Source organism: Ursus maritimus, unplaced genomic scaffold (genome assembly GCF_017311325.1).
Source record: "Ursus maritimus isolate PB19 unplaced genomic scaffold, ASM1731132v1 scaffold_5, whole genome shotgun sequence".
In the NCBI taxonomy this organism is placed as follows: domain Eukaryota; kingdom Metazoa; phylum Chordata; class Mammalia; order Carnivora; family Ursidae; genus Ursus; species Ursus maritimus.
In genome coordinates, this window is record NW_024426663.1 from 34,998,996 (window position 1) to 35,140,079 (window position 141,084).

Consider the following 141,084-nt stretch of genomic DNA (forward strand, 5'->3'; position numbering starts at 1 on the left):
TTAAAAGGCCCTTGCTATCCCAGCCTCCTTTGTAACCAGAGCAAGGCAAGTGATCTGCTTGCACAAATCCACCTGCCACTCTGAATCACCAGAGTCTGAGTCATGAGTGCTTCCAGCCTCCAAGGATGGCAGAGTTGGCGGAGCATTTGGCACACAGAGGGCAGTTCCCAGAGATGGAACTGTAGCGGTCATTCTGGACATTGCTCCTGTCGCATAGCCTCCAGCTCAGTTCCTCAGCCACCCCAGCCATCCTGTAAGCTAGACAGTAGATGCTAGTACATTCCTCTTGTCCTTAAATCAACCAGCTTTGGTTTCTGTGGCTTATAACTAAGAACCCCTACTGCTAAATCCTCCTGATCAAATTCTCCCATAAATGATGATTACAAATATTTATTGTTTTTACAGACCTAAAACAAAAAGCCCCTGAAGATTATATGAAGCCACGAAAGACTTTGAATAGCCAAAGCAATCTTGAGAAAGAACCACCAAGCTGGGGGCGCCTCAGTGGCTCAGTCGGTTAAGCGTCCGCCTTCGGCTCAGGTCATGATCCCAGGGTGCTGGGATGGAGCCCCACATCAGGCTCCCTGCTCAGTAGGGAGTCTGCTTCTCCCTCTGCCTCTGCCGTCCCCTGCTTGTGTTCTCTCTCTCACTCTCTCTCTCGTTCTCTTCCAAATAAATAAATAAAATCTTAAAAAAAAAGAACCACCAAACTGGAGTTATCACAATACCAGATTTCAAGCCATACTACAAAGTTATAATGATCAAAACTGCCACAAAAACACAGACACATAGATCAATGGAACAGGATGCAGAGCCCAGAAATAAACCCACCCTTATATGGTCAATTAATCTACAACAAAAGAGGCAAGAATATACAATGGGAGTAAAGACAGTCTCTTCACAAGTGGTGCTGGAAAAACTGGAAGTTTACATGCAAAGAATGACACTGGACCATTGCCTTACACCATACATAAAAATAAACACAAAATGGGTTAAAGGCTTAAATGTGAGACCAGAAACCATAAAACTCCTCAAAGAAAACATAGGCAGTATACTCACGGACATTAACCTTAGCAATATTTTCCTGGATATGTCTCAGGAAATGTTTCCCAGGCAAGGGACACAAAAGCAAAAACAAATAATTGGGGCTATACTGAACTAAAAAACTTTTGCACAGTGAAGGAAACCGTAAACAAAATGAGAAGGCAACTCACCGAATGGGAGAAGATACTTATTAATGATATATCTGATAAGGAGTGAATATCCGAAATACATAAGGAACTCATACAACACCAGAACTACAAATCACCTGATGAAAAATGGGCAGAGAACCTGAACAGAGATTTTTTTAAAGATTTTTTTATTTTTAAGTAAGTTCAAACTCACAATGCTGAGACCAAGTGTCACGTGCTCTAGTGACTGAGCCAGCCAGGAGCCCCTGAATAGACATTTTCCTTTTTTTTTTTTTTTTGAAAGATTTTATTTATTTATTTGACAGAGAGAGATACAGCCAGTGAGAGAGGGAACACAAGAAGGGGGAGTGGGAGAGGAAGAAGCAGGCTCCCAGAGGAGGAGCCCAATATGGGGCTCGATCCCAGGACTCCGGGATCACGCCCTGAGCCGAAGGCAGACGCTTAACGACCGAGCCACCCAGTTGCTCCAAGAACAGACATTTTCCAAAGAAGACACACAGATGGCCAAGAGACACATGAAAAGATGCTTAATATCACTATTCATTAGGGAAATGCAAATCAAAACCACAATGAGATATCACGTTACACCTGTCAGAAGGGCTAGACTCAAAAAGACAAGAAATAACAAGCACTGGTGAGGTTGCGGAGAAAAGGGAGCCCTCGTGCACTGTTGGTGGGAATGTAAATTGGTGCAGCCACCATGGAAAACAGTATGGAGGTTCCTCAAAAAATCTAAAAGTACCATATGATCTAGGAATTCTATTTCTGGGTATTTATCCAAAGAAAGCGAACACCCTAATTTGAAAATGTATACGCACCCCTACGTGTATTGCCAACATCATTTAAAACAGTCAAGATATGGAAGCAACCTGGCTCCTTGGATAGATGAATGGATAAATAAGATGTGGGGTACATAGACAATGAAATAGAACTCAGCCATAAAAAAGGAGAATGAAATCTTGCTACTTGCAACAACCTGGATGGACCTAGAATGTATGATGTTAAGTGTACTAGGTGAGAAAAAGACAAATACCATACAATTTCACTCATATGTGGAATCTAAAAACAAAACAAACAAACAACAAAAACTAATAAATATAGAAAATAAACTCATGGTTGCCTGAGGGGAGGGGGGTGAGGTGATAGGCAAAGTAAGTGAAGGGGATTAAGAGATGCACACTTCATTATAAAACAAATAAGTCACCGGGATTAAGAGTACAGCATAGGGAATGTGGTCAATAATATTGTAATAACTTTGTGTGGTGACTACACTGATCATGGAGAGCTTTCCACAATGTTTATAATTGTTGAATCACTATGTTGTACACCTGAAACTAATGTAACATCGTTATATGTTTAAACATTAAAATAAATAAATAAATAAATAACTACATATAATTATATTATGTGTGTGTGTATATATAAAATTTTAACTGGTAGCACAAAATGGTCTTTGGTGTAAAAAGAGAAACCTTGTATGCTACTTATAATTCAAACTGTCCTGGCGAATGCCTAGGAGGGGTACAACATCTTGCAATAACTATAGGTTCTTCAAAGCAATTAAATGGTAGGGACCCATGAAACAAATTCCAGGGCAAACAGAATTACGTCTTTAAATACATACCTGGAGGTGAGGTGCATGATAACCTTCTCCTGTCTGGTGGCCTTTCCCCCCCTCCTTGTAAAAAAGAAAGATAAGGTGCCAAATCTGCATCTTGTTAGTTGGAAACAGTCTCTCCTGTTCTCCAGCCTTCTCTTCTCTTTCCTCCTTTTGCATTGCAGCTGACCTTGTGGCTTTGTCAAGTCCATCGGTTGAAATGAAAATGTTATTTGACTGTGTCAAAAGCCATTGCGGAGACAGTAGGCTGCACCAGAATACACAGACTTTCAAAGAAACCCTGATTATATGATAAATGTACTCATTAATAGCTCAAGTTATTAATAATGAACTGTACTTCCGCTAATGAAAAGTTCTTATTGATTACATTATCAGAACCAATAATGTAAAATTATTCTATTATTTTTTTAAAGATTTTATTTATTTGAGAGACAGAGCACAAGTGGGGGGAGGAGCAGAGGGAGAAGGAGTAGACTCCCCATTGAACAGGGAGCCCAACATGGGGCTTGATCCCAGATCCCAAGATCATGACCTGAGCCAAAGACAGACACTCAACCAACTGAGCCATCCAGGCACCTCAAAAATGTAAAATTAAATGTAAGCATTTTCATATAGAATTTGTTTACAATATGATTTCAGGTATTTTTCTAAATCTCATATGCTCTCATTGCTCAGAAGATTTAAGAGACTTGCCTAAGACCACATATCTTGGACCTAGATTTAACTCCCATTCCTTGCTTTTTATAATGTGAACACCAATAACTTTAAAACAGGGGCGCCTGGATGGCTCAGTCAGTTAAGCATCTGCCTTAAACTCAGGTCATGATCCGGGGGTCCTGGGATTGAGAGTCCCTTGTCAGGCTCCCTGCTCAGTGGGGAGCCTGCTTCTCCCTCTCCCTCTGCATTTCCCCCCCAGCCCTCCAGCCCCCTGCTGTGTGCATTCTCTCTCTCTCAAATAAATAAATAAAATCTTTAAAAGGAAATAACTTAAAAGGAAATAAAACAATTATGTAACTGAATTGCATTAAAATGAAACAGAACATAAAAACTCTAAATTCAGAAAAATTAAATGATCTAGTTTTAGTTAAAACAGAACATACTAGGGACACCTGGAGCTCAGTTGGTTGAGCATCTGCCTTCGGCTCGGGTCATGATCCCAGGGTCCTGAGATGGAGCCCCATTCCAGCTCCCTGCTCAGCGGGGAGCCTTCTTCTCCCTCTCCCTCTGCCCTTCCCCCTGCTTGTGTTCTCTCTCTCTGTGTCAAATAAATAAAATCTTAAAAAAAAAAAACCAACACAACATATATATAATAAAAAAACATTTTGTGAATACCAAAGCTCTTCTTTATCTATGTATTAGAAGTACATGCCTGAGTAAGATGAGGATGGAGGGATATGCTCCAAAATGCTTCCAGGGACTATCTCTGGGGTTAGGGGGGAGTAGAATTATGGGCAATTTTATTTGTGTGTGTTTGGGAGGAAAAGCATGAGCTTACCTTCATTTTCTAAATTTTCTACAATAAATGCACCACCTATATACTTTCTGAAAAAGCCTTTTACTACTGTTATTACTAGTCATTTTGATATTGTACCTTTAAAATAGCCAACTCATTATCTAACTCAATGAAAAGTGTAGTTGGAATATCCAGTCACCACTTACTGAGCAAGCGTCTCCCTGGTATGTTACACACATCATTCCATTGTAATTTTTACAACAGATCATCTGGGAGTAGCAGTATCATGTCACAGATAAGGAGGCTGATGCTTACAGAGGTTCAATGGTCAAGATCACCCAGTAATGGAGTCTTGGTTGTGGCGAGCTCAAAAGTCCACCTTCTCCGTCTGCTGGGCTGCACCATCCGTCCTGCCTTCTGACCACTCCCAGCTTCTCTAGTACGGGAGAGTTGCTCTGTCACAGGCTCGTGTGGCCTCTCAGATCCTCTTCTTTAAAAACACATTTAAAGTATTAAAGTAGACAATTTAAAAATGATTATATGTATCATAGAAAGATTGGAAGGATATGTTCCAAACACTATATATCACCAGGGAGTGGAATTGATAGCGGTGGGACTTTTATTTACTTATTTTTAAAGTACTCCACCTCCAACATGGGAGGGACTTGAACTCACGATCCCAAGATGAAGAGTCACATGCTCTACGGACTGAGCCAGCTGGGTGGGACTTTTATTTTCTAAGCTTTTATATTCACTAGTTTTTTTTTCTTAAAAATTTTTCTACAATAGTTCTTATTTTTTAAAGATGAGAATCAGAAAAAAATTATAGATTTTTCCTATATTGCCTATCTTTTGAACATTGACGCATCTCAGTATCAAGTTCCATACACAAACCATTTCTAGAAATGCACACAACAAAACGTGTACTTCATCACCACACCCTGGCCTTGTTACTCAGATCTCCCCTTGGACAATAGCCTCAGGTTCTCTGCTTCACGGACTACCGTATCAATGCCAGAACAGGATCTGGCTAACGAAAGCATTCGGCACATAACGGGCAAATGCATGCCTGAAGAATATGTACTTTCTTCTTTCTAAGTTTTAAATATATTGACATATTCTATTAAGTTTTGAATTAGGATACATGTTAAAGTCATCTGGAAGAAGGAACATGTACAGGGAAATATCTTTGCTTCTGGATCTCTCAACTTGCTAGAAGTGACTGTTACGGGTTGAATCGTATCCTCCCTCCACAAAAAAAAGATCTAACCTCTGGTATATCAAGAATGTGATGTTATTTGGAAATAGGGTCTTTGCAGGGGTGATTAGTTAAGATGAGGTCATAGATGAGAGGGTGGGTCCATAATCCAATATGACTGGTGTCATAAGAAGACAGCCAAGTGAAGCCTGAGACACAGGGAGAAGGCAATGTGAAGGAGAGGTTTGGGGTGATAAACACACAAGCCAAGGAACGTCAAAGGTTGCCAGCAAACCACCAAAAGCTAGGAAGGATTCCCCACTGGTTTCAGAGAGAGCTTGGCTCTGCTGACACCTTGGTTTCGGACTTCTGCCTGCAGAACTGTGAAACAATAGATTTCTGTTGTAGTAAGCCACTTGGCTTGTGGTACACAGTGGCCTTGGCTTTGAATTTTTGCAAATAACGGGGGAGGAGGAAACTGTCACCTGAACATCATGACCTACAGGTTTTCAATGACTTTCCAGTTTGTTTTCTGATAATGGAAAATATTTTCAAGAACATGCCCAGTCCACACAGGAATGCTGGAAAAACAAACAACGAAGGGCACACAGAAAAAAAACAAGTAGTTGAAAATTTAATATGCCTAGGTATTGACATAAAAAATTTAAAAAGTTAGCGTTACAACATTGCTTTTCAAAGATTAACATTTACAATTATAGGAAAATTAAGTTTCACAAAGTTAAATTTAACACTGCATTTCACTATGAATCTAACTCCTTACAATCTATCAAAATGGCATTATTTCATGGGTTTTTTTTCCTCTTTTTTTTTTAAAGCATTGGTATGCTTCTTAAGTAAAATGTTAACATGGGGCCCTAATATGTAAAACAGAAAGTGAAGCTATTCCAGTTAAGGGGACTTCGAGAGGAGCCTCAGATTTCCCTAGGTGTCACCTCTTAAGACACTTAGGGTGTTAAGCATACTCTGGGAGCCACAACATTAAAATATTAACAATAAACACTAAATAAGATTTCGAAGATAAAGAAAAACTAGGAAGTCTGTTCAGTATCCAGTGCTTTTTTAGCCTCTGCTTTTCGACATGCTTTTCTTTGGTTTCATTGCTTTAGAAAATTCTCTCAACATTAATTGTTCGAATGGCAGCTCTGGTGTACTTCCGCACCTAGGAAAATTGCCACAAGATAGACGCTGCTGAATGGCATCCAAGAGCAATGATTTTTTAAAGACATTCTTTTAGGTGGCCCATTGCTCATACTAATAAAAATAAATCACATCTCCTTGGGTAAGGCCCCACAGCCAAGATAATGGTTGGGAAGATGAAGCATCACAATAAATCAAAAGGAGATTCTAAGTAAATGTAGGATCGTGGGGCCTTACCCAAGAGGGCAGAAGAGGCAACGGTGGTCACACAATCCTTGCACTAGATGTGTACGGGAAGGGCTGGGCTGTGGGGGGTGGACCTCTGTGCACAGTGACAGCGATTCACGATAGGAGGGGTGCGGTGGACCCCAACGGGCACAGAACCACAGGGAAGTATCTGCTTAAAGCTACATGTGGTAAGAGTTATTAACCGCAAAAAAAGAAATCCATGAGACACGTGGGCCTTCTGGTCAACTGGTTGAGCGTGCTCATTAAGAACCTTTCCTTCGCAGTTTGTTCATGTCATAACCACGTCTACGGATTGCATGTGCTAACGGACTGCGTATAACGTGCCAGGGTCTCTTCCAAGTGCTTCACCAACATCAGTCACTTCATCTTCATAACAACCCTACGAGGCAGGCACTATCGCTAGCTCCATTTTTACGGATGAGAAAACAGGCACAGAGAGATTGAGCAACTTGCCTGAGATCATAAGACTTGAAAATGTTGATTTTGGAGTCAAAGCCCTTTCACGAGAAGGCAAGACACCTCGGCTAGGAAGAGAAATGTGTCCTAGAGAAACCCCAGGAGCCGGCCTGAGTTAAAAAGGAAAAAGCAGCACCAGAATGATACCCTGTGTGCTCATCACACTGAGGATACGATTCTACACTACTTCCACCTCTAGCAGGATACATGTAAAATGTACGCAGATGAACACAGCATTTCTTCCGTTCTGAGTAAAGGTCCTTGGTAAATTTCAATTTGTCTTGAAATGTTTGAAGTGAAATCATACTATCGTAGCATGGCATACCAGCTAAACCACCTAGAGGCCGATGCAGAAAGCAGGTGCTTCTCTATCACAGACTAGCATGGAAAAGGCAGTAAATAAATATTAAGTTTAATATAAAAAAAGTAGTTTCAAATAAGGTTTAAGAATGACCTTGTACATTCCAACTCATTACTTTATCATATTCTTGAATTCTTTGCTTTATGTGAGAAAGTTTATTCTTCAGATAATCACAGCGTTCTTTTTTTTCCAGAAATGTGGGATCCTGGAAAAGAAACACAACCAATATTTTAACCTCTAGTTTCCTCAGTGAAGAACACAGAAACGTATTATCACCCAGAAAGTGACGCTGCATAGCAGATCTCCTGCAACAGATTTTAAAATCTTTCTAAAAAGAATAACAGCTCTTTACACTTTTAAAGTAGATTTTATTTTTTAGAATACTTTCAGTTTCACAGCAAAATTGAGTGGGAAATACAGAGAACTGAGACAACTTTAACTTTGGTAGTTTAAAATATATCAAAGAGCAAATAGTAAGGACAGAAAAGATTAATAAAAGCTCTCTCCAGCCTGTACTGATCTGTGCAATGAAGGATGGAGTGAAAAATGTAAAATAACTTTTTTGAAGGAAATGTCATTGAAAAATTCTATATTGGTGCTCATTTCTCTAGGTTGCTAAAAACCAGGATGTAACAGAATGTGTTCAGGACAAAGAGGAGAAGAAAAGGCATTCAGGAGCCACTCCTGTTCTCTAGTAAGTAGCATCTGAAGAAATATTAAAAAAGAACTACTTTAGCTGAAAGAATCTAAGGTCTGTCAGCTGTCACCACTGTACCTGCATAAGAATATACTTTGAAGAAGAAAATGGTTTACTCACATTCTTTTTTTTCTTAAACTCTTCATGGATTCTTGCAATTCTCTCATGTTCCTAAAAATAATATATTGTATACTTGAATTAAAACACCCGCATTTACTCAAATCATATCTCAAGAATATCTAAGTACACTGGGAATCAGAACAGAAAATAATTTTTATCTAAGACTATAATGAAAGTATTCACACACTAAAATTTGATTCACTGGACAAAGATTAGAGGGCTTACTATCTGCCACATTGGGATCTAGGGGTGAACAAGAGAGAAAGCCCCCCCCCCCACCCTCACCTGCATGAAACCATCACCAAGTCCCAGGGCCACTGCATGCCAGCTGTCTGGCCCTGGGCAAACCGTTTATCCCAGGACTCCATTCTCTTACCAGTAACCCCAGGTACCTCATAAAGTCGTGAGAAGTTTCACGTATTTGAAATGATCCTTGTAAAGGGCTTGGTACGTAATAACTACATTACACACTGGGATTAAGAGGTTGAGACTATTCGACTTTGAAAAAATAACTAAAGAGGTTTCTTCTAAGACACATTTACAATAAATATGAAATTTGTTAATGGACTCAACAGTCTATCCGAAGGGAACGGATTACCAGGGCAATTTACCCATGTAAAACCTGTGCTTTAGAGTGGTCAGACACTGAAGACCTAATAAATAAAATAGAAAAGATAATAATGTTTGTAGTTCTAAAAGCCTCCCCTGAGAACATTTCTCATCACCCACCCACATTCTTTTTGCAACATATTTTAATTCTTTTGTGCCTTTTGCATGAGTTTCATCTGTGCTTTGATTGTTTGCCAGCATCGAGGTGACGCTGCTAATTCAGTTGTCACCTGTCTGAAGAGGTCCTGGGCTGGGAGTCAACCAGCTGCCCGGGGCCAGCAGTGCTGTGACGGAGATGTGGGCAGAGATAAGAACGGCAAAAACTATCCTAGGGGCTGCCAGAGAAATGGAATTTAAGACTGTGAGGACCGGACAGATTATTTCGAGCAATATTCTTATTTTATAGACTTAGAAAAAGTCATGCGATTAATTTTTCAAGGGCACACAATCAGGTCTGCGAGAGAACCTCTCCCTCCAAACCAGCCCACTGGGCTTTGGAAACCTCCCTGGGGACCTGTGAGGGAATGAATGGGCTTCCCTCAGGCTCCCGCCCACAGCAAAGCTCAGCAGTGGCCGATGAGAGGTTCACTTTTGTGATACAATGAATATTTTTACTTTAGAGAGGGACTTGAGGAGACACCGAGACTAACTGTGGCCTTGTCACCTGGCTACTTCCTTACCATGCTGTGTACAAACCACAGGAAATGACTATTGTTGATACTGTACAGAAATATCACGGGAGGACCCAGTCTCAGCCCTATATAACAGGCCCCTCCCAACCCTCAACTGCAGACCCACATGGCCGAGCCCTTGTCCATTCACACAAAGCCCATAAACCAAGCCCTCTGGGTCCAGGCTCAAAGACTACACAGCACGATTGGAACCAGCTTGCTCTTCCCAGCCTGTGCCAACGCAGTCTCCTGGGGCCTGCTCAATCCTTCCTGCACTCCTTCAAGGGCCTATAAATTTGGGCATCCTTCTTGGACCCGTGGACCCTGTCTTTCAAATGGTACTAAGTGACCCTTGACCTGCAATATTTGCTGGATTTTTCCTGCTTCCTGGTACTGGCATCTCATAGAAAACACCATTCCTTTGCTCCAGGAGTGTGAAAATGATACTACTCTAGATATTTTGGCTTAGAGAGCTCAAAATTATAACTGATTTAAATGTACACTTATAAGTCTGCAGTCAAAACAAAGATGCTCAGTCAATATGGCTCTCAGAAGAATACATATATGTAACATACACATATAAATATATATATATGTTATATACATACATTAACTTGCTTGACATTTGTTAAAAATGCCGTGAGTTTTAAAAATTTGAATTACAGGGGTGCCTGGGTGGCTCAGTTGGTTAAGCATCTGCCTTTGGCTCAGGTCATGATCCAAGGGTCATGAAATTGAGCCCTGCATCAGGCACCCCGCTTGGCGGAAAGCCTGCTTCTCCCTCTCCCTCTGCCTGCTGTTCTCCCTGCTTGTGCTCTGTGTGTGTGTGTGTCAAATAAATAAAAATTTTTATTAAAAAAAATTTGAATTATACAAACAATAGCTTAGATGAATATATCGTCTTTTAAAACATTAGCATATCACAGACAAATGTTCATCCCATTATTCATAACAGCCAAAAAGTGGAAACAACTGAAATGTCCATCAGTTGATAAATGGATAAACAAGATGTGGTATATACATACAAAGGAATAAATACCACAAAAAGAAATGAAATACTGAATCTACCTACAATATAAAGGAACCTTAAAAATGTTATGAAAAGCCAGACACGAAAGGCCACGTGTTATATCATTCCATTTATGTAAAATGTTCAAAATAAGCAAATCCAGAGACAAAAGTACATTAGTAGTTGTCAGTGGTTGGAGGGGCAGGGATGGGGAATACGTGCTGATGGGTATGGGGTTTCTTTCTGGAGTGATGGAAATGTTCTGGAATTAGGGGGTAGTAATGGTTATACACCTTTGTGAATGTACTAAAACCCTGTGAATTGTTCAATTTAAAAAGGTGAATTTTATGGTATGTGAATTGTGTCTCAATAAAAAATGTACATCTGATTAAAAATGCCACGGATTATCAAGGCAACCTGATTTCAGAAATATTAAAATGCGATAACCACTACAAACTCCAGAACATTACAGAAAGTGACTGAGTCCCAAGTGACTGCTGTAAGCTCCCTCCGTCACCATCACAGTTATCTATCTGCTGTGTGCCCAGAAGCTCAGATCTACTCTCTGTCCTTACACACTGTGCTCTTTGGACCTGGGGTGCTAACCGCTTGCCCGTTACTTACCCCTGGAGAATCTGGAGAATGCATGACCCCCAGTTGCTCCCCTACACCCTGCCCACCCTTTGTGAATAAATCTTTTTCAGATCATCTTAGTTTGAGTGTGACATCAGTCTCCTTTGGGACCTTGAGGGACTCAATATGTATCTTAGGCAAATTTGTTTTTTACTTAAATAAGAAAATAAAATGATTGTTTTATAACTGTTAATAATGGTTTCATAATTGATGGCAAAACACACTAAACTGTATAATGTGAACTGTAATCCTGACTAGTGCCCTTGCAGACCTCAAATGACTTTCTCAGACGCAGACAGCAAATGCACATGGTGATTACGGCTTGCCCGCACGTACGTGAAGGTCGGATTTCATCCTCCCTTTCTCGGGGCTCCTCCTGGGCAGCTGCAGGCACTGACCTGTTGGTTTTCCGAACAACGTGGCAATCTGCTCATCACTGCATCCAGCTCATCAAACTTCCGCAAGACGGCCTGGACTTCTGCAGAGAGCTCTTTGTACTCTGAAAACTGGTCTTGGAACACAGCTTTATAGCGCTCTCGTTCATCTTCTGTCTGAATCACAGGGTATTTTCTGAGGGAAAAATTAACCAACGTTGTAACTTTTTCAATGAAAACAGGCTGAATGGGGGGCGCCTGGGTGGCTCAATCGGTTAAGTGTCTGCCTTCAGCTCGTGGGATCGAGCCCCACGTCAAGCTCCCTACTCAGTGGGGAGTCTGCTTCTCCCTCTCCCTCTGTCTTCTGCTCTGCCTACTTGCGTTCTCTCTCTCTCCCTGTCAGATAAATTAAAAAAATCTTAAAAAAAAGAAAAGAAAGGTAAACAGGCTGAATGGGAAATCAGCTTAGCTTATTCCTCACTGACCATGCCATATCTTCAATTTAATGTACTACCTCTCTGAGAACAAACAACTGTTTAAATATAAATTTTTTAAGCAGAGAGCATGAACTTGGAGACAAATAGGAAAATGAAATGCCCAAACGGGATCTCTCCGTTTCTACTTCGAAGAAGGATTTAAACTGACACTCACGCTACATAGTCGGGCATCACGATAGGCTTAGGGATGTGGCCTGCGGGGATGTGTCCACTCAGAAGTTCAGGTTTCATTTTTGTTGGTCTCAATTCTTTGAAATTAACTTCTTGTTCTCTCAGTCTGTCACCACCGGTGGCCACATCACACTACAGTTTGGGAGAAAAAGAGGATTTGTTTGTAAACAGAGGCAGAGGGGGAAAAAAACCCATGAATTTATCTTAGAAGAAAACGGGGAGAAGCAGGAGGAAGAAAAGTAGAGCAGCCATTAACATTTCACTTGAGAATTACGGGTTTAATACTCACAAAGTTGTTCTGAATGACTTTGTAATAGCTAAGGGGAACCACACTGAGGTACAGGACTACATGCCAGGTAACACAATCATGTGTACGTCAAGCGTGGATGACGAAATGTTAAATGTGGGGTCTCGAGTACTTTATTTAGGATTTATATACCCTAACTAGCTATAAAAGAATACAAGATGTAGGGCACCTGGTGGCTCAGTCAGTTAAGCATCTGCCTTAGGCTCAGGTCATGATCCCAGGGTCCTGGAATCGAGTCCCATATCTTCTCCCTCTGCCCCTTCCCCAGCTGTGATCGCTCTCTCTCTCAAATAAATAAATAAATAAATAAATAAAATCTTAAAAAAAAAAAAAAGAACATAAAATGTAGTTCAAAATAAGAAATTCGGGGAAAAAATGGAACAAGGCTACTTATTTATTTATTTTTTAAGATTTTATTTATTTATTTGACAGAGAGAAAGACATCCAGCGAGAGAGGGAACACAAGCAGGGGGAGTGGGGGAGGGAGAAGCAGGCTCCCAGCGGAGGAGCCTGATGTGGGGCTCGATCCCAGGACCCTGGGATCAGGCCCTGGGCTGAAGGCAGATGCTTAACAACTGAGCCACCCAGGCACCCTCGGAACAAGGCTACTTAAATGGAAAGAGAAAAAAATGTCACAGGGACCTTGAGATGAATCAACCCCAAGTAGGGAGTAGGTCAGAAAAGGAGACAAGTTACATTGTTTTCATTACCTGAAAAGGAAAGCAAGCAAACCCAGAGGAAAGGCGGTGGAGGCCTTTCCATTGTCCAAGAGTCCTGAACCTGTGGTTTCCTTGTTTAAGTCACCCTGGTTTCTCAACTGGAAAGTTCTTAGAGGTCTTTTCAGCAAAAAACGGTACATTCAAAAGAGGAGAAGTACCACAAGATGAAATGGCCCAGAGGGGCAGTAGTGGGGCACAGGCCTCTAAGCTCTAAAATACTGACACACAGGAAGCAGGAGTGTCAATGCCCAGAGGAACCCACTCTGGAATGGGCAGGCTCACATGGATGTGCAGCTTTGGGGGAAGACCGTTCAGGAGCCCCAACAGGCAGTGTCCAGAACACCGACCACACTGGTGAGGCTGGCGGATGCCAGGAGAGGGGTTTCTGTTTTACACGGCAGCAAGGTTCAGAGAGGTTAAGTAAATTTTCTAGGGCCTCACAGCTGGGAAGTGGAAAAGCCACAATTAAAACCCGGAACTTTTGGGGGCATCTGGGTGGCTCAGTCCATTAAATGTCTGACTCCTGATCACAGCTCAGGTCTTGATCTCAGGGGTTATGACTTTGAGTCCTGGCTTGGGCTCCACGCTGGGCATGGAGCCTACTTAAACAAATAGGGGGTGCCTGTGTGGCTCAGTCGGTTAAGCATCTGTCTTTGGCTCAGGTCATGATCCCAGGGTCCTGGGATCAAGCCCCACATCAGGCTCCCTGCTCAGCGGAGAGTCTGCTTCTCCCTCTGCCTCTGCCCATCTCCCCTGCTTGTGCTCTCTCTCAAAAAACAAACAAACCAAAAAACAACAGAACTTTTCAGCTTATCGATGCTTTAAATGAATAACATGAGGAAGGTTTACTTAAATGCATACTGTTCAATCCTAAAGTGCCCTGCAATTCTGGGAGCTCCCTAGCAGTAAGCCCCCCTCCACTGGCCCCTTGGGACTTCAGCACTCGCTTGTTGAATTAAACTTCCTGAACTAAACAGAGAGCAGCTTGGGAGGGTTCCCACTTGGCTGAAAACAAACTACAACACATTTTAAAACTTTGCTCTCTACCTTGCCAGGCATGGCTTTAAAATCCTTTTGTTTCCTGATTTCCCTACCTCCGAGGCTGCCTCTGACGTTTGGCTTAAGATGAGCTCATCCTAAAAACCACCAGCTTTTAACTCCCCAAACAGCACAGCCCACACATTAGACGGCGGCGAGGTCAGCTAACCAGCCCTGGGACAGGGTTATGCAGAGGAGACGCGCGCCCACGGGGGTACCAGATAGACTCAGTGCAGGAGGCACACCAGGCCACTGGGTCCCAGACAGCAAGAATGCAAGTGAGGTGCAGGAAATCCCGAGGAAAGGAGATTACACAGGAGTACTTCAGGGAACACCTTCCAAGGTTAGTATTCTTCTTCTTCTTCTTTTTTTTTTTTTTTAAAGATTTTATTTATTTATTCAACAGAGATAGAGACAGCCAGCGAGAGAGGGAACACAAGCAGGGGGAGTGGGAGAGGAAGAAGCAGGCTCATAGCGGAGGAGCCTGATGTGGGGCTCCATCCCAGAACGCCGGGATCACGCCCTGAGCCGAAGGCAGACGCTTAACCGCAGTGCCACCCAGGCGCCCCAGTATTCTTCTTCTTTGTCTCTACTTTTTAAGATGCCATTTCTTCAAACTAATGAATTCTTACCTGTTTGATCTTGATAATGAATTACGGGATTAAAAAGAGGGGAACAGGGACGCCTGGGCGGGTCAGTCAGTTAAGTGTCTGCCTTTGGCTCAGGTCATGGTCTCTGGGTCCTGGTATAGATCGCCGCTCAGTGGGGAGCCTGCTTCTCTCTCCCCTGCCCCCCACCTCAACCCCCCCCACCCCCGCTCATGCTCTCTCTCTTCAAATAAATAAATAAAATCTTAAAATAAAATAAAATGAGGGAAACCTTTTTTGGCCTTGATAAAAGGCTTTCTATTTCATGGCATCCCTCCTTAGCTTCTAAATATTTAACAATCTATTTGCCACGCAGCTGGCTGGGGACCTGCGATGGAGTATGCTGACCCTTCAGAGCTTAGCAGCAGCCCATGGTGTCCAGTTCAGGTTTCCGGGTCATAATCATAAATTCTGCCCAGGGAGAATTTGTTTCCCTAGGTACAGTTTTTCAAGCAGGAACTGTTCATTTCCCTTACTTGCCCATCCCTCATTCCAAGATTCACTTTTTAATTTAAAAAGGAGCTTTAAGAAGTCAGAATATTTTCACAGAGCCTATTTCATCTGCTTTAAATTTTTCTGTTTTTATGCTCTTAACATTTTCTTCCGCTGTACTTGGGTGAACCTCACTGATCATCAATTCAGAAAACCTTATTGAGAAAAAAAAAAAAAAAAACCTGAAAGTACGCATAAGACAAAGAATCAAAACCTCTTTAGGCTCTTATTAGAAGGATGCGTAGGGCTCCAGCCCTGGGACACACCACTCTCAAACAGTATTCCTGACTACAAACACACGGCCCCAGATTTCATAGGAACTTTCTTTCCTTCTAGCAAAAAACGAGTCCCATCAGCAAATATCAGAAAAGCTTTACTGCAAGGCAAGAGAAAGTAATTAAGCAACGGGGGTAAGTAATGCTATGGTTATAATTACTAAGCTTTTCAAATTAAACAATGCACTGATGAGGAGGGTGGAGGATAGACATATTGGGTGAAGGGGAATGGGAGGCCCCTTCCAGTTAACTTATTCAAATTAAGGGGATGAAAGGCACAGCATAAGGAATACAGTCAATGTAATAGTGTTGTTTGGTGACAGATGGCATCTACACTTGTGGTGAGCACAACATGACATATAAAGAAGTCGAATCACTATGTTGTACACCTGAAACTAATGTAACACTGTGTGCCAACTAATTTCAATTAAGAAAATGCCCTAGATGAAAAGGGACTGAATATGTTGCCAAGTTAGAAACAGTGTGCATTTGTCCAAATGCTGAGTCTCTCTCCCTCTGAGCACACCATGCACTAATGCAGGGGCCCCGATCCCAAACCCACACCACCACCTTCAATGCTCAGATTAGATGCTGACTTTTCTACTTGGAAAAAAATATGTCCAGCACTTAGGGATTAATTAGAATTTGTTTCTGTCTCTGTTTGATCTTACTTTATGTCTGTATATTTCTTTTTAAAAATGATCTTATTTGCTCTTCAAAAAGTGTATTTGTTAAGATACAAAATAAGTTACAGGCCAGTAAACAGTTCCAAATGAGGGACAGGAACTTTAGTTCAGAGAGGGTAAGTAACTTCCTCAGAATCACAGAGCTAGTAGTAATCAAATTCAGATCTGCCTGATTCCAAATTTTACTTTGTCTTCATCATACTACACTGCCTCTCCTGTGTAGCCTGCCAGTTCTTCCCTACTAAGAACCAGGAAGGAAGCAGGTGAAAAATCCATGAGAAATTGGAGATCCAACCTTTTCTACAAGGTTCCTAGTAGGTAAGTCCAATAGAAATTCCCCAATTAAGTCACGAGATTCCCTCCCAGAGGTCTGCCTCTAGAATATACCTAAATGTTGATCCACTGTGATTCACTTCCCAGGGAAAGAGCCCTGTGAAAGGGTTCCCTTTGCATTCAGGTCCTGTATCTTCAAAGAGTGTTAAGTTAACAGGACTGGTATGATTTTCAAAGGAGCCCTAGGAATGGGGTTCTAACTCCACTAAGATTATTCCTGACTATTCCAGGACCTCTCAGGAGCCAGGACCCTGCAACACACCCTGGACATGCCTGTACCAGCCTTCCAGGGCAGCCTGAAAGAGGTACCCTAGCACTTGCTGGCTGATTTCCCAAATCCTGTCCTATCTGTGGAGTCTGCTTCAGCCACATTCTCACCAATGACGCTGACCACCCTAGCATTTGGGACAACTTCCCCAATTCAGCCAGGCCTTTTGGGTTGACTCTACTCTGCACTTAACCCCATTGGCAAATCCCATTACTTCAAAGGGACTGATGAGGAAACCCATAAATTGCACAGTGGAAAAGAATGACCACCATTGCCACTTCACTGCCACACTACAGGCCTGAGAGATAGTCCTGTCCAGCTTGTTGCTGAACAATCAACATCTGCAAAGTGCACACCACCATTAACCCCCACAAAGCAAATAGATTCTTAAGGCCCTGAGGATGATCTGAAACATACTTCCTAATGCTAGCACTCTGACTTGCTAACCCTGAAATCAGATTATGCTATCACTTGTTCACAAGACTGTCAACTTTTAGAAAGTGAATTTCCTTAAATGTAATATATATAATATAATTTCTAGACCCCTTTTCCATTATACATAGGCTGTGTAATCCTGATCCATCTCCTAAAATCCTTTTAAACTTGATATTTTCCACGCAGTGAGTGTTATTTTAGGACTCTCACCGGGCTGCAATGCACTCATGATGGTCATCCCTGGCCAGGGTGGGGTTCACGAGCTTCCCAGTCAGTCCCTCTGAGGGAGTAGGATTTACGAAAGGGTTAAGGCAATACTGGCAATCTGGAATGAGAGTATTAACAATGATCTGGCCAAACCACTCTCATGACTCCTAACTGGGAAGAGTACTCCCTTTATCTGGTCAAGGTCACTAACACTGAAAGGCAGACCATAGGTTAAGTTAGGGAAGCTGCACTTAAATCTCAGACAAAGGGCCAGTGTTATTAATTATTTAAATATCAGCTCTACATTGCTTATGTCAAATTTATTCGAAGTAATTATTTATTAATTTAATTTGTTAAAAACTTTAAAAATTTTGAATAGGTAATATATACACATGATTCAAAAGTCTAATAGGGTATATGATAACAAGTAAGTCTCCCTCTACCCCTGTCTTCCCACAGTTAGGCAGTGGCCCTCCTGAAGGCAACTACTATCTATCTATCCATCTATCTATAGAACAGTTTAAAAGGGAACGTTCATTTCACTCACTCTGACGTTAAGTACCACTGAGTTAACAAGTCTAACTGAAATGCACATCCTGAAAGCAATAATAAATAAATATTTAAAACCAAAGCACAAGGGAATTAGGAAGTTAAAACAAAGTACAATAAAAGCAAATAAAAAGCCACAGGCACACAGTCATACCACGCTAGTTCTATGAACAACGTTTCAAGTGCATAGGTTTGTAGCACTAGGTCCGTGCTGCCTTGTGAGCGAGGAACTTCGATAATCTGTAGACCAACGATCCCAGCCTCATTTATCCCATGCCTGGTTGGTCAGGGCTGCTCAAGTATCTCATGATTTCTAAAGATTTATGGATCCTGGCAAGGCTCAACTGCAAACCACAATTCAGATGACTTAACAGACATGTCAGAAGTAATTTAAGGCAACTGACCCATTAAAAACTGTGGCTAATTACAGATCTCAATTGCTTTGACCAATTAACAATGCTGAATTTGAGACATTATCGTAAATAAATTGATTTCCCCAGGAGATAGCAGAGAACACAAATCTCACTCTCCCTCTCTCTCTTTTTTTTTTTGAGAAACACAAATCTTTAAGCAAGTTCAGTTTTATAGTTCTTGCTTACTCTCTCTTTCACACATACACACACTCTATTAACATTTTGGTGTTTTCTTTTTCACTGGATTTGTAAGCCCCTGGGAAATGGAGATGGTGTACCTCGTAGTAGTCCTATCACTAGCCCACAATCTTACTGGGACATGTTTGTTCAATGAATGAATGAAGACACTGATGTATTAATCATAATCCCTTGGACAAAGTGTCATTTGTCCACTTCATAAATCCCTTACTTTACCGTGAACAAAAAATTTTCATATTGTATTTGTGTTATAGAGAATAAAGTTCAGAAAAAAAACCTATAAAAGGTATTTTCAAAATGCATGCACTTAAAGGACTTGTATAAATTAGCAACTCAATTAAAAAGTAGACAGGATACAAACAGTTAAAAGGGAAGGAAAAGCAAACATAATCCGTGAAAATGCTCAATTTCACTCTTTATAAGAAAAATGCAAATTATAACTACCTTAGATATCATTTTTCACCTATCAGATTGACAGATGTCAACAATTTTCCTAACACTGTGTTGGTCAAGGTGTGAGGAAGCCTATGGTGCTCCTGGCAGTGGAAGTTGGTAAAACTCCTATCCAGCAATTTGGCAATCAAAATAAACACGTACATTCATACAATGCAATACTATATAGCTATAAAAAGAGAACGCAGAAGTTCTTTACGTACTAATAAGTAAATACCTTAGAAATGTATTGTTAAGAGAAAAAAATAAGGGACGTAACGGTGTGCATGGTATGCCAGCATTTGTGTGAAAGGGGGTGTGTGTGTGTGTATGTATACATATACATTACATATACTGATAATATAAACACACGTCTGAAAGGAAACACAAGGTACTGATAACAGTGGTTCCTTCCAAGTGGGAGAGCTAGGAAGCTGAGGCATGAGGTGTGAGAGAAAACTTTGTATTAGAGACCCTTTGAATTTTGAACCAAATAAATACACCCCCTTTTCAAAGAAACAAATCCAAAAGTTGGATTCTCAACTTCTTGCTTAGAAATAACGACCAATATCTTTAAAAAAGGACTTTTCAATGTGGTAAAATTATGATTATTAAAATATATTAGGTTTTTACATATATGTAAATAATTATAATAACAGCATCTCATTTAATCCTCTTGTCAAATACATGAGGTAGGAATCAATTATTTTTAAGATTTTTTAAAATTTATTTTCATTTTTATTTTTTTTAGGAATCAATTATTATCAGTCCAATTTTACAGACAAAGAAATCAAGGCATGGAAAGGTAAATACCTTGACTACTGCCATGATGTTAATCAATTCTGGAATAGGAATTTTCTTCCTGCCACAACAAAATTTAGCATCTGAAAGCAAGGTCAGAAGGACAGAAAAGAACAGCAAAGAACTTTAAAAAGACTAAGGAAAGTTTGAGAGAATCCCCTTGACTTAAAACATTTTTATTTTTTTAGTTAAATTAAATTTTTAAATTTAATTTTAAACATAAGGAGAACCAGCTGTTCACTTGCATAATCTTTTAACTAACAAAATGAAAAGAAGCTATAAACTACAGAACTTATAGTTTTGCCCAACATACACCATGTGCACGTCTAATTTGATCTTTTCATTATGAGAAAAAAGCTGAAAGTTGAACTGGATGTTCAGTTAGGAACTCAATGTAATAGATACACTTTCACAGACAGATGATCTACTCTGTAGGTAAACAGAGAGAAGAGAAAGTAACAATCTAGACATAAAATACAATGTGAATTTTATTCTCACCATTTTCCTTTTGGATGGCAATGATGGCTCACTTATCTAGAACGAAAAAGAGTTAAAATGATTTTTCAGAGGGGTACGAGGCTACTTTGTGAATATTTTCATCCATATGCATTTATAGCCCAATCTGGTTTCACAGATGTTGATTCTCTACTTGACAGATGTCCCTCCTTCTCATCTGGGGACTTTCCGTGGGCTGGCGGAGGAGCTGGGTTAACCCTAACTCCTGCCAGTCAGGAGCACACAGCAGAGTTGGAGGTACAGACATGAGAGAGACTATTAGGTAGATGGCTTTGAATTACCTAGAGATTTTATTTATTCTTGGCTCCCATTACCTTTGCAATTAAGTAATTTAGAACAGTTATAGTTGTAAAAGAAATAGAAAAAAAACCAAAGGCCATCATAGCCTCTAACGTTTAAGAAGTTACAGTGACATAAAAAACGGGCACAACCTCCGACATGAGAGCTAATTCAAGCCTAATCAAGCATTATAAAAAGTCTTATGGAGGGCGCGCGAGTGGCTCAGTCTGTTAAGCTTCTGTCTTCGGCTCAGGTCATGATCCCAGGGTTCTGGGATCCCTGAGTCAGGCTCCCCGCTCATGGGGAGACTGCTTCTCCCTATCCTCCCCGCTCATGCACTCTCTCTCTCTCAAATAAATAAATAAATAAAACCTTTAGGGGGAAAAGTCTTAAAGGAACAAGTTCTGAGAAAGGAGAAAGAAATTAATGTATTATGTTGATAATGATAGTCATTCTCATGTAGAATTTTGAAATGACATTAAGAAGTCTGTTGTTACTAGACTTACATAAAATCATGATGAAGTGTGTGTTTCACTCTCTGTACTTCACACTGTTTAGAATTTGAAATTATTTTGTACACACAGATGCTTAAATTGGAGACATATGCTTAATGTGCTGAGATAGATTTTTAGAAATAACTTGAATCTATGTGGAGTTCTAGTAAGATTAATGTATTTTGTGATGAGAGAGTATGGATCACAGTGAAACATGTTAAAGTCCTTTGTATAACACATACGGTACCTGTTACAAAATTAGTGGGTTTTTTTTTTTTTGTTATGTATAAGATTCCTGCGAAAGATTAAACACGAAATATACAGGTGAGTAAATAGGTTACTGAGTAAATAGGGCAGGATTTCATTTTTATCTACAGTTTTGCCCACATACATAGTATTTGCAATTATATAGTATCTAGGAAACCTTTGGAAAGTGGGAAAAGAAAAATGCATAATAAGTTGACTCAAAATTAAGAAAAAATTAAGACGTTGGCAGCATAGGAAATTCTACTACACACTCCTCCTTAGAAGAAAACAAAACATTAACTTATTTCAGGGTATAATGAAGATAAAGGAACATAGTCTAACATTTTTGCTACTGTTCAAGTAAAATAATTTTAAATATGGCTTTTATATAATCTTATCCTCCAGGTATCATTATTATTATTAATAATTTTCCTTCTTCTCCTTCTTCTTATATTTAGTTAGTTAAATCCTAGAAATAAGAACAAGTGCCAGGCTCCTATTCTAATTTGGGAACATTCATCTCCCCAAAATAAGAATGAAACATCAAAATGCCTGGGCAAGTTTTCAGAGTATGTTCATTACAACTCAGCTCCTCAATACTTAAAAAAAAAAACCAAACGTGGTTCACTGTGCTCTTATTTGATTTTATTTAAGTTACTGGAAGAAAGCGCCACTGATCGTAACATATAAATGAGCACTTTCCTCCTATAGCCAACAAATGTTTTTTATTAAGCTTTACCACACTAAAGAATCAACCCCATTCTCAAACTTACTTTAATGAGGAGACATTTATTGTACTGAAAATGGCATTATTCTTTGTTGCAAAAATTGCAAAAATTTAGTAGCTGTGTTTTCGCCTTAAGCATCACAGACATAGTGCAGCCAACGAACTACACACTGTGTTACACGTCGGTGACACACCACAGTGGGTTATGCCACCAAAAGCAGGTCGGATACTGAGCTCGGACTTTCGAGTTTCAGATCATTAAAAAAAAAAATGGCTTTTATAAAAATCTTTGTTTTGACAAACATACATATTTAACAAGGGAGAAAATAACAGGAGGAAAAATTAAAGAATGAATGAAGGACAGTGAAATTCCTTACCTCCTGTTGTTCCATGTACTCCCTATGTCTCCGAGCTGCCTCGTGCCTCCACAGCTTTAGGCACACCAAGGCACTAATGAGATAAACAATCATGGTGACAAACAGGAAGATCATTGCCGCTATCTGTCCTCCTTCCACGCGGCAGAACAGTGCATTCATCGGTGTATTAAATAACGGGTAGTAGCAGAGTCCACCTCGGTTGGTATCATTCACGTAGACTATGGCGGCAGCCATGTACAAAATAAACAAGGCAACGTTAATTCCAAATTCAGTTAGAGGCCACCAATTAGAATCCAAGAGAATGGTCCGATAATACATGGACATGCCGAGAACCAGAATAATGACGGTGGCGATCCAAGCTAATCCAGCAACCACGAGTATGAAAGGGGTTTTGGGGCCACTGTAGTAATAGCCCCCATACGTGCTGCCCAGGCCACCGATGCCCCCCATGCCATAGGGCTGTGAATATCCAAACAGGTTGTACCACTCGCTGTCCTTGTAAATGTAAGCTGTGACACAAGCAAAGACGCCAGCTCCCAAAAGCAGCTCCACCACGCCCAGAATCCGCAGCAGGCCTGCCCACGACTTCATGTAGGAATACCTCAGGTTATACTCTTCCACCTTCTCGCTATACGTTCGGGCTGTCTGCGTGTGTCGGCCTACTGAACCATAGGGATCCTGGGGAAACATTGCCTCAGACTCTTTCGGGGAATTAAACGTTCCTTCGGACCCTCCGCAAGGATCTTTGTAAGAGTTGGGGGGCGAATGGTGGTTTGGTCTTGCTGGAGAGGCTGGAGGTGAACATTCCACTCCATCCGAGATGTATCTGATGTCAGACACCGGCTTATCCCATTCCGGGTCCTTTTTCTTCCCTCTGAAGAAGTTCTTCCAGGACTCAGGAACAAAGCGCCTTATGGGTTTGAGATCTGGTGCTATGGCCGGTTCCTCTGTGTCACTTGAGTAGAAGTCTGGGCCGAATGGTGGCTGTAACGGGAGAGGGGGTGGTGGCAAGGGATCAGCACTCACAGCCAGCTCACTGCTGCGAAGAGTCTGGAGGGTTCCTATGGTGCCATCTTGATAGGGTGAGTCCCTCGGGACTTCATCATAGTGCCTGTCCCGATTCCTGGATCTTCCATCATTTGACGACATTTGTGACTTTTACACCTGTGGCCAAGATCAAAGTTATTGCTTATGCCTAGTTATTGATTCTTTCACTAATGCCGATCTTATTCACTTAATGGCAGATAATCATATTTAGGAAACCAATATGATCGTGCCTAATTATCATGGTATGTAAAAATGATAATATAAATATTTTAAACATATACAGCATATTAGCCAGGGATAGCATCATCATTCTATATGATTTTAAGGGCAATTAAGGTTAAAATCTTAGTTCTGAATTAAAACACTTGTAAGTCTAATTTATTTATGAGCCCGATAAACAACAAAGCTAAATTTTAATAGTACAGGATACTAACACATCTCAAGTAGAATCCTTTCCTCCAACACCTAAGTCAAGATATTTAATAGCTGAGCATACCAAAGTTTGATGCGTCAGCAAATACTCCTCATTTTCATTACCTCAAATCCGCTTTGGAATGGCCCGGGAGAAGCGGTCTGTTAAATACAGGGACTGAGGAGCCCCTTTTTTTCTCAAATCAGGGAAGTCAGTTTAGGGGAGTTGCTTCTTCCACTCTAAAATATTAATACTTGATACTCGATTTAAAAATTGAATTCTCAGAGAAAAAAAAATCACTGAAGGTTAAGATTCCCCCAAAAGTACAACACAGAACCACAACGAATATCATGTGTAGCACTCTTTCCAGGGTGGCCACCTAAAGGCGATCTGCTGTTGCCATAACAACACTCAGACAGTATTGCAGAGGGTGTTTGATCCACCTAAAAAATGAAGCAGAGAAAAAGCACTTTTACTAGAACTGATTTCCTTCATGAAATCAGTGACCTGGACTTGTATACACTAAGAAGGACACTATTTGCTAATGTAACTACTAGGTTTGAGGCACAATGAATTTCTCCCTCAACACTGCTCATGAGCAAGTACTTACCGAAAACTCACTGGGCATAGAGCACTGTACTTGGCACTATGAAGGGAGAATCTCACCTTTGTGGTGTTGAACCACTTAGAAATTCCTCAGGCTTTGGTTTTTGTTTTGTTTTGAATTGAGAGAGAGAACAGAGGGAGAGAGAGAATCTTGAGCAGGATCCATGACCAGTGCAGAGCCTGATGTGGGGCTCGATCTTCTGACCCTGAGATCATGACCTGAGTCAGATGCGTAACTGACTGAACCACCCAGGTGCCCCCCGAAGGCTATGTTTTATTTCATTTTGTAAAATGGAGACCTATTGTTCAACAAATACTCACCAAACATCTGCTATGCACCAGGCATGCTAAAAGTGTATCAGTGAACAAAACCAACTGAAATCCCTGCATTCATGGAACTTAAGTCTCCACGGGGGGCGATTACAGATGATAGATAAGGGAAGTAAAATATATCAGATGCTAAAGAACAAAGTTAAGAATGGTGATAAGGAGCACTTTGCCGGCAAGGTGTTACAATTTTAAATAGAATGAGCTGGGAAGTTTTCATTGAGAATGTGACATCTGAATATAGAAATGAAGGAGGTGAAGGAGGAAGCCAGACAGGTATCAGGGGAAGAGGTCCAGGCAGATGGAACAGCTAGTGCAAAAGCCTTGAGGCAGGAGTGCCTGGCAAATTCAGGAACTATTAAGTCGTGGAGGCCAGTGGGGCAGCAGCAGAGTGAGTGAGAGGGTAAGCAGCAGAATTAAGTCTGTCTGAATCGCTAGGGCCTTGGGAACTATTGGAAAGGATTTGGGCTTTTACTGGGAGTGAGATGGGAAGACAAGGGAGCATTCTGAGTAGAGCAGTGACTGGATCTGATGTGCTTTAATAGGATCACTCTGGATGGTTTGTCCAGAGTACACTCCAGGAGACAAGGGAGAAAACAGGGAGAATGGCTAAGAGGCCAGTGACTGAATCCAATGGACCATGTTGGTAGCAATGGAGATACAAAGAAGTCAGATTTTTTAATACAGGGCATTAAAATTTTTGTATTACAGAAAATTTCAAACATAATAAAAAGTGAAAATAGTATCATGAACCCTAGGTATCCATCAATCAACTCAATAATGATCATTTTATGACCAACCCTGTTTCATCTATCCCTCCTGTTTATTCCTTCAGCCAACAGATTACTATGAAGCAAATCTCAGACATCAGATCATTTCGTATGCAACATTTCTCCACCCCTCCAAACTGGAGACAGCCCTGGGGACAAGCAGCCTGAAGAGTTTGAGATACCCATCAGAAATCCCGGTGGAGATGTCCAGTAGGCAGTGTACACACAGAAGGGTAAGTACTACCATAGACTAGATCCTGTCACCCACGGAATGGGTGAAAATGGAAAGAGTTCTAAATTTCTGGGTCTTCTAATGGGGTACTCCAATTTTAGAGAATTAACTGTGCTAGTTCCAGCATGGTGCCCAATGCAAAGCAGGAGCTCTATAAATGACAGCAATTCGCAGTTATTTTTGTCTCTGCCATTTATCTCATGTGTCTAAAAACATTTATCTCATTTTTAAAGAGATTTTATTTATTTACTTGCCAGGGAGAGACACACACAGCACACACACAGGGGAAGACGAAGGCAGAGGGAGAGGCAGAAGCAGGTTCCCTCAATCCCAGGATCCTGGGATCATGACCCGAACCGAAGGCAGACGCTTAACCGACAGTCACGCAGGCGCTCCTGTGTCTAAAAACATTTAAATTCTAGAAATGCACGGTACTACTAGAGTTCTGAAATACATTTTCCTAAGAAAAGTAGAAGCAAAAGCACAGAAATAACTTCAGCAAGTTTTACATAACTCTGTATCTTTGATATATATGCATTTAAAGGCTATCCCATTGCTTAATTTAACACCCAGGTGAAAAAGTGTGCTTCACTGTAGCGGATTTACTTCATCTTCACCTGTGTAAAGTGGCTCATTTGAATTATTAGAACACCTTATCAATGTTTACCTCATAAAAATAATTTTTAAATAAAAAGCAAAAAGTAAATGCGGAGAATCACGGAATAACAAAATACGTGATTTTGGAAGGCAGTGGTCCGCGGTCCTCGACCACACGGTGGTTACCTGGCTACCCCTCACGAATCTTTCAGGGGGTCACTGAGAGCCCCCGCAGATCCAGTCTTTGTTCTGGACGAGCCCCGGGACTCGGGCTCCATGCTGTTGGAACACACAGCTCCGAAAGCCATAGCGCTGGGAGGACAAATGGTTTCCCCAAGAAAGTGACACCGGAACCGAACTTGGTCGTCTTTACAAAACCAGAGGCATCGCTTTAGCGAGCTTTAAAGTTCTGCTGGGCCCACGACACGTTTCGGGGCTTCCTGGAGTCGGGAAAACCCCGAGGGTTTTAACCTAACCCACGCGTGAGTGACAAGGGACACCGCTCGGCGTCCGCTCCCACCAATCTGTTTTCGGGTCTGCCGACCCCACGCAGCGCTCGGACTGCGCGTCTGACAGAAAACCCATTCTCGGTCCGTCGAGATGACGCCCCAAAGCGGCCGGAACTAAGTCCGTGCGCAGGTCGGGATCCGAGGATCCCCGCGCCCGGGAAGGGCGGCGCCTTCGCGGCGGGCCGGGCGCGCCTCGCCGCGCACCTGTCTCCTGAATGAAAGCGGGCTGCTGAGGGGCCCTCCTGACGCGCAGGCCCCGCTCTCCCCGGGGCCCTCACCTCATTCCGCGCCTCGGTCCGGCCTCGGCCGCAGGTTATGGCGGGGCTGAGCGGCCAGCGCCGCGGGCCCGGCCGCGCGCTCAGCGGCCCAGGGCCTCTGCTGCCCCACCCCGCGCACCTGCCGGGGGGCTGCCGGGCCCCTCCCCGTCCGCCGCCGCCTCACGTGGGCCCCACCCCCCGGGACCCACTCACCTGCGCGGCCGCCGGGGAGAGCGCGCACGCCGCCCACGGGACTGAAACCCGGCTCCGCTCCCGGGGCGGGGCCGGGCCAAGTTTGCCCCGCCCGGCTTTGTCAGGCCGGACTCCCGCTCTGGGGCCCGGGAGGGTCGGGGCCCGCCCCGCACCTCCGAGCGGAGGTTACAAGCCCAGCTCCGCCCGCGCCACGGCGCTCGCGCACAGCTTGGAAAGATAGTAAAAGGTGATTAGTCCCGCCAGAGAGTTGTCAGGGCAAGGTTGTCATTCTCTTCCCTATTTTTGAAAAGTTAACAGCGGATAAAGGGAGATTCATGTACCACGCGCAATGATACCTGGCCGACAATAAATGTTTGGAAATAGTAAAAGAAGAAACGAAAAGAAATTCAACATTTTAATTTTGATATAAATTAAGTAAATACTTTTTCAAAAAGCATCTAAAATAGTCCACTGTACAGCATATGAAAATGGTATTCGAGAAGTTAGAGACCATAAAGAAACTGTGGATAAGGCACAAAGTTTATTTACACTCATAATTGCATACTAAACTGTTTCATAATTCGTATTTACAACCCCATAAAGTTTTAGTATTCTGAATTATTCCTTCACATTCTTTGATATTTGGCATAATGTTCAAACACACTTCATTCACACTGACCTCTCCCAACATCACTCACAAGACGAAATAAATACTAGAGAAAAAAAATTAAGATATTATTTGAAGCTTGATCTTCTGTTTACTTCAAAATGACAGAGAAGTCAGTTTCTTGTGCTGAAATACTACAAGAGTGAAGAATTAAACTGTCATTCACTTGAAAAGTATATTCTCTCTACTAAGATACCACTGAATAAAATGCACACGAGTCCGCCAAGTAGCAACATGACCGGCAAGGGCGTTTCTATGTCCCATCACTCTCATAGTCTTCTATTATCAGCTCTTCTTCTTCTTCCACGTCCCCTTGCGCAGAAAAGGGCTGAGGCTGGCTGGCAGGCAGTTCACTCCCACTATTTTGACTCAAAGGTAGACAGCACGTTTCAGGTTCAGCAGTTTGAGTGGGTTCTCCCAGAGCTTCCTCTGCAGGCTGCCCTCCATTAAGCTGGGCTTCATCGCCACTGTCCGGGTCTATCAAGCCAGGTTCCCTGTCTGTTAGGGCTTCCATTTTCAACCTGCCAGATTCATAATGCAGGCAGCAATAATAACCAAAGATCTTTTTAAATTATACCATGTGGGTGAGAATTATGAAGCCATCTTTAGTCTCATTTACCTTGACTACGCTCGCCGTTTAGCCAACCCCTTTAGTTTATTTAACGATATAAACAAAAGTACAAGAAGGTAAATGACAATGTGAAAAATCATTACAACTTACAATACAAATGACTTCATTAATGTCTTTGCTAAAGAGTTCTTATAAATTAAAAAGAAAAAAATAAATAGAATAGAAAAATGGGTAGGGGCACCTGGGTGGCTCAGCTGGTTAAGCATCAGATTCCTGATTTTGGGTCAGGTCATGATCTCAGGGTCGTGAGATCAGGCTCCAAACTGAGAGTGGAACCTGCTTAATATTTTCTCTCTCCCTATCCCCCTGACCCTCCCCCACTTTGTGAGGGCACATGCACGCACTCTCTCTCTCTTAAAAAAAAGGAAAAGAAAAATGGGTATAAAACATGGGACCATTTACATAAAAAATACAAATGGTAACTAAAATTTCAACTTAACTAGTAACTTTAAAAACTGAAATTAAAATAATGAACAACTACCATCATCTTTAAGATTGGCAAAGACCTTTTATTTATTTACTTAGTTATTAAAGTTTTATTTATTTAAATAAACTCTACACCCAATGTGGGGCTCAAACACACAACCCCGAGATCAAGAGTCTCATGCTCTTCTGACTGAGTCAGGTGCCCCAAGACCTTTTAAAAGATTGTAATAAAACCCAGAGCTGCCAAGAGCTAGGAGAAACGAGTATATTGATATACTATAAGTGGACATAAAACTGGCAAAAAATTCCTGGAAATAATCTGGCAATATAGAGCAAAGGCTTCAGAAAAGTGTACATCCATTGATCCAGCAAGTTTATTTTTAGGAATATATCCTATGTAAATAGCATTTGATGTCCACAATGATTAAAGCTACAAGGAAAACTGTGATAAAGTTAGAAATAAGCTAAATGTACAAAAATAAGGTGTAGGTTGTATTACAGGAAACTAGAGAACTATTAAATATTAACTATAAAGCTAAATATTAATATTTAATATTGTCAACATGAATCAACGAAAATGTGAAAAATGGTCATCATGATTGTTTATTTTTTCATTTAAGTAATCTCTACACCCACGTGGGGCTCAAACTCAAGACCTGGAGATCAAGAGTCTCATGCTCTATCTCAACTGTGCCGGCCAGGTGTCCCTAAATATGGTCATCACGAATGACTGCGATAAGTAGCACTGACAAATCCTGTCTCCCAAGCTGGATCAAGTAGTTGAACCAATAATAGTTAAAAAGCCCTTTTAAACCTTTTTAAAATCCCTGAGTACATAACTTGACCTTACAAATAAGCTAAGTAGAAATGAAATCTAGGTGTTGTTAATCACCGATATTTGCCCAGAAGTGATTTTTCAATAAAAAGAACAGCACAGATAAAGATTTACCTCTCTATATCTATGTTTTTTAAAAAATTTGTCTGAATCTTCTAAGAGAAATAAACAAATAAATAAATTTAATTAATTAATTAATTTAAAAAAGACAGTGCTTTTGTGATAGTTCCTGGTCGCTGCAGGCTTTAAACACAGGCTAAGTACACCTCTGGGCAGGAAAGGTGAAAAGGGGTTTCCACATATGCAAGATTTGTTAAATGGAGGATTTTAAAAATCCCCTTGCTCGGGGCACCTGGGGGACTCAGCCATTAAGCATCTGCCTTTGGCTCAGGTCATGATCCCAGGGTCCTGGGATCAAGCCCCACATCGGGCTCCCTGCTCAGCAGGAAGCCTGCTTCTCCCTCTCCCGCTCCCCTTCTCGCTGTCTCTGTCAAATAAATAAATAAAATCTTAAAAAAAAAAAATGCCCTTGCTTTTAGGATTCCACATGTGAGCCAGTGAAAATACACTGCTTTATGTAATAAAATGATGGATCTACAATGCAATCATATGGTCATTAATCACTGGGAATAATATGTATTTCTTGGATTTTACAGATTAATTTTACTGGCTATATACTGAATAAAGAGATAACACTCAGTGAAGATTTCAATAACAGGTCTTGAAACAGGTTTTGAAAGTTAAAACAATGAGTTTACCTTCCAAAGTGTCGTTTTAGAGGAAGTCTTCCGATATCTTGGATAAAAGAAATTTGAGCTGAAACAGATTTTTAAAAAGCTTTAAACAGACAATTCTCTGAAGATAAACAAATGGACAACAAGCAAATGAAAGGGGAATAGAAGAGAATTAGGATTTTTTTTTAAGAAACAGCTTTTTGATATGGAAAACTGAGTTTGTGATCCTATAATCTGAATTTCTAACTAGTAGATAAATGATTCTCTAGATAATTCCAATGTAAGTAGTCTAAACCACTACTAGATACTAAACTGGGAAAGGTTAGAATAAACTCTGTGGTGTTAGGCTGAAACAATGTATTGGTGTGAACTCATGGTTTACACACACACACACACACACACACACACACACAACCTAGGTTTGTTCCACTGAAACAACCTAGACACAATGATACGCCAGTAGCAAGGACCATACCTAGTGTCCAGATCCTAATTTCTTTTTTTTTTTTAAGTAACCTCTAGGCCCAAAATGGAGAGTGAACTCACAACCCCTAGATCCAGAGTCACATGTTCTATTGACTGAACCAGCTAGGTGCCCCCAGATCCTAATTCTAAATACCATTTCCACTATAAGGAACCAGGGCTCCTGAAATTCCTGATTCCAGTACTAGGACAGAGAAGTATAAAATGATCCTGGATTTCTGATATTTATAAAAGAGACATCAGAGAGGGCTCTTTCTTTGCTCTGCTCTTTGCCATGTGAGAATATAAGATGGCAGCCATCTACAAGGTAGGAAGGAGGCCTTCACCAAATACTGAATATGCTTGTATCTTGATTTTGGACTTCCCAACCTCTGAAGCTGATTCAGTACATATTTATAAAATATGGAGTGCTATCCATGACAAGTGTCATATGCTAATTAAAGCATATGCCTATTATTTGTATATACACAGAAAAAAGTCTGGAAGAATTTATACCAATCTTTCAAAAGGAATTACCTGTGGTTATAGGGAACTTTTAATTTTTACTTTATATACTTCGGTATTGCTTTCTTCCTTTTTAAATCAAAAGCATGTATTAATTCTGGACCAAGAAAAAACTTTGCTCACTAGAATATAGCAATGAGCTGACCTACAGAAAGATAAAGTTATAAAACACTACTTCTTGGGACAAATAAAAACCCATGTTATTACCTGGATTTCTCATTGGAATGGTTAGCAAGGCAAGGTATGGCAACAGCTGAGTTTGGAGGCATAAAGCTGGTAAGGAGAAGTCAGAAAAAAGTGCTTTTGCTGCCAAGCAATTTTCCCGATACTGTATGGAAAAAAAAAAGATGAAATGAAGAGTAAAATAAAAAAATATGGAGATGTATCCTTAGACAAATTGAGTTTACTATATCACAAAAATTGTTTATATGCCACATACTTTTAAGAGTTTATCTAATTAGTTTATAACTGTCCTAGCCTTACCTAATAAAGCATTTTACCTATAGAACTATTTCATATTTGACAAAACAGCAATAAGAATTTTTTAAGAGACTTAAGGTAGAAAGAAAAAAAAACCTTAAAAAATGAAAGGAATTTGGTTTATGAGCATCACAAATTATGTGAGGATACTATTTCTCAGTAAAAAAATTAATTTTCTTCAGTTAACATGGGTACAATGCTAGGCTGAGGAGGAGAGCACAATCTGCCTTTGAGGAGCTTACACTTTTACAGAGATAATCTGTATGTAACTATAAGACAAAATTAATATTCATGCTGTAAAGAGCAAAACAAGTCAATAAGGGACATCAATTGGTTAAAAGTCATGAAATTCTCCAAGAAATCTGTTTGAAAAATGCCTTAGGTCATGAATTACAGGCTCATATTTAGCCATATGACTTAGGAACTAGAAGACATCTTAGAGATGACGTAGTCCAGACGCCGTAGGAGATAGGCAGGTACGTAAATCAGTGCAGTGAGACAGCTGGGGAAAGCGGGACCCACCACTCCCATCTTCAAGGGGCAGATGCTACTTGGTGTGATCAGACTGCTGCCATGTAAAAATATAGGCCAGTGCTGCCTTACTTTGCATTCTTTTCAGGAGAGTCCAGGAATTCTGAGCCAGAAATCCATATATAAATTTTAATTATTATACTCTTTTTTTTTTTTTAAAAAGACTAGAAATTCATGAATAAAATCTTTTTGAGTGCAGTATTCAATGTAGGGGGCCACTTATTTTTGATTTCTAATCCAATCCTCCACATTTAAATCTGTGGAAAGTAAGTGCACATTAGGTAAAATAACCCATCCAGATGGTTAGAGGCAAAGCAAGGATTTTTTTCCTTTTTTTTTAAGTAATCTCCACACCCACTGCGGGGCTTGAACTCACAACCCTGAGATCAAGAGTCACATGCTCTTCCGACTGAGCCAGCCAGGTGCCCCTATTTTAATTAAAACTAAAAGATCATTATAACGATACTGTGAATTCAGTAATAGTCAACTAATAAATAAAATATGTGCTTTCAAATTTTGAGTTTTTTTCCTAAAAAATAATGAGGGATTTAAGAAGAGCGTCTTTTTTATGTCTTACTATAATTCTAAAAAAATTGTGGGTGTTAGCAACTATTTCTTACTACTAATAAAATACTTTTTTAAAACTTACAAAAAAAAAACCAGCTTTATTGAGATATAATTCACATACCATAAAGTTTACCTTTAAAAATATACAATTCTTTTTTTTACCTTTTTATTTATGAGAAACCACTGGGGTTTGTGCAAGGGTCGAAAACTCCATCCTCCTCCTTGGCAATGAGCAAATCCTCGGGCTTTGTTGGAATGTATCACACCTCTCGTAGCTATGGATGTACTATATTGCCTGAGTAAAGAGCGCGTCTAAAAAGGAGACAAAATGTAAAATAAAGTAAGAAATTTACAACGCAGAGCTATTGGTACTGCTGATGCCAAAAAACCATTAATCCTATATACTTAATGTATGTTCACTTTTTTTTTTAAGGTTTACTGATTTATTTTAGAGAGAGAGAGGGCATGCACATATGTGAGTGTGGGGAGGGGCAGAGGGAGAGAATCTTCAAGCAGACACTCTGCCAAGTGCGGGGTGGACGCAGGGCTCTATCCCATGAACCATGAGATCACACCCCGAGCTGAAACCAAGCCCTGAAAATAATATGTTACAAAATTACCTAAATCAAATTCCAATGAGACACAACAATCAACCGGTATGCATGAACTCTGAATGGATCTTGGAAGCAGGTCATGAAAACAACTTAAAATACATTTTTTTTTAAAGATTTTATTTTTTATTGCTTCTTAGCCTTTTGGCTAAGATCAAGTTAAGATTTTATGTTTAAGTAATCTCTACACCCAATGTGGGGCTCAAACTTACAACCCCTAGACCAAGAGATGCATGCTTTACTGACTGAGCCAGCCAGGTTCCCCTTAAAATACATTTTGAGACAACTGAGGAAATCAGAATAAGGATGTTAGTAAATTAATGCTAGATTCCTTAAGTGATATGTGGTTGTAATAGGGCAATGTCTTTACACGTGCTTAAGTATTAAGTGACATGATACCTGCAATTACTTTCCAATTATTGGGCCAAAACAAGTGTGTAAACACAGAGGTTAAGCAAACGTGGGAAAATGTGAAAAACTGGTGAATGAAAGCTAAGGGTATATAGGCATTCATCATACTATTCTTTCAATTTGTCTATAGGTTAGAAAATTTCAAAATAAAAAGGAATATAAAAAAATTAAGCAAACGCAACTGCTGAATAGTGAAATTTTAAATATAACACAGAAACCATATCATATATGTTTTTTATTGTAGCTTTCCTAATTTTAATTATTAATGCTATTTCAATATTTGTAATACAGAAACATTAACATATCAAAACAGTGTTGTGCAAAAGAACTTTCTGTAACAGAAATATTCTGTTATTTAACAAATTGTTCAACACGGTAGCTGTTCAACAGAGTAGTTACTAGCCACGGGTAGCTATCAAATGCTGGAAATGTGGCTAGTGTGACTGAGGAACTGAATTTTAAATTAAATTAAGTTTAATTTAATTTAATGTAATCTAATATAATCTAGTCATGTGGCTAGTTGCTATTACATTGATCAGAGCAGTGTTAAAATGTTATGGAAAAATACAAATTTAATAGTGAATAATTTCAAATTTATAAAAAAATTTTTATTTAAAAAGTAAAAGAAAGTATAAAAAGCACATTTCTTCCCCTTCTATCTACTCTTCAATGATTGTCAAAACTTCTGAATATATATATTAGTTTTATAATCAGAAAATGACTTAAGAAAAAATTAGTGTTATCATCAAAAAAGTCAGATTAACCACTATCATTACAAACACTGGATTGGATGAATTAGTTTTATTATTGTTATTAAGATGTTACATAAGATTTCACCAAAATACTAGCCAATAGGATCCAACAGTACATTAAAAGGATTATTCACCATGACCAAGTGGGATTTATTCCTGGGCTGTAAGGTTGGTTCAATATCCACAAATCAATGTGATACACTATATTAATAAAAAAAAGAACAAGAACTATATGATCCTCTCAACAGATGCAGAAAAAACATTTGACAAAGTATAGCATCTTTTCTTGATTAAAACTCTTCACAGTGTAGGGATAGAGAGAACATACCTCAGTATCATAAAAGCCATCTAGGAAAAACCCAGAGAGACTATCATTCTCAATGGGGAAAAACTGAGAGCTTTTTCCCTAAGGTCAGGAACATGGCAGGGATGTCCACTATCACCACTGCTCCTCAACACAGTCCTACTGCTGTTCAACATAGTCCTGGAAGTCCCAGCCTCAGCAATCAGACAACAAAAAAATGTAAAAGGCATCAGAATCGGCAAAGAAGTCATCAAACTCTCACTCTTCACAGATGACATGATACTTCACGTGGAAACCTTAAAGACTCCACACTAAAACTGCCAGAACTGATACAGGAATTCAGTAAAGTGGCAGGATATAAAATCAATGCAGAGAAATCAGCTGCATTTCTATACACTAACAAGACAGAAGGAAGAGAAATTAAGGAATCGATCCCATTTACAACTGCACCCAAAACCATATGATACCTAGGAATAAATCTAACCAACGAAGCAAAGAACCTTACTCAGAAAACTATAGAACGCTCATGAAAGAAATTGAGGAACACACAAAGAAATGGAAAACCGTTCCATGCTCTGGAACTGGAAGAACAAATCTTGTTAAAATGTCTATGCTACCTAGAGCAATCTAGACATTTAATGCAATCCCTATCAAAATACCATCAACTTTTTTCACAGAAATGGAATAATCCTAAAATTTGTATGGAACCAGAAAAGACCCCAAATAGCCAAAGGAATGCTGAAAAAGAAAACCAAAGCTGGTGGCATCACAATTCCGGACTTTAAGCTCTATTACATAGCTATAATCATCAAGACGGTATGGTACTGGCACAAAACCAGATACACAGATCAATGGAACAGAATAGAGAACTCATGCGGCGCCTGGGTGGCACAGCGGTTAAGCGTCTGCCTTTAGCTCAGGGCGTGATCCTGCCGTTATGGGATCGAGCCCCACATCAGGCTCCTCCGCTATGAGCCTGCTTCTTCCTCTCCCACTCCCCCTGCTAGTGTTCCCTCTCTCGCTGGCTGTCTCTATCTCTGTCAAATAAATAAATAAAATCTTAAAAAAAAAAAAAGAAGAGAACTCAGAAATGGACCCTTACTCTATGGTCAACTAATCTTCGACACAGCAGGAAAGAATATCCAATGGAAAAAAGACAGACTCTTCAACAAATGGTGTTGGGAAAAAATGGACAGCCACACGCAGAAGAATGAAACTGGACCATTTCCTTACACTATACACAAAAATAGACTCCAAATGGATGAAAGACCTAAATATGAGACAGGAATCCATCAAAATCCTTGAGGAGAACACAGGCCGCAACCTCTTCAACCTCAGCCGCAGCAACTTCTTCCTGGACACATCACCAAAGGCAAGGGAAGCAAGGGGAAAAATGAACTACTGGGACTTCAACAAGAGAAAAAGCTTTTGCACAGCAAAGGAAACAGTCAACAAAACCAAAATACAACATGGGAGAAGATATTTGCAAATGACATATCAGATAAAGGGCTAGTATCCAAAATCTATAAAGAACTTATCAAACGCAACACCCGACAGAACAAATAATCTAATCAAGAAACAGGCAGAAGACACGAACAGACATTTCTGCAAAGAAGACATCCAAATGGCCAAAAGACACATGAAAAAGTTATCAATTATCACTCGGCGTTAGGAAAATACAAATCAAAACCACAATGAGATACCACCTCACACCAGTCAGAATAGCTAAAATTAGCAAGTTAGGAAACGGAAGATGTTGGCGAGGATGAGGAGAAAGGGGAACCCTCCTACACTGTTGGTGGGAATGCAAGCTGGTGCAGCCACTCTGGAAAACAGTATGGAGGGTCCTCAAGAAGTTGAAAATAGAGCTACCCTACAAACCAGCAATTGCACTACTGGGTATTTACCCCAGAGATAGAAATGTAGTGATCCAAAGGGGCACCTACACCCCAATGTTTAATGCAGCAATGTCCACAATAGCCGAACTATGGAAAGAGTCCAGATGTCCACTGACAGATGAATGGATAAAGATGTGTATATACAATGGAATATTATGAAGCCATCAAAAAAATGAAATCTTGCCATTTTCAATGACGTGGATGGAACCAGAGGGTATTATGCTAAGTGAAATAAGTCCATCAGAGAAAGACAATTATCATATGCTCTCACTGATATGTGGAATTTAAGAAACAAGGCAGAGGATCATAGGGGAAGAGAGGAAAAAATGAAACAAGATGAAACCAGAGAGGGAGACAAACCATAAGAGACTCTTAATCTCAGGAAACAAACTGAGGATTGCTGGAGTGAAGGGGGTGGGAGGAATGGGGTAATTGAGTGGTGGACATTGGGGAGGATATGTGCTACAGAGAGCACATGTGTATTGTGTAAGACTGGTGAATCACAGACCTGTACCCCTGAAACAAATAATACATTATATGTTAATAATTTTTTAAAAAGTCACATAAGGGGCCCTTGGGTGGCTCAGTCGGTTAAGCGTCTACCTTCGGCTCAGGTCATGATCCCAGGGTCCTAGGATTGAGTCCTGCATTGGGTTTTCCACTCAGCAGGGAGTCTGCTTCTCCCCTTGCCCCTCTCCCCTGCCCACGCTCTCTCTCAAAAATAAATAAAATCTTAAAAAAAAAAAAAAAAAAGAAGTTACATGTCAAATAATGAGGAATAAAAGTAAACTTTCCCAATTCTGAGGAAACATGCATAAACAAAAACAGTTAAGTCAAATGGTCTTACATTCCAGTCACCACTGAGGATATCTGCAAAACTCAGAAAGTCACTGGCTCTCACAAGATCATCTACTTCCACGAAGAAATCTATGTAGTTTTGGTGAAGATATAAATTAAATAACTCTCCTGGCATGTGTGACATTTCTACTACTTCCTATAAAAAGAAGCATACACATATAATTTAGGTAAAAATGCAGTGGTTAAATGCACATATGCATAAATGTAAATAATATATAACCTGTAAAAAGCACTAAATGTTATTAAAGACTTTACCTCAGGATGAACAAGTAAGGTATCCCGATCATACTCTGATAAATGCAAAGGCAACCGAGGGGAATCTACTTCTGATAAAGATGCTCCTATAAAAAAATTTCTGGAATTATTAAAAGTACCACCATCTACAGTTGAAGAACCACTCATTCGAAGCTTTTTCAGCACTTTAGGCACATAATACCAAACATACTAAGCAAGATGTTAAAAATAAAAAAACAAAGTAACTGGAGGCTTATGTGAGTTGCCTCACTGTTCCAGTACCTTCCTGCTATATATATAGTGAGTTGTCTCATTATCACTATTCTTAAGAACTCAAATTAGAATTCTGATGCCTGGGGCGCCTGGGTGGTGCAGTCGTTAAGCGTCTGCCTTCGGCTCAGGGCGTGATCCCAGCGTCCCGGGATTGAGTCCCACATAGGATTCCTCAGCTGGGAGCCTGCTTCTTCCTCTCCCTCTCCCCTGCTGTGTTCCCTTCTCTCGCTGGCTGTCTCTCTGTCACATAAATAAATAAAATCTTAAAAAAAAAAAAAAAAAGAATTCTGATGCCTGGATTATGGCTTTTCTAGAAATAAAATATTCCAACTCTCAAAGCACTCTGCAGCATTTCACCTTTTCAGCTCTGTGTTGCTTTCTTCTTTTGATCCTCATTCTCAATAAAAGATCTTTACTGTTTTCTTTACCACTTAGGATGAGGCTGCTTTCTGCATGAGAACAGGAATCCTGTTTCCTGATGCAGGAAGTTATAAATGAATGTTGAGAAGGAAACCAAAGAGTGGAAGGAAAAGAATCAGTGGGAATAGTCACTGAGGTTCAGAGGTAAGAGACCCAAGGACAGAGTGGCGTCTTCACTTCCACTAAGTGTGCCTGTTTCATTTTCTGCGGGTGGCATGAAGGTTTCCATTTAGAAACCCCAAATTTTTGACCATCTGCAAAGAAGAAACACAGAGGGACAACAGAAGGCAAAGAGACAAGGAAGATAAGAAGATGGAAAACAGGTACAGGAGGCACTCAAGAGTTTCATAGGAGGATAAAAACAGTTGTTTAAAACAGTTGGGTTTTTGGCAATCAGAAAATAGTCTCAGATAATAAAAGGTGTGATTACGCATGAAACTTCAATGAATGTCTGTTCACATACTATTTGTGACCCACCAAAGCTGCTATTTTACAAGAAGTTTGAAAAACTATCTGAGAGAAAATTGAGGACACGATTTCTCAATGGTCCATTTTGATTATTTACTTTGTGCTATAACAGATAAAAGGATTCTAAACTACGGCAACAGTTTCCTTCAAAATTTTGCTTGAATTGTTTCAATCTATATAAAGGCATGCTAGATTCCACCCCCCCAGCCCCAATCCTAATTCTCTTCCTTCAGGATCAGCGGACTGAGAACTGATATTTTCTACACGAAAAGCAAAGTTTGGGATTTTACTGAAAGGAAAAACAATCAGGGAGCTTAGAGATCAGTGATCCGAGTGGAGGGACTGCAGGGAAGCAGGCATTAAAGAAGGAAGAGGGAAACAGAACATCTCTGGTTGGGGAGAGAGCAGGCAGTGAGGAGAAATGCAAGGAGATCCAAAGAAGCCTGAAGCTACCCGGCAATTTGTCTAGGGTCCTGGTGTCCAGAGTTCAGGCCTAAGAGGGCTTTGGGATACCAACACCTGCCACTAAAATTCTAGAGAAACTGATGTCTTACCTGCAGCAAGCTATACTTTAAAAGATTTACAGACATGGATATAGTCTATAGTAGTTTTTACATTTAGTCCTGTCCATAGTCCAAAAATACTCTATCTAAATACATTTATCTGCTATGTCTTAGGCCTTGCCAAAGACTATCAGACCTAGCTCTAGCTGCCAGATACGTGACATTTTAAAAAACTGGTATTTAATTTCAGTTCTAAGACTAATACCTAACAGATTAAAAAAATACATATATAAGATTTTCTTACTTTTACAATACAGAATTTTCCCCAGAGCTCTGAAGAGAAAAAGAGAAACATCTTTGCCACCAATAGCTTGGACCTCTTGGTTTTCAAAAATCTTATCAGTTTTTTTCCTTTGTTTTGATTTTGACAGCGCGGCATCTGATTTTATTGAAGACATTCCTTTCTTCCTTGGCCATAAACGGTTTCCTCCTAAATAATATACACCCGAGAAACGATATTGAAAATAAAATTAAAATACGAAAAATAAGACAGACATTTTATATAGTTACACTAAATAATCTAATCAAAATATATTTTTTATTTATAACTGTAATTATAAAATATGTGAACTGAGTTAACAGTCGTCTTCGGGTTGCTACGCTATTAAAATGGAATACAATGTCACCTAAAAGTACCTCATGATGCAGAATTCAAATTTTCACCCATAGAAATGACACATTCTCCTAATATAGGCCTATCATTTTGATTTCTCACAGTACTGCTTGTGCAAGGTACTGTTCTTGGTGCATGATAGGTATTAGCCAACTAAATCCTCAAAATAACTTGATTAGCAGAGAACTATTATTATATACATTAAAGATAGGAGATAGAAAGAGATTAAGTAACTGCCTCAAAGTCATCAGCTACTAAGTGACCTGAATCCAGGCAGGACAGTTCTGTAGTGGTGCATGTTCAACAACTATTCCGTATCACCTCTCTACTGATTTGGGCAGTCTTCAATTTATGAATATGCCCGTGTTGAAATTTCATTGGTAAATCTACTGTTCAAAACTCAGAATGCATCACTTAAGAAAAGTAGCCTGGAAGACAGAAAGAACATAGGATCTGGGTTTGATTCTTATTATTGTCTATCTCATTAAGCTGGTCAAGAATTAAATAAAATAGGGGCTCCTGGGTGGCGCAGTCGTTGAGCGCCTGCCTTTGGCTCAGGGCGTGATCCCGGTGTTTTGGGATCGAGCCCCACATCAGGATTCTCTGCTCGGAGCCTGCTTCTTCCTCTCCCACTCCCCCCGCTTGTGTTCCCTCTCCCGCTGGCTGTCTCTCTCTGTCAAATAAATAAGTAAAATCTTTAAAAAAAAAAAAGAATTAAATGAAACAATGTATGATTGCAAATACAGTTCCTGACCCACTCAAAAAATATTATTTTCTTCCCTTTTAAAATTTCTGAGGTCAGAGTAATAATGTTATAAATGACAGGATTGCAAACTGGCCTACTTCAGCCTTCCCAACCCATAATTCCAGCAGTGAACCTAAGCACCGTTTACATTTATGTTTCTACAGGAAAAACAGAATTCTGGTTTCAGTTGAATTACGCTGCTATTTACTTTTCTCTAGTTATTTTGAAAAACAAAGATGTAAACTAAACGAACAGGTTATACTTGTAGGTAGACACCAGGATTTCAGGTGGATTTTGAGAGCTCCAAAGATGGTTTTTAATTTTTCAAGGTCAATTCCTCAATGTGAAACATCAAGTAGGGTGCTTGTTAAATGTTTTCTGACGAGGACCATGTACAAGAAACCATGTGCTATCTCTCTCTCTCTATTTTTTTAAAGATTTATTTATTTATTTGAGAGAAAGAGAGAGACCACGTGAGCACATGAATAGGGGGAGGGGCAGAGGGACAGAACCTTCAAGCAAACTCTCTGCTGAGCGCCAAGCCCCACTTGGGGCTCCATCCATGACACAGGAGATCATGACCTGACCCAAAATCAGGAGTCAGTTGCTCAACCTACTGAGCCACCCAGGCACCACCTCCCCCTTTGTTTTTCTTTTAAGTAGGCTCCATGCCCAACGTGAAGCCCAACATAGGGCTTGAACTCAGGACCCTGAGACTAAGACCTGAGCTGATATCAAGAGTCAGATGCTTAACCGACTGAACCACTAAGGTGCCCCTCCTGTTTATTTTTTTTTTGTTTATTTTTTTATTTTTTTTTAAAGATTTTATTTATTTATTTGATAGAGACAGCCAGCGAGAGAGGGAACACAAGCAGGGGGAGTGGGAGAGGAAGAAGCAGGCTTCTAGTGGAGGAGCCTGATGTGGGGCTCGATCCCGGAACGCCGGGATCACGCCCTGAGCCGAAGGCAGACGCTTAACGACTGCGCCACCCAGGCGCCCCCCCTCCTGTTTAATATAGCATGACACTGCACCTTTTTTACAATAAAAGTAAATCAATTTATTAAATGTATCATATATAAAAAATAAATACAAAAGTAAAACTACGTAAGCACAATACTATATATTTTTTAAAGATTTATTTATTTTGGAGAGAGCACACCCACATGCACTCAGGGGAGAGGGAGAGAGAGAACCTCAAGCAGGCTCCGTGCCCAGTATGGACCCCCCAGGAGGGGATCGATCTTATGACCCTGAGATCATGACCTGAGCTGAAATCAAGAGTCAAACACTAAACCGACTGAGCCATCCAGGTGCCCCTCAGCCCATTAACAGTTGACCATTTACTGACTCCTTAATATATATCAAGCACTGGAATAAACACCCTACAAGTATTAACTCACTTACTTTTCAGGCAACTCTGTAAGAGAGCTTCTCATATAAAAGGTGAGACTATGCAGGCACAAAATGACTGTCATTTGCAAGATTATTCACTGGTAAATGGCAGAGCCAGGATTTTCACCCAGGAAGTCTCATCCAAATTAAGTTTAAAAAGTAAAGTACCAAACCACATAAATGAATCGGGTTTTGTCTCAGGTTTACAGATACATACAATGACATGTTTACAGGGGTGTGTGTATGCACATGTACACACGTGATTTTATAGAACAGTCTCAAAAAAAAACTGTAGATGGAGATATATATCAACTCTAAGTTAAAATCCATTCTGTTTGATTTAGATTCATGAACCATTAAGAGAAAGTTAGTCACCTATACAACGCAGTAGGAGTTTATCTTTCACAGTTACCTTTTGAAGAAGAAAACTGGAGGCTGTTTATTGCACTTCTGATATCACCAGAACATCCTTGACAGAGCAACTCTAGAGAACTTTTATCAGGGACAATAATATTTCCTCCATCCTAAAATGAAAAAAATTAAAGTTTAAAACTAGTTTCTAAAACCAAAAAAACACCGCCCCATTCTCAAAACTAAATGAAAAAGTACATTAGAATCTTTTAAAGTTAGATGCTAAAAAGCTTCCATGTTAAATGCCAGTCTGCTTAGGAAAGTCAATGACTTATCATAGCTTAAGGTAAATTGGCATTTAGTTTAAATAGATGTTTCTCTGTTTTTATTTTTTTAAAGATTTTATTTATTTGACAGAGAGAGACAGCCAGCAAGAGAGGGAACACAGCAGGGGGAGTGGGAGAGGAAGAAGCAGGCTCCCAGCAGAGGAGCCTGATGTGTGGCTCGATCCCAGGACTCCAGCATCACGCCCTGAGCCGAAGGCAGGCACTTAACGACTGCGCCATCCAGGCGCCCCTATGTTTCTCTGTTTTTAAAAGAAAAAAAGATCTTTAGTCTTTTTGATATCATTATGTAAAGTGTGATCACACATTTCGACCACATCTGTGTGTTCAAAGTGATTAAGATCCATGGTATTTCCTTCAGCTACCAAGGATCACGATTTCAAGTTACATTTCCTGGGACACCTGGGTGGCTCAGTTGGTTCAGTGTCTGCCTTCAGCTCAGGTCATGATCTCAGGGTCCTGGGATCAAGTCCCGCATCAGGCTCCTTGCTCAGCAGGCAGCTTGCTTCTTCCTCTGCCTGCTGCTCCCCTCTGCTTGTGCTCTCTCTCTCCCCCGCTCCCTGCCAATAAATAAATAAATAAAATCTTTAAAAAAGTCAATACTCTTTTTTAATATAATTAACTGAGCTACAGAATGCCAGAGATTAAAATGTTCTTTTGATCTTCTTCTACCATCATTATCATCCTTGGAGACCCCAGACAGTATCTTAACATTTGATTTTATAAAAGCTTGAAAGACTTGAATAGTGTGCTGGTTGTTGCTCCTGTGATGTAACAGTATCAACAATAATATCAAAAGTATACTAGTTCTAGGGGCACGTGACTGGCTCAGTCAGTAGAGCATGCGACTCTTGATCTTGGGGTTTTAAGGTTGAGCCCCACAGTGGGTGTTGAGGTTACTTAAAAATTTAAAAATCCTAAAAAAAAAAGGTATACTAGTTCTAACATTCTTGCAGGTCCACTATTTAAGGTACAGCATGTTAATTACATAACAAAAAAGTCATGGTATCTCTTTACTATTTCAACGCAACTTGCTGAAGTGAATGTCGCTTGCAATTTAACAACTTAGTCTTAAAAAAAATTTGAGTTAATGTGATAAGGTGCTATGATGTTGATTATTTTTATTAATTCTCAATGTTTGTTTAATAAATATTTAAAAGCTGTAATTTGTAGTTATGCTCCTGGTACTGAATTTTTTTTTATAATGATTTTTTATTATATTATGTTAGTCACCATACAGTACATCCCCGGTTTTCGATGTAAGGCTCGATGATTCATTAGTTGTGTATAACACCCAGTGCACCATGCAATATGTGCCCTCCTTACTACCCATCACCGGCCTATCCCATTCCCCCACCCCTCTCCCCTCTGTAGCCCTCAGTTTGTTTCTCATAGTCCATAGTCTCTCATGTTTCATTCCCCCTTCTGATTACCCCCCCTTTCTTTATCCCTTTCTTCCCCTACTGATCATTCTAGTTCTTATGTTCCATAGATGAGAGAAATCATATGATAGTTGTCTTTCTCTGCTTGACTTATTTCACTTAGCATTATCTCCTCCAGTGCCATCCATGTTGTAGCAAATGTTGAGACCTCGTTCTTTCTGATAGCTGAGTAATATTCCATTGTATATATGGACCACAACTTCTTAATCCCTGGTACTGAATTTTTAATCTTTATAAAAAATCACAAAGATATTTTTTAAAAAATCACAAATAATCCTACCATCCAGATCTAATCACTCTCAGCATTTTTATGTACTGTTTTCTAATATGTACAGGTCCAAGTATATATGTGCATTCTGCTGTTATTGAAAACTGTTTTGTTTCAGCACAGTGAAATGGAGTCAGAACGAAACTTCAAACCTATCTGATACTTTTTTTTTTTTTAAGATTTTATTTATTTAACAGAGAGAGACAGCCAGCGAGAGAGGGAACACAAGCAGGGGGAGTGGGAGAGGAAGAAGGAGGCTCCCAACCGTGGAGCCTGATGTGGGGCTCGATCCCAGAACACCGGGATCACTCCCTGAGCCGAAGGCAGACGCTTAACAACTGCGCCACCCAGGGGCCCCCTATCTGATACTTAATAGTTGTGGGATATTATGCAAGTTATTTCTCCCCAAAAGCTGTTTCCTTATCTGTAAAATAGGGATTATGTACCAATTTTGTATGGTTGTGGTGAGATTTAATAAGATCAGGTATGTGAAAATACTTTGCGTAGTGCCTGACACATAGCAAGGGTTGAAGATACAATTTCTATTGTTAGCACTGTAACTTCACTCACTCACTCACTTATTTATTTATTTATAATCTCTACAGCCAACAAGGTGGCTCCAGCTCACGACCCCGTGGTCAAGAGTTGCATGCCCTTCCGAATAAGCCAGCCAGGCGCCCCTGCATGTTGTTATTTTTAACTTGACATTAAACCGTATTTTCTCATGTCACTAAATATTCTCAAAACACCCATCAATCACATGATACCTCACCATAATAACTGCTCCCTCTATTACTGGACTCCGTTTGTTTCTGATTTTTCACTATTAATAGTTTTTATTTATTCCACTAAGTGCTCTACATACATACATTATTTTGTTTAATCCTCAAAGCAAACTCTCCCTTGGAGATTGCCATCAGTTACTATGATCCGAGTGCTGCAAAAAAACCTTAGGTTTCATGTAAGATTTGGTTGATCTGTAGCAGTAGGGTCCCCTAGAACCATGCTGCTGGGAGAAGTTCCATCAGTTTATTTTAACATCATGTTGATTTGAAAGATAGAAAAAAGTGATCTATTAAAAATGACAACAGCTGTTTTACAATGTTAATATATATAACACTACTGAACTGTCCATTTAAAAATGGTTAAGATGGTATTGCTGATATTGCTGATAATACTGTATAACTACTTGAAAGCTGCTAAGTGAGTAGATCTTAAATGTTCTCACCACAAAAAAGAAATGGTAACTACACGAAGTGATGGAGGTGTTGTGGGTAATGCCACAGCGGTAATCATTCTGCAGTACGTAAGTGTATCAAATCAATGTGCTGTACACCTTAAACTGGTACAATATTATGTGTCAAGTGTATCTCCATAACGTCAGAAAATAAATGGTTAAGATGGTAAATTTTATGATTTTTACCACAATAAACACACTATTAAATTAAAAAAAAATTGTGACAACAGGACAAAAGTAGAGTTGGACTGTTGATGACTAATGTACCTAGATGCCAGGAAACAGTTTCTTGATAGGAGACACAATTTATAGCACTAAGCCAAGCAAAGGGAAATTTACCTCAATGTGAAAGAGAAAGCTAGGTTTAATAATAGCGAAAGGTTAGGGATTTTTAAAATCAGTATTTCCTGCCTTTTCTAGAATGAGAGGCCTGACGAATGTAAACAAATATTTTAATTCTAAAAAGAGAAATAATATGTGTTTATAACAACACAAGTATGGCTTTCTAAAACTACAATGTAAGATTCAAAATAATCAGTTCTTAAGAGACGTACCTTGTTAGCTTCCATTGTCACTATTCGATTAAGAAATTTCATCATAATTGTTGGTGCCACAGGGTTAAAACTGTTTAAAAAGTTTTATAAAAAAAAGATACTGGTTAGATGATCAATTTAAAAATATAACATGTATGTGAGCATTACAAGCAGAAATTTCATTCTTACCTAATGTTTGCTATAGCACACTCTTCCTGAATTTCTTTGGGAAACAGTAACCTTTGATTATTATCTCCACTGAGACTGTCAGAAATTATAAAGATTAGAGGACATCGACCACTGTGCACATATTTCCTAGAATAAAGTATAGCAATGTTGAAATATAAGGTATTGTCATTTGATTCAAAGTTTGAGAAAACTTCACTGAAACTCACCTGAGAATTTCATGTAAAGTATGAGAATCTCGATAAAACTGGTTAGGTAAATCCTATTGAAAAATGATAAATATTACTCAGTTTCATTAATGTGTAAATTTATACAAGATTCATATTAACCAAATTTGGGAAAAAATGTTACCTATTCAATGTATTGTAACTAAAACTTTCACAGAAATTAAGGAAAACATGAAAAAGCGGACGTCCTAAACAATAAATGCATCAATGGGAAACCCAATCTTCAATCAAATTTCTTAGGATCGCTACTAGTTACAGTATTTTCACTAAGACATCATTTTCCAAATTATTTCTTTTGCTTTTCTATACCAAAGCCATTAAAATTTTAAAGTTCATTAACCTATAGCTACTCTATTCAAGTTTACTGAAAAAGACCTGAGACTTCAGCTATCACCGAGCTTTTACGTTACATTTTATCACTATTAATACTATGCAGAGAGTTAATGCCGCTATTAATAAGATATATCTTGCAATTATTTACTGAATAGTTACAGCAGGATCTCAAAATTTGTCCGTACTTCAACCAGAATTATCCTCTTATCAGTTCTTAGATCATCTCCAAGCATTTGTAGTTTGTTATACTTCGTTGCTCTTAGTAGAAACTCTTTAAAAACTGCTATCTGAGACTGGTAGGGAAATACATGGAAGCTGGCTTCTGAAAGAAAACATTTAACATTTTTACTTTAAACAAATTATGTATACATCGAAATTACACATATGTATGTAACACACACATATACATTACTGAATACATTCGCACATACATGAAGGAGCTTACGACATTGTAGATTTTTTTCTACTTAGGCAAAACTGTACAAATTTAAAATACAATATTCAAGACAAGAGTCCTCATGGACCACAATGGATTTTCTATAACAATGAATGTAATATAGAATGAACCGACTGTAGAACACAGCTGTCAATATAATAGCCACACAACTGGTAAAAACATTTGTATCTTTCCCTATACAGTGAAAATACGCCAAATGAGTATGTTGACGATGGATCAGTCAGTCAGACTTAATCCTCAAAGAATCTCATTCTCCTCTACTAGAAGCAAGCATCCCCTCTTCTCCTGAAAGTACTTCTGTCTGAAACTGGGAAGTATGAAAGAAAATGGTCTCAGATGGTTTCCTCTGATTGCTACTCTCATTTTGTGAAGCTACTGATAGTGGGCAGATACCAATCTAGCATAGGAGTCACAACATAGATTTTCTCACAAAAACATACACCCAAAAGAATCTTAGGAATCTCAAGAATATAGATGGGGAGTTCATTTTAAACCTTTAAACATAGACTTTTCCCACTATTTCCACTACCTTCATAGCAAACCTTACCAGGATTAAGTATCTCCTTGAAATCATCTTTTTGGAAATCTGGTAAAATTGGATTAATCCACTCTTGTACTTGAATACCATGCTCCTTTGATAGTATTTTTATAGTTGTTGTTTTCCCACATCCAGGAGGACCTGTTATTAATAAAATAGATCCACCCTAAAACCAAACACAAACATTAATCAAAAATCAAAATCACTGGATTGCTAGAATATTAGGTTTGAATTTTCTTTCAAATAGTAATTACTTCTATAAATATTTACTAAATATCTAGTAAAGCTGACCAAATTTTATACTGATGTTAGCTGGATTATACCAGCTTTAGATAAAAGAGGATAATCATATTTCCTAAACTTTAGCATAACTTCTAATAGTTCTTCAATTCTTGCATTATGTCCCTCTTAAGGACTTAGTAGCCAAATTTTTTTTTTTTTTTAAGATTTTATTCACCTGACATAGAAAGAGAGAGAGAGCACAAGCAGGGGAGGAGAGGGAGAAGCAGGCTCCCCGCTGAGCAGGGAGCCCAGTGCCGGGCTCAATCCCTGGACCCCAGGATCATGACCTGAGCCGAAGGCAGATGCTTAACCAACTGAGCCACCCAGGCGCCCATACTCAGTAGCCAACTTAAAACAACTAAACTTCAGCTAGATTAAGGAGGTAATGTCTGAAACAAGTATTTTTAGAGGTTACCTGAATTCAAAAATGCTTTAGTAATAAACAAGTATAATATTCTCATGAGAAGATGTTAGTTAGGATATCAGAATCTTTAAGAAATGTATATTAAGAAACATATTTTCCAGAGACAGAACTTCAAAGAGAGACGATAGGTTGTAGGTCACAATAATATCTCCTTATATAATAAATCTGATAAAGAAGTTAAAGCTAGGGGCGCCTGGGTAGCGCAGTCGTTAAGCGTCTGCCTTCGGCTCAGGGCGTGATCCTGGCGTTCCGGAATCGAGTCCCACATCGGGCTCCTCGGCTGGGAGCCTGCTTCTTCCTCTCCCTCTCCCCCTGCTGTGTTCCCTCTCTCGCTGGCTGTCTCTCTGTCACATAAATAAATAAAATCTTAAAAAAAAAAGAAAAGAAGTTAAAGCTAAAAAAAAAATATCAGGGGAAGATGATTTCCTACATTCCCTGGTGGGCTATAATCCTGCTCAACTGTTTTATCTTTATTAACTAATATAAATAAGGGCCCTTGTATGTGGCTCCAGAAGACAAGCAGTCCTACTTTTTAAAATGTATGAGTATATGAGTTATGGTGATATCAGCCATGAATTTAATGATTCAATAATATATATTAAATATGGTATCTTTGAACAAAAACAAATAGAAAACAAGGTTGTATATTGATGAGGTGATGTAAATATGACCAGGGGAAGACTGTTTTGTAGCAACCTAACTCCTTATTTCTCTTAGGAACTATGATTTCACTATTTGCTTATTGTTTCCAGTAACTTTACAGGACATACCTAATGTAAATAACAAGAACTGACTACTTCCAAGCAGATTACTTTTAAAAAAAAAGAAGAGGAAGATGAAGCATGGGCACCCACGTACAGTTCTAATATGAGTTAAGTGTCTTGTTTTTGGACACAGTGAGTAGAGCCATATAGCAAAAGTTTTTGCTTCCCATAAGAGAAGTGGGAGATAGTCTATCAGAACACTAAAACATGAAGACTTTTGTTAATGTTCCCATTGTCTACATTATAATAGTTTTTTTGAATTGAAGTATAAATGGCATATAGCATCCTAATAGTTTCAAATGTACATCATAGTGATTTAATATTTTTATCTTACAAAATGATTATAAGTCTAGCTATCTCATCTGTCGCCATATAAAGTTACTGCAATATTATTGACTATATCTCCTATGCTGTACATTACATTTCCATCATACTGTAACAGTTTTACCATATTTTGAAGATATTGCCGTGAAAAATTAAATTTAGCATGTATTTTAAGTACTTACAGTAAATTTGAGAAAAAATAATTTTGGCTTGCCCACAGAAAAATCTACAAGTTATCAAAAATTGTTTTGAATAAAAATGTCTTATAATTACTAACATCACTGAACTTTTATATAATAAAGAGTATATGATTGGTGAGAGTCCAACTTCTTGGAAGAAGCTTTTATTTTTATTTTTTAAAAGATTTTATTTATTTGTCAGACGGAGAGAGAGAGAGCACACAAGCAGGGGGAGAGGCAGGCAGAGGGAGAAGGAGACTCCCCGCTGAGCAAGGAGCCCAATGCAGGACTCGATCCCAAGACCCCTAACCAACTGAGCCACCCAGGTGTCCCAATAAATAAAATCTTGAAAAAAAAAAATCACCATTTCAAAATCTTAACATAATAACTGATTCAGACAAAGACTGAAAATGGACACTAAAGCACTTATGTGAAAGACTGCTGGGGAACTAGACATTTAACATTGTGAAATTATCTCCCCAGAGATTATGTGGCAGTTGCAAGGGAAATCTACTTCATAATGAAGATTTCTATTAAATCTATTCAATCAGTTAAGTGTCTGCCTTTGGCTGAGGTCATGATTCCAGGGTCCTGGGATTGAGCCCCTAGTCGGGCTCCCTTTTCAGCAGGGAGTTTGCTTCTCCCTCTTCCCGCCCGGCTCAGGCTCTCTCTCATTAACTCTCTCTCAAATAAATGAATAAAATTAAAAAAAAAAGATTTTTGACTATTATTTCCTTCATTAAATGATCAAACTTAACATGAAAGACAGCAGGAGAATCAAACATTTTCTGATATGGTGCAATATAAAACATATACCATGACCTAAAAAGTATTCTTCAAAAATGTTCAACTTGAATCTATCAAACCCCTGACTCACACTTCCAGGCCATAGGAAATGCAAGATAGAAGAATAAGTTAGTCATCATGACGAGGAAACAACCTGACAAATCTACAATGTGAGAGTTCTACAAGTCACCTGGCCTGGCCTCTTCAGTAAGTCAATGTCTTAGAGAAAAAGAGAGGGTAAAAGAGGACCGTTCTAGATTTTAAAAGACCTAAGAGGTGTAACAATCAAATGCAATGTGTAGTCCTTGATTAGATCCTGGATATAACAAATCCACTATAAATGACACTTTGTAGACAAATAGAGAAATGTGAATATGAAATGAGCATTAGATAACATTATGGAATTAATTTTGTTATATAGCATAATGGTATATATAGTTAATTAGGAAAGTGCTTTATTAAAAAAAAAAAAAGAGGGATACTGATATTTCCAGAAGTCTGACCGAAATGTCACATATTCATAATTGAAAATACTTCATATACTTTAAAATACTTAAGAGGGAAAATGATGGGTATATAATAGACATAAGAGTATTCATTTATTATTCTACTTTCCTTTATGTTTGAAGAATCTCAAAATAAAGTTTAAAAAGAGAGAGAAAGAATATTCTAGTTTGGAGGCTAAAAGTAATTACAGAAGTAGGAAGTGAAACAAAAAACATCAGCCTTAAAATGAATGATGACTGTTTTAGGCTTTATTTAGTACAAAAACTAATACGTAATTTGCCTGCTTGCTTCAGCAGGAGATAATCTGATGTGCTAAATATACTAGCACCCTAACTGATTTATTATACTTTATGACAATGATAAGATGTAAGTGGGGAAAGAAGTACAAGTAAAGGAGAAAACTCAAAATCTCTGAATCTTTTAGTGAAGTCTGTAGTAGTAAATCAGAGACTTTTTTATTGTAGGTGATCTGGACTTAACAAAATCATCATAAAAGTTTAACTTCTGGGAGCCTGGGTGGCTCAGTCGGTTAAATGTCTGCCTTTGGCTCAGGTCATGACCCCAGGGTCCTGGGATCTAGCCCCGCATCAGGCTGCCTGCTCCGTGGGGAGCCTGCTTCTCCCTCTCCCCCCTCCCTCTGTCTGCTGCTCTCCCTGCTTGTGTGAGGGCTTGCTCTCTCTCTCTGTCAAATAAATATATAATCTTAAAAAAAAGTTTAACTTCTTACAATCAACTATAAATCAGAGAAACATTAGATGTTATATATTTTAAAACACATTTCTAATTGAATTACCTGTTTTGGTTGCCTTTCTAAGATTTTAGCTTTTAACCAGGTTTCGACTTCTTCAATTTTCTTTTTATGCACAGCAAGTTCATGCTAAAAATTTCAAGTTTAAAATAAAACATTTTAACTCAAGGATTTTTGGTACAGCAGCACACATTAATCTAAATTAAGCATTTTTAATGAAAAAACTAGCAAACAACATGATATGAGAATTAAAAATTGCTATTACACTTCATTTCTTGTATTGAAAAATTCTGTTCTTAACGCTGACACCACTGTATGAGAATTTGGGATTACATAATTACATAATCTTTTTAAATCCTGAAATACATTTTGGGAAGGGATATTACATTTAAGAAAAAAATAAAACAGAGCAGTTCTATGTTGGGATTAAATTAAATCTATGACAAATAACCAATGGTACAATTTCAGAATAACATGAGAAATGCTGAGCCATGAACATAAAAAAACTAGGAATTACTGTTTTTTTCTAATTCATTCAGAAAGATTCATATGAGTAATAATCTGAAAATATACATTCCACTCCTTCCTTAAATTAAATTATGTACACTTGTTTGCATCCTTTTTAGTACCTGAGTTTCTGGCTTGTATTTATCCACCCATGGTTCATTTTCAGACAGATACTCTTTTGAATTTTCTAGACCATAAATCTTTTCTAAGGAAGATGGCTTTTCTCTTTTTCTAGCTGGAAATCTGCTACTTTCTAATCTGGAAGGCACATTTTTCCTTCTGTGACTTGAGTTATTCACACCTAATGATGTGGCAGTAACAGAGATGCCTGTATTCTCTGAAAAATCATCAAACGATGGGTCTACCCAGTCTGTTACCTGAAAAAAAAGGAAATCATACAAATATTACATTATCTACATCTATACCCTATATAAGTGCACTATTCTACAAAATATTCACCTATCTTTAACATTTTATTTTTATCTTTTTAAAGATTTTATTTATTTTTTAGAGAGAGAGAGAGCACAAGCAGGGGAAGCGGCAGGCAGAGAGAGAAGCAGGCTCCCTGGCGAGCAAGGAGCCGGATGTGGGACTCCATCCCAGGACCCTGAGATCATGACCTGAGCCGAAGGCAGATGCTAAACCGACTGAGCCACCCAGGCGTCCCTATCTGCAACATTTTAAATCAAAACCTCACAAATTAGTTCTTTAAATAAAACTGGCACTGTACGTATTAGTTACTTTTTTACTTCATGGTAGGTACATATGCATACTTGTCCACTTGACCAGGGTAATGACAAATGCCATATAAAGGAATATAGAATACAAATTTAATTCTTTTCACTAATTAAAATCTTCCTAGTACAGAAGAGTCTGATTTTTCTTAAGCTCATTTGTAGGACTGAAACACGAATATTAAAATTATGTACCAAAAAAGCAAAATAAAGAAATAAAATATTATTTTAACCATATATAACCGTAAAAAGAGTAAAACTTCTGCCTTGAATTCATTCACAACTAAGAACCATTGCAAGCATCCACATAATCCCTATCAGCTTTAAGACTTTGAGATGATACAGCCTAAGAATCCTGATGCTATGAATAATTTGTAATTATGGCTCGATTTTATTTCTCTTCATCCCATAAAGCTAATAGTATTTTCATAAAAGGGAGGCAGGCTTTCCAGGGAGGATGATCTGTTTCTCAGATTTGTCTAAGAAAACAGAACTGGGATAATAGAGCAGCAAAATCAGTGAGTTCTACTTCATGTTCTTCTGGTCTATAGAAACTGCTGATCTCTTTACATTTCCCTCCATCATTACCCTTTCTTTAGAATACTTTGTAAGTATACACAGATAAAGATGATGAATTAAGCAATTTAAATCCAAAAATACTTATGAGTATTAAAAAGGTTTTTTTAGTAACTAAAATTTTTAAGATGAATTTTCTTAACATTCCTACAGTATAAATCTAGAAAAACCAAACTTAGTATGTGGCTTTTGAAATTCCTTGGCTGGCTAATTCGGGGGAACCAAGATTGTATTTTCCTTGAAGAATATACTCAGCCATAGTTGTGAACCATTTATTAGACAATGCTAAGGAAAAGCAAGTTGGGATTTAGAACTATTTCAGGGGGGCGCCTGGGTGGCACAGCGGTTCAGCGTCTGCCTTCAGCTCAGGGCGTGATCCCGGCGTTATGGGATCGAGCAATCACATCAGGCTCCTCCGCTGTGAGCCTGCTTCTTCCTCTCCCACTCCCCCGTGCTTGTGTTCCCTCTCTCGCTGGCTGTCTCTATCTCTGTCAAATAAATAAATAAAATCTTTAAAAAAAAAAAAAAAAGAACTATTTCAGGAATGAAAGCCACCCTTCACTCCCCCTTTCAGGACAGAAGGTTAGGAATATTATCTTCAATGAGTAAAGAAATGAAGACCTATAGGAAAAAATTTGTCATAGCCAAAAAATTCATTTCCCTTTCTTCAAAAGACTGTCAATAGTTATTACAATTTTGGCTCTTCTCTTCTTTTTTTAAGAGTTTAGGGGCACCTGGGTGGCTCAGTCAGTTAAACATCTGCCTTAGGCTCAGGTCATGATCCCAGGGTCCTGGGATTGAGCCCCGCATAAGGCTCCCTGCTCAGCAGGGAAGTCTGCCTCTCCCCTCACTCATCGTCTCTCTCAACTAAATAAATAAAATCTAAAAAACAAACAAGAGTACGTAGGGGCACCTGGGTGCCTCTGTCAGTTGAGCTCTGACTCTCGGTTTCGGCTCAGGTTGTGATCTCAGGGTCATGAGACTGAGCCCCGAGTTGGGCTCCACACTCAGCACAGAGTCTGTTTAAGACTCCCTCTCCTGGGGGCACCTGGGTAGCACAGCGGTTAAGCGTCTGCCTTCGGCTCAGGGTGTGATCCTGGCATTGTGGGATCGAGCCCCACATCGGGCTCCTCTGCTATGAGCCTGCTTCTTCCTCTCCCACTCCTCCTGCTTGTGTTCCCTCTCTCGCTGGCTGTCGTTATCTCTGTCAAATAAATAAATAAAATCTTAAAAAAAAAAAAAAAAAAGACTCCCTCTCCTGCCCCTCCCCCCGGCTCACACAGGCTCTCTCTCTCAAAATAAATAATCTTAAAAAAAAGAGTATGTAAAAATATGTTATAGTAAACCTTTTGATAGCAAATCTGATCTTGCAATTCTGATCTGCAAGTTACTTACACATTCTATAATTTTATTTCTTACATAAATGTGGACTCCGATTTACTAAGAAAAAAAGAGAGAAACAGCAAAGTTTAATAATTTACTTAAGATCAGAGAAAAGTAAGACCCACCAGTAAGAAAATAACTACCCAGTGAATGAGCATGATACTGACTGACCCCCATCCTACTCTACCACTAGCCTTGCTGAGAAGTGGCACACGAAAACATATGATTTTTAAGAGGCAGCGCTTGTGGTTAAGCTTTATTTTTATTTATCTGTTTTTTTAAGCTTTTATTTATTTGTTTGAGAGAGAGAGACATAGCAAGGAGAGGGGCAGAGGAGGAGGGAGAGAAAGGGAGAGAATCCCAAACAGACCCCGCACTGAGTGCGGAGTCTGCCACGGAGCTGATCCCATAACCCTGAGATCATGACCTGAGCCGAAACCAAGAGTCAGATGCCCAACCAACTGAACGACTGGTGCCCCTTGTTGTTATGCATTAACACTAACTACGATTCATATATGTCTCTTTCTTCCATTGATCTTTCTTTTCTTTTCTTTTCTTTTTTTAATTTATTCGACAGAGATAGAGACAGCCAGCGAGAGAGGGAACACAAGCAGGGGGAGTGGGAGAGGAAGAAGCAGGCTTCCCAGCGGAGGAGCCTGATGTGGGGCTCGATCCCAGATCGCCGGGATCACGCCCTGAGCCGAAGGCAGACGCTTAACCGCTGTGCCACCCAGGCGCCCCTCTTCCATTGATCTTTCATTCAAGAGTTTTCAGCCTTTCTTTCTGACTGGAATTGCAAACATTTTTTTAAAAATTAAGGTTATGGGGCGCCTGGGTGGCACAGCGGTTGAGCGTCTGCCTTCGGCTCAGGGCGTGATCCCAGCATTACGGGATCGAGCCCCACATCAGGCTCTTCCGCTATGAGCCTGCTTCTTTCTCTCCCACTCCCCCTGCTTGTGTTCCCTCTCTCGCTGGCTGTCTCTATCTCTGTCAAATAAATAAATAAAATCTTTAAAAAAAAAAAAAATTAAGGTTGTGCTTTTAGTCATTTCACTCAAATCTTTACAGTTTTTAGACCACCAATTACAACAGATCCTGGACATTGTTACTTTGATGGCAATAACAAGTCATTAAGAACAAACAAAAAATAATCTTTCTTTTTTGGGCAATTATTACATGGCCATTTTAGTGTATCATACCTTTGTGGAAGATACCTTTGGTCTAAGAGAAGTTTTTGACATTATAAACTTTAATAGTTCCCATCCGTAGTATACAACCTGTAGTACATTAAAATATAATTCACCTAAGGAAACAAAAGGAAAAAATCTCAAATTAGGAGAAACTATAAAATGTAAGTATAGTAATATAAACCGATATAATCTACAGTATGATAAAGGCTCAAGAACTAATGAGAGGACATAGTAAACATAGGTGAAGTCAAAATGCTAAAATAAAGTTTACTTTTACTATAACTGTGTCAGATAATCCACATGGTGGTATAAACAGTCTTTCATATGAACTCAATAACGTACTAGAGAAAACAGGAAAAAAACACATATTCGACATTTTGTCAGTAAGAAAATCAGACAATTCTATTTGTGCAGCTTTTATGCTGAAAGTTAAAATTTCCCTCATTTTAAATCACAGTTCCAGGGGTTTTTTTTCCCCCACAAAATTTCAAAAAAACTCACCATGTAACAAATTCAGACTTTCACTTACTTTGGAAAAACACTTTAAATCTAACTGTATGTATTCTTTGTAACTGTTTCCTGTACCTGAACATATTAGGAAATTTGGGGGCAACAGTTTTCCGACTTTAATAATTCTTCAATGTTTACATAAACTAGTGAATTCACCAGTTTGAAGTGAGCTCGAAGCAAAGTTTTTTAAGGTCTGCAAACTTATAAATTGGAAGGTGTAATGGACTTTAAGGTTTGGACGCACCTACGGCATACAACGTGTAAACGCTTCCATACGCGAAAAAATAAATTGTACATACACACACACACACACAAATTGTTCACGATTAAGGAGGTTTTTGCTTTGGAGATTCAAAGAGATACATGAGTGGAAAAAGCACTTCTTGAGTAAATACAGTTGGCAGGTCGAAATAAAAGACGCAGACTGTTTTTAAGGTCGGGACTCGAGTCGCTCTTTAAAAACGAGACTGACAATCACCTACTTTAAAAAAGGTAACTGTCCCAGATGATGTCCCGTTCCTGAAATGAGACGTCAGAGGTAAAACAGACCTTCAAGAATATTTCTAGCCTACCCACCACCCGCCCTCACACACCGCACTGGGGATCGCAAGCCCAGACATTCGTCCAACGTAATGCTACTCATCAGCGGAGGGCCGAGAAAAGCTCTCACGTCCCGACTCCAGGCCAGAATTTTGCACCCCCACCCTCCATCCCCAAATGGGATGGGCAGGTCGGGAGGAGGAGCGAAGAGAGCTTGGGGAGACGTGAAGGCAAAGATGGGTTCGCGTCTCTAGAACATACACAGAGCAAAGCCGCAGCCGCGGCGGCCTTACTTTCCGGGAGCTGCATCCCCTCGCGGGCGGAGAGGAGCGGAGGAACCAGGCTCTGCTCCAGCAGAAGGGCAAGCAACCGGCCCGACCCGGGCTCAGCGCCGAGCCTCTCGGAGGTCCCGCCTCTCGGGGACCTTCTAGACCGGTCGGCGCTTCCGCGACACAGGCAGAAGGGCGACCGCCAACGGCGCCAGTGGCTTAGGCATCTACCGCATTGCCTGACCCGAAGCGCGACCCGACCTATGCCCCTGCTTTCGACTCGGCCTGAAAGCGTGCCATAGAAGGTCAGGTAACCCGTGCTCAGTGACTACCGGTGGAGACGGGCCGCGAGCGCCGCGCAAGGCCTCCAAGCCCCCGGGGCCACTGGCGCTAGCCGCAGCTCGCCGCTTCCGGCTCCTCCCTGTTGTGCGTGCAGCGCGTGGGCCTAAACGCGGAGCCAGCGCGCTGAGGACCATGTTGCTTCCGAACATTCTGCTCACCGGTCAGGCGCGCGGCGGGGAGGCTCTGGGCGGCGGGGCAGGCCAAGGCCGTCGAGTGCCGTGGGGCGTCGGGCACCCGAAGGGGTGCCGTTCGGTGTTCTGTTTCGAGGCTAGTGGAGGGCCCTGCGAAGTGGCAGTTGTCGGGGCCTCGAGATCGGTTCCTCCGACCGTTGCGGGAGGCTGGGTGGGGGGCGGGGAATGTTGATTCTGTTGGCCCGAGGCTGCTCGGTGAGGTGGAGAGAATGACATCGGTTCAAATCCCCTTTCTGGCAAACTGCCTAATCTTTTGGAGTCTGGTTTTTGTTTGTAAAATTCTGTTGATGTTTTATTTGGCAGGGTAGTCTTTGGAGTTTTGGCCAGATAATGTGAGTCACTATCTGACCCTTAGTAATCTTTTAATGCTGGACGTCTTGTCCTTAGGCCTTCCTGAGCCGTATTTCATTTTCCTTTGTATCTGACGATCACATTTGGGTAAAAGGGTTCGAATATTTATGGCTTAGGGTGATTAACTTGCTGTGTACGTTTGTTGAATTAGCATCAGAAGCTTTTTTATTGTATAGTACAGTTCCCGGGGTGATAGCGGTCTTTCACACTGGTTAAATTTTTTCCACAAATAATTTCTTAATTTTTTAAAAATTAAAGAAATAAATGATGGCAATTTGAGATAGCTAGTGTTATTCTGGGAGTATCTTTTATGGTGGCAGGCAGTCTGCGAATTGGTATCAGAATCCCCCAAGCCCCACTCCTGATGGATTAGATACACTTGCTGAGATTCTGTTATGCAACAGGCTTTGAGTAGTTTTGATCAGGTTATAGTGTATATGAATTCACAGAGAATTGCTAATTAGGACATATTTCATTTCAGTTGTTAAAAACTTTAGGGGGGTAGATAGGTGGCTAAAGTCTTAACAAGTATCTGTGGCTTGTCTTACAGGTACACCAGGGGTTGGAAAAACCACGCTAGGCAAAGAACTTGCATCAAGATCAGGACTGAAATACATTAATGTGGGTGATTTAGCTCGAGAAGGTAAGGGATACATTGGCGTTGGTTTAAAAAAAAAAGAATAGATAATGGAATGTTAGTACTATACTTGTGAGAGGGTACAAAAAGGAGAGACAGAGTGCTATTAAGGAATTTATGCTCTGTTGGTAACCCGTAGAAAGAGAAAGTAATACGGGTGTAGTACGATGTCTTGGTTGTTTTGACCAGTCTACTCCATCCTGCCCCACTTTGTTGGCCAGTTCTTCTATTACCAGTTGGTAATAATTGGGAAGGCTTCCATGAAGAGATGGGACTTAGGGAGAATATTTTTGAGATGGGCCAACACAAAGGTTTGGATGGTACTAAGCATATCTGTGGAGATGGTGAGTATAGATCTCATTGGAAGGACAGATTATTTTGATCTCAGTCAGTAGGACATGACTGTTCTATGGTTTCTTCTTAGCTTTGTTTGATAGTTGCATGCCTGCTCACAACTGCACGTTATTCTAAAGTGATGTTTTTATTTTACCTTGTTCTCTCCCAGCCTTTTATCACTCCCTTATTTGTGTCTTCATTTTTTTATATTCTATAATGATTTGTACAGGATAGAAATTGAATAAATTTAAAGGGAACTTTTAAGTGTGCCTCACTAAAATTAAAAAGATTTAACATTTAAGAGTTCTAAATATATTTTCAAAAATTTAACAGTATTTAAAACTTTTGAAGTTCCTGACAGTTGCTACTAAAGTAACTATTTCAGATTTGATCTAATGTACGTATTTTTTTCAAATGATCTAAAGTCTGATCATCGGATATCATGGAGTCTGGCAAGATGGCTTCTCCCAAGAGCATGCCGAAAGATGCACAGATGATGGCACAAATCCTGAAGGATATGGGGATTACAGAATATGAACCAAGAGTTATAAATCAGATGTTGGAGTTTGCCTTCCGATATGTGACCACAATTCTAGATGATGCAAAAATTTATTCCAGCCATGCTAAGAAAGCTACTGTTGATGCAGATGATGTGCGATTGGCCATCCAGTGTCGTGCTGATCAGTCTTTTACCTCTCCTCCCCCAAGAGATTTTTTATTAGATATTGCAAGGCAAAGAAATCAAACGCCTTTGCCATTAATCAAGCCATATTCAGGCCCCAGGTTGCCACCTGATAGATACTGCTTGACTGCTCCAAACTATAGACTTAAGTCTTTACAAAAAAAGGCATCTACTTCTGCGGGAAGAATAACAGTTCCACGGTTAAGTGTTGGTTCAGTTACTAGCAGACCAAGTACTCCCACACTTGGTACACCAACCCCACAAACCATGTCTGTGTCAACTAAAGTAGGGACTCCAATGTCTCTCACAGGGCAAAGGTTTACAGTACAGATGCCCACTTCACAGTCCCCAACTGTAAAAGCATCAATTCCTGCAACATCCACAGTTCAGAATGTTCTGATTAATCCATCATTAATTGGGTCCAAAAACATTCTTATTACCACTAACATGGTGTCATCACAAAATACTGCCAATGAATCATCAAATGCGTTGAAAAGAAAACGAGAAGATGATGATGATGACGATGATGATGACGATGATGACTATGATAATTTGTAACCTAGCCTTGATGCTTGTAACATGTATACTTGGTCTTGAATCCATTGTACTGAGATTAAACATGCATGCTGGGTATTTTCACGTTGTGTTGTAGAAAACTTAAATGGTATTTAATAAGTAAATATGGTTATCCTTTCCGATTGAGATGTTGGGTTTTCTTTCATAGGGTTAGTAATGGTTATTCATCAGCCTTTAAGTGTAAAAAATAAAATTGTTGTTCATCGATTTGATCGTTGGTACTTTGGCAGTTATGTTTTTAGAAGCAGTTTTCTCACCAACAGGAATAGCAGTGATGACAACTTGAAGTTGTGGTCTGTTCATAAACACTAGAGTAGTACTTCTAGTGTCTTCAGATGTTTAGATTACAGTATGATCTGTGGTGTATAAGTCACTCTTACGGTCCCATTTTCTAAGATTGTTCAAGTATAACCATGTCTCTTTTGGAGAGTCCACTTCAACTGTTTGGATTTCTCTTCTTCAGTTACTCAGCTTCTTCCTGGGTCCTATTTTTCTATCTCTTTGGTTATGTTTAAGGACCCTTGGTGTGTCTCCCAGTATGTCCCCACATAAAACTTAAAAAAAAATTTTTTTTCCATTATCCCTTTTTGCAGGTCAATTTTGCACATCTTAGCCTTGTCATATTTTTGATACTATAAGTCAGTATCATGCTCATATTTTTAATCCAGGTCTGGTATTTAAATATAGTTAATAAAACTTGGGTATTTGTTGCTGTTTTACACGGCTTGTCAGTCTCCCATTTTACACCTATATAAAATCTGATTTTCTTCTTTTTCCTGTTGAACTTTACAGTCTCTGATGAGTGATTTCAGAGTCACATACAGTTGTCAATTTCAATCTTCCATTTTATCTTACCCACTGAATTTAACATTTCTAAACTTAATGCAGTTGCTATATAATCTATCATGGAGAGTACTGCGAGGAACAGTAACACTAGACATTTGGTTCCTTTCATACTTGTACTCAATTATCTTAGCCAGCGTATGTACACCTCACCGTGTATACTCCCAAACATCCTCTGTATTTTTTTTAAAGATTTTATCCATTTGAGAGCGAGTGCACACACAAAGCTGGGGGAGGGGCAGAGGGACTGGGAGAAGCAGGCCCCCTGCTCAGCAGGGAGCTGGATGGGGCGGGGCTAGATTGCAGGACCCTGGGCTTGTCACCTGAGCCAAAGGCAGATGCTTAACCGACTGAGCCACTCGGGGGCCCCAGATGAGGTTCTTTATAAGGTTTTTCATACTGTACCAGATTGGTTTTTTTTCCCAGATGCCATTTGAATATATCTGAAAATCTTAACTAGAAGATAAACTGAGACACCTGTCCTAATTTTTCTTGAATAGTGATATATTTTTTTTTTTAAAGATTTTTTATTTATTTATGTGACAGAGAGACAGCCAGCGAGAGAGGGAACACAGCAGGGGAGTGAGAGAGAGGAAGAAGCAGGCTCCCAGCGGAGGAGCCCGATGTGGGACTCGATCCCGGAACGCCGGGACCACGCCCTGAGCCGAAGGCAGACGCTTTTAACGACTGCGCTACCCAGGCGCCCATTGAATAGTGATATATTTTAAGGGAAACCATGTAACCATCTATAAAGCAGTGGTTCTCAAGTGTGATTTTGCCCTTCAGGGGACATTTGGGAATTTCTGGAGACTTAATAGTCAAGAGTGGGGTGGAGGCCAGGGATTCTATTGAACATCCCACAAATCACAGAATAGCCCTCCACTCCTATAAAAGAATTACCAAGCTCAAAATGTCAGTAGTATTTGAGATAGAGAAACCCTGGTATAAAGAAACAACAAAAAAAGCCACCCTGGTTTTAAATAAATATGTCTAAACGGAGTTTATTGCTATTCTAGTAATCCTGTTGAATGTAAGAGATCATTCTTAGGCCATTTGGAACCAAGGCAGGAAAAATTAGGTGGGGAATTAAGTTTAATAAAATTATTGGGAGTCCTAAATATGGTGTGGCTAAGAATGCTTTTCTTACTCTTATTTCCAGTCTCCCGATTCTTCCTCACTTGATACCCTTTCCCATATGCAGTCACTTCCTTACACTTACCAGCACCCTTAATTTTCCTGCCACAAGTTTATCAGTCTTCAGCCTCTGTTCATAAACCCCAGGATTCCCACAGGTCTAGACAAAGTATTATATTAACATAGGATCCATTGGAAACTTGTAAAGCACAGCTGAGCCCTCAACACTTAAAATCTTGATCGTTTTCTAACCTAGGAGTTGGCAAGCTGCTGCTGTTTTTTATAGGAACCACTCCAGTTTAAGACTAGCCCACAAAGCCTGAAGTATTTACTGTCTGGCCTTTTACAGAAAAAGTTTGCAATCCTGGCTCTAACCTCTTGATCCCGTTTGTTCCCTCCACTGGAAGGCTTTGAAACTAACCTCTCCATTGGCCCCTCCAGCACTGCTGTCACAGTCTGCCTGTGATTCTCTCCCTCCCACCATATACTTTTTTTAAAGATTTTATTTATTTAAGAGGGAGAGTGCATGGGGAGAGGAGGGGCAGAGGGAGAAGCCAGGATCACAGTTCCAGCTGAGGGTCCTGGGATTGAGCCCCACATTGGGCTCCCTGCTCAGCGGAGAGTCTGCTTCTCCCTCTCCTGCCCCTCTCCCCTCCCCGCTCATGGGCTCTCACTCTTGCTCTCTCTCAAAAAAATAAAATCTTTTAAAAATTTTTATAAAGTAAGAAATCTGAAATGTTTTAAGTATTGGCAACAGCATCAAAATAGATAGCATCCCAATATTATTAAATAACAGCTTTCATGTGAGTGTATAAATTCTAGGATGGCAGTTAAAACGTAATGATTTTGTAGTTAACAGCTGGAAAGATCTTTTGAGGTAAGAACTTAGCATTAAACTGGCCCCACAATCAATTTTTCTTCTCCAACTAACCTATCTTTAAATCATAAAATTTTGTTGAGAAAATTAATTTTCTAAGGGTTTCGTAGTTTATTCAAGCCTTTTCTTCTCTTCTGGATTAGGACCCTATACGTATACAACTCTAAATTTGACTTACAACTGAAACTTTCTAAAGTAGCATACGTTTCTCCCTTTTTTGGGAAATTTGAAATGAAGTTTAGAATCCATTTCTCCATTCCCTATGGTACAGGTTATAATAGTGATCTAAAATTCTGCAGTAACCTTGATCTGGTGTCCTTGTTTCTAGATTTGCTTCCTTTCAACTCATTCTCTACAGAGAAACCAAAATTATTTTTAAATATTTGTAATCATGTCATTTCATGATTAAAATGCTTTCATGATTTTACTTTGCCTTGGGATAAAGTCTGATTCTGCAACCTTTAAGGCCCTTTTTGATCTGGCCTCAATTTACCTGACCCTTTATCATCTATTTTCCAACTAGTCTAAGAGACTTTCCCTCCCTTGAGTCCTCCCCTCCTAATTCTGTCTTTGAATATCTTTTTTCTCTGTTGAAAATAGGCTTCCCTACCTTTTTCCCTCCAGTTACTGCTTTAAATCTCCCCTTAAAAGTCACTTCCTCCAGGAAGCCTCCCCTAATATCCCACGTTTATGTCCCTAACATAAACGGTGTCCATACTTTTGTTCTTATAACACCATGAATCATAACAAAGTCTTAGTATAATTTCCAGGTTACTTGTCCGTCCTCTCTCATTTTATTGTAAACTCTTTGAGGGAAAGACTATGTTTGCCTTCCCGGTCATTTTTCTCACTATTAAATCCTTATTATTCCTACAGACACCTGTACATGGTATTTGATAAATTTTTTTTTAAATGAACGTTTGAAAGCTTGGATTACACTATTCAACCACATTAACATGATTTAAGAAATCCTGCATTTCAGCATTGCAGTATACTTTAATTCTAAGTTAATATTACAGTAGTTGTCTTTATTTTTGACAGCATATATTTTTAATGATTTCACTAGTCTCAAGAGTCAAGGGTTTAAAATATGAAGGAACATCAGTATGTATCTACTTCAGATTCCAACACAGTACAGAATCAGCAGTAGGTATTAGATTTTGTTGCATTGTAAAAATAACACACAGAAAAAGTACTCCAAATCCTATTTCCATGTTTTGTTTTTCTCCTAAATCTTCAGCCCTGTTGCAGACAACTTTGAATTCTGCTTTTTATGTTTTACCCTTTGTGTTTTGTAAGCAGTTATCATGTGCAACCTAGTCTACACTACATAATACTACCTTAATATTTCCTTTAATTATATTTCATCAAATTAGGAGACTGAGATTTAAGTATTTCCCTATTGTTAAATTTTTTAAATCATTTTCACTTCAAATTTTTTCAGGTTAGAAGTAAATGGTAGAGGAAATCTGTGAATTGGCACATTTTCTTTTTAAAATTATTTTTTAGATAATTTTCAATGTACTATGTGTATATAATTAATGCATCAGGCATAAAAAGGCTCATTTTACTTTGCATCTCTTTAATAGCTGGGAAAGTCCATTTGTTCATGGTATGTTTACTATCTTTCCATCTTGTCTGAACTCTTATTTGTTAAGCTACTTATTTTTATCTTGATTTTGAAGGTCATTATATAATCTACATTTCAGTCCTCTGTCCTACTACAAGAATTTCTCCCAGTCTGTTATTTTTCTGGGTACATTATTTTTCATTGAACAGAGATTTAACTTTTTTTTTGAGATTTAACATTTTATGTGTTTTAGTCATTGTATTCCTTCACAAACTCAAATGAATCATTCCTTTATAGATTAAATCTTCCACTAGTTTTCTTTAGAATTAAAAAATTAGCTCTTTAATCTACCTAGTTTGTGGTATAAAGGATTTAGATTATTTTCTAAATTGTTAACCAGTTTTCCCACTATCAAGACAGTTTAATTTTTTTAGCTAGAGTTTCTGCTGGTTGAGCAGTAATCCAGAGAAGCAAAGGCCACACTAAGGTGCTTGAGAGGTGGCTCTTGTGCCCAGCATCAGGCCATATACCTCCAGACAGGACAGAGTTGCAACTGCTCTGTGCCTCCCTCATCGACTAACCTTTTGTTACTTAAGAACTCATGCTCATTTTTTTTTTAAAGATTTTATTTATTTATTTGACAGAGATAGAGACAGCCAGCGAGAGAGTGAACACAAGCAGGGGGAGTGGGAGAGGAAGAAGCAGGCTCATAGCAGAAGAGCCTGATGTGGGGCTCGATCCCAGAACGCCGGGATCACGCCCTGAGCCAAAGGCAGACGCTTAACAGCTGTGCCACCCAGGCGCCCCAGAACTCATGATCATTTTAACCTAATTTCAATCTTTGCCAAAATATTTAAGATTTTATTTATTTTAGAGAAAGCCTGCATGCATGTGTGAGCAGGGGGTAGGAGCAAAGAGGAGAGACTCTCGAGCTGACTCCCTGCTGAGCATGGAGCCCATCGTCTTGGGGCTCACAACGCTGAGATCATGACCTGAGCAGAGATCAAAAGTCGGACACTTAACCAACTGAGCCACCCAGGAGTCCCTAACCTCTGCCAAAATATCCAAGGGAAAGATGTGGGAAGACTATAGCATGCTCTTAGAGATGGCTAAAAGGACGGTCTAATCCTGCCTTATTACATATCTCTTAGAGATTCAAGGGAGGGTGGTATTATGTCTCACCTTTTTTTTTCTTTAATTAATTTATTTGGGAGAGAGAGCATGAGCATGCGTAGGGGTGGAGGGGAGGGACAGAAGGAGAGGAACGAACAGGGAGCCTGGGAGCTCAGGGAGCTTGAGGCAGGGTGGATCCCAGGACCCTGGGATCATGACCTGAGCTGAAGGCAGATGCTTAACTGACCAAGTCACCCAGGTGCTCCTGTGTCTCACCTTCTAAAGCAAGAATTCCTTTGAAAGCCAGTTTTGATTTGTTGGAAAATTCTAATGTGTGGTTTAAATCTGCCTTCTACTGCCCATCGTTCTTGTTTTGCTTCCTGAAGTAAGATGTTTATTTAACCTGTGGGTTTTGGGGGATACTGGAAATCTAGAAGTAACAATACTGTTCAGGAACACTTGGGTTCTGACTCTTCTTCCCCAGTGCCCATGAAGATGTCACCTCTGTGACCGAGGGCTCGTTTTTAGAAAAGAGAATCTGTTGTTGCCTTTACTAAGTTCCACCTCCTTCGCCTTATAAATGTGATACTTAATCTGCTGTTAATGTGTGTGTTTGTATCCGTGTGTCCCCTCTTCTCACCAAGCAGTAGCTCAACAAAAATAAAGTAACAGCCCTTTTCTAACAGCCCCACAAATTCTGAAATTATTCATTCTTTTTAGCTGGTTTCAATTTCGATCGCTAAAATTGGTATCAGATAGATTGCTATCCAAGTTTCCCCCTAGATAAAATTCTAATTTATCGGTATTGCTCTTTACATTTGGTGTCCATGTGACATTCACTGTTAGTGCCCTCTTTGATCTCTAAGAGTAATTGATGATATATTTCCTTTCCTAAAGTCTAAAATTAATTGAAGACTACTGAAAGTTACCTAGAAAATACTACTTTAATAAGCCAACGTAAATCTCTTTTAGGGCAGTTATATGATGGCTATGATGAAGAGTATGACTGCCCCATTTTAGATGAAGACAGAGTAAGTACAATTTTTTTTTTATAAAGTATACTTTGTTTGTTTTTAAAGAGAGAGAGAGAGACCACAAGCGGAGGGAGAGGGAGAGAGAATCCATGTCCAGCATGGATCCTGACAACGGGGCTTGATCTCACAACCCTGAGATCACGACCTGAGCCAAAATCAAAAATTGGACACTTAACCGAGACACCCATGTGCCCTTATAAAGTATACTTCTTAAAATTTAGTAGGAAAGTTGACCTCATTTTTTTTTTAAGGAGCATTCTTTTTTTCCCTTTCTCACAGGTAGTTGATGAATTAGAAAACCAAATGAGTGAAGGCGGAGTTATTGTTGATTACCATGGTTGTGATTTCTTCCCTGAACGCTGGTTTCATATAGTTTTTGTGCTGCAAGCAGATAACAGTATATTGTACAAAAGACTTGAAACAAGGTAAGAAAGGAAAAACACTGAGTTCTTAAGGTATGATATAAACCTTTATTCAGATTCTTGAAATTGGCCAGTACTACCATGATAAGGATTCTGTTTGAAAATGTGATCTTGGTCTCTCGTTATACACCAAGTCTGTATGGTACCAACGTTCTGAATCCAAGAGAAAAAGACGCATGTGTAAAACACAGACAGTAGTTTATAACTGAGTAAATGAATACTGCAACTTAGAGTTTGATCCAGTAAAATATACTATACAGCAACCCTGTTTAGTCATGCTCTTTCCTTAATGTAAAACCTTGCCGGGAAACAGTCAAGCCAGTAACATCCTCTGACTACTGAATGAACATACCCTCTCACATTATCCCCACAACATGAATGGGAGAGTTTATGAAAAACGGACATGATAAATCAACATTTCACCACCTTTAAAATATATCTGAGTTGGTCCCTCCAAGAGAGTATCAGACTTAATCCAGAATGATCAAAAAAGAGAAATTTTTATGGGAAACATTTTTCCACTGTCTTTTGGTTCAAGTTGGGAAAGATGGAAGTTCTAGAGGGATATACAAGGCAATCTCAGAAGGAAAGCTCCAAAAGTTTGTCCCTAAGTTCAGGTTTAGAATTTGAAGGTCTGTCAGTAGTCAGCTGCCTAACCATCACTGCATGGGATACTTGCAAAATCCTTACACCGAGTATAGTAGCAAACATACAGGGAAAGTTGGAGCTGGACCTAAAACTTTAATTATCTTTCTTTTGGCAGTGAAAAACCATTAAAAGTATTTTAAATGAGAAGTAAGAGAGACCATAATGGTACACATTCCTTTTCTCAAACAAGGCAATTTAAAATTTTTATTAAAAATTACTGTTTTGGGGCACCTGGCTGGCTCAGTCAGTAGAGCATGTGACTCTTGATCTTGGGGTTGTAAGTTCAAGCACCCAGTTTGGGTGTAGAGATTACTTAAAAATAAAATCTTAAAAAAAATTACTGTTTTATGTAAATAGCCAAAGACTGACTAAGGTCTGAAAAACTATGAGACAGCTAGTCTTTTTTTTGTTTTAAAAAACAGCTTTATTGAGATAAGTTCATATATATATAGTTCATCCATTTAAAGTATACAATTCAATGGTTTTTAGTATATTCACAGAATTACACATCCATTACTAAAAGCAATTTTAGAAAATTCTTATTGTCCCCCTCCTCCCAAAAAACCCATACCCATTAGCAGCACTCCCCATACACCCCCAGTCCCCCAGTCCCCAGCAACTGGTAATTTACCTTCTGTCTCTGTGGATCTGGCTATTCTGGATGTTTTATATAAATGAAATCTTACAGTATAGGGTCTTTTGCGGCTCCTTTTATTTAGCATAACGTTTCAGGGTTCGTCTGTGTTGTGGATATACCATATTTATCCATTTATCAGATTATAGATGTTTGGGTTGTTTCCATTTTGGACAATTGTAAATAATACTGCTGTGAACATCTGTGCCTGTGGTTTTGTGTGGACATGATGTGTTCATTTATCTCGGATATGGAATTTAAGAATGGGACTGCTGGGTGATATGGTAACACATGTTTAGCCTTTTGAGGAACTTGGACTGTTTTCCAAAAGTGGTTGCACCAATTTACTTTCCCAAGAGCAAAGTACGAAGGCTCTAGTATTTCCACATCCTTGCAGACAATGGTTTATCTGTCTTTTTGATCGTAGCCATCCCAGTGGATATGAAATAGTATCTCATTTTGATTTGCATTTCCTTGATCACTAATGACGTTTAGTATTTTTTCATGTGCTTACTGTCCATTTGTATGTCTTCTTGGGAGGAAGAGCTCTTCAGATCCTTTGCCCAATTTTTTATTGGGTTCTTTCTTTTTAATTAAGTTATAGGAGTTGTGTATTTCAGATGGATATCTCTTATCCGATACATGCTGTGCAAAAATTTTCTCCCATTTTGTTGGTTATGTTTTAATAAAGCTAATCACCTTTAAGTAGTTCAATTTAATCTTGTTACAAGGTTGAACTAATTTGAATTTGAATATTTTCTTTATCTTTTTCATTAGCTAATTAGTTGGTTAATTTACATATCTGCCTAAAGATTATGTTAATTTGTTTAAATGTCTTTGGAATTGGGAAAGCATAGATAGATCTGTATGATCAAGTACCCAATTAGTATATAGTATTCCTATCGTAAGTATTCCATTTTTTTTTTAAAAGATCTTGCTTTTAAGTAATTGCTGCATCCAATGTGGGGCTCGAATTTACAACCCCAAGATCAAGAGTCACGTACTCCCCCGACTGAGCCAGGCAGGCACCCCCCATGAGTATTTCATTTTTATATGCCACCTAGTTATTTTATCTATATCTTAGTTCCTCTAATTCTTTTGAAATCTAGGACCACAGCTATAGACTTATTTATCTCATAGCTCAATATCTGGCTTGAGGTCGGTAGCTATGTTTGCTAATTGAGCGGGTGACAAATTGTGGGGAGTTAAGATAAACCTAAACACTGGACCTTAGTTTAACCCTCTTGTCAAAAAAGTCTCTCATATTTACAGGTGCCAGGATTATTTTCTCGAGGTAAACAGACTACAAGAAGTATTTTTGCGTGATTTTTCACGTATTTAAAAGTGTCCAGTTTCTAGTATGTTTCTAAAATTCCAGTTACTGTCATTCAGTTTGCTTTTTGTTTTCTTATCTTTTCATTGCCTTCCAGGGGTTATAATGAAAAGAAACTAAAAGACAATATTCAGTGTGAAATTTTTCAAGTTCTTTATGAAGAAGCATTAGCATCCTACAAGGAAGAAATAGTACATCAACTGCCCAGCAATAAACCAGAAGATCTAGAGGATAATATCAATCAGATACTGAAGTGGATTGAGCAGTGGATCAAGGATCATAGCTCCTGACTTACAAGACTGGCCACTTTACAACCACTCGTTATATCCCTGCCATAATGATAAATTGTCCAGTTATCAGTAAAACTTGTTTTATTAAGATTGTGCTGCAGGACTAGTAGATGGATAGGCTAAAGGTTTATGTTTGGGCTTTTTTTCTCCATGAGAAAGCAAAACATTCTCAAGTATAGTGTATATAAAATCATGAAGAATTTAGAGTAAAAATTGTCATCTTAAATGCTTCAACTGCTAAAGAATAAATCTGACCAAATGGGTGGCTATCTTCTAAGCTGATTACAAAAGAAAATGAAGATGATCCCTGAAAATAAAACTTAAGACTAAGGATAAAACATCAGAGTTTTTCATTTTTATTTCTTTCCTTAAATTAAAAAAAACACACAACTAAGTGGTAATACTTATACTCTGTATAAAAATCAAAAGGTACAAAAGAGTAGTATCCTGGAAAGGTAGGTTTCCCTTCCAGGCTGCCCCCATTCTTCAGCCACCCAGATCCCTCCCTTTAAGAAGTAATGTTACTGTCTTCCTCTTTCTCTTTTCAAGAGATTTTATGCCTTCGAAGTGTGTGTGTACGTTAGTTTCTTTAAGCATGTGGTAGCATGCCATGTATGCTATTCTGTATTTTTTTTTTCATTTAATATATTTTGGAGAGTGTATCATCTCAGAACATACAGACCTCCCTATTCTTTCAAATTAAGATAAAATTCACCATTTACACTGGGTGTTACACACAAATAATGAATCATGGAACACTACATCAAAAACTAAGGATATACTGTATGGTGACTAACATAACATAATAGAAAATTATTATAAAAAAAGATAAAATTCACCATTTAAAAGTGCACAATTGACTGGCTTTTCTTATACAAGAATGTGCAACCATCACACATCAACTGTCACTAATTCCACATGTAACATTTGTATCACCCCACCCAAAAGAAGTCCTGTACTATTAGCAGTCACTTCTCATTTTTCCCTTCTCCCAGCTCCTTGGAATCACTCATTTACTTTGTCCATATGGATTTGCATATTCTGGGCATTTCATATAAACGGAATCATATAATATATGGTCTTTTTTGTCCGGCTTCTCTTATTTTAAAGGTTATCCATGTTGTAGCCGGTACCAGCACCTCACTCCTTTTTAAAATCAAATAATATTCCGCTGTAGGTACCGTGTTTTGTTTATGCATTCCATCAGTTGCACAATTGGGTTGTATCCATTCTAGGTATTATGAATTATGCCATGAACATTTGTGTACAGGTTTTTCTGTGAATGTAGGTTTTCAATTCTCTTGGGTATACAGGGAAATTGCTGGGTCATTTTGCACTGAGTTTAACTTTTTGAGGAAATACCAAACTCTTTTTGCAAAGTGGTTGCGTTACTTTACATTCCCACCATCTATGTAATAGGGATCTAATTTCTCCACATCCTTGCCAACACTGGCTACTGTTTATCTAATAGCCATCCTGTGGATGAAATAGTTATATTTCATTTTGGTCTTCAGTAGTCTTCATTTTGGTTCATTTTGGGGTATGGGGGGGGTGCAAGGGCAGAGGGAGAGGGGGAGAGAGAATCCCAAGCAGGCTCCATGCCCAGCAAAGCCCAATGCTGAGCTGGATCTCACAACCCTGAGATCATGACCTGAGGCAAAATCTGAAAAGTTAGAAGCTTAACTGACTGAACCACCCACGTACCCTGGGCTTCTTTTCATATGCCTGTTAGTCATTCCTACATCTTCTTTGGGTCTCTAATTTTTTTTTTAAGTTTTATTTATTTAAGTAATCTCTACACCCAGTGTAGGGCCCAGACTCACGACCCTGAGATTAAGAGTCCCACGCTCTTCCAACTGAGCCAGCCAGGCGCCCCTGGATCCCTATGTTTTTAACATTTGAACAGAAGTCCATTTAGGATGTGCTGTGATTGATTTAATCAGCCTCTTACTGATGGACATTTAGGTGGTTTCCAGCTTTTTACTATTACAATGTTGCCAAGAATGGTAAGAAAGAATAACATGTATATTACTATATGCCAAGCACTCTTTTTTTTTTTTTTTTTAAAGATTTTATTTATTTATGTGACAGAGAGACAGCCAGCGAGAGAGGGAACACAGCAGGGGGAGTGGGAGAGGAAGAAGCAGGCTCCCAGCGGAAGAGCCTGATGTGGGACTCGATCCTGGATCGCCAGGATCACGCCCTGAGCCGAAGGCAGACGCTTTTAACGACTGCGCCACCCAGGCGCCCCAGTGCCAAGCACTCTTTTAAACATATTTCAAAAATGAACTTTCTCAATCCACATGATACCATCGGAGGTAGGTATTATAATTATTTCCGTTACAGGTGATGGAACCAGAGCACAGAATTAAGTGACTTAGCGAAGATCACAGCTAGGAAGTATCAAGAGTCAGGATTCTATTTAGCAAGCTCTAACCCATTAAGTTATGCTGCTTAACGTAGGTGGAACTTTGCACATGAGCAAGTTTACCTGTAAAGTAAATTCTTGGATAAACTGTATGCAACCATAACATTTAGTAGATTCATTTTAATAACCATAGATTATTATATATGTGCAAGACTCCACAAAATAACTGGTGGGGAATGCCTCCCAAGTTAAGTTCTTTTTTTAAAAAGATTTATTTATTGTCAGAGAGAAAGGGGGGGCACAGGCGAGGGAGAAGCAGGCTCCCCACCGTGTAGGGAGCCCAATGTGGGGCTTGGTCCCAGGACCCTGGGATCATGTCTGAGCCGAAGGCAGACGCTTAACTGTCTGAGCCACCCAGGCGCCCCCCCCCAAGGTAAGTTCTTGACCTCCAGACGATTGTAACCTACTATACAAGGAAGATAAACACACAAATGGACCCTTTAGACACATCAGGTAGATTGTGGCAGGTGCCCTACTGGAAATCCTAACATAATCAGAGAATAAAAGAGAAAACTCTTTTCCTACTATGAATATCATTAAAGGACAGAATAGCAGAAAAGGACGAATATCAGAAAATGATGTAGGATGCAGGGGTTTGAAGAATGGGTATGGAGGCAGAGAAGATTACTTAGACTAAGATAATATTACAAAGGTGCTATCCAGTATTACCTGGGGTCAAATCATATAAAATGAGGATAATTCATAGGGCTATTGTAAGGATTGAATGGTGTTTGACACATACTAGGCACCATATATGTGTTTGTTACTATTTTTAATAATACGATTGGCTGTTTTGAAAAGACAGTATCCAGAAGCCTGGCTGGCTCAGTCCGTTGAGAGTCTGCCTTCAGCTCAGGTCCGTGATCCCAGGGTCCTGGGATCCAGTCCGACATTGGACTCCTTGCTCAGCAGGGAGCCTGCTTCTCCCTCTACCTGCAGCTGCTTGTGCTCTCTCTCTCTCTGACGAATAAATAAAATCTTAAAAAAAAAAAAGTATTCTTTTCATTACTGGGATTCACTAAATTATCAAATGATTGCTAACTATCTTAACACTAAAATTTACTCATCATAAAGGTTTTCCTTCAACAGAAGGGAGACTGTGATCTAATAGGGAGTCTAATATGGAGCTATACACCTTTTGGGAATTTTTGTAAATATACTCACTAATTTCAGTCCTAGGTTTTCATGTGAAACTACTGACAATTCTTTAACATCTTACAGTTATTTGAAGAAGGTCTTAGAAATAGCCCCATTTACTGTTTTGGTTTTGTTCAAACCTAATTAACTTTTTGATTAAATAGACTAATTTAAGAAAAACTTAAGGAGAGGGGTGCCTGGGTGGCTCAGTCAGTTAAGTTCCTACCTTCAGCTCAGGTCATGATCCCAGGGTCCTGTGATGGAGGCCCACATCAGGCTCCCTGCCCAGTGGCGAGTCTGCTTCTCCCTCTGCCTCTGCCCCTCCCTTCCACTTATGTGCCCTCAATCCCTCTCTCAGAGATAAATAAATAAAAACTTAAAAAAAAACAAAACCTAAGGAGATGAAAAGTGTACCAAATGTTTAATCATTTTGTATTTCTATAAATGAGACTTGTTAATAAGATTTATTCAGTTCCTTATGAGTGCCTTAATAAGCTTAGATGTATGCATGACCACTGACTGTTTCCCTTTTGCCCGCCCTCATTGGTATACATATTCCTGTGCGGGCTTTGAGAAAGGGGTTTGGCTTTATCTATACTTCATCTATATTTCTTCTGCATGTCTTACCACCAATCCCTGACCAACATTTAAATTTATTGGTTTTTAACAAAAAGTGATAGGGGTCAAAACTGCCAAGAAGCATTTATCATTTCCTATGGAGTGGGGAGAGTTCAAGGGAAAAATAAACAAATAAATAAATAAATTACGGTTCTTAGTAACTTCAAATGCTATATGTGTGAAAAACGATGTCGTGAAAATTATTTATATATACCTAGGCTTTTATTTAAAATTTAGTTCCTCAACCCTTTTGATGACATAAATCCCTTTGACAGTCTGATATAAGCTATGAACACACTTCCTCCAAGGAAGACAGATATATATATTACTATAAAATGTTTTTTATGTTTTTCAAAGACTCACAGACCCCTGAAATCCATTCAGAGGTTTACTGTCTAAGGGGTTTATTTTTATGGAAGGGAGGATTCATAAAATTACAAGGTTAGTGAATAAAAAGCCAATTGGTCCTTTGGTCATCTGGGGGTCCTCACCAGTGCATTAAGCAAGAAAATAAAGACATACTGAGCTGAAAGAAAAAAATAAATTATTCTCAGTTAGCAAGATTATGTAGAAATTCCAAAGAGAATCCACACAAAAGCTGATTCTAGAATGTATATGGAGACATACAGGAACTGGAGTAGCCAAACAATGCTGAAACAGAAGAACAAAGTAAAAAAAACCCTACTGTACCTGATTTCAAGGTTTGCTATTAAAGACTAAAGACAATGTGGCATACTGAAAGGATGGACACAGATCAATGGAACAGAACAAAGAGTCGAGAAAGAAACCCATGCCAATACAGGCAATTTTTATGGAGGTGCAAAAGGCAAATCAATGGGGAAAATAATTTTTTAACAAATGATGGACACACATATCAAAAAGTAAACCTCAGGGGAGCCTGGGTGGGTCGGTCGGTTAAGCATCTGCCTTCGGCTCAGGTCAGGATCTCCGGGTCTGGGATCCGGGATCGAGTCCAGCATCAGGTTTCCTGATCAGCGGGGAGCCTGCTTCTCTCTCTCTCTCTCTCCCTCTGCCCCTCCCTATTGCTCATTCTCTCTCTCTCTCATATAAATAAAATCTTAAAAAAAAAAAAGTGAACCTCAGAGCAATGGCTGGCTCAGTTGATGGAGCATGAGACTCTTGATCTTGAGGTTGTGAGTTCCAGCCCCACACTGGATGTAGAGATTACTTAAAATAAACTTTAAGGGGCACCTGGGCAGCTCAGTTGGTTAAGTGTCTCTCTTTGGCTCAGGTTATGATCCTGGGGCCATGGGATAGTCGCCTGCATCGAGCCCCACATCAGGCTCCCTGATCAGTGGGAGTCTGCTTCTTCCTCTCCCCCTGCCCCTTCCCCCTCACTCGTGATCTCCCTTCCTCTCTCTCTCTCTCTCACACACACATAAAGTCTTAAAAAATAAATTTTTAAAAAAAGTGAACCTCAAACTTAGAGACCTAAGTGTAAAACCTAAAATATATAAAACTTCTAGATGAAAACGAAGTAGAAAATTTTAGTGCTCTTTGATTAGGCAAAGATTTCTCTGACAGAACACAAAAAAACATAAGCCAAAGAAAAAAGAATCAATAAATTTGACTTCATCAAAATTTAAAGCTCTTCCTCTCTTCAAAAGACACTATTAAGGGACGCATGGTTGGCTCAGTTGGTAGAGCATGCGACTCTTGATTTCAGGGGCATGAGTTCGAGCCCCACACTAGGTGTGGAGCCTACTTAAAAAAAAGACACTGTTAAGAAAAGCAGAAGCCACAGATTGGGAGAAATGTAAAACAAATATATGAAACAGATGTGTTTCAAAAATATACAAGGTACTCTCAAAACAATAAGAAAACAAAAAACTTGATATAAAATATCAACAAAATTAGCATACCTTTATCTAGATTGACCAAGAAAAAAAGAGAAGACTCAAATTACTACAATCAAGAATGAAAGAGGCAATATTACTACTGATCTAACAAATCAGATTATAAAAGACTACTATGAACAGCTATATGCCAACAAAATAAATCGGATGAAATGAGCAAATTCCTAGAACTTTGCAAGTATTGAAACTTACTCAATAAGAAACAGAAAATATGAACACACCTTTAACAAGTAAAGAAAATGAATTAGTAGTTTTCTAATTTTCCCCATACAAAAGCCCAGGCCCAGAAAGGCCTCATTGGTGAATTTTATTAAATATTTAAACAAGAGTTAATAGCAATTCTTCACAGACTTTTTTAATAAGTAGAAGAGGAGGGTATGAGGCCAGTATTACCCTGATACACAACCAAAGAATCACAAGCATACGGTAATGGGTATTAGGGAGGGCACATATTGCATGGAGCACTGGGTGTTATATGCAAACAATGAATCATGGAACATTACATCAAAAACTAATGACGTACTGTATGGTGACTAACATAACATAATAAAAAATTAAAAAAAAAAAGAATCACAAGCATAGAAAACTACTGACCAATACTTTTCATAAAAGCAGATGCAAAAAATCCTATTAATATAACACATGTCAACAGAATAAAGGACAAAACTACATGATCACAAAAGTAGATGCAGAAAAAGGATTTCATAAAATCCAACATCCCTGAAACTAGTATTACACTGAATGTTAACTGGAATTTAAATAAAAAACTTGGACAGAAAAAATATCCAACATCCTTTCTTGATATAACAGCTAAACTGAAGGGAACTTTTTTAACTTGATGAAGGAAATCTATAAAAAACCCACAGCTAACACCCTACTAAATGGTGAAAGACTGAATGTGTTCCTTCTAAGATCAGGAATAAGACAAGGATGTCCACTCTTGCCACTTCCATTAAAATTAAACATTGTAATGGAGATTCTAGCCAAATAAATTAGGCAAGAAAATGAAATAAATAGCATGTGAATTGGGAAAGAAGGTAAACTATCTTTATTTGCAGATGATGTAATTTTATATATAGAAAATACCAAGAAAACGACTTTTTATTATTTATTTATTTTAAAAGATTTATTTCTTTATTTTAGAGAGAGAGAGAGCACACGAGCAAGAGTGGGAAGGGCAGAGGGAGAGGTAGAGAGACTCTCAAGCAGACCCCACACTGAGCACAGCGCTCAACTCAGGGCTCCATCTCATGACCCTGAGATCATGACCTGAGCTGAAATCAAGAGGTGGACACTTAACTGATTGTGCCACCCAGGCACCCCTGGAATCTACATTTTAAAAAACTATTACAGTACTAAACAAATCAGCAAGATTCAAGATTAATACATAAAAACTAACTATATCTATTTAAGAGAAATGACAGGGGCATCTGGATGGCTCAGTTGGTTAAGTGTCTGCCTTCACTCAGGTCATGATCCCAGGGTCCTGTGATTGAGCCCTGCATGGGGCTCTCTGTTCCTCAGGAAGCCTACTTCACCCTCTCCCTCTGCCTACCACTCCCCACTGCTTGTGCTCTCTGTCAAATAAATAAATAAAATCTTTAAAAATAAATAAATAAAATCTTAAAAAAACAAAAATTAAGAAATTAAGAAGACATAAGTAAATGGAAAGACAGCCCATGTTCATGGATCAGAAGACTTACTGTTAAGATAGTAATACTTTCCCGTTGACCTACAGATTTAACCCAATCTATATCACAATCCTTGCTGGTTTCTTTGCAGAAATTGATAAGCTGATCCTCAAAATCGTACAGAAATTCAAGGGACTCAGAACTGTCAAAACAAAGTTGGAGGAGTGACATTTGCTGATTTTCAAACTTACTACAAAGTGACAGTAATCAAGAGAGTCTAATCAAGATCTGCAACATATATATACACGCCACACAGTGTAGCCTGAGATCTGAAGGATCAATAGAGTATAACTGAAAGACCAGAAATAAATCCTCACATTTATGGCCAGTTGATTTTCTTCTACATGGTTGCTAAGACAACTGAAGGCAGAAAGAACAATCCTCTTCACAAATGGTGCTGGCACACCTGGAAAACTACACACAAAAGAATGAAGATGGATCCCTTTCTTCCACATACATGAAAATTAACTCTTAAGAATCATAGACCTAAATGTAACAGCTAAAACAATATAAAAGAAAACAGGAGTAAACCTTTGACCTTGGGCTATACAATTAGATAAAATAACGAAAGAAGAAGTAACAAAAGAAAAAACAAATGGGACTTCATCAAAATTTTTAAAATTGTGTGCTTCAAAAGGCACCCTCAAATCTCTGTGTAGCTTCATCAATTACAACTAACTTACCACTTTTGTAAGAGATGTTGATAATGGGGGAGGCTGTCCATGTGTGTGCAGGAAGCATATAGGGAATCTTTGTACCTTCCTCTATTGTACTGTGAATGAAAAACTGCTCTAAAAAATAAAGTCTTTTTTTTTTTTTTAAAGATTTTATTTAGTTATTCGACAGAGACAGCCAGCGAGAGAGGGAACACAAGCAGGGGGAGTGGGAGAGGAAGAAGCAGGCTCATAGCGGAAAAGCCTGATGTGGGGCTCGATCCCAGATCGCCGGGATCACGCCCTGAGCCGAAGGCAGACGCTTAACCGCTGTGCCACCCAGGCACCCCTAAAAAATAAAGTCTTTAAAAAAAAAAATTACACCATCAGGGACATCTGGCTGGCTTAGTCCGTAGAGCATGTGACTCCTGATCTCAGAGTCATGAGTTCAAGCCCCATGTTGGGCATAAAGTTTATGTTTAAAAAAAAAAAAGACACCATCAAGAAAGTGAAAAGATATTTCACAGAATGGTAGAAAATATTTGCAAAATCATAAATCTGATAAGGGTCCAGCATCCAAAACATATAAATAATTCTCACAATTCAATCTTAAAAAGATATATAACCCAACTGAAACATGGACAGATTTAAACAGACATTTCTTCAAAGAAAATATATAAATGGCCAGTAAACACATGAATAGAGGCACAACATCATTAGTCATTAGGGAAATGCAAATTAAAACCACCATGAGATACCACTTCACACCCATTAAGATAGCAATTATTAAAAACAAACAAAAAACCCCCAGAAAATAACAAGTGTGGGGGCGCCCGGGTGGCAGAGCGGTTAAGCGTCTGCCTTCGGCTCAGGGTGTGATCCCGGCAATCTGGGATCGAGCCCCACATCAGGCTCTTCTGCTATGAGCCTGCTTCTTCCTCTCCCACTCCCCCTGCTTGTGTTCCCTCTCTTGCTGGCTGTCTCTATCTCTGTCGAATAAATAAATAAAATCTTTAAAAAAAAAAAAACTAATTAAAAAAAAAAAGAAGAAAATAACAAGTGTGGGTGAGGATGTGGAGAAATTGGAACCCTCACAAATAGCTAGTGTTCACGTGAAATGGTGCAACTGCCTTCAAAAACCTTTTGGTAGTTCCTCAAAATGTTCATCATAAAGTATTACATAGCCCAGCAATTCCACTCCTAGGAATATACCCAAGGGAAATAAAAACACCCATCTGCCCACACAAAAACTTACTGATGAATGTTCACAGCAGCATGATTCATAATAGCCCTAAACTGGAAAAAACCCAATGTCCATCAACAGATGACTAGGTAAATAAAAGTAAAACATCCATAAAACTGAGTATCATTTGGCCATAAAAAAAATGAAGTACTGATACATGCTACAGTTTCAAGGTTAACCTTGAAAACGTAATGCTAAGTGAAAGAAGCCAGTCACAAAAGACTATATTGTATGATTCCATTTATAAGAAATGTCCAGAACAGGCAAATACTTAGAGACAGATAGTAGAATAGTGGTTTTTCCAGGGCTAGGGCAGTTGAAGGAAAATGACAAGTGATTACTAATGGATAAGGGGTTTCTTTCTGGAGTGTTGAAAATATTCTAAAATTGGTTGTACCTGGGTGGCTATCAGTTAAGCATCTGACTTCAGCTTGGGTCATGATCTCAGGGTTATGAGATCAAGGCCCCAGACAGGCTTCCTGCTCAGCGGGGAGTCTGCTTGTCCCTCCTCCCTCTTCCCTGCTGGAGCTCTCTCAAATACACAAAATCTTAAATAAAGAAATAAAATAAATTGGGACGCCCGGGTGGCTCAGTCAGTGAAGTATCTGCCTCGAGCTCTGGTCATGGTCCCGGGGTCCTAGGATTGAGCCCCACATCGGGCTCCTTGCTCAGCCTGATTCTCCCTCTGCCTGCTGCTCCCCCGGCTTGTGCTCTCTCTGACAAATAAATAAATTAAATCTTAAAAAAAATAAAAATAAAAATAATTGGTTGTGCTGATTACACAACTCTAAATTACTAAAAATCATTGAGTTGTATACTTTAAATTGTAGGCTATGTGGATAACAGCTAAATAAAGCTGTTAAATAATACACATCAGATCTGAAATGTACTCAAATTGGTAGATACAAGTTTTTAAAGGCATTCAGCACACATTTGTTATTCAATAGTTTAGCAGGATTGCACACAGTGATGAAAACCAACTTTAGACTCATGTCTTTTTATTTAGTTATTTTAAAGATTTTATTTATTTGACAGAGAAAGAGTGAGCACAAGCAGTGGGAGCGGGAGAGGGAGAAGAAGGCTCCCCACTGAGCAGGGAGCCTGAGGTGGGGCTCCATCCCAGGACCCTGGGATCGTGACCTGAGCTGAAGGCAGATTCTTAACCGACTGAGCCACCCAGGCATCCGGACTCCTGTCTTTTTTAAGTAAAAGTTTTATATGCATGCATTCAAAGTTCTGCTTTCTGGAGAAGTCTACAAAGAAAACAAAGGTAAAGTTTTTCTAAGGGTAAAGTTTTGAAATACTTTTAGGGTAAAGAAGGCTATTTTAAATAGGTCAAAGTTTCAAGAAAAACTATTTTGGGTTTGCAAAGCCATTGAATATGCTAGATAGTAGGCAAACCGACTTTAAAGTTATAAAATATTAATCTCTTATGATAATCTTAAATCCCCTGAGCATTTAACATGCAGACAGCATTGATCTTGTTCTATAATTGATCTTGTTCTAAGTCTGGTTTTCCATATGTACAGGTTATGTTTCCTTGGGGAACTGGGTGGTTAAGGGAAATGTGGGCTGGATCTGGAGAAGAGGAAGAATAAAAGAAGTCTGTTACTGTGAAGAAAGGGTTCATTAGCTTGTTTCTAATCCAGAGTAATCTTCAGATCCCGCCAAGTTGCTGGACCACCATGAAGTCCCTTCAGTTACTTCAAGGACGTCGGATATTAGGAAATACTATCAAAACCATTTCACCCAGGTAATGACGCTACTGACTTGGCACGTCCTGGTGGGGCTACAGGGAGCTAGGGCCCGTCTCCGGAAATCCACGGCAATAACTCCCAGCAGCAGCGCTCTGCCCCCTCCTGCTCCTTCCCAAGCCTTTGCCCCGGCAGTTCGTCTCGCCTGCAAAGCCCTCCTCATCTCTTAGCACGGAAAGCCTGCTTTCCCGCTCCACCGGCATCACGGACCTGCACCTCGGATCCAGCCTCCCCTCACGGGACCCCTAGACACTTCATGCTTCAACCATCTCATTTTACCTTTATTGATGCAAACACGGCCTTGTTCTGTTTCTAAGCCTCGCGCTACCATGTCTAATTCGGTCACTCGTAGTGGGCAAATCGTGGGCTCTACAGCTGGACAGAGCTGGCGGGCGGGATCGGACCGGCGGCAGAGGCGTCCCAGGCGGCGCTGGGGGCGAGGGCGGCCTCTCCCCTCCTTCCGGTCTGGGCGGTGCGCATGGTCACGTGGTTGGAGGGCGGCGGCGCGCGCGGTGCGGAGGCTCGGCGCCAGGTGAGCGCGCTGGGTGGGACGCGAGGGCGGTGGGGGTCCTGCGCGCCGGATCGGAGTCTGGGATCCGGTCCCCGGAACAGACGCCCCGGGGGTGCGGGGCCAGTCCCGGCTGGTAGGAACGGCCAGGGGGGAGGACCCCGGGCCGGGGCTGCGCGGATTCGTGGAAACTCGGCAGGTTGTGGACAAGCCGGCACACCGGCTGCTTTCCCCCTAAATGCTAGTTTAATGGCCTTCTCATGTTGAAATAATGAGGAATAGATTGAAAGATTCTGTTTCTGCTTCCTCCCTCCCCCTTTATTTTCCTGTTAGTGTTGAGCCTTAAAACTACGACGCATTAAATGCGGTGTAGTGTCCTGCAACAGAAAAAGGACATCGGTAGAAAAACTGGGAAATCCTAATAAAGTTTGTGATTTAGTTAATGGCATGTATCAATATTAACTTAATTTTGATAAATGTACCCTAAATTAACAGAGGAGTCTCATCAAAGGGTATACGGGAACTCTCTGCACGATCTTTGCAACATAATGTAAACCTAAAATTATTTTCACAAAAAGTTGAAAAACAATGCCAGAGCGTGGTGTCAGCAGGCCACTGTTCACCAGGGAGGGCCCACGTTAGTTCCTCTTCGCCGAGCCTGACAGGAATTAGGTGTCTGTTTGACCAACCTGTTTGCTACGGCAAGAGTTGTCAGGCTAGTGGGTGTGGATGCTTCTAGTCCAAGTTTTCTGGGCAGGAGTCTTTTTTCTTTCAGTTCTATCACACGTCTTTGGATACTGCTTGCATAAGGGGCATGTGCAGTAAAAATGTCAGGAAGGACCATTAAAAAGGCGCAGCGATGCCTGGCTCGCTCGGTCAGAACATGAGACTCTGCATCTTGGGGTCGTGAGTTCAAGCCCCAGGTTGGGTACAGAGTTTACTTAAATAAAAACTTTAAAAAAAATTTTTTTTTAAATGGGGTGCCTGGTGGCTCAGTCGGCTAAGCATCAGACTCTTGGTTTCTGTTCAGGTCATGATCTCATGGATCATGAGATCGAGCCCTGCATTGGGCTCCACACTCAGCGGGAGTCTGCTTGAAGATTCTCTCCCTCTGCCCCTCCTCCCAGTCGCTCGCTCTCTAAATAAATCTTAAATAAAATAAAAATGTACAGTACAGAGCTAGGAAGCTCAGAGGCAGGAGAAATCCCGTCTGACTCAGGATTGTCAGGAGGGCTACTGGAGGGAGTGGCTGTCACGAGCTGATGGGGACTTGAGGGAAGAGAGCATTCCTGGACTGGAGAAGAGCAGCAGCAGAGGCTTGAAGGTGACTGCACAGAGGAGGCCTGGGTGCAGGTGCAGCCCTTCTTAATGGAAGCACAGAGCCTGTCCAGGAAGCAGTGACAGCCGAAATGGGAAGTAAAAACTGGAGTCTCATTGTAGATAACAGGGTGACACTTCCTTTAATTATACATGCCGTGGGAGCCATAGAACATCTTAGGGTAAGAGAGGGTCATCACTGGATCTGTGCTTGGAGCAGCAGTGTATAGGATGGCTTGGACTAGAACAACTAGGGAACTAGTGGTTTAGCCCAGGAGAGGTAATAAATTCAGCCAGGGCTGCAAAGTTAATATTCAAAGAAGGATACGGTTTGGGGAGATTTTATGGGCCTAGAGGACCTGGTAACTGAAGGGATCGAGGAAAAGAGAACTTCCAAAGTTTTGGATCTGGGTGTTTTGGAGCATGAATGATACATATGCAGAAATAGAGGGCTCAGGATGAGATAGATCTAGGGTAGGGCGGGACGGCATTGATTTCTTTTTTAAACAGCTGTGTCTGAATTGCTGGCAGGATATCCAGCTGGAAGTGTGTATGTAATTGTGTTTAACAGTGGAAGCCAAATGTACGCAGCAGGGACGGAAAGAGGAAAAGGAGCCTGAGCAGGCAGACGTGAGGCAGTCAGTCATTCCTGTGGGCTTGAGGGGCTAAGGTCAACTGGGGGCTTGCGCATGGCAAAACAGTAGTGTCACAGCTTCTGCACAGGTGGAAGAGGCTGAGGAGCAAGACAGATCTTGGATTTAGCAATTAGGAAACCAGTGGTCACTTTTCAGAGAGTTGCTTTAGTGCAGAGGTAGGAAGATTGCTCATTGTAATCTGCTCATCCTATGGCCTTTCTCAAGTGACCAGAACACTGGGCCAGGAGCCAGAGATATGGCTTCTGGTTCTGCTACTACCTGTGTAATTTTGGGGAAGTCATGTATAGCTTGTACTAGCATAGAAAAATAAAGAAGGGAAGAACGCTTTTATTCCCAGTAATACCTAATGGTCCATAGAACTAGTGTTCCACGGGGCACACTTTGGGAAACACTGATATAGAACCAGAATTTTAGAGCCTTAAAGAACCAAAAAATCTGGAGCGCCTGGGTGGCTCAGTCATTAAGTTTCTGCCTTCAGCTCAGGTCATGGTCCCACGGTCCTGGGATCGAGTCCCGCATCGGGCTCCCTGCTCAGCGGGAAGCCTGCTTTTCCCTCTCCCACTCCCCCTGCTTGTGTTCCCTCTCTCGCTGTCTCTCTCTCTCTCTGTCAAATAAATAATCTTAGGGAAAAAAACAACAAAACAAAATCAAAAAATCATCTTCTCCAATCCTCCATTTAACAAAGAAACTGATACTCAAATTGTAATTCAATAAACATTGATTTCAAATACATAGATGGTACCCAAAATAACCCTATAAAGTAGTAATGCTTAAACCCATTTTGGAGATTGGAAAACATGCTCTGAGAAGTGAAAGGACTTGCCCAAGATCACAGAGCAGCAAGTGGTGGAGTGAAATTTGAACTCAGACCTCCTGAGTCAGGGCCTTCTCTGTCACACATCCTGCTGCCTCCCTGGTTTTCAACACTGAATACATTTAAAACTGTCTGACTGGAACATTAGTAACTTCAAACATTTTCCCTTTCTTAGAAGGCATGTGTTCTAAAAGTCGTTTCGTTTGACTGTATTATACATGAATATTAGTATATGAGAAGTGGGACAGTACACAACCAGCAGTTCCCAAAGTTACATTTTTAAAAACGGTAGAGTACTGGATCATGGGAAAGTTTATTATGTTCAACTGTGAACACCGGAAAGACAGAACCATGATACCTGCATTTATGTCGCACATTAAAAAAATAGTCTTAGCTAATTCCGCGATTGCTTACTCTTTCCTCTTGCTACTTTTTTCTTTTGTGTTGACCAATTCCATTTTCTCCACTGCCGGCTGCCTAGTCTTGATCACACCCTCCTTAACAGAGGTGTGAGACTGCATTTATAGGCAGGAATTTGTGGTAGAGGTAAAAGAGCTTCTTAGGGATTATTCTTTGATTCAGTAAATAATTTCCTGTCTATCTTGACAAGTAAAAATAGACAAACTTACTTATTTCGGAAATCAACTTGTAAAGGAGCCAAGATGATTTTGTAAAAATTTGGGTAAAAAATGACTTACTTTCAGTTCTGCTTGATGTTATAAATAACAGACACGTGGTTTATTCTGATGTTAATTTCATTCACATTCTTCAAATGACAGAAAGCGGTGGCTAAGAGTGTCACAGTGTCTCTGACATTAGGGATCAGATTTCAGAATCCGGTTCTATCTCCTTAGCTATGTTACTTAACCTCTCTGCGCTTAATTAAGTCCAGTTGTCTAGTCTTAAACAATAACAGTATTGTCTTGCAAAGTGAGGATTAAATAGACTAATCTAAGTAAACACTTAAATAGTGCCTAGCCCACAGAAGATAAGCAGCTACATCATTGAAAAAGAACTGGTGCTGATTTAAAGCTTCTAGTTTAATATGCTTATGTAGGAGGGCACAGCTGATTAACACATTTCTCCTCTTGTCTCCTAATCCAGTTAAAGGTCCCTTTTTTGTTTGTTAAAAAAATTTTTTTTGGACATGATTAAGATATTTTACATACAATAAAATGCACCATTGTAAGGATGATGAGTTTTGTCAAAATCTAGTCACTCTAGATTTTGTGTGTCAAGATAGAAGACTTTTCTGTCCCCACCAGACAGTTCCTTCATGCTCTCTGAAGGCAGCCTTCACCCTAGGCAACCAGATTGCTTGTCTGTCACGTGTCTTAGTTTGGCCAGGATTTCACATAGTATGTGCTTCCTCTGTTTGCCTAATGTCTCTAAGATTCATCCACATTGTTACATATATTAGAAATACATTATTTATTGCTGAATATATTCTGTCATATGGACTTACCACAGTTTGTTTTTCTGCTGATGGACATCTGGGTTGTTTCCAGTTTGGGGCCAATCTGAGTAAATGCTATGACCATTCATGCACACATCTTTGTATGAACGTATGTTTTCATTTCCCTTGGGTAAATATCAAAAATGCAATTGCTGGTCATCTGCTTAAAAGAAACTGTCAAACTTTTCCACAGTGTTTGTACCATTTCATACCCCTACCAACTGTGTATGTCTACACGTGCAGCAACACTGAGAATTGACAGTGGTATGTAACAGAATCTCATTGTAGTTTAAATCTACAATTCCCTGACAACTAATGATGTTGAGCGTCTTTCCATCCATGTACCTTCTCTTATGATGTTATCTTTTCAAATCTTTAAGGGCCTTTGCTTTCAAATATTGAAAATATATGGTACTGGGGCGCCTGGGTGGCTCAGTCCCCTAGGCGTCTGCCTTTGGCTCAGGTCATGATCTTGGGGTCCTGGGTCGGGCTCCCTGCTCGGTGGGGAGTCTGCTTTTCCCTCTGCCTGCTGCTCCCCCTGCTTGTGAGCTCACTCTCTGTCTCTCAAATAAAATAAAATCTTAAAAAAAAAAAAAAGAAAATATATAGTACTTTGATCCTAAAAACAACAGAAACCCCTTCAAACATGATCAGATTTATCTGGCATTTATGTGTGGGTTTCTTTTTTTCTTTTTTAAAGATTTTATTTATTTGAGAGAGAACACAGAGAGAGAGGGAGAAGCAGACTCCCCACTAAGCAGGGAGCCCAATGCGGGGCTCAGTCCCAGGACCCCGGGACCATGACCACAAGGCAGACGCTTAACCGACAGAGCCACTCAGGCGCCTCATGTGTGGTTTTAGTAGTGGAAGAATAAGAGAAACATCTCACGAAGAAATGCAAGACTTAGATTTAATTATTTTTTAAAGTCCTGGTAAGCCATTATTTAAACAGGATATTTAGAAAAGGTGTCAGATGTATTTTTTTTTTTTAACTGAGTCTTGAGAAAAGGATGAGATGTTTCTACACAACTACATCCCGACAGCGGTTTTGAAATGCGTAGTGGTGCAAGTCCTCTCTGCTGTACTGTGTGCAAGGGGAACAAGGCCGAGCAGTGAAAGTGCTCTCCAGCCACCAGGTAGGTGCCTGCCGTGCTCAGTGGTCTCCCCGCGGGGAGGACTCAGCGATGGGCACTGTCAGGCGTTTCTATCTGGAATGCTTTCTTCTGGGAAGAAGGGCAGGCACGTAGCTCCACAGTATGCAGGGTGGAGCCTTGCTGAGGTGACTTTTTCTGCCGGACAAGCGAGTATTTCAATTTGTTTGTTCATTCCTTCCTCCATGCACTTATTTAAGGAGTATTTCTTGGGCACCGGTGATGTCCCAGATACTGTCTTAGGCCTTGGGAATGCAGCGATGATCCGAACAGACGGACTTCTCTATTCTTACAGAGCTGACTTTCCACTTAGGGCCATCGGGAGCAGGTCTGGGCTCCAGCAGAGGGAAAGTTTCAGGTTGCCCTACTTGTGAGAGGCATCACAGGCAGGTCAGAGCCAACTCCTACCTTCCTAGGCTCCCACTCTTGTACTGCCCTCCCCCTTTCAGGGACGTGATTGGAAAATCAGTAAAATCGGGGGGGGGGGGTATGTTAGAAGGTCCTAAGTGCGAAGGGGCAAAAATAAAGCAGGGAAGTGGGAGGAGGAGGAGTTGGCAATAATTTTAGACCCGGTGTCAATCACGGAGGTGCCACTGAAGGAAAGACCCAAAGGAGGTGAAGAACCAGTTGAGCAACTGTCTGGGGAAGAGCATCCCAGGCGAACTGTGTCTCCGTAGAAACAGAAGATGAACCAAGTAGAGCTGGAGGACAGGCTGTAAGAGCGCCGAGCCCCCGAAGTGCATGAAGGGCCACGATGCAGGGTGGTGTCCGCGGTGACTGCGAGTCCCGGTTTTCAGAGACTTCCTGAATTCTGTATAGCTCCTCGGCTTGTGAAAACCATACCCTTTCTTCTCTTTTCCCTAGAAAAAGCTGATCTGCTTTATCCTCATGAGGAGATTAGATTCAGTAAAAAGGTTTTCCTGCTTCCTTACAATTCACTGCAATCTTTGAAATGAGGTTGGATCTTTTCCTACCTAAAGTCCTTAAATGCTAAATAACTTGAATTGGATTGCAAGGGCTGTTTGTGTGCTGAGGCCTTGCTGGCATAGTCGCGCCTGTATAATAGAGAAAGAAACTTTTCTCCCCGCAAAACCCAACTTTATTATACTGATGGTTTTTAAACTCCTGTTTCTCTTAATCACAGATAACCTGTTTTTCCTTATGTTAAATAAGCATCTGGCTGATGAGCAGGGTGGTGAGGCCGCCGAGTGAGGCAGAGGTGCAGACCTGGGAAACGGAGGACGATGACATGGCAGAAGGAGACTTAGGGTATGGCCTCGGAAGAAGGCCCGGCGGTATTTATGAAGCGCAAGTTTCACACCTATCGACGTCGAGGAAAAGATCTGATGGCAAGAACTTTAGCCCTCCCCCATTTCCAGGAAAGGGGGAAGAAAGAAGTGCTGCCATTTGTCAGTACTCCAGGCATAAGAGCTTGCAAGATACCCACCCTGAAGAGTCCAGAACTTCCCACTATGGACGACAAAGTAGCAGTGGTAAGNNNGCCGAGGGCTCTCTCCTTCTCTCCTATGAATTTCATCAATGTTTTCACTCTTCCAACACCAGACAACAGGTCACAAGAGTCGATTTTGGAAATTCATCTTTATTCAGCTCTAGGGATTGGTGACAGAACAGAAGTAACCCGTGTTTCTATTTCCAGGTATTGTACAAATGGTGGAATGTAGTAGTTATTCTGCATTAATGCAGATATGTTAGTGACATCAGTGACTACCTACCTTGCTTTTGTGTGTGTGTGACTTAGCAGTATGCTTCATCTTTTTTTTTTTTTTTTTTAATTCAAGTATTTATTGGGTACCTATTAGGTGCCAGGGGCTGTTTTAGGCTCTGGGAACATTAGTGAACAAAATAGTCTCCATGTCATGCAGTTCACATTCTAGTAGAGGAGAGAAAAAATTAATCGACCAGCCAACAGCTGTGTAACATCAGGCAGTAGTAAGTGCAGCGACAGTGAGTATTTGGAGGGGTTGGCGCATGCGCTTTTGGGCAAGGGTCGGGGTACCCATCTAAGGAGGTGGCTTTTGAGCACCAGAATGAAACGACGTCCAAGCCTGGGACTTATCTAAGGAAGGTGTGTTCCACACAAAACATGTATGCTTCCGGTTACTCTAAGATTTCCGGTCATGAAATCTTCCCCCTAAAAATTCACCCGACGTGGGTAGCGCAACCTGGAGATCAACAGTTGCACGCTCCACCAACTGAGCCAACCAGGTGCCCCTCAAAAAATTCATCTTATCAGAACAAAAACATAAATTATGCCATATATTAAGGGAAGAATAAAATTCAGAATCACGTTGTGATAGAATGTTACAACTCCAAAATGGTTGCGAACCCAGGGGTGACTCCATGCCTACTCAGTGGCACAGCTTTTGTCTGGCTGAATCTTTTATAATCTATGTGGTAAAACTTCCCCACCCACATGGAACTAACACAAATTAGAACAACATGAGAATAATTTAAGAAACATGGTTTTTAGATTTACAAAAAACATGCTGCAGATGAGGATCTTATCCCCCATCTTTCAAAATCCTTCTTGAAATTAGGATGGGATTATTTATATATTTTTCTTTCAGTTCCTTATCACACATAGAGGTTGGGTTCTGTTTTGCAAGCAAGATGTTGAAAACCGCACATGATGCTAAAACGCCTTTATAAGAACATGAGGAAACCACTGAGATATTAACAAGATGTAACAGGAAAAGTATGAGCTCCTGTCTTGTTGGGTTATGGACTTTCATCTCAAGTTAGCCTGATCCTACATAAGGATATTGTCTTGGTCTCTTGTCACTAATAGATAATTTCCAAATTACCACAAATTTAATACCTTAAGATAACACAAATTTATTATCTTACAGTTCTGCAGGTCAGAAAACCAAAACAGGTTTTACTGGGCTAAAATCAAGGTGTCGGCAGGGCTGTGTTCCTTTGGAGACCCTAGGAGAATCCATTCCTGTGCCTTTTCCAGCTTCTAGAGCCCACCTGCAGTCCTTGGCTCATGGCCACCTTCCTCCATCTTCAAAGCCAGCAATGGCTGGTCAAGTCTTTCTCATGCTGTTTCACCCTGACTCTGACTTTCCTGCCTCCCTCTTTCATTTATAAGGACCCTTTGTGAGTACAATGAGGTCACCTGGATAATCTAGGATAATCTCCTAGTCCTTAATTTCATCACACCAACAGAGTCCCTTTTGCCATACATTCACAGGTTCTGGGGATTAAGATAGGATCATCTTTAGGGCCATTATTCTGCCTACCACAAGTATTACTACAACAGAACTCGTCATTGCCAACCCAATGTCACTTGTCTCTCCTTGGAGCCTTATGCCATCAGAGTAAAAACAAGATTGAGTTTTTGCCTTGGATACTGTCATACTGAAAGTTCAGAACAGCAACGAAAAAATTGCTTTGAGAAGTTTTTTAATGTCCCTCAAAATACTCTTTCTAAAAATCTTTTCTTCCTTTTACTTCTTCTTAATCTTCTTCCTTGTGATTTACCACTTTCATGTTTTTCTATTGCCAGTGAGACCACAATGAAAATGAAGCTCCTGGGAAGCTCAGTTTAATGTCTCAAATGATCACATTAAGGAGAGAATAATTGAAGTTACAGGAGACTTCTAGTCATTCTCCTTGGAAAGAAATTAAATTCAGGTTATTTCTTAGGTATTCATATACTATATTGATCAAACTTAAGCCAAACACCAAAATTTATTTCACTCACCAACATTCATGTTTTTAAATACTGTTTTGCATGTAGTAATTAACCAATTCATTAACAGTTTTATTAGAGAGTCCTTTTGTAAAGAGTATTTTTTATTCAAAAGTATGTGTCTTTTCATTTGTGCAATGTTTTAAGCTACTTATTTTTATCATTTTTTGGTTTATTACAGTTCTTTCCTCTTGCCAAAAAATTGTATTTGATATTTTGTAAATAGATGTCCTAAATTCAACTAGTTAAAAAAAAACATATTTGTTTTGGTTTTTTTCCCCTAATAGATTCTAATTCAGAATTGTCAAATGTAGAATTAAAGCAACGTCTTCATGATACTTTAGAGGTAAGTACTCTGGCTAATATAAAAATTCTCATGTGAACACAGCCCACTGGTATTTTAAGTAATACTAAAATTGTGTGGAAGGCAATACTGGCTTTCCAGATACTCTCAGTGAGCCACAGTGTAAAGCTCATAACTTTCAACTGGCCTCCTCTGTTTCTTATCTTTCTCATCTCTCAAGAAAGCTATGTATGCAAACACGCCCTCCAGCTCGCCTTTCACCCAGAATCTTTCACAACTTCTCTGGTCTGCTCCTGGAGAAAAGAGTTACAAACTTCCCTCCATCTGTCTTTCCTGTGTGTGGCTTGAAATAAACTGACTTAATTTAACATCTTTGAAGTCAGAAGACCAGCAGGTTTCCCAGGTGCTCTGAGTCCAGCCTGCTGGGAGTAGGAGTATCCATGCAGGGTCCCTACCTTTTGGGAAACAGGAAGCCCATCATAATGTGTATTTCTAACTCTTTTGGTAAAAGCCACCAAGCTACCGTATTCGTTTTCTAGGGCTGCTGTCGCCAAGCACCACTAACAGGTGGCTTAAAACTATAGAGATTTATTCTCTCCCAGTTCTGGAGGCTAGAAATCTGAAATCAAGATGTCAGTTGGCCATGTTCCCTCTGGAAGGTCGAGGAGAATCCTTCTTTGCCTCTTCCTAGCTTCTGGAGTTTGCCCCTGACAGTCTTGGCTTTCCTTGGCTTACAGCGGCATCACTCTAGTCTCTGCCTCTGTTGTCACATGGCCTTCTCCCCTTTGTGTCTGTGCCCACATTTCCCTTGTCTTAGGACAGTGGTCACTGAATTGAGGCCTACCCTAATCCAGTATGACGTCATCTTAATCTGATTATCATCTGCAAAGACCCTGTCTCCAAGTAAGGTCACATTCTTACTACCAGGAGTTAGGATTTGGACATATCTTTACTTGATGGGAAGGACATAATTCAACTGATGATAGCTGCTGTAGCTCTGTGGATGATCACGTGCTTATTTTAGGTACCCTAAAGATTATTTTCAGATTATTAGCTGTGTGGTCTAGAAGGGTAAAAGCAAAAGATCTGGGCTTTTAGTAACAATGGGTACCTGACAGTGAGAGTTTCAATCTAAAGGCCGCCTGGGCCACTTAGGAAGCTGATCATTTTGGGGGCTGCATATCTTACAGATACGTAGACTAATGTTACTTCTCCCCTCAGGAGGTAGAAATTTTAAAAACTGAACTGGAGGCATCTCAAAGACAACTTGAAGGTAAAGAGGAAGCACTGAAAATTCTTCAAAGCATGGTAAGAAGTTATTTTTAAACTATGGTCACTTACACATTCCAATCTCTGGTAGTATGGTTTTATCTTTTAAAACAAAAGCATCAGTGCTTAATATAGTTTTTTTTTTTTGAGGTGCAGATTTTTAGAACAGTTTTATTGAGGTAAAACTTATATGCCATGGCTTTCACTTGTTTTCAGTACACAATTTATTTTTGCTAACATTAGAGTTGCATCACCATGACCACGATCTAATTTTAGAATATTCTCAATATTCCCCAAAATGAAGCTCTAACCCATCAGCAGTCATTCCTCATTCCCATCCCCAACCCTGGACAACCATTAATTTCCTTACTGTCTTTTGGATTTGTCTTTTCTATTTCATGTAAATGGAAAGATATAATATGTGTCTGGATTCCTTTAATTAACATGTTTTTAAGGCTCATGCATGGTGTGGCATGTGTCAGTACCTTCTTCCTTTTTATTGCCTAATCTTCTACTGTATGGATATACCATATTTTGTTTATCCATTCACCATTTGATGGGCACTTACACTGTTTCCTCTTTTGGGCTCTTATGAATGCTTTATTTGTTCATGTACCAGTCTTTGTGTGGAAAGTTCATTCCTTCATTCTCATATTCACCAGGAGAGTCAAACCAAGATCTTTTGACATGTGAACTATCAAATTCTCCATAAAAGGCAGTCTCTATGGAAATTCTCTGGTTTTCTGTTGTCTTAAAATAAAAATGTGAACCTTACTATGCATATAGGAGTAATGAGAAATTTAATTTATACTCCTATGATTCTTGTTTTTCTTAGGCAATATTTGGCAAAGCCACAAGTCACACCCAAATGATGCTTCAAAAGACTATGGAACAAAAGAGATCCTTGGAGAAGGTATTTGCCACTTTTTAGTGTAGACTTGTTCAGTCCACTAAGCTTTCAAATAGAATTTCCTTTAAGAGTCACCATACTGATGGGTATGTCATTTGTGCACACCCTCTTTTAGTTGTGCTTCTATTTAATACAGACTCTTCCCTTTTGGAACTTACAATCCAAAACATATTGTTACACAGGCAAAGAATTAAGATTTCCTTTATTTCCTCATTTTAAGGTAGTAAAGTTGACACTTGCCAAGTTGACACTTTCTAGTTTTCTTCTTTTTCCTTTTTCTTTCTCTGCTTGCCTGGCAGAGCCTGCCTCTTTCTGACCATCTCTTCATCACTAAAACGGTAGTTAGGAATCACCTCGGAAGGTCTTGTTCCTGTGCCTGTTGTAGCATTCCTTGGTGGCAGTGTCCTGGCCTCAAACTCCCAGGCTTGTGGGTCTGTATGGTTTGGGGGTGGGGGCAATGAGAAATCTAGGTTCTGAGCAGCAAAATGTGATGCTGTTTCTTATAGTAAGGAAGCTGTGGGAAAGCTTTTGAGTGCTAAAAAGGCATGTTATATGTGTTTACAAGTGTCACAGACTCTTTTTGAATAATAGTTTCTCTTTAACCTATTCCTTTTAAGTGATTAAAAATTTATTTCAGCTACCCACAATGTCCTGAAGTGATTTATTTGTAGTAATTTTCCATGAAAAGTGCTATTTTCTTTCTATAGGAAATAAATGCCTTGCAGTGGGAAATAGAGTTTGATCAGAATAGATTTAAAAATATAGAGGAATCATGGACCCAAAAATATGACAGGTTTGTATATTCTTATTCTATGGTTTTTCTTTGGAAATCTTTAATGTGTGTATAATTTATCTGTATTTTTATTATTTTTAATATTTATTTGAGTAATCTCTACTCCCAACATGGGATTTGAACTCATGACCCTGAGATCAAGAGTCAGATGCTCTTCCAACTGAGCCAGCCAGGTGCCCCATAAGTGTATATAATTCAAATATAGCTTAGGCGTTCTGTGGGCTGTGAATATTATGAAATTCTTACTGCTTATCCACTTACACCAGTTTCATATTTTATTTATTTTTTAAGTAGGCTTTATGCCCACAATGGGGTTTGAATGCACAACCCCAAGATCAAGAGTCGCATGCATTACCAAATGAGCCAGCCAGGAGCCCCTATAAACTATATTTTAAAAGCAGCGTAAGAGGGTGCTTGGGTGGCTCTGTCAGTTAATCATCTGCCTTCAGCTCAGGTCATGATGCCGGGGTCCTGATCTCCTGCTCAATGGGGAGCCTGCTTCTCCTTCTCCCGCTCCCCCTGCTTGTGCTCTCTTTCTGTCAAATAATTTTTTTAAGAATATTTTATTTATTTATTTGTCAGAAAGAGAGAGAGCGCACAAGCAGGGGGAGTGGCAGGCAGAGGGAGAAGCAAGCTCCCTGCTGAGCAAGGAGCCTGATGTGGGGTTTGATCCTAGGACCCCGGTATCATGACCTGAGCCAAAAGCAGATGCTTAACCGACTGAGCCACCCAGGCATCCCTAAAAAAAAAAAAATTTTTTTTAAACAAAAAGTAGTGTAAGAGCCATGTTTTCCAAGTTATTTTACCACTGGCATTCGTTTTTCAAACAAAATCTTTTGGGCAATTTTTACTAATGTGAATTTACTTAGTAACTTTAAATTATAACACACATTATAAAGTCAATCGAGAACGGATTTGATATCGGGTGTTATAGATGGCTTTAGTACTTAACTTCTAATTTATTACCAACTTTTAATATAACTGAACACATATAGAAAACTTGTGAGAATACAAAGAATTCCTGTATATCTTTCTCCAAGATTCTCCAAAGTAGAACTCTTTACCACATTTGCTTTATGATTCTGTCTCTTTCTTTGTAGTTAAATATATATAGATATCTGAGCCATTTAAGACTAAATTGCATATAAGGCCTCATTACTCTAAATATTTCACTCTGTGTTTATAAAAAGGGACTTTTATAACCATAGTAAAATTATCAAAATTAAGACATTAATACTCTTTTATTTAGATTTGCTAATTATTCTAGTAATAATATCCCTTTAGCAAAAGAGAAGAAAAAAATTCCTGTGTTTTGGGAGCCAGTTCAGAATCATGCATTGAGTTTGCCTGTCCCATCTAAACTTTAGTCCTTTAATCCAAAACACTTAGGAGGGAAGGAGGCTGAAGTGAGGGGCAGGGGGAAAAAAATCTGAAACAGTTATTCAGTGTTTTTTCGTCCTTAACATTTTTTGAGGACAGGCCAGTCGTGTAGTATCCCACATTGGCCACGTCTCATGTTTCTGAATTTAATTCGGGTTATGCAATTTGGCAGTATTACCACTGAAGCAATGTTGTGTTCTTAGCGCCTCATATGAGGAGGCCTATATTGATTTGTCCCATTACTAGCCTGTGAAGCTTGACGACTTGGTTAAGGTGGGGTGTGTGCCCTCACTCTCCACTATAAAGTCAACATAGTCACTATTTTTTCCCCTTGTGATTAATAAGCATCTTCTGGGGAGATGTTTTGAGATTATGTGATTTATCCGATTTTCACCCACTAGTTTTTACATCCATAGATTATCTGCCTTAAGCAGTCATTACTGTGATGGTTGCCAAATGGTAATTTGCTAATTCTGTTACTCCTTCTGCATTTATTTGCTGGCATTTTACTGTAATAAAGAGGTTTTTTTCTACCTTATTTGTTTATACCAAAATGGATTCATGAATTCTTGCATTATTCAACTGGTTAAAAGCCATTACTATCATAATTTCTTCTGTTGCTTAAAATTTTCCAATTTTGGGAGCGCCTGGTGGTTTAAACATCTGACTCATTTAGTTTTGGCTCAGGTCATGATCTCAGGATCATGAGATTGAGCCCTGTGTCCAGCTCCGTGCTCAGTGCAGAGTGGGCTTAAGACTCTCTCCCTCGGGGCGCCTGGGTGGCTCAGTTAAGTGTCTGCCTTTGGCTCAGGTCATGATCCCTGGGTCCTGAGGTCAAGCCTTGCGCCAGGCTCTCTGCTCGGTGTGAAGTCTACTCCTCCCTATCCCTCTGCCGCTCCCCCTGCTTCTACTCTCTCTGTCAAATAAATAAATAAAATCTTAAAAAAAAAAAAAAAAGACTCTCCCTCAGAAAAGGGGGGGGTACCTGGGTGGTACAGTTGGTTGAGCGTCTGACTCTTGGTTTCGGCTCAGGTCATGATCTCAGGGTTGTCAGATTGAGTCCTGCATCAGGCTCTGCACTCAGTGGCCAGTCTGCTTGAGATTCTCTCTCTCCCTCTCCTTCTGCCCCTTCCTCCTCCCCAGGGTGTGCATGTGCTTTCGCTCACTCTCCCTCTAAAAGAAAAATAAATAAATCTTTTTTAAAAATTTCCAACTTTGGTCAATGGGAGCCCCTTCAAGCTGGCTCCTGTGGCTTTCTGACACCTCCCTATTATTGTTTGAGCACTTCTTGCTTTCTGGTACAAGGTACTCTAGGCCATTATGCTTAAAATATTAAGCATTTCTTCAGGGATCCCTGGTTCCTTTTAGTGGGGAATGGTGTTTAGAAATCAAGATCTTAGTGCTAGGTGTGCCCAGTGCTACTGGAAGTCATTGCTACAAGGTCTTCTCTGAGGACAGAGCTGGAAATACACACACACACACTGACACATACATAAACCTCTTTCTCTCTTTTCAAAACTCTTGAGTTCATACCCGTCTCCAGTTGCAGACCATCACCACAGGGTTAATTTTAGCCTTGCCCCTTTCCACATCTGTAACTTCCACAGGGAGAAACCTGGCTCCTTTTACCCAGTGTTTACTTATTCATTCTGCCATACAATATGCAGAAAGTAGCTTTAGAATTGCTAATATACACCACTGCAAAATCAAACCCACTAAACTAGAGTTCAATATTTGTTTATAGTTTTGTTTCTAGCCTGAGGGGATCCAGTCAATACACTGTGTTCAAAACTTGTTTAGTTTCTTGGGGCGCCTGGGTGACACAGTCAGTTGAGCATCTGACTCTTGGTTTCGGCTCAGGTCACGATCTCAGGGTGCTGAGAGCAAGCCCTGCATCAGGCTCCGTGCTCACCAAGGAGTCTGCTTGAGTTTTTCTCTCCCTCTCCCTCTGCCCCGATCCACCCCTGTGCTTACTTGCTCTCTTTCAAATAAATAAATCTTTTTAAAAAATTAAAACTTGTTTTTCTTTTCAGTATGGTTATACTGTTCATTTAAGTTCATCTGTGTCTATCTATAGTCTACCTTAGGTTTTTTCCACTATCCTTGTTGATTTACTTACTCATCTTGTTTATTTTTGACTTTGTAAAACATTGACATGCTTCCAAAAGTCAGACCTATTCTGAGAGGTATACTCAGAAATGTCATTCTCCCCGTGTACCTACCCCATAACCAGTCTATTTTCTGATTTATCCTTTGTTTCCTTTTGCACAAATGGGCATATATGTCTGTTCTCTTATTTCTCCTTCTTTCTTACACCAAAGAACAGTTGACTGTAGACAGTCTTTTGAACTGTTTTTCTATTAACAATATATCCTGGAACCCACTGGTTGTGTGGATGTGCCATAGTGTACTCAACCGTTCTCCTAGATAGGCACTCAGATTGTTTCCAGTATTTTGCAATTATAAACTATGTATCTTTTTATGCAAGTTTTTGAAGGTGGCCTAAGCTTATAGGTGGTGTTTAAGATGATTAAAACTTTAGTAAGGAGAATGAATATTTGGATGCCTTCAAGATATTTCTCATTCTCATTTTTTTTTTAATTTTTATTTTTTAAAAACATTTATTTGAGACCAAGAGAGAGCATGATGAGCAGGGGCAGAGGGAGAGGGAGAAGCAGGCTCCCCGCTGAGCAGGGAGCCCGATGCAGGGCTCAATCCCAGGACTCTAAGATCATGACCTGAGCCAAAGGCAGGCACTCAACCGACTGAGCCACCCAGGTGCCCCATATTTTATTATTTTTTTTAAGATTTGATTTGAGAGAGAGAGAGTTTGTGTGTGTGTGCACAAGCAGGGGGAGGGATAGAGGGAAAAGCAGAGTCCCCACTAAGTGCAGAGCCCAACTCAGGGCTCGGTCCCAGGACCCTGAGATCACGACCTGAATGAAGTCAGATGCTTAACTGACTGAGCCACCCAGGTGCCCCTGATTCTTTTATATTTTAATTTTAATTAATGAATTAAAGGGAGAGAGAGACAGAGAATCTTAAGCAGGCTCCATACCCAGTGTGGAGCCTGACATGGGGTTTGATCTCACAACCCTGAGGATCCTGACCTGAGCTGAAATGAAGAGCCAGACGGATGCTTAACCCACTGAACCACCTAGGCACCTCTATTATTTATTTTAAGTAGGCTCCACACCAATATTGGGCTTGAACTCATGACCCTGAGATCAAGAGTCCCATGCTGTACCCACTGAGCCAGCCAGGCACCCCTCCTACTTTTTATTGTTTTATTTTTTAATTTGAGATACTTCTGCTCCTTTCTCAGCTAAATATGCAGAAGAATTGAGTATGTTCAAAACCTTACCACATTCTTTTAAATTGTTTTTGTTTTGTGTCACATACATGTTCTAGACTGTTTTGAAGTAGGAAATATTTTATTTGGCATTTTGTGTTCTAATTATGGGATAAAAATATTCTCATTCAACCATGAAGTGTTAATGTTTTAGTTATTTGGAGGGTACTTTTTTCCAGGCTAAACTGTGAAAATGCAGTCCTCCAAGAAACTTTGAATGTAAAAACAGAAGAAATTAAAATGCTCAAGTCGGAAAATGCACGTAAGTGAAAAGTGGTATTTTGACAATTCTTTAAAAATATTATGTTACAAGATCATTTTTAAACAGTGTCCTACGTTAAGAACATACATATTGATAGACAAAGTGCTATAATTTCGAAGTAATATACTTTAAGGATAATAGAAGATTTGCATCTTTTAAGGTTTTTGCAATTTAAAAAAATTTTAGGTGAAATTCAATTAACAAAATTAACCTAACCATTCACAAGTAAATAATTCATTAACACCCACAATGTGTGCAACTATCTAGTTCCAAAAGATTTTCATCACTCCAAAATAAAACCCTATACCCATAAAGTATCTCTCCCCATTCTCCCTTTATCCTTTAGTTTTTATACTCAGTGTAAAACAAAATTGTAGAGCACCTGGTGTTGAGGAAACTTAGTAGGTATATGTTTTATTGGAACACTAGTAGGAAAAGTATGTAACTGTGTAATTATTCAACATTATTTTCTCTCAAAAATATCTTCTGTGACTTTGTTGCTAGGATTAATATCCTTAATTTTTCAAGACAATGACTCATTAAAAACTTGAAATTTACATATATGTATACATATACCCATAAGTAATGAGCCACCTTATGACAAAATTTAATAAAATGGTAAGGTGTTTTAAGAATATTAAAATGGCATCAACTTTTTATAAAATTTTAAGAGATGTTGTTCTTCCTTCTTAGCATAAACTGTTTTAAAGTAGTGGCTTGAAGGGGACAAAGTTCTAAATCAGGTCATGGGCGTGAGAGGGGCACCTTCTTGAGTTTAGTAGGTGAACTGTGGCAGAGTCCCTGGGTGAGAAGTACACACAGAAAATGGTGTTTCTCAACACCAGTGATTCAAGCAGATGGGAGATTTCTCCTGTGTTAGGTTAGTTCAGGACAGAAGCTACCTATAGCCACATCTCCTACCCCTCTACCACCTCACCCTGCAACGAGAGGGTAAGTTACTATTTTCTGCTCGGTAGATAGCAGGACCCTTCTTGTTCTAAACGTTTGGTTGAGAGCCTCTTGTGAAAACTCTTTACATGAGTCTGAGTTTGTAGAACTGGTACATTTGACGTTAATATATGAGATCTCATCATCTGTTTGTCTTACTATCCAGCAAGTGCAAATAATTTGCAGTTGTATGTTCTTTGAAAATCCTGCAAATTTTCCTTGAGCAAATGAAGACCAGACTTTGGTTGCAAAATTAAGATACTTCAACGTTAAAAATAGTAATATTTAATCTAGTGTTACATATGAATTATCTCACTTGATACCTACCCTTCTATCAGATTTTCTGGATGCGGCCAGATGTAGTAGGCAATGTCTGTGTATATGCATTGCTTATAAGAAGTGAGTGTATGATGTTGGTGTAACTCGATTAGGTGAGGCCAGAGTTAAATTTCATAACTAACATTCTCTTCTTTGGCCCTTCCTAGTTTTAAATCAACAGTATTTGGAGGCCCTTGCCATGCTTGATGTCAAACAGCAGATGATGGCTCTGGAAAACTTGTGCCATGATAAAAGTGGTTTTACAGAGGTTTCAGGTCTTGAGGTAGGTAAGCAAGTATGGAAGTTGAACAAGAGGATATTTTCTACTTTCCTTTTCCCCATCACCATCTGTTCCATGTTCTAGAATAGCACTGTATTTAGCAGTTTGAGAGTGAGGGTAAGAGAGGCCCATCGGTTTCCTCAGGGCAGTTCTTCAGCCTTACTGGCACCATACCATTCCATGCGTTACATTCTTGGACACTAGAAGATGCGCTGGCTACCTCCTGCCCCTTTTCTTTCTTAATTTTACAGTTTTAGCAGAAGCTGTGTTAGCTGTGCCTCACGTTACATGACAGGTATTTTTTAGAAGTGGAAGGATGATTATTCTCCTGACATATTGTAAGTCATTCATCATCTCTGAGCATGCACCCCTCCCTGGTGGGAAGTGGTAGGAGTAAATGCTGGGCAGCAGGACCAAGCTCAGTCACAAGAAATAACACACGATGGGTGTTAATATTTACTTCATTAGGTCAAGGTGCTGCCAGGGGTGCCCACTTACAGGTTTTGGAGAAGGAAAAGAAGTAAGGTAGAATTCCTTTAAGGTTTTGTTCCAAGTAATAACATTGTTTCTTCATTTGTAATTTCCACTTGGATCCTGAAATCGTCTCAGCTTTCTACTGTTTTTGTTTTCCTTTCCAGTTTCTTTGAATTAGATGCTTGAATAGAAATGTGTATGTTTGTGTGCAGTTAGGCAGTATGACACTTAGTAATGGGAATAATACTTTTGGATTTAAAGCTTGCTGTCCTTGGAGCTTGCCTTTGCCATGGCCCTGGAGGGAGTCCCTGTGCCTGTGCCAAAATGGCGGCATCTGCTCGCAAAATGCTTCTTAAGCTCAAACAGGAGGTATTGTATTATTGAAACACTAAAGCTTTGGTTTGGTTTCTCTAGTGATAGAATAAAGGAAAATATCTGCAATAATTAGCTTCATTCTAGTAGTCACTGGCTATGGAACTTATTCTTAGTTTTATGTGACAGAATTAACTTATAAACTGGATTTTATTTACATGGTTCCAAAATATAAATAGTACTTGGCACGATATGGTGGCAACATGCAGTTGTTTGCCCAAGTCTGTAGTTAATATTTCCTAAATTTGTATTTCTTTTCTCTATAAATGGCCCTAAAAATTACTATATTACACACTCATGCTTAAAATCAATAGGTTCCACAACTCTGATAAATGGGGAGATAAACATGAAGCTTATTAGAAAAACAGCAAGGTACAGTAGAAGAAACCTTTGTACCAGCCAGACCTAAGTTTGAATTTTAGCTCTATTATTTTCTAGCTGTGTGGGTTTAGACACATATATCAGAGAGTAAGAACTAGTTATTGGGTTGTTGCGACGATATAGAGGAAGCAGACATTTAATGTTTAGCACAGTGCCATGCAGGTGCCTAGCATTTAATCAAACGACTTTTGCCATTATCATTAGTTTTAATAACAAATACAGAACATGGACCATAATTTTTAAAATATTTTACCTTTATTGAAATATGGAATTTTAAACCTTCAGATACAGGAAAAATAACAGTTAAACATTAGCAATTCATTAAGAAAAGCATAAGATTACACAGATCAGAGTCAGGGTCAGCTATGGTGGGTATGTAAAAGATGATACTCGTAATTATTTTCAGTGATATTGTCTGGAACGGACCAAGGCAGAATTGAAATGCAGCCTCTGGCATCCTCCTTTCTTACTCTTTGGGCAGGACACACCAGGGCCTGTCTAGGGTAATGTGGTGAGGTCCAAGAAATAGATTAACAAGGAATGGTCAGGCACCTCGGGGGAAACTTTTGGTAATTTAGTTCAGAGCAGGCAGCTACTATAGAGGGGAATTACAAGTACTAATTAGTTTAAGCAGATGGAATAGATCAGAAGGACACTAGACCCATGCAGGCAGGGAGACTACATCTGCTAATCTAATTCAGCATTCAAGCAAGAATTGTTATGTTTTGCCTCTGACACCTCTCAAACTTTCTTTCAAAACTAGTTGGGACTTTTGCAGAAGAGTAAAGAAGAAGCTTACATAATGGCAGATGCATTCAGAATTGCATTTGAGCAACAATTAATGAGGAAAAATGACCAGGCACTAAGATTGACACAAATGGATAAAATGTATAAAAAAGCAACAAAATGGATAAATTGGAAGCACCTTAAAGAGGATGGTAAATATGAATTATAATGGCAATAATCAGGTATAATTTTAGTTGTTTTTGGTTATAGTCAAAGTTGATTAAGCAGTTAATGCAATGGAGAATATAAGTGAAATATCGCCAAGATAGTTGTGATTTATTACAGAATTTAGTAACTGTGTGGAAGAATGGGGTCACTGGATGTTACCTATGCAGATGAGGTAACAGGATCACCAAAACCTTAAAATAACAGAATCTCTTTTTTACTCCTCATCTACCTCATTTAAACAAGACCATGTTTCATGGGAAAACTTTGTAAGACTGCCAGATGATTAAAGGGAAACTGCCTGGGAAGTAGTAATGAAAATAGTGAAACCCAACATTAAATGTATCTAATTAAACTTTGTTGAAATGTGTGATTCTGAAGACATATTGAGGGCTAGAGGAAAAATCTTAAGTTGGAAATATTAATACTCATAAAAATGAAACAAGTTAAGGTTTAGGTTTTGGTTCACAAACCTATCAAAGTTCATCGCCATTTTTTAGTACTGTTGTACTAGTGAAAACAAAATATATAAAAATGGCATCAAAGAATAAAATTATAGTTGAAGTAGATAATCCAATATAGTCAAAGTAGCTGGTATTTTTTAGAAACGTTAGTTTCTCTAAATGGTATCAGTTTTTATTTAGCAGTATTATTCAGTGCAGCTCCTAGTGCTTCAATTTAAAATTCCAAGTAAACTCCAATCTGACATCTTTTATTAGTCAAGAAAGATTACAGTGAAGTTTATAAGGTTAAATGTTTTTATATTATAATTCTGAGATGACTCTATTTCTAAATATTTTTAATATGTCATAATCCATAATCCTAATTCCAGTATCTCTCATTTTCAGATGAATTTGGGTAATAAGAATCTTATATTAAAAAGGAAACTTTTAATAATAGATACCTATTTTGTTTTAAATATTTTTTTTCAATAGTACATATTCCTAATAGCATACAGGTTAAGCGTTATGAAATTTTAGCTTCAATAACTAAACTTTACCTATCTCTTTGCTGAAATGGTAAAAAGTGCTAAGCTTACAGAAATAAAAATAGAAGCAGTAAACAAGAAGTATGAAAGTAAACAGAAGCAGATCATAAGAGTTACGTATTTAGACTTTTCATCAGGGAGAAGTAAGGGCAACACAGAAAAACATATTTCTCAACATTCATTCTTAAAGAGGCATTCCACACTGTCCTGAAATTAATTTCTAAAAGAGTTTTCGGACATGAGACTTACAAAAGAAATCACTGAGCTGACTAATATGTCCTTAGCAATCATTTATGATAAATGCAAAATCAATATTTATATGGCTATTATTTGTAATAATCCCTTGGTAAAACCTGAAGGTATAACCTTAATGTCCAGCTCAAGGTAGATGAATCTGCCAGGGAAATAAGCAAACACAGTCCATATACTTCGGCTTTTAGGCATCGATGAAAAATCTTAAGAGTATCTACCAAGGACAGCAAATGTGTAGGTGATCTTCAGGCACCTCTTCTAAATTAGTCCCTGATAGGAGCTGGATTGCTGAATTTTCAAAGATACTGTATTTGAGGACAGCCTTGGTGTTCTGTGATGTAAACTGAAGGCAGATCCCTTTGGAAATCTGATCTTAACTGCTTGTTTTGATGGAAGGTAAGGAGAAGAGTTAGGGGAGAAAGAAAAGGAAGGGAAAGGCATGGTTCATCTTATGAAAGCCTGCCACATTCTGTCACCTGGCATAGAAGACCCCCCGAGTATGCATGGAAGTTGGCCACAAGGGTAGTGGTAAGTAGAAAAAGCTGGGTTTTCCCTAAGAGGTAGATTCATATACATGCAGCACTTGAGTATGTATTCACTTCATATTCCAGAACTCCTGCCTTTCTTGGCTAATGAGGAATCTCAAGAATTTTTCCATAAAAAATATGATTTGATAGGCATAGCTCCTGATCTGTTTTCCATTAAGACTGGAAGCAGAATTTAAAATAACTGATTCATCTCGGAAAGGTCTTTACAAGTCCATGCAAGTGTCAGAAGCTTTTTGTGTTTTTTAGTGACGGGACTGATTGATTTTACTCATGTATTTCAATAATCTGAAGAGGTACAGGATGACTGTCACACGTCATTTTCTTATATGTGGTTAACACGTTAAGAAGGCATCAACTTTTGTCATTGATATGCAGCTTAGACGAGTTCTGAGATAGGTTATAAGCATATTTCTTTTTTTTAGACTGCAAATAGACATTCATCCACTCATCACAGCTGATGAGCACATCAACTTGTCTGGCTTTCTCCTTTTGCCACGGTTGCTGGAGGAAGAGGTCATGAGTGAGCTCCAGTCACTGTGGTTTATCAGGATTGAGTGTGTAAAGGAAAATGTCTCTTATATGTTCTGTTTTCCATTAGACCATTTGCAGAGCATTCCAAAGGCATTCTTGATGTTTTCTTTGTATAAATCCGCAATTTTTGTACCTTCTGCTATAAAACTGCATTCTTTCTATGAAGAACATCATCAGTGTACACATTTCAGGATGTGGACTCTTAAACATTATGTCAGTACCTGGGCTAGTTTTCACAACTATGCTATGTTATTTTTTAATTGTGATAAAACATATACATAAAATTTACCACTTTAACCATTTTTAAATATTAACTAACTACATTCACATTGCTTTTTAACGATCACAACCACTCATCTCTACGACTTTTTCATCTTCCCCAACAGAAATTTTACCCATCAAACACTAACTGCCCACTCCCTTCTCCCAGCATCCCCCTCTGCTCTATTATTTAATGGCACAGCAATCCTGAGGCACAAGTACTATTATTCTTATTCTAGAGGTAAGGAAATAAAACTCAGAGACCTTGTCCAAGGTCATTTAGTAAGTGGTTAAAGGAGGATTCAAGTCCAGGTCCTTCTGCTCTAAAACAGAAGCCATGTTTTGTTGGGTGTGTACAGTATCCTCAAATAACAGGGGTAAGTGGCTGACATTTAACACTGGGAGATTTCACATACAAAACTGGATTGCTGCCTCCTCTGGAAGGCTGCTGATAATGTGGGCTGCATGCTGTCCTGAGCAGCAGCTGTACAATGAGATAGAGCGGCAGGCAGGGCATTGCTCCGGGTCCTTACACTGTGGCCCTCTCAACCTCCGTTTGCCATCCTGGCTCTACAGTCTGTGTTCTCCTCCCACTACACTGTGGTGCCTGACTCACTAGAGGTCTCCTGAAGAGAACCACCTTCTGACTGACTTATGAATGAATTATCCTGGCTCATACTTACCTCTATTCCTGGAACTCCATTAGTGAGTGTCTTTTTATGTCTCAGGTGGATTTGCATGTTCAATTTTAGGATTACCATCACACGGAAATAAGAAGACCTTAGGGCAGAAACTGCTGGGGATGCTCTCTTCAGAAAACAGTTCTAAGAAGACTGATGACCAGAATAACCCTCAGGAAGTCTTTAAGATGCTAACAGAGTTGGTTAGTATCTTTGCTTTCCTTTTGTTAGAGGTTGTGGTTAAGTTAATCTTTCTGCTTCCTATATTCAACTCTTTTTTTCTTTTTTAATTTAATTCTTTAGCACTCTATACTTGCCTTTTTATGCCCTTTTCCCAGCTGTGGTACCATCCTCCAGTTTTGATCTTCATCTCCTTAAATTCCCTGCATGCTCTTCCCACTTCTCCCATCCATGTTCTTCCTGTACAAGTTTAAAGCTTCACCTCTGAAAAGAGGGGGCTCCCCTGTAATTAACTGCAGGCACCTCTGTTATCTGCACGTATGCATACAATTCCATGCCATTCAGGAATTTTTAAGGTGTACAAGGCAACTTTCTCACAAATTATATCCTTTAATCATCGCTACAACCCTGAAAATCAGTCCTATTATCTCCATTTCATATACAACTAAAAGACTCATGCTATATGAATACACTTATCTATAGAAGTGTTCAAGTTATTTATTCTCATATAAATATATAAAAACAATTTCACATAGAAGTAACTTCAACATTCTCTTGCAGAGGTAAGTACATGTTAATATATACACATATATACACACACACCATGTATATGTTTTTCCCCTTTCTTTCTTCAAATGACCTACAAGAGTTTCAGCAGAAGGAATGCTATCTGTTCGTCCTTTTAAAAAAAAATCCTCAGTAATGTGTAGCGTATTATTTGGGAATCACTGGTAACCTAATTATTTACATTGACTGACTTGCCAGACTGAAGATAGAACATTTTGAGAAAAATTCTTCTGACTATAGCTCTATAGTCTGTGATTTATTGACTAACTGGTATATTTCTATTTAATCTTAAATTTCTATTTAATCTTAAAAAAAAGTATTTATTTATTTGAGACAGAGAGCACATGCACAAGTTGGGGGAGGGGCAGAGGGAAAGAGAATCTCCAGCAGACTCCCTGATGAACCCTGAGTGTGGGCTTGGCTTGATCTCATGACCCTGAGATCAGGACCCAAGCTGAAACCAAGACTCAGATGCTTAAATGAGCCACCCAGGTACCACTAACTGGTATAATTTTAATTTTTATATGTCCAGTTGAATGATAAGGAAGAAGCTCTGGCTCATCAAAGAAAAGTTAGTTACATGCTTGCTCGGGCACTGGAAGAGAAAGACACCACCTCAAATGAGAACAAGGAAAAAAGTCCCATGAAAGACAATTTTCCATCAAAAAATCTCTGGGGGAAATCTTCAGAATTCCCTGAACTGCATGATTCTGTATATTCAAGTGTTCAAATTTTAAATTCTGCGGGCTGCGTTTGTTCAATCCAGCACCTTCACAGAGATCAAAGCTGCACAAGAGCTCTCAGAAGATCCTGTTCTTTGCCATCAAATACCATGTTTTGAAAATAAACCAGCTGAAATCAGAACCAAGAGCTGTTTCTATCAAGAGACTTTAAAAAAGGACTCTACAAATGTTGCTGCATCTTCAGAAGTTGTATATTTTCTGGGTCTAAGTTTTAGAAAGCAGCTTAAATACTCAAACATTTTCTATAAGAAATGTGTTAGTATTGTGTTGACATATTTCATAAATTACATTATAATGCCTTGTGAAATTTTCAGTATTTGCCAACATCTTTAAAACAACAAAAAAGTGTTTTTTGAGGAAAAAAAAAGTTATTTAACTACTAGATTGACTAAAGGGATCTTTAACTGGCTTAAGTAACAATTTATATTAACGCTCTAAGAAGTAACAATGTCTCAGAGTGACTGAATTTTTTGAATACATATATCTTGTTTTATTGTATTTTTCAGGATTTTTCATTTGCCACAGAAAGTTTAATAATTTCCTTAACTTCAATTAGAAAGTTATTATGGTGGGATTTTGGCAGAAGTATATTCAAAACAGTTAGTTACCTTTATAGCTTCTTTTGTTGGTGGTGTGGTGACACTTTGTAGCCAGACCTACACAGAATTCTAGCACTCACACCATTCTGATTTAACTTCCTGGTTTTGATGCTGAATTTTAAGCCATTTAATTTTTTCTTTCTTTCTATAGATGTTACATAGTAAAGATCTTTAATACCTTCTGGGAATGTTGCTATATTACTTATATCACAGTTATGTCAAAGGAAATGAATTATCAGAAATTTTAGTAAAACTTTTACCTAGTTATGATCTCTAGTAAAAAAGATACATACATGGCTTGACTATGTTAAATACTACTTAAACAGATGAGGTAACAACAAAAAGTATAAACCATTTATTGTTGTGTTAAAGCAACACCATTTAGTTGGAATTAATAAATATTAATAAAAGATGGAAACTTGGCAAATTTTGAAAAAAGGAGTAACGATGAGGAACTCCTGTTACCAGATATTAAAAATGCATTATCATGATAGTAACATAAAGCTACATTATTTAAAACAATGTGGTACCAGTAGGTCAATGGAACAGGATAAAGACCATACACAGATTTAATACATGTAATGATTTAATATGAAATAAAAGGTAAGAAAGGGAAAGATTTGGTAATGTTCAACAATACCAAAACTGGAAGTGAAAAAAAAAATAAAAAAGGTTCTTTTCAATGTGTGTGTGTATAATACATGTGTATATATATAAAACGCAAATTCATATAAATTGATAAAATCTGAAACACTCCAACTGACAATCTAAATCAACAGTAGGCAAGAGGGATTATATATGGTTAGTAAATGTGAGGAACTATTCAACCACAGTAGAAATTTTAAAAATGTAATTAGAATGAGATGTCAAATTAGCCAAGATCACAAAGATTATGTGAGTGCTAGAAATGATGACATGAAATAGATCCTTTCATACAGTGTTGATGACTGTGTATATCTGAGACCCTGCATTCAATCCTGGGGAGTATATACTCAGAAGTGAAACTGCTAGATCATATGGAAATGCTCTTTTGAAATTTTTAAGGAAAGTCCACAGTTTTCCATAGCAGTGACACCATTTTACATTCCAACCAATAATAAGGGTCCCAATTTCTCCACATCCTCACCAACACTTGTTATTTTCTGGTTTTTTGTTTTGTTTTATTTTTGTTTTTGTTTTTTATAGCAGAAATCCTAACAGGTATGAAGTGATATCCCATTGTGGTTTTGACTTGCATTTCCCTAATGATAAGTGACGCTGAACATCTTTTCAAATGTGCTTATTGGCCGTTTCTACATCATCTTTGGTGAAATGTCTATTCAAGTCCTTTGCCCATTGTTTAACAGAATTTTTTTATTGTTGCAAATAATTTCTCCCATTCTTTTCACTCTGTGCTTATCATTCCTTGATACATGCAAGTTTTGAATCTTGATATAGTCTATTTTGTCTTTTTAAAGAAAGCAGAGTTTTCTCTCTTGGTAGCAGACAAGGAAACCAAACAGATTCTAAGCACAGCTGTTGGCTTATAGGTAGAGAATACCATGTGACAAGGCATGTGGACTGTCTTAAGAAGCTGGGAAAGGCCCCTGGCTGACAGCTAACAAGGACAGGAAGCATGTGCATTAAAATTACATGAAATAAGTGAGCTTAGAAGCCAATTCTTCCCTAGAAACTCAGATAAGAGCCCAGTTCAACTGACACCTTGATTCTGACCTGTGCAAAAACCACAGCTGGGCCAGGTCAGACATCTGGCTTACAGAACTGTGAGCTAATAAATGTGTATTACTTTAAGCTTCTATATTTATGGTAATTTTTATGCAGCACAAGAAAAATAGTCCATAAAGCATGAGTATGTAGTGTTATATACATAATATATATTTTTATATATTAAATGGATGTTAAATAAACTAGATTTATATGTATTAACATGGAAAGAATTTTAAAAGTTTTGAGTATAAAGAATTATAATATGAGATGTACTGTCTATCACTCATAAAATACTGAGACCCAAAATAATACAGTGTTTTACTGCATGTATTTTTATAAAATAGCAGTATAAAATCATGGAAGGACATACTCATTTCCTGAGAGTCACTCTCCTTTCAGGAAAGTGAAAAGGAAAAGAATGGAATGGCATATTAAAGGGACCTCAATATCATTTGTAATTTTTTCTTTTTCTTTTCCTATTTAGTATATTAACATTTGTTAACTCTAGGTAGTAGGTATGTGCTACATTACTACTACTGCTTCTATTTTTGAATACTATCCCTGCTACTACAAATCTGTGATGCTATGTGGGCCAGATCACTCAAGTAACTGATGATTATTTTTATTAAGGTTTCCTTAATGCATTTTCAATTCTACATTTCAGAGAATTGAACTTAATCTTACTTTTGCACTCTCATCAGAAAAATCAGAATTAAGTTTGTTTTAAAACACATTTAATAAAAATAATCCAGTTTTACATATTTTACATGTGTGGAATATTTACAAATTCCTTCTACAGCATTTACTTAACGTTTACTATTTTTCCATTATTTGCCTTTTTGACTATTTCCTTCAGTAGTAAAATACTGTCCAGTGATCTCTGTAACTAAAAAATTAGCTTCTTGGGTAATCCTCCTAGGTGAAAAAAAAATGAGGTTGTTCACATTTAATCTTATGGCAATTCTAACCAGTCATTGCATTCCAACTACATTCATTTCACTTGCTTTGATTTGCTAATAAAACTTATTAAACATTCAGCATACAGTCTAGCAGTAAAAATTTATGAAGCACATAAGGTACTTATTGGTAAGTTCTCGCAACTCTGAAGTATACTCAAAAGTGCCCATATCCTTTTAAAAAGCTTCATTTAATTATTTTCAATGGAAATAAAGATTGCTAAAATACCACATTCTCTACCACAGTTCCGGAACAGCTCACAATAAGTATTTCTTAGCTGCCCCTCAGTCACTAGCTATATATTAAGTACTTGGAGTTTTCTGAATTCATTTCATTTTTTATGAAAATGAAAGTTTTACCTTGTTCCAAGGCCTGTGTTCTCTTCCGTTTTGTTGCTACAGCTGGATTTGACTGCTCCTTTAAAGTTTCCAATGGACAGTTTGGTCTTGGCAGCTGACATCCAGGTGTTGGCCCTGGCCGATTACTGAAATACTTAGTTTTCAAAGCCTTGAAAAAGGAAAGATACCAAGGAAAGTAGAGTTTTAAGTGAGTATCTGAACTGTGTTTAAGAAAATCTAATCTCCAGAATTGTTGGGAATATTAAACACACTATGTGAATACCCCACTTCCAAAATGAAATTAATTTCAAAAACTTAGATGAGCAAATTACTACAAATAAATATGTTAACAGCTTAATATTGGCTGATAATTCCACTACCATAAGAAAAAGACACTACCTTCTAACTTTTCTACAGTTAAACAGTCTATACTAAATATGAAATATCCTTATTAAGATACTGTATAATTTGGCTCTCTATACGTTAGGGACTCTATAGTTCAACCCGTAAAGAGAGAAACATGCTTAAAAAGAACTTCAAAGTTTGTCACGACATCTGTACGTATTCAAATTCCAAACTATGTAAATATAAATTCTTTAGAGTTTTTTAAAAGATGCAAATGGTTGGAAACAATGTGTTAAAATCCAACAATCCACTGCAAATTATTAAAAATTTTACTTGGAAGGAATTGCACAAGGTTATTTCTATATACTACCTGCTCAATGTTCTATGATATGATATTTCCTTTACTTTGGTTCCAAACGCCAAAAAATGACAAACTTGTCAAATTCATAATTTATTTGCATCACAGTACTGTTCAATAGCCACAATATTCCTTTTGGATAATGCTTTCAGGAATATAAAGAAGTCCATATAAACTTTTCAAGCATTTCCTCCCACATTCTATTATTTGCAGTAATGATTTAGAGATTCCTCACTTCAAAAGAGTTGAATTTTTACAGTATTTCTTCTGAATAAAGCAGTTCCATAAGTAAATTAAGCTAATTCTGAGCCATCAGAGATCTAAGAAAGATGATCTCATTCCAACTTTAAGACAGATATCCATGAGCTAGAACACATTTTAAGAAAATGCATTCTATCAAAATACAACCCACATAAGTTGTCACAACTAGTATTTTTCTACAAATTTTGAGTTTCACTATTAATGAAAAAAAATGAAAAAAATGAAAAAATGAAAAAAAAAATGAAAACAACTTTCTAGATAATCTGACATCTCAAGCTTCTTATAATGGAGGTAGTAAGTATATGTGTATGGGTGGAAAGGTAACACTGAGGTACTTGTTTGAATTAGAAAAGTAATTCTAATGGTAAAGTAATCTAGCATGTATGTATTAATGCAGCATCATGTACTGCTAAAAAGATATGGCCTATAGAAATAAATGCATCAGACAATGACTTGGTAGTCTGTAATAAGTGAAAAAAATCCACTTTGTATCCTTGGTATATTGTACATTAACACGGTTTGTTAGATATGAAGACTTGTGACATTTCATTTTAATCAGGGTCTTACTTTATGAAGCCAAATCATTGTACTGTGATACATTCCTGCATTTCCCTGTTTGTGCCACTCTTTGTTTTGTGCTTGCTTTTAAAACAAAGAAAATAAACTTTCCCCCCCAGTCTACAGGGATTTTATTTTTTTGTTTGGTAACATTTCTCCCTTCTAAGAGCAGATATTCTTGGTCTTCCTAGTTTTTTTGTTTGATTCTTATTTCCCTTAAACAAGGGTCAGTATCAATGTTTGTTCTATTTAGAGTATCTTTCAATCCCTTGTAAGCATAAGTTGTATTAAGAACTACATGGGGCGGCTAGGTTGCTCAGTCTGGTTGAACGTCTGCCTTCAGCTCAGGTCCTGGGATCGGGCTGCACGTTGGGCTCTCTGCTCAGCAGGGAGCCTGCTTCTCCCTCTCCCTCTGTCTATGGTTCTGCCTGCTTGTGCCCTCTCTCTGTCAAATAAATAAATAAAATCTTAAAACAAAAAAACAAAACAAAACTATACTATTTTTGGGGTGCCTGGCTCATTCAGTCAGAAGAGTATGCAGCTCTTGATCTTGGGTTTTTTTGGTTTTTTTTTTTTTTTTAATTTTATTTATTTATGTGACAGAGAGACAGCCAGCGAGAGAGGGAACACAGCAGGGGAGTGGGAGAGGAAGAAGCAGGCTCCCAGCGGAGGCGCCCGATGTGGGACTCGATCCCGGAACGCCAGGATCACGCCCTGAGCCAAAGGCAGCCGCCTAACGACTGCACTACCCAGGCGCCCCTGATCTTGGGGTTTTGAGTTCAAGCCCCATGTTGGGTGTAGAGATTACTTAAAAATAAAATCTTTAAAAAAGAAAAGAAGAACTATATTATTTTCTTCATCACTGACTATGACAACGATCAGCATGCATACTGGGGCAGTATATCATGGGGAAAAAACCAAAACACTTTTGGCATTAGGCTTAGCACAAACCTAATTGAAATATCATTATCTTAACACGTACAGAACCCTTATTTTTTCTTCTCTAGGTAAACTAATAAATATGTATTTATATGTTAACAAAAGTAAATTCTCCTATTGTTCTATGTGCATGATGTAATTTAATACAAGTCTGAACAGCTTGTAGCTTAGGGACAAGATAAAATTTGTTATTCCTTAAAACAAAAACACATCTTTACGGTAGTTAAAGAATGGCAGAAAATCTTAAGAAATTCTACTTTTATTTTATCTATGCCGGAATTAAGATTATCCTCATATTTCCTAATATAAGAAAGATATGCTAAAATACCTGTGTTGCTGTAATTCGAGTGCATGGGTTAAATAAGAATAAGCCTTGTATGAGATCTAGCAAGTCGTCTCCTGCTGCAATGAAGATGTGTTGTAACGGGATTCCAGGAAAACTCTTAAATGTCACGAAATCCGGAAGACTACACATGTCCTGTAAAAATATTTATAATTCAAACTTAAGGATTGAAAGAATGAAGAACTAAAATTGTCAAATGGAGGATGTAATGATCTATATAGAAAATTCCAAGAAATCTATTTTAAAACTCCTACAACTACTGAGCAGAACAAGGTTACATGGTATAGGAAAAACACACAAAAATCAACTGTGGTTCTATATACTATAACAAACATGTGGATACTGAAATTAAAAATGCCATTCAGAATAACTCAAAAGAAAAAAAAATAGGGGCACCTGGGTAGTCCAGTTGGTTAAGCATCCAACTATTTATTTTGGCTCAGGTCATGATCTCAGGGTCATGAGCTCAAGCCCTGCATCAGGTTCCTCACTGGGAGTAGAGCCCATTTACGATTCTCTCTTTCTCTCTCTCCCCCTGCCCCTTCCCCTACACACACACGCTCTTTCTCTCCTTCCCTCTCTCTAAAAAAAAAAAAAAAAAAAAAAGTGAAAATCTAATAAAACGTGTAGGACACATACCCTAAAAGCTACACAGCTAGGGCACGTGGCTGGTTTAGTCAGTGGAGTGTGCAACTCTTGATCTCAGGGTTCTAAGTGTGAGCCCCACATTGGGTGTAGAGATTACTTAAAAATAAAATCTTAAAAAAAAATTCTACACAACTATGTGAAATAAATCAAAGCTCTAAATAAAGGGTGAAACCTGTCTTGTTCAAGGATTTGAAGATTCAACTCTGTAATGCAATTCTTACCAAAATTCTGACAAAATTATTATACAGATTATTCTAAAATGTATACTGAAAGGCAAAGGAATTACATCAGCTAAAACAACTTTGAAAAGCAACAAAAGTGGAAGAATCAGTCTACCTGATTTCAAGACTTCATATGTAGCTACTTTAATTAAGACTGTGGTACCGGTGGGGCGCCTGGATGGCTCAGTAGGTTAAGCATCTGACTCTTGATTTCCACTCAGGTCATGATCTCAGGATCATGAGACAAAGCCCTACTTCGTTGGGCTCCGCACTCAGCAGGGAGCCTACTTTTCTCCTCCTCCCTCTGTCCCTCCCCGTTCCCTTTTTATCTCTCTCTCTTAAATAAATAAATAAATAAATAAATAAATAAATAAATAAATAAAGTCTGGGGGGGGGGAGGGAGATTGGTCTCCAAACATTATAGCCAATGATGCTTCACTTGTCTATGATCTCATGGACATAAAACCACATCCACACCTAAGTGGCCACTAAAACATTCAGCAGAGCTTCCTTAACTGTGAGGTATTTGACACTACCAGTTTGAGCAGTCTTGACTATTTTTTTCAAGCTCTGAATAGGTATAAGAATCTCAGCAGGGGTTAGAGGAACCAGCTCAACCTTGCCATAGTGCCAAAATGTGGCCAATCAAGGTTTTGAAGTGAGTCACAGCAGGGTTCACAGTACCAGGCCTTCTCCACAAGATTACGAACAAACCGGGCCATGGTTTCAAGATGGAAAGTCCAGTGCCCTGGATGGCCACTGAATCTGACCAAATGATCTGACAATAGTGCAAAGCAGTTCAATGGAAAGACAGTCTTTTCAACAAATGGTGCTAAAGTAATTGGACATAGGCCAAAAAAAAAAAAAAAAGAAAAAGAAAAAAAAAGACCCTGGAAAAACTGACCTATGGAAAAGCTGATAAAATAGACTTTATCAAAATTAAAATCCAAAAAATCCAATTACAAAATGAGAAGGGCACCTGGCTGGCTCAGTCAGTAGACAATGTGACTCTTGATCTCAGGGTGATAAGTCCGAGCCCCATGTTGGGTATAGAGATTACTTAAAAAAAAACAATAAAATAAAATGCATTTATAAAAAATGGGAAAAAGACATGAAGAGATTTTAACTAAAGATATATAGATGGCCAGTAAGCACAAGAAAAGGCATTCAATACCATCAGTTATTAGGGAAGTGAAAATTAAAATTAACAATGAACTGTCACTACACAACCATCACAATGCTTAAAAATAAAAAAGTGACAACACAAAATGCTAGAGATGATGCAGAGAAAATGGATTACTCATATATGGGTGGTAAGAATATAAAATGGTACAGCCAGCTGGAAAACAGACCGGCAGTGTCTTAAATTAACTACACAACTACCAAAGGACTCAGGACTGTTCTGGGCATTTTCCCACCGAAATAAAGGCTTATTCTTTTCCCAAAAAAAACTATACATGAAAGTTTATAGGAGCTTTATTTGTAAAAGCCCCAAAATGGAAACAACGAAGATGTCCTTCAATCAGTGAATGGCTAAACACACTCTGGTACATTCATACCACCCAGCAATAAAAAGGAACAAATTAGTGATATATACAACCTGGATGAATCTTCAGAGAATTATGCTGAGTGTGAAAAAGTCAATCCCACAAGGTTAGATAGTATGTGATTCTATTTATAATATTCTTGAAATGACAAAGTTACAGAAATGAACAGATTCGTAATTGCCAGGGATTCAGAAAGGAGAGGAAGTGGAAGGAAAGTAGGTGTGGCTATAAAAGGGCAAGGGCAACATAAGAGATCTTTCTGGTGATGTCCTGTGTACTAATCCTTTTTTTATATATATTTTTTATTTACTTATTTGACAGAGAGAAAGAGAGCGAGTGAGCACACAAGCAGGGAGAGCTGCAGAGGGAGAAGCAGACTCCCTACAGAGGAGGGGGCCCGACACTTGACTTGGTCCCAGGACCCTGGGGTCATGACCTGAGCCAAAGGCAGACACTTAACCGACTGAACCACACAGGCGCCCCTCTCTGTATTAATCCTGTCAACGTCAGCACGCTGGTTGTGATACTGTACTAACTTTGCAGGAAGCTGGGTAAAAGTTTCAAGGAATATCTCAATTATTTCTTAAAACTGCACATAAACCTACAATAATCTCAAAAGAAGTTTAATTTTAAAAAATCCATGAAAACATCACTAAGCAATTGCTATTCAGAAAATCATGTCCGGGGCGCCTGGGTAGCGCAGTTGTTGAGCATCTGCCTTCCGCTCGGGGCGTGATCCCAGGGTCCTGGGATCGAGCCCCACATCGGGCTCCTCCGCTGGGAGCCTGCTTCTTCCTCTCCCACTCCCCTGCTGTGTTCCCTCTCTCGCTGGCTGTCTCTCTGTCACATAAATAAATAAAATCTTAAAAAAAAAAAAAAGAAAGAAAATCATGTCCAAGAGAAAAGTACAGAATAATATCATAAACATGCCTATGGAGTCAGCAGATCCACACTGCAGTCCTAGCTCTGATGCTGTGTGGCCTTAAGTAAGTTACTTAACCTCACTAAATCTCAGTTGTCTCATGTATAAACTGGGACTAACAGTATTTACTTCAAAGGATTGCTGGGAGAATAAAATATGATTTATGAAAAGCCTCTCAATGGCACAGAATGCATTTAATAAATGACAGCCATGAAGGCATGTTTTACAATTCGCATATATAGCAAACTTTCAATTAGAAAGTTGAAGTAATAGCACAAAAGAAACTTCTTACACTTAATTTCAGCTTCAGATAATTTTACCACAGTTTCAATCAGAAGGTAGAGTCTGATTAAAATTTCTCTTTTCCAGTATTTATTCTCAGGAGATGGGGTTGTATTAGGAAGGAAAATCTAAAGTTTACTATTTTAATTTAAGAATAAACAAGTGAGGTGTGCGTGGGTGGCTCAGTTAAGTGTCTGCCTTTGGCTCAGGTCATGATCTCAGGGTCCTGGGATTGAGTCCCGCATAGGGCTCTCTGCACAGCAAGGAATCTGCTTCTCCCTCTCTCTCTGTCCCTACCCCCAGCCCTCTACCCCCTGCTTGTGCTCTGTCTCTCAAATAAATAAAATCTTTAAGAACAAACAAGTGAGTTCATCTTACTGAACTATAATACATAAAATTTAGCAACTTAAATTGGTGTAAATTTTACCCAAGATTTAAAATTTCTTTTTTTCAGACAATGTCACAGGTTAAAAATATTCATGGTACTGAGACAGCTTAACTGTTGGTGAAAATTCTATAAGTACACCCTAAATCCACCAAGATGCTGATAAACATGAAATACCCATCGAATGAAGTATCATGCAGCTGTTAAAAAGATCAGTAATAAATATTAAATAAAAAGAGCAAGTTAGCTGCAAAAAAATTACATGGTATGATACCATTTCTATTAAAGAAAAGACAGAAAATGCAACGCTACGTTTATGCGCTTGTTTATATATCCTCATAGCAAGACTTTCCACCAAACTGACAGTGATTAACCCTGGGATGGGAATTACTGGGATGGAGAAAGGGCAACATGTACAAATGAGGCTGGACAGTATACCACAATTTTAACTTTCTATTTCATATAAATTTTTCAGAGTATATACTACTAGTAAATTAAGACAATGAATACATTTCTTAAAGTAATACCTACATGACAGCAACATAAAGAATCCTAATCAAATTTCAAAGAACATGTATGAAGGCTTACAGGCCACTGTTCCTCAGTTGGTGTGCCCAAAGTTTCAAATATTCTTGTTAGTTGATCAAGGTCTGAATCTCCTGGCAAAAAAGGAACCTGAAAGAGAGTGAGATGCGGATATTTCAAGGTGGTTCATAATAGTTATACATACAATACTATAAATTTACTAAAAAAACTGAACTGGAACAAAAATCAAAACATAGTCTGAGGTATACTAGATGTGGCACTAGACCCTATCAGTGCTAACCAAATAAAGAGCACCATGCTTCCCACTTAATTCACTCCACAGATCTTTAATAAACACCATGTGATAGGTACTGCATTAATTAATTAAACCCTAGGCATTTAAAGAAGGGAACAAGACAAGAATACTTGGGTGGCTCAGTCAGCTGAGTGTCCAACTCTTGATCTCAGCTCAGGTCTTGATCTCAGGGTTGAGAGTTCAAGTACCCATTGGGCTCCACACTGGGCGAGGAGCATACTTTAAAAAAAAAAAAAAAAAAAAAAAGAAGTGAACAAGACAGTTCTTGCTCTCCCCTAGGGTGGATGTGGGGAATGCTGGTAGTACAACTAAAGGGGCATCTGCCAGAAGATGTTTTCATCTTCATAAATAAAATCTTTAAAAAAAAAAAAAACAAATGGGCACAAAACTCTAGGTTGGAAATTATTTTCCCTCACAATGTTTTCTATTGTATTCCAGATTTCAGTGCTGCTGTTGAGAAGTCTGATGCCATTCTTTTCCCTAATCCTTCATTATGGCTCCTATGTAAGCGCTCTCTGTTTTTCCTCTCTGTGAAAATAAAGTATTTTTCTTTCTTTCTTTTTTTTTTTTTTTAAGATTTTATTTATTCATTTGACAGAGATAGAGACAGCCAGTGAGAGAGGGAACACAAGCAGGGGGAGTGGGAGAGGAAGAAGCAGGCTCATAGCGGAGGAGCCTGATGCGGGGCTCAATCCCACAACACTGGGATCAAGCCCTGAGCCGAAGGCAGACGCTTAACCGCTGTGCCACCCAGGGGCCCCATAAAGTATTTTTCTTATACTCTGATACTCTGAAATTTCACAATATGCCTTGGCATGGTCTTTTTTCATTCCACTGTGCAGTCTTTTTGGCACTTTAAGTCAATTCACATCCACCAATGTTAGGCTATTTTCTTGTGAATTTCCTATCCTACATTTTCTTTTTTCTTTTTTGTTACATTCTAGGATCGATCCTGGATCAATGTGCTAGTTTTATTTTTTGGTCTTACTTGATGAAAGAATTCTTTAGCTTACTTTTCCAATCCTTCCACTGTTTCTATTTGCTTTCAGTTGCCCTATGTGAAAATTTTCAAGTACCCCTTATTCTTTGACTGTTCCTTTAGTAATGGAGCATCACATTCTTGCTTTACAGATGCAGTACACTCTTAGTTCTCTGAAGGTGTGGTGGAGGTGGAGGGTTAATCTTCTTCTGCTACCTGTCTTTTTCCCGTTTCTTTTTTATTTTTCTTAATTATTTTTTAAAGGATTTTATTTATTTGAGAGTGAGCAAGTGAGAGAGAGAGCATAAGCAGGGAGAGGGGCAGAGGGAGAAGAAGAAGCAGATGGCCCGCTGAGTAGGGAGCCCAAGCGGGACTTGATCCCAGGACCCTGGGATCACAACCTGAGTCAAAGGCAGACACTTAATCAACTGACCCACCCAGGCCCCCCCCACCCAAGTTTCTTTTTTAGTCAGTCTTTCCTATGAATGCTTTCATCAAATATCTTTTTTTTTTTTTAAGATTTATTTATTTCAGAGAGAGGAAGAGAGAGAGAGAGGGCACAAGCAGGGGGAGCAGCAGGCAGAGGGAAAAGCAAGCTCCCAAATGACAAGGAACCCATGAAGAAATTGATCCCAGGACCCTGGGATCACGACCTGAGTCGAAGGCAGACGCTTAACCAACTGAGCCACCCAGGGGTCCAATACCTAATGATCCTACCAATTACCTGATAATTCCCACATGCTGCAAGCCTTCATTAAATATCTGGAAATCTGTGATAACTATATGGTAATCACTGACTAACCATTCATATTCAAGGGTAAGGTACTAAAAACAATGATTAGAACTCATCGGCTTTCTCTAGAAAGATTGGGTGGGGAGTTTAATGCCAGTTATCTGTGGGTCCCTTCTCTGGGGTCATTCAGTTCTTCCAGTAAAGGGTCCTCTAATCTTTTGCCTGGGTTAAAGAGTTACTACAGCTTATTACAAAAGCTACCAGGGTTCTGGGAAGTGAGCAGGGAACTAAATTGAAGGTTTTACTTTCAGTATACGGACTTTGATGTAACTTACATGTTTTTACCCTAGCAACTCACCCACATCCTCCCCTGTGTCTAAGGATGGCTGTCTGGAAATTTATGTTTCAATTTCTTTACAGAACCTGTCTCTAGTGGAGGTATAAATTAGGTGGAAGTATAGTCGGACAAAGGGAAGTGCTGGCTGTGTAGAGGGACCCTGGTATTAATCGCACATATATAATTTTTTTTTAATCAACCCCAGTTTTTAGTCCTATACCTCAACATTGTCATCAATGACCACAGGTGCTTCTCAATAACTAAGCAACTTTAGGATTCTGTCTGCCAACCCAAAACTGCCTCTAGTTGGCATCTTTTTCTGTAAAATTTAAGCTGCCTTCATTTCTGGTTTTATATTTTCTGGCATAGTATTATGGACAACTCCTAGTTTCAAAGATGGCATTTATACATCTTTTTTGAGATAATTTATAAGCGTGGGGGGGGAGTTTTTGCCCTGCCATTTCAAAAATCTTTAATTATTACTTGGGTGCCTGGATGGGTCAGTCGGTTAAGCATCTGCCTTCAACTCAGGTCATGATCCTAGAGTCCTGGGATCAAGTCCCACATCAGGCTTCCTGCTCAGCAGGGAGTCTTCATCTCCCTCTCCCTCTGCCCCTCACCCCTGCTCGTACTCTTTGAGTACTCTCTCTCTCTCAAATAAATAAAACATAGAAAGAAAGACCAACCGACCAGTGGGGTAAGGGTGGGGAGGGGTAGAGGGAGAGAGAGAATCCCAAGCAGCTCCACACAACCTTGAGATAATGACCTGAGCCAAAATCAAGACACTTAACTGACTGAGACACTAAGGTGCCCCTCTAACCTGCTCATTCTTAATTTCTGTCTCTCTCCACTTACTTTATCTATGGAATGATAAATCTTAACATTAGGGGCTATGGTTTTACCTTGGTAATGAATGAACTGTGTTTTGGGGAGCTGACAGATTCTCAAATGCGAACTCTGTTTTTGTGAGTAGCGGAACTGTCATGCCAGCCGATCCACAGGACCCATCACTAGCACACAGATTACTATTCATCTTCAAATCTAAAATGTGTGAATGTCTCTTTTGCAAGCACCCAGAGGAGCGAGCTTCTCCAAATGATGCATAGAACTCACACCAAACTGAAAAAGGTGTTTGAGAAGGTAATTTTTCTTTGTGGCATACAGAAGCTAGTTTCTGGGTTCAAGAACTAAAAAGCTGTATTTTTGTGTCTAGGGTTCACATTTCTTCAAATACATATCACATGAGGAAAAGAGTAGGGGTTGGAAACCAGAAAGTAGGGAGGAAAAAACTCTCAGCTTCAGAAGGATTCCCCAATATTCCTTTGCCTTCATCATTCAGAAAGGCTAAACTAGGGGTGCCTGGGTGGCACAGCGGTTAAGCGTCTGCCTTCGGCTCAGGGCGTGATCCCAGTGTTCTGGGATCGAGCCTCACATCAGGCTCCTCAGCCATGAGACTGCTTCTTCCTCTCCCACTCCCCCTGTGTTCCCTCTCTCGCAGGCTGTCTCTATCTCTGTCGAATAAATAAATAAAAAATCTTAAAAAAAAAAAAAAAAAGAAAGGCTAAACTAAACTTTATAGCTCAAGAAAAGTTTCTAAGGCACCATCTTTCTCTCCAGTGAGGGTAGCAAGACGATGTTTTATTTTAAAATAGTTTGAGTCCAGAGAAATGCTACAGGACCACCACATCTGCTTAGTTTGAACAGAACTAAAACAATCTTACACACACTCTGCTGAGAGTGCAGCTGTAGTGGCCCATTTTACACATCTCCTAAAGTGTAATTTTTAATAGCCCCAAAGAAAAAAAGTCCCAGGACTACAAAAGTGCATCCTAACACTTTTAGTTGCAGCAGAGATGTTACAATATTACAGCTTGATGAGTTTTATTATAGTTATATTTCAGATTATAGAAATGATCTGTAATAAAATCTTTATTGTCCTCAATGAGAAGTCTTCTCATCTCACATCAACATTAACAAAAAGGTTGCACTGTATGAGGTGGCTTTTTTTTTTTTAAATGGTCTGTTTGTTGGCTTTTTTTGGAAGAATGGTGCTCCTCTCTGAGAATTATCTATGGGAAGATAATTCTTATACAAGTTATACAAACAAACAGCTATTACAATATTGCAGCGTATACATCAATCCTAGACTTACCCTTAGAAGCAGCTCTGCTAATATACAGCCAACAGCCCACATGTCCACACCTACGCCATACATTCTAGCTCCAAAGAGTAACTCGGGGGCCCGATACCACCTGAAGAACAAAAAGAAATAATGAAATTTTAAAATGGAATTACTGAAGTATTTCTTGGAGAAAACTCCTTAGCAAACATCATCCCACTGATGAAATTAACTTTTACAGATATATTAACTCAAGAAAAACTGGCTATAAAACCAAGCAGTTCCAGGACGCCTGGGTGGCTCAGTCAGTTAAGCATCTGCCTTTGGCTTGGGTAATGATCCCAGGGTCCTAGGATTGAGTTCAGCTTCGGGCTCCCTGCTGAGTGGGGAGCCTGCTTTCCCCTCTGCTTCTCTCTCTCACGATTAAATAAATAAATAATCTTAAAAAAACAAGCAGTTCCATACTGGAAATTATACACGTGCTTGGTCTATTTACTCTCCCAGTGTTAGACGACTAACATCTTCTCTCTCCTAAAACTCTCAACACCATCCTTCCTCTAAGCCAATGACCTTACTTCCAACTTCACTGAAAAAAATTCAAGTAATGAAAGAAAAAAAAAGAAAGAAAGAAAGAAAGGAAAAAGAAAAAAAATTTCCATGGACTCACCTATAGTTATTTGTATTCACACAATCTGCCTTTCCAATCTGTAACTACAGATGAACTGTTCTGGACTGTTTTAATGCCAATATGTCAACTTGGGGCACCAAGTACCATGCTCTCTTGCCTATTTTCAAAGATACTGAAATTTTCTTTCTCCTACATCAATGTTTTCTTCTTCACTAGATTTTTCCCACTAACATTCAAACATACCATAATTTCTTCAGCCTTAAAAAATAAGCTAAAAAACAAAGTAACAAAAAAGAAAAACTTCTTCAGGCCCAACTTCCTCTTACAGCTACCTGCACATTCTCGGTTATCTTGAAATCTGTCTGTTCTTACTGTCTCCAATTCCTATTTTCTTCCTTTTAAATCCTTTCAGGGGGTGTCTGGCTGGCTCAGTTGGTACAGCATGTGACTCTTGATCTCAGGGTCCTAAGTTAAAGCCCCCCATTAGGCTACATAGAGCTTACTTTAAAAAAAACAAACAGGGATACCTGGGTGGCTCAATCAGTTAAATGGCTGCCTTCAGCTCAGGTCATGATCTCAAGGTCTTGGGATCGAGCCCCACATTGAGCTCCCTGCTCAGCAGGGAGTCTGCATCTCCCTCTCCCTCTGCCTCCTCCCCCCTGCTCATGCTCTGTCTCTCTCTCTCTCTCTAACAAATAAAATCTTAAAAAAAATTTAAAAACCAACTAAACCTGCACAATATAAACTTTCAGTTTTTAAAATGATTCTTACCTGGTTACAACCTGATGTGTATAAGCTCTATTGGGGCTCCCAAATGATTTGGCCAGGCCAAAATCTGCCAATTTTAGAACTCCATTTTCATCTAGCAACAAGTTGTTTGGTTTTAGATCCTGTATCATGGAGGTTTTAAAAATAAACAAGTAAGCAGGTAGGAGAGAATACCATAGTGATACATTCAGTTGGCTTAACTTTAAACTTCGTAAAAAACAGGATAAAACCCTAAATTTGAACAATAATCAGTACTTTTTTCATTGACGTAAAATCTTACCAAAGCAAAATAAGATTGGTTTATTAATTAGTGAGACCTTGGATTAGGACCTTGGGTCACTGAGCTTCAATTTACTACTTCATAGGGTTGCTGTGAGGATTAAATTTAGCATCTTCTGTAAAGAGCCTACTGTAATTATTAGGAACTCAATAAAGAGTCACTATTTATTTAATAACAGTAATACATATGAACTTCAGTAAATAAAAATACTATGCATTTAGAGAGGATGAGGAACATATTCCTCAAAATCTATACTAAAAAGATATTAGCAATAACCTAAAAGGGATTCCAAGTTTAAGGTATGAGAATTACTGACTATAAATTATATATTCTTAGCTATTTATCTAAATAGAGTGCCAAACAGAGAACATCTACCTATTGAGATTATCAGCCTTGTTTCAATAGTTGAATGTTTCTAACACTGACTCGACCATTTGAAAAACTTTATTTCATTACTTCATAGAATTTTAGAGTTACTAGAAATATAGTTTTTCTAAAAATATTTTAGTATTCTTCAAGCTAAAAGACATAGATTCTAATACTCTGTCAGTTACCAGCTACTGACCTTGAAAAAATATATACAACCTTGGTCAGGTGATGTAACAACTTAGCTCTTCACCTATGAAAAAAATGAAGAACTGGGTCTCTTCCATTTCTAAATTTCACATAGTATTTTAGAGTCTTCATGTCACCACCTGGTGGAACAACTGAAGGGAACACCCAGAGGAAGGTGGGAAAAAATGGCCCGGCTCTATTTTTAATTTAACAATATACATATTTAGACCATTTATGTAATAACTGACAATATAAAACTTGACTAAAACTTAAAGACTCAATCATACTTGGTTAAAAACCTTACCCTATGTAGAATCCAATGTTGATGTAAATATTCTAACCCTTGAAGAGTCATCAACATGTAGGCTTTGATATGTGATGGTGTCAGCACAAGACTATTATCCTTTATTATAACCTGTAAATCCAGTACATAATATACAATTATTCCAAATAAATCACACCATATAAAATCACACACGGACATGAAATGAATTTATCCATCATACAGGAAAATCTCAAGAAACACTGCCTAACTCTCCTTAGGAAGCACTGTCAGAATTTCCAGTTATGTGGTTAGGGAAAGTATCTCTGCTCGTGCTTTCTCTCCTACTTCTTTGTTTAAAAGGCATTAACATAGTGAACATCTGTTGTTTTGCTTGCCCAGGATGTACAACCCCTTCTGTTAATAGCATTCAGCATTCCTTTGGGAAACCACCTGGTTAAAACAGGACTGACCACTACTTGTGGGCTCTAGAGGTAGACACATGACCCACGCATAGCCAAGCCAACTACCACACTGAAGCCTGCCGTCCAGAAGATTGGTTTAGGGATGGACATGTGATCCAAGCCAAGCTAATCAAACAGGCAAGTACTTCTCCTAGAATCAAAGGGAACAAAGCACCTTCTTTCCTTACAGATTATTATACTCTTAAAAGGATATAACCTGAGGTGCCTGAGCCACTATACTGAGAAATTATGCCCATGAACGAAGGCAACAAAGAAGAAATTAGAGCTGAGTTAAAGTGCAAGACTGAGTTCTCATGGCATTATTTGAGAGCTGTGTTTAAAGCCAGTTTATTCCTAAACTTGTAAGTTACATTAGCTAAAAGTTCCCATTTTCTTTTTTTAAGAAATCAGATTTAGATAAAAGGTATCCAAATTGGCAAGAACTTTCACTATCTGCGGACAATGCGGTATTATATATAGAAAACCCTAAAGACTCCACCAAAAAACTACTAGAACTGATCAATGAATTCAGTAAGGATGCAAGATACAAACTCAATATACAGAAATCTGTTGTATTTCTATATACTAATAATGAAGTAACAGTAAGAGAAATTAAGAGAACAATCCCATTTACAGAAAGAAAGAAAGAAAGAAAGAAAGAAAGAAAGAAAGAAAGAAAGAAAGAAAGAAAGAAAGAAAGAAATCAGATTTAGGGAAAATATGCCCTTTTCAGTGCACAGTACCATGAGTTTTAACAAAGACATCCAGTTGTGTAACCACTACCATAATCAAGACAGAGTTCTTTAACTCCCACCCCCACCCCAATCGCCTCAGGCCCCTCTATACACAATACTTCATTCCACTCCCACTCCTGGCCACCACTGACCTGATCTGTTTCTTTAGTTTTGCCTTTTCCAGAACATAATATAAATGGAATCTTACAATATATAGCCTTTTGAGCCTGAGTTCTTTCATTCAGCACAATATACTGGAGATTCCTCTATATGTTTTATGTATGAGCAGTTCATTTCTTTTTATCCCCAAACAGTATTCTATTTTACAGCTATACCACAGTTTATTTATATATTCAGTAAATGAAAGGTATTTGGATTGTTTCCAGTTTAGGTAATAATGAATAAAGCTGAATATCTGTTTACCAACTGATTTCTGTGTAGACATATTTTGGTTTCTATTAGATAAATACCTAGCAGTGGTATTGCCAGATCATTCTTTAGCTGTGAATTTAACTGTTTAAGAAACTGCCAAACTATTTTCCAAACTAGCTACACCATTTTGTATTCTCACCAGCAGTGTTTGAGAATTTCAATTGTTCAATATCCTTGGATTGTCAGTTTCTGAGATTCGACTAACATTAAGGAAAAGCATTAGATCTTATTTTCTCAAAAATAAAATTAAAAACTTGGCTTTCAAATGGAGGATATTCTATGATAACATGGAAAACGAACTCTAAATTCTCAAAGGCCTGATACTAATTTCTCTAAAAATAATGTCAATAAGGTATAGGGAATTTGATAGATAGAAATGCTCTGAAATCCAAATCTCTGTATCTAACACTGGGAATATGGCTAAATGATTCAGAAGCTCCTTCACATAGGAGTACATTCACATTTCAACAAAATTAAACATTCCTTTGACTAACAGCATCTTCAAAAGTAGGAAATAAAGATTTGGGTTCTCTTTTGATAAAAAGAGAAAAGAAAGTCCTCTAGCAATCTTAATCTTACCTCCAGATCAGTTTCCATAAAATCAAAGACAAGACTAATATTAGATTTATGTCCAAAAGCATCAAGGAGCTGCAAAAAAATTAAAAAATAAATAAAAATATGATTTTCTGTAAAATACTGGAAAATATTATACCAACTAAAGTAATTTTTAAAAATTTAAACAGGCACGTGGACTGCCGATAATTCCCTGCTAAATTTGAATTATCTTATTAAATTTGACATTTACCCTTTTTCTTGCTAGGAATTAGTAATTTGAGGCCCTAAAATACTAAACTTTATTTTTTTAAAGATTTTATTTATTTGAGAGAGACAGACAGAGAACACAATGGCACAAGCAGGGGGAGGGGCAGAGGGAGAGGGAGAAACTGACTCCCTGCTGAGCGGAGAGCCCAATGCGGTCTCAATCCCAGGATTCAAAAGATCATGACCTGAGCCAAAGTCAGACACCTAACACACTGAGCCACCTAGGTGCACCTAAACTTTACTATATTTAAAAAGTCACTAAATAGGGGGGCCTGGGTGGCACAGCGGTTAAGCGTCTGCCTTTGGCTCAGGGCGTGATCCCGGCGTTATGGGATCGAGCCCCACATCAGGCTCCTCCGCTATGAGCCTGCTTCTTCCTCTCCCGCTCCCCCTGCTTGTGTTCCCTCTCTCGCTGGCTGTCTCTATCTCTGTCGAATAAATAAATAAAATCTTTAAAAAAAAAAAAAAGTCACTAAATAGGGGTGCCTGGGTGGCACAGTCATTAAGCGTCTGCCTTCGGCTCAGGGCGTGATCCCGGCATTCTGGGATCAAGCCCCACATCGGGCTCCTCCGCTGGGAGCCTGCTTCTTCCTCTCCCACTCCCCCTGCTTGTGCTCCCTCTCTCGCTGGCTGTCTCTCTCTGTCAAATTGTAATAAATCTTTAAAAAAATAAAAATAAAAAAAATAAAAAGTCACTAAATACTTAAGCTCACCTCCAAAAATCTGAGAGTTATAAATTTATAAGAAATAAATTAATGAAAACCTCACCTCAGTCTACAATTCCAGGCTCTGTATTTAAGAAAATCCTATAAACGGCAGTAGCAGCTATCATTCATTGTATGCACCCTCTGTGCCAGGCTCTATTTCCAGGTACTTTACATGCATTCAATCAATTAAGCAGTCTTACCACAACCCTTTGAAGTGGAATTATGGTACCAAGTTGTAGGGGAGCTTACTCAAGGTCTTATGCATGCTAGGGCTCTCTGGGCTTCAAAATGATTTTTGACAAAATGAGGCCATATGCCAATATTGAATTTATTTCATCAGTTGTAATAGTTTTAAAGACACTGCCTAGGGACATCTTGGTGGCTCAGTTGGTTAAGCGTCTGCCTTCGGCTCAGGTCATGACCGCAGGATCCTGGGATGGAGGCCCACATCAGGCCTTCTGCTCAGCGGTGACTCTGCTTCTCCCTCTGCCTCTGCCCCTCCCCCTGCTTGTGTGCACTCTCTCCCTCTCTGTCAAAATAAATAAACGAAATCATAAAAAATAATAAAAACAAAAATAAAGACACTGCCTAAAGAATCAATTAGAATAGAAAATACATATTAGCCTGATAAACTTTAAAGCTTTTTTGCAAGGTTCACCTAAAACAATTCATCTTGCTGAGCCTTCAATCAACATCTACCACATTCAGAAATGACAGGGTCCCAAATCCCAAAAACAACTTAGATCATACTCACACCAATTATATTTGGATGACTTAGCTCCTGTAATAATTTTATCTCTCTTAAGGCTGTTCTATTTATACCTATATGAAAAGGCAAAGCAAAATGTGAAAATTCTGACATCTCAAATCTTACAAACATATTTTTTGCCATAGGTTAATCTTTCAAGAAATAGCAGTGAATATTCTACAGAAAAATAAGGGTTATTTTGACAATTTTTTTTGACATCTGGTTTTCTTTTATATTACCTTATTTTTAAAACAGCTTAACAATGACTATAATAAATGGTGAAAAAAAGTATTCACTTCGTACTGTATCACTTGAGAAGACTGCTGGAATAACAATGTAATAGTGTGTAACATTAAAGCAGTAAGTCAATAGCCTCCTCTTTCTTGCATTATGAATATTAGGAACAGATTCTTGATGCTAATTGCAAAATAGTGCTAATACAATGTCTTTCCCAATACAAAGGATAGAACTCAAAATTAAAATTAAGATCTGGTACTATCTGTTAAATAGAAGATGGGTCCTTTTTATAAAAACTAGTTCTTGATGACTAAACAAGACTTAGGATACTAACGCACAAACCTATGGAGGAAGGGTAAAAACGTGTTTTCTTCCATTCATCTATTTCAGTATGAGCTTTCTGTACTTCCATGAAGTTGTATCCTGAATTTTCAAAGTAATTAGAATCTTAGAAAAAGAATAAACAACTGTTTGCAACAATACCTTAAAGGGTAATGAAGACAGCAAGACAAGCCACTAATAACCTTGTTGCCTTACATTTACTCAGATGACTTAGATGAATTATAGGACTCTTAACATCCGAATGGTGAATCTACAAATATCCTGTCTCTATCCTGAGTTTACTTTTCTAGCACCCTGCAATAACTCTAATACTTTGCTAACTCCCTTAATGAGAATAAAAGCTTTTCCTGTTCTGTCAGATTATATTGAATACTCACCATCCTTAGCTTCTGATCTATGTCCAAGTTTTATCTGGTAGGGGGGAAAAAAACCCAAACACATTAAAAATGTGTTAAATTATTTAGACTTTTTGCATAACATATAAACACTTCAGAAACTTAGACACAGCAAAAACACGTAGCAACTTATATGTAGCCAGTAAACAAAAAGGGAGTGGAAATCATGAATTTGAAAGACAAAATTAACAATATAAGAAAGGATTAAGCACCTATCATTCCTTGCCCCCTAAGTTTTTGAATTACATTCAAGTAATGGAATTTAGAAAATAAATGTCTTCTTTACCTTTTCAAGACTAAATGTGGAAAAGTAACTGAGGGCATACTGACTAATAAACAACAAAAAAAATCACTTCAAGTTAGCCTACTTGGGAGGAAATATATGACATAAACATAAAATAACATGTTTAATATACCCAATGACACGTTCTTAGGGAACACATTATCCAAAAAGCAAAATTACAGATTATGATGGGTACAAAATATGGTTAAACTGTTGTTACTATTAATACACATAACAAAACAAAACAAAAAAAGCCCAGCAAATTGCATTAATAGGTTCAGGCTTACACCAGTCTCTTACTCACTGCTTTATACAATGACTACATGTAATAAAAAATACAAAAAACAAAACAAAACCCCAAAAAACAAAAAACCAATTACTTCTGGAAAAACACAGCTAGTCTACCTTTAAAAATATCGCCCAGCTCTGGGCGCCTGGGTAGCTCAGTCATTAGGTGTCTGCCTTTGGCACAGGGCATGATCCCAGGGTCCTGGGATCGAGCCCCACATCGGGCTCCCTGCTCCGCTGGAAGCCTGCTTCTTCCTCTCCCACTCCCCCTGCTTGTGTTCCCTCTCTCACTGGCTGTCTCTCTGTCAAATAAATAAATAAATTCTAAAAAAATAAATAAATAAAAATAAAATCTCCCAGCTAAATGCAAACTGGTGCAGCCAGGGGGGAAACAGTATGGAGGTTCCTCAAAAAATTAAAAATAAAATTTCCATATGATCCAGTAATTCCCCTACTGGGTATATACCCAAAGAATACAAAAACAGTAATTCAAAAAGATATATACAACCTATGTTTATTGCAGCATTATTTACAATAGCCAAACTATGAAATCAACCAAATGTCCATCAGTAGATAAATGGATAAAGATGTGGTGTATGTGTGTACACACACACACCCACACACACACACACACAGGAATATTATTCAGCCACAAAAATGAACAAAATCTTTACATTTGCAACATGGATGGATCTAGAGGGTATAACACTAAGTGAAGAGAAAGACAAATACCATATGATTTCATTCATATGTGGAATTTAAGAAACAAAACTAACAGAAAAAAGAGACAAACCAAGAAACGGTTAACTATAGAGAAGAGATGGCTATCAGAGGGGAGGTGGGTGGGGGGATGGGGAAAACAGGTGAAGGGGATTAAGACTACACATCATGATGAGCACTGACTAATGTATAGAATTGCTGAATCAATGTACTGTACACCTGAAATTGATGTAACACTTTATGCTGGAATTAAAATAAAAAAAATAGATTAAAAGATATAATACATACATATCCCCCAGCTACATACTATAAACACAACTTTTTACTTAAAGGTAAAATAAAAGGTAAAATAAAAAAAATAGATTAAAAGATATAATACATACATATCCCCCAGCTACATACTATAAACACAACTTTTTACTTAAAGGTAAAATAAAAGGTAAAATAAAAAAAATAGATTAAAAGATATAATACATACATATCCCCCAGCTACATACTATAAACACAACTTTTTACTTAAAGGTAAACTAGTATAGCACCAAAAAATATAAGGCATTCAGCAATAAATCTAACAAAAGATGTGCAAAGCTTTCCAAAACTAAATAATAAAACAATATTAAAACATCCTTAAAAATGAGAACAAAATAAACAACACATTCATGGATAGCAAGACTCAGTAATCATAAATATGTCGATTTTCTTTAAGTTCAATGCAACCAAATCTAAAGCTCAACAGCATTTTTTAAAGAACAGTGACAAATCAATTCTAAACTTCACATGGAAAAGTAAGGTGCTAAGAACAATTTTTAAAATTTTTACATTTTGTAAACACAATAAAAATACATTAGTTTCACGAAGCCATCTACTTCATCACCCAGATTAAACAACTATCAATATTTTGCCACACTTAACTTCATTATTCATCCTCCCTTTTCTGCTGGCTAAAATGTTTTATAACAAACCTCAGATTTCATGTCATTTCATCCCCATGTACTTAAGTAGGCATCTCTAAAAGAACATTTTCTTACATATTCAAAATGCCATTTTCATACTTAATAAAATTAATAATCATGCCATAGCAGTATGTAAAACTTAGTTCATACCAAATTCCCCTGATTGTTTGAAATTTCCCAACTGGCAGATAAAGTAGCTGAGATAATTTTGAAGAAAAACAGGTATGTTTAACTTATCAGATTTCAAGGCTTTTGAAAGACAGTAGTAATTAAATACACTATAGTATCTGAGCAGAGATGGAAAAAAAAAATCAATCAATGGACAAAAACAGTGTGCCCAGCGATGGATCCAAGTGTATACTGGAACTTGGCATTACAACTAAACGCAGAACTTGGCATTACAACTCACCAGGAAAAGGACAGACTAACAATAATGCTGGGACAGCAAGGAAAAAAATACTGGATCTCCATATTACACAAAATAGAAAAATTAATTCCAGGTGGAATAAAGACCTAAATGTGAACAGCAATAATTCAAAATTTTTAGAAAACAGAATCCTTAATAAACTGGAGGTAGGCAAGCAGACAAAAAGGAAACCCATAAAGGAAAAAAATGGATAAACCAAACCAGAACAGAATTATAAATTTCTACACCCCAGAAGATACCATATATAAACTAAAAGTCTAGCCAAAGACGGGGAGAGGATACCTGCCGTGCAAAGTTCTGACAAAGGATCAATGTCCAGAATATAATAAAGAATTCCACTAACCAATAGGAAGAAAAAAATTTAAGCACCCTAACAGAAAAACTGGTAGGAGAAAGTCTTAAAAGCCAATAAATCTAAGAAAAGATGATCAATCTAACTGGTATTCAGAGAACTATTAGTTGAAACAATCATAAACCAACTTTGATCCAGGTAAGGGACAAACGTTGTAAAATCTGACAATACAAACATGGTAAGAATGTGGATGGAGGTTAAATTAGTCCCACCACTTTGAAGAGCAATCTGACAATATGTGGTGAGGCTGATGCTGTATATTTCCTAAAACAACAATTCACAGTTGGTTTCAAAAATGGATATATTCTCTAAAGAAACTCAAATGAATAGTCATGGCTGTAGGGCTAAATTAAAGGAAAACATAAAAAATAACAAAATAGACTAAGTGTGCAAATTTTAGTGTAGTTATATGATGGAATCTAATCACCAATAACCATAAATAAACCACATCTACATGTATCCATGTAGAAGATTTCAGAAATAATGTTGATTCTGAAAAACTGAAAAAGAATATTTACATATGGAGGGGTGGGGGAGTGGGCTGGGGGATGGGCTGGCAGGCGGGCGGGCAGTCAGCCAGCCAGCCAGCCAGTAAGAGAAATAATCTAAAAGGCCCAATAGAGGATTGGTTAAATAAATGGAAGAAACATAAATTGAGTATGATCTTTTTAAAAAGATGAGGTAGAGATCAATGATATTTAATTTTTTTATAAATTTCAAAAGAAATGAAATATTCCACTTACCTCTAAACATACTTTAAAAGTCCAAGATACAATAGGTGAAAGAACACAGAATATTCATTTTTTGTAAAATTAAACATAAATGTTAGTAAATGAACAAGCGTAAAACTTTATAGCAGAAAGACTAGATAATGTCTAAAACGAGGTAGGAGCAAGCACATTATTTAATGAAATAGAAGTAAATGCCAGAGGAAAACTATAAGAGTTGTAAGCGATTGCTCTAAGGAGTGAAAAACAGGGCTAGAGGAACCAAGCACCTTAAAAAGCCTGGGCCTTTTAACTGATTTTTAAAACCACAAAGATGCATTATTTGAAATAAAAATTAAATGTAAAAGAAGATTCCATTGTGAGTAACCTTCAAGGGATAAAAGTCTATGGAAGAGAAACAGGAGGGACACCTGCGTGGCTCAGTCAGTTAAGGGTCTGCCTTGGGCTCAGGTCAAGATCTCTGGGTAGTGGGAATGGGCCAGAGTAGGGCTTCCTAATCAGCGGGGAATCTGCTGCTTCCTCACCCCTCTCCCCACTCTCAAATAAATAAATAAAAATCTTAAAAAGGAAAAAAAAGAGAGAGAGAGAGAGAGAGAGAGAGAGAGAGAGAGAAAGAGGATGGATTCTAAATCCTAACTTACGTTAAAAACAAGCAAAACCACCCCCAAACAAAACAAACCCCACTAGGACTTTCAAACAACTACATAACTCAGTATGCCAACAATGAACGATTGTTATCAGGTTAATACTTCTTTTTTTAGGTTAATACATTTTTAATGAATGTCTACAAATGTACTGGACACCATCCTAAGTATAATTTGAGTGGAAGTAAATGGACAATAAGCTCATCGATAAAAGGATTTCAGATTTTGATAAATGTTATCTTCATAACATTTGAATAAGAGAAATATGGCAAGGAACACTAGGGAGATAGGGAGGAACACCTATTTTAACTAGAGTGACCAGTGAAGGCCTCTATGTGGGGGAGACATTCGAGTGAGATCTAAAACTTGACAAGTTTTAGAGGAAAAATATACTAGCAGGCAAATTCAATGATCCTGGGAATGCACTGAATTTAATGTGTTCAAGGGACAGAAAAGTCAGTGCGGCTAGAATATACTGAACCACGGGTAGAATCAGAAAGATAACTTTAGAAAGGGTCAGAAGAGATAAGGCTTTTTACACAGGAGTAGCTACAGTGCTGGATTACAGAATTTAAGTCGGAAATGAGAGAAATCAGAAAAAGTAAAAAGATAACAACAGCAGGAATAATTGTGGCGAGGGTGACAGGGAGTCGGGAGTAAGTCAATCAGGGGACTAGGCTTCAAAGGAGTTAGGAATTTTGAAGGAGAAATAGATTCAAATAACAACAGGAACAATAAGGAGGTGAGGACGCCTGGGTGGCTCACTTGGTTAAGCATCTGCCTTCAGCTCAGGTCATGACCCCAGGGTCCTGGGATCCAGCCCCACGTGGGCCTCCCTGCTCAGCGGGGAGCTTGCTTCTCCCTCTGCCTGCCACTCCCCCTACTCTCTCTTTCTGATAAATAAATAAAATCTGTAATAAATAAATACATAAATAAAATAAGGAGGTGGAAGTCACCTACCCCACCATCAGACCTTGAGATGTGACAAAAACCTCTTTTTGAGAGGATTACTCATTTCAGTAGCATAGCAAAGAACAAGCAACCCGGCGGCAAAACACCTGGATTTAAATCCTAGTGCTAGCAACTAGTATCCGTGTCATTTTGACAAGTTACTCAATCTCTCTTAGTCTTAGGGCATCTCAAGTATAAAATAGGGATACTTTCCCTACTTCACATGGCTATTTTGAGGGCTAAATGAAAAGAATGTAAGTGAAAGTGCCCGACATGTAGAAAATTAGCTACATATGACCCAAGTTTCTTGAATGAATGCCAAGGAAAAAAGCTACTAAAATCATTTTTTAAAAACGCACATCAATGTTAATGCTCACGAAAGCCTTTCAAGGACAATCTGTACACAGAAAATAGAGATACACACGACGGATGCAGATGTGGCAGAAACCGTGACCTGGTAAGATCACGCATTAAATAGTTCTGAGGACCCAACAGATGGGTACTTGTTCCCCTTGCCTACGTCTGAGTTTATAAAGTAAACGTAATACATAGCTTCCTCTTCATTTCAATTCCAATTAATGGAACAACAACGACAAAACTAGCTCAACCTGAGTTCCATCCTGGAACACAAGACACTAATAAAATCTGTTCTCTCCGAAAATGACAGAAACATCTCATTAGCAGAGCACGGTCAAGAGTCGTAAAAAAGCCCACGCATCAGCTCATACATACAGACATCTTCAGAGACTCAAGGAAAAATAACAGACGGTAACTCACTTTCTTAATGGCGACAATTTGGTTGGTGTTCTTGTCTCTGGCCTTGTAAACCGTGGCAAACTAGAGAGGAAAACAGAAATAACCTAAGTTTGTGGGAACTTTTTTGTTTGTGCTTGCCTTTTTACTTTTTTAGATTTGGAGAAGCAAAGACCCCGGGGTTCTTGGAGCGGATTCGGGGCGGCGTGGAACGTGGTGAGGCAGGCCACTTCCCGTTCCAGTCTATCCTGCAAGGACAGGGCCGCTTAGAGGCTCCCCTCGGGGGTACACACAGGGGTTAGCAGGTGCTTTTGGGCAGCCTCGCCCAAAAAGGAGTCGCCAGGTCAGCCCTCTGAATTCCACCAGAAAATCTGTGAGGGTGTGAGGGGGCTGGGCGTTCTCCTTCTCAGAGCCCTCCGAATCCCGCCCGAGAGCCTCACCTGTCCCTCCCCGAGGAAGTCCAGTTTTTCATAACGCTTTGCTCGCGACTTCACGTCCACCGCCATCCGTCGCACGAAACTCGACTCCAACTGAAAGGGGCAGGTTTCCGAGACACCAGGAATTTAAAGCTACCTTAAAGCCTCCAACAGCCACTTCCGTTGAGTGGGAGCCGACGCTTTATTGGCTCCGCCCACACTTCCGGTTTGGGCAGGGGTGCTGCTAAATAAGTCCGGCTAGAGCCCGCCCTACGGAAGCTGCGCGAGACAGGGTTGGTTCCTTTTCTGCGCGGTCCCCGCCCTGTCACGCCGCAGCCTGTTGGTGCCGGTAGCGGAGTGTTTTCGCAGGTGACTGTGTCGCCCTGTTACCGTTTTAACTTAGATATTCCCTTCACTACCGGGGACAGATCAGCGTTCTGATATGATGTTCTGAGTTCTGGATTTAATAGGTGTGTATGAGTGTGGAAGGCTTGACCTTATCCCTGATCCCGCTTTCTGGTTCATGCTCAAGGGCGTACGTCGCCACGGTTGCTATGGACGCTTAGAGTCGCAAGCTCAGGTTACTTAGAAGAGAGCCCAGTTCTTAAGGGCTGGTCGAGAGGCTAATTTCTGAATTCAGTCCTTTGTGAAGTACTCAGGGGAAACAAAATCCAAGTCAGCTGAAGAATTTCGGGCCGTGTAACAGACTTCTGGTCATCAGTTTTCTATTCTGTAAAACGGTAATAATAGGCTACATCATAACTGGTTGTTAAGACTAAATGAAACACCCAGAAAGTTTACACATAGTAAGTGCTCAATTAAGTGTTCATTGTGAGCAGTACTCAATCTTGATTCTAAGTTTTCATGCAAATCAACACGTTAAACACATTAATTCACTTATTCACCGAATGTGTATTGAGCGCTTACTATGTGACAAGCTCTTTTGCAGACTGAGAAATCAGCAGGGAAACAAAGATCCATGCTTTCCAATGGAAGGAGATAAAATATGTTATGATTCATACTGTTAAGTGCTACAGAAATAATAAAGCAGGGAGAGGGACATAGCAGGGCTTGCAGTTTAAAACAGGGTGTTAAAAGACGTCAGTGAAAAGCCACTGAAAAAAAAAAAAAGCCACTGCAATTTTCTGCAAGTGGTATGATCTGACTTAATGTTTCAGAAAGTTCACTATGGCTGTTTTGAGAAACCACAATATGAACTTAAAGAACAACAACAACAAAAAAAAGCAAGGCCGGTGAAAGAATTATTGCAGTTAAGATGGCTAAGATTTTATCAATTTGGCTTTTAGCCATTGGATTTGCTGACAGACTGAATGTGGGTTGTGGAGGAAAAAACTGGTAATTCCAAGGTTTTGAGCTGAAGCATTTGATGTTTTAAGAGTTGAGAATATTCATTTTCAGAGGTGTTGAAGAAGGAAGCAAAATACTAAGGTTCGGGGCGCCTGAGTGGCTCAGTTGTTAAGCGTCTGCCTTTGGCTCAGGGCATGATCCCGACGTTCTGGGATCTGGGATTGAGCCCCATGTCGGGCTCCTCTGCTGGGAGCCTGCTTCTTCCTCTCCCACTCCCCCTGCTTGTGTTCCCTCTCTTCGCTGGCTGTCTCTGTCAAATAAATAAATAAAATTTAAAAAAAATACTAAGGTTCATAATTTAGTCAAGGTAATACAGAGTTAGGGTTGAGCTCTTGCTCTGGGTCTAGACTACTTGCATTTGAATACTGGCCTCACAAGTGCTCAGTCACTATATTTATTACTTGGGCAGAATATTTAACCTTTTTGTTCCTAGTTACCTCATTTGTAATAGGACTACTCATTGGGTTACTGCAAGGCTTAAATGTTTTGCATTTCCAAAACCCTTAGAAAAGTGTCTGACAGTGTTCAGTTAGCTATCACGTAACTATTACTGGTCACCTTCCAGCTCTTTGTCACTTGGGGTTGTTTTTTTTTTTTTCTTACTTAAAACTTTATTTTTATTTTTTAAAGATTTTTATTTATTTATTTGACAGAGAGAGAGACAGCCAGCAACAGAGGGAACACAGGCAGGGGAAGTGGGAGAGGAAGAAGCAGGCTCCCAGCGGAGGAGCCTGA

At 39.0% G+C, this 141,084-nt stretch overlaps 6 protein-coding genes and 1 pseudogene across 14 annotated transcripts; 3 read left to right on the forward strand and 4 right to left on the reverse strand.

Moving 5' to 3' along the window:
- Positions 1 to 6,075: 6,075 nt before the first annotated feature.
- Positions 6,076 to 27,944, reverse strand: MARVELD2 (MARVEL domain containing 2). Its single transcript, XM_040622206.1, has 8 exons — positions 27,877 to 27,944; positions 24,491 to 24,808; positions 22,907 to 24,070; positions 20,766 to 20,801; positions 12,451 to 12,599; positions 11,824 to 11,995; positions 8,504 to 8,554; positions 6,076 to 7,891 (listed from the first exon to the last, which is right to left on the reverse strand). The coding sequence occupies exons 3-8, from the start codon at positions 24,053 to 24,055 to the stop codon at positions 7,769 to 7,771; spliced, it is 1,680 nt and encodes a 559-aa protein (XP_040478140.1). The 5' UTR covers positions 24,056 to 24,070; positions 24,491 to 24,808; positions 27,877 to 27,944; the 3' UTR covers positions 6,076 to 7,768.
- A 313-nt stretch (positions 27,945 to 28,257) lies between these two features.
- Positions 28,258 to 59,076, reverse strand: RAD17 (RAD17 checkpoint clamp loader component). Of its 3 annotated transcripts, XM_008691323.2 has the most exons (18): positions 58,920 to 59,040; positions 58,569 to 58,605; positions 57,586 to 57,689; positions 53,816 to 54,070; positions 53,232 to 53,315; positions 49,182 to 49,338; positions 48,363 to 48,499; positions 47,827 to 47,879; positions 47,621 to 47,746; positions 47,453 to 47,522; positions 43,669 to 43,780; positions 40,750 to 40,935; positions 38,803 to 38,888; positions 38,537 to 38,683; positions 33,876 to 34,025; positions 32,343 to 32,463; positions 31,173 to 31,230; positions 28,258 to 29,043 (listed from the first exon to the last, which is right to left on the reverse strand). In XM_008691323.2, the coding sequence occupies exons 3-18, from the start codon at positions 57,625 to 57,627 to the stop codon at positions 28,776 to 28,778; spliced, it is 2,052 nt and encodes a 683-aa protein (XP_008689545.2). In that variant the 5' UTR covers positions 57,628 to 57,689; positions 58,569 to 58,605; positions 58,920 to 59,040; the 3' UTR covers positions 28,258 to 28,775. The 3 variants fall into 3 exon arrangements, with proteins under 3 accessions (XP_008689545.2, XP_008689544.2, XP_040478139.1); XM_008691322.2 differs by lacking the exon at positions 58,569 to 58,605 and having other exon boundaries at positions 58,920 to 59,076; XM_040622205.1 differs by lacking the exons at positions 40,750 to 40,935; positions 58,569 to 58,605 and having other exon boundaries at positions 58,920 to 59,076.
- Positions 59,077 to 59,244: 168 nt separating this feature from the next.
- On the forward strand, positions 59,245 to 72,246 carry AK6 (adenylate kinase 6). Of its 2 annotated transcripts, XM_008691328.2 has the most exons (5): positions 59,245 to 59,397; positions 60,330 to 60,422; positions 68,520 to 68,578; positions 68,861 to 69,006; positions 71,716 to 72,246. In XM_008691328.2, the coding sequence occupies exons 1-5, from the start codon at positions 59,370 to 59,372 to the stop codon at positions 71,906 to 71,908; spliced, it is 519 nt and encodes a 172-aa protein (XP_008689550.1). In that variant the 5' UTR covers positions 59,245 to 59,369; the 3' UTR covers positions 71,909 to 72,246. The 2 variants fall into 2 exon arrangements, with proteins under 2 accessions (XP_008689550.1, XP_008689551.1); XM_008691329.2 differs by lacking the exon at positions 60,330 to 60,422 and having other exon boundaries at positions 59,253 to 59,397.
- Positions 60,330 to 62,217, forward strand: TAF9 (TATA-box binding protein associated factor 9). Its single transcript, XM_008691327.2, has 2 exons — positions 60,330 to 60,422; positions 61,178 to 62,217. Exon 2 carries the CDS (start codon positions 61,195 to 61,197, stop codon positions 61,990 to 61,992), a length of 798 nt encoding a protein of 265 aa, XP_008689549.1. The 5' UTR covers positions 60,330 to 60,422; positions 61,178 to 61,194; the 3' UTR covers positions 61,993 to 62,217.
- An 11,449-nt stretch (positions 72,247 to 83,695) lies between the features above and the next one.
- Positions 83,696 to 110,955, forward strand: CCDC125 (coiled-coil domain containing 125). Of its 3 annotated transcripts, none has more exons than XM_008691334.2 (12): positions 83,696 to 83,841; positions 90,356 to 90,704; positions 93,217 to 93,275; positions 94,455 to 94,541; positions 95,338 to 95,415; positions 96,120 to 96,205; positions 101,117 to 101,199; positions 102,633 to 102,748; positions 103,481 to 103,588; positions 104,736 to 104,910; positions 108,256 to 108,386; positions 109,463 to 110,955. In XM_008691334.2, exons 2-12 carry the CDS (start codon positions 90,395 to 90,397, stop codon positions 109,769 to 109,771), a joined length of 1,542 nt encoding a protein of 513 aa, XP_008689556.1. In that variant the 5' UTR covers positions 83,696 to 83,841; positions 90,356 to 90,394; the 3' UTR covers positions 109,772 to 110,955. The 3 variants fall into 3 exon arrangements, with proteins under 3 accessions (XP_008689556.1, XP_040478141.1, XP_008689557.1); XM_040622207.1 differs by having other exon boundaries at positions 83,804 to 83,841; positions 90,385 to 90,704; XM_008691335.2 differs by lacking the exon at positions 83,696 to 83,841 and adding an exon at positions 88,990 to 89,196.
- Positions 90,792 to 139,201, reverse strand: CDK7 (cyclin dependent kinase 7). 4 transcript variants are annotated; one of them, XM_008691331.2, is made up of 12 exons: positions 139,006 to 139,201; positions 138,590 to 138,649; positions 132,449 to 132,482; positions 131,499 to 131,566; positions 129,795 to 129,863; positions 127,628 to 127,738; positions 126,492 to 126,610; positions 125,126 to 125,225; positions 120,672 to 120,758; positions 116,064 to 116,213; positions 113,296 to 113,443; positions 90,792 to 92,849 (listed from the first exon to the last, which is right to left on the reverse strand). In XM_008691331.2, exons 1-12 carry the CDS (start codon positions 139,069 to 139,071, stop codon positions 92,842 to 92,844), a joined length of 1,020 nt encoding a protein of 339 aa, XP_008689553.1. In that variant the 5' UTR covers positions 139,072 to 139,201; the 3' UTR covers positions 90,792 to 92,841. The 4 variants fall into 4 exon arrangements, with proteins under 4 accessions (XP_008689553.1, XP_040478142.1, XP_008689552.1 ...); XM_040622208.1 differs by lacking the exon at positions 90,792 to 92,849 and adding an exon at positions 108,486 to 108,627; XM_008691330.2 differs by lacking the exon at positions 90,792 to 92,849 and adding an exon at positions 112,697 to 112,894 and having other exon boundaries at positions 139,006 to 139,200.
- On the reverse strand, positions 117,230 to 117,894 carry LOC103663609 (annotated as a pseudogene).
- Positions 139,202 to 141,084: the final 1,883 nt, after the last annotated feature.

What these genes read in the sequence shown, in the direction of transcription:
- CDK7 (XM_008691330.2), bottom strand. Translation starts at nt 139,071, where the DNA reads ATGGCGGTGGACGTGAAGTCGCGAGCAAAGCGTTATGAAAAACTGGAC. An exon ending in TAGCAGAGCTGCTTCTAAGG is followed by an intron (nt 120,759 to 125,125) that starts GTAAGTCTAGGA and finishes ACTCTCTTTCAG; the next exon opens with GTTCCTTTTTTGCCAGGAGA. An exon ending in CTCGAATTACAGCAACACAG is followed by an intron (nt 113,444 to 116,063) that starts GTATTTTAGCAT and finishes TCCTTTTTCAAG; the next exon opens with GCTTTGAAAACTAAGTATTT.
- AK6 (XM_008691328.2), top strand. Translation starts at nt 59,370, where the DNA reads ATGTTGCTTCCGAACATTCTGCTCACCG. An exon ending in TCCGAACATTCTGCTCACCG is followed by an intron (nt 59,398 to 60,329) that starts GTCAGGCGCGCG and finishes CTTGTCTTACAG; the next exon opens with GTACACCAGGGGTTGGAAAA. An exon ending in CCATTTTAGATGAAGACAGA is followed by an intron (nt 68,579 to 68,860) that starts GTAAGTACAATT and finishes CCTTTCTCACAG; the next exon opens with GTAGTTGATGAATTAGAAAA.
- RAD17 (XM_008691322.2), bottom strand. An exon ending in CAAAGGTATCTTCCACAAAG is followed by an intron (nt 54,071 to 57,585) that starts GTATGATACACT and finishes CTTTTTTTTCAG; the next exon opens with GTAACAGACTGGGTAGACCC. An exon ending in ACTTTACATGAAATTCTCAG is followed by an intron (nt 47,747 to 47,826) that starts GTGAGTTTCAGT and finishes ACTTTATTCTAG; the next exon opens with GAAATATGTGCACAGTGGTC.
- CCDC125 (XM_008691334.2), top strand. Translation starts at nt 90,395, where the DNA reads ATGAGCAGGGTGGTGAGGCCGCCGAGTGAGGCAGAGGTGCAGACCTGG. An exon ending in TGAAAATTCTTCAAAGCATG is followed by an intron (nt 94,542 to 95,337) that starts GTAAGAAGTTAT and finishes TGTTTTTCTTAG; the next exon opens with GCAATATTTGGCAAAGCCAC. An exon ending in CAGAGGTTTCAGGTCTTGAG is followed by an intron (nt 102,749 to 103,480) that starts GTAGGTAAGCAA and finishes TTGGATTTAAAG; the next exon opens with CTTGCTGTCCTTGGAGCTTG.
- MARVELD2 (XM_040622206.1), bottom strand. Translation starts at nt 24,055, where the DNA reads ATGTCGTCAAATGATGGAAGATCCAGGAATCGGGACAGGCACTATGAT. An exon ending in GTGATGCCCGACTATGTAGC is followed by an intron (nt 11,996 to 12,450) that starts GTGAGTGTCAGT and finishes TTTTTCCCTCAG; the next exon opens with AAAATACCCTGTGATTCAGA. An exon ending in GTTGTTCGGAAAACCAACAG is followed by an intron (nt 8,555 to 11,823) that starts GTCAGTGCCTGC and finishes TATTATTTTTAG; the next exon opens with GAACATGAGAGAATTGCAAG.
- TAF9 (XM_008691327.2), top strand. Translation starts at nt 61,195, where the DNA reads ATGGAGTCTGGCAAGATGGCTTCTCCCAAGAGCATGCCGAAAGATGCA.